Source organism: Oncorhynchus tshawytscha, linkage group LG06, assembly GCF_018296145.1.
Source record: "Oncorhynchus tshawytscha isolate Ot180627B linkage group LG06, Otsh_v2.0, whole genome shotgun sequence".
Taxonomy (NCBI): domain Eukaryota; kingdom Metazoa; phylum Chordata; class Actinopteri; order Salmoniformes; family Salmonidae; genus Oncorhynchus; species Oncorhynchus tshawytscha.
Window position 1 is genome coordinate 19,144,445 of NC_056434.1, and position 143,746 is coordinate 19,288,190.

The following is a 143,746-nucleotide window of genomic DNA, read 5'->3' on the forward strand; positions in this document are numbered from 1 at the left end:
ACAAACAGATCACCAACGATATCGAATCCCACTGTACCTTGTCCACTATGCAATCTGGTTTCCAAGCTGGTCATGGGTGCACCTCAGCCACACTCAAGGTCCTAAACGATATCATAACCGCCATCGATAAAAGACAGTACTGTGCAGCCGTTTTCATCGACCTGGCCAAGGCTTTAAACTCTGTCAATCACCGCATTCTTATCGGCAGACTCAATAGCCTTGGCTTCTCAAATGACTGCCTCGCCTGGTTCACCAACTACTTCTCAGAGTTCAGTGTGTCAAATCGGAGGGCCTGTTGTCCGGACCTCTGGCAGTCTCTATGGGGGTGCCACAGAGTTCAATTCTCTGGCCTACACTTTTCTTTGTATACATCAATGATGTCGTTTTTGCTGCTGGTGATTCTCTGATCCACTTCTAAACAGACGACACCATTCTGTATACATCTGGCCCTTCCTTGGAAACTGTGTTAACAAACCTCCAAACGAGATTCAATGACATACAACACTCCTTCCGTGGCCTCCAACTGCTCTTTAATGCTTGTAAAACTAAATACATGCTCTTCAACTGATTGCTGCCCGCCCACCTAGCATCACTAATCTGGACGGTTCTGACTTAGAATATGTGGACAACTACAAATACCTAGGTGTCTAGTTAGACTGTAAACTCTCCTTCCAGACTCACATTAAGCATCTCCAATCCAAAATTAAATTGAGAATCGGCTTCCTATTTTGCAACAAAGCCTCCTTCACTCATACTTGCAAACATACCCTCGTAAAACTCACCATCCTACCGATCCTTGACTTCAGCGATGTAATTTACAAAATAGCCCCCAACACTCTACTCAGCAAATTGGATGTAGTCTATCACAGTGCCATCTGTTTTGTCACCAAAGCCCGTATGCTACCCACCACTGCGACCCATATGCTCTCGTTGGTTGGCCCTCGCTACATATTCGTCGCCAAACCTACTGGCTCTAGGTCATCTTTAAGGTCTTTGCTAGGTAAAGCCCCGCCTTATCTCAGCTCACTGGTCACCATAGAAACACCCACCCATAGCATGCGCTCCAGCAGGTATATTTCCCTGGTCATCCCCAAAGCCAACACCTCCTTTGGCTGCCTTTCCTTCCAGTTCTCTGCTGCCAATGACTAGATTGAATTCCAAAATCACTTAAGCTGGAGACATATCTCCCTCACAAACTTTAAGCATCAGCTGTCAGAGCAGCTTACCGATCACTGTACCTGTACACAGCCCATCTGTAAATAGCACACCCAACTACCTCATCCCCATATTGTTATTTATTTTTTTGCTCTTTTGCACCCCAGTATCTCTACTTGCACATCATCATCTGCACATATATCACTCCAGTGTTAATGCTAAATTGTAATTATTTCACAACTATGGTCTATTTATTGCCTTACCTCCCTAACCGTACCACATTTGCTGGTGAAATAAAGCTGAAATAAAATAAATATAAATAAATCAATAGTGGGATCATGATGCTTGTCCTGGATCATGTTCATTAGGCACCAACCTGAAGAACCTTTACTTAAACCCAGAGTCACTACCTGGATTTGTCCAAAATATGCTCATTTTAGTGTCTTCAGATGGTGCTATACAGATGGAAATAAACTCAGCAGGAAAATAAATATCCTTTTTTCAGGATCCTGTCTTTCAAAGATAATTCGTAAAAATCTAAATAACTTCATAGATCTTCATTGTAAAGGGTTTAAACAAATGTTTCCCATGCTTGTTCAATTAACTATGAACAATTAATGAACATGCACCTGTGGAACGGTCATTAAGACACTAACAGCTTATGGACAGTAGGAAATTAAGGTCACAGTTAGGAAAAGTTAGGACACTAAAGAGGCCTTTCTACTGACTCTGAAAAACAGCTGAAGAAAGATGCCCAGGGTCCCTGCTCATCAGTGTGAACGTGCCTTAGGCATGCTGCAAAGAGGCATGAGGACTGCAGATTTGGCCAGGGCAATAAATTGCAATGTCCGTACTGCGAGACGACTAAGACAGCGCTACATGGAGACAGGATGGACAGATGATAGTCCTTGCAGTGGCAGACAAGGTGTAACAACTCCTGAACAGGATTGGTACATCTGAACATCACACCTGCAGGTCAGATACAGGATGGCAACAACAACTGCCCGAGTTACACCAGGAACGCACAATCCCTCCAGTGCTCAGACTGTCCGCAATAGACTGAGGGAGACTGGACTGAGGGCTTGTAGGCCTGTTGTAAGGCAGGTCCTCACCAGACATCACCAGCAACAATGTCGCCTATGGGCACAAACCCATCGTCGCTGGACCAGACAGGACTGGCAAAAAGTGCTCTTCACTGACGAGTCACGGTTTTGTCTCACCAGGGGTGATGGTCGGATTCGCGTTTATCTTAGAAGGAATGAGCGTAACACCGGGGCCTGTACTCTGGAGTGGGATCAATTTGGAGGTGGAGGATCTGTCATGGTCTGGGGTGGTGTGTCACAGCATCATCAGACTGCCTGCAATGACAACAAGCTCAATCAACACTGTGCGTAACGGGGAAGACATCCTCCTCCCTCATGTGGTACCCTTCCTGCAGGCTCATCCTGACATGACCCTCCAGCATGACAATGCCACCAGCCATACTGCTCGTTCTGTGTGTGATTTCATGCAAGACAGGAATGCCATGGCCAGCGAAGAGCCCGGATCTCAATCTCATTGAGCACGTCTGGGACCTGTTTGATCGGAGGGTGAGGGCTAGGGCCATTCTCCCAGAAATATCCGGGAACTTGCAGGTGCCTTGGTTGAAGAGTGGGGTACCATCTCACAGCAAGAACTGGAAAATATAGTGCAGTCCATGAGGATGAGATGCACTGCAGTGCAATAAATGTTAAATGAATAAATGTTTCCACATCATTTCAAACAAAATAAATAAATGTGATGTTGAGTCAACCTGCATTGGATTTGCAGAATGTCATCAACATAAGGGAATTGACTTTTTTTTCACCCAACTTTTAACCTAAATCCAATGTCATGGTGAAATTGTTGTTGATTTCTTGTTGACAACTCAATCAAATGTACATCAGAAATAAGCATTGAACTGACATCTCTGCACAGTGGGATGTTACTTTATTTGTCACATTTTAAAAAAACATTTTTTTAAACTAGGCAAGTCAGTTAAGAACAAATTCTTATTTACAATGATGGCCTGGCAAAAGGCCTCCTGCAGGGACGGGGGCCTGGGATTAAAATAAATAAATAAATACAATATAAATATAGGACAAAACACATCACAACGAGACAGCACAACACTACATAAAGAGAGACCTAAGACGACAACTTAGCAAGGCAACAACACATGACAACACAGCATGGTAGCAACACAACATGGTAGCAGCACAAAACATAGTACAAACATTATTGGCCACAGACAACAGCACAAAGGGCAAGAAGGTAGAGACAACAATATATCACACAAAGCAGTCACAACTATCAGTAAGAGTGTCCATGATTGAGTCTTTGAATGAAGAGATTGAGATAAACCTGTCCAGTTTGAGTATTTATTGCAGCTCGTTCCAGTCGCTAGCTGCAGCAAACTGAAAAGAGGAGCGACCAAGGGATGTGTGTGCTAAAATATCTGACCCAGATGTTTTTTGGGGGTAAAGTTTAAGGAGCTCATTTAGCAACTCGGACTCAGTGACTGCCTGCAGGGAGAAACTTTGTAGCTGGGCAGGGGAAAAAGAGGGAGACGCATCGGGGATAGTCGCATTAGAAGGGGTGCGAGATGAGGAAATGTTGGACAGGCCGAGTCAAATAGGAATCCTGAATTGATGAAGTGGTGATTAAAGAGCTCAGCCATGTGCTTCTTGTCAGTAACAACCACATAAACAACATTAAGGGACATGGGTGACTGTGAGGAGGAGGGATTATTCTCTTGGTCTTTAACCGTTTTCCAGAACTTCTTGGGGTTAGACCCACAGAGAGAGAAATGCTCCTTAAAGTAACAAACTTTGGCCTTCCCGGATAGCCTGTGTGCACTTGTTTCTCATTTGCCCGAACAATAGCCAGTCAGCCTGAGTATGCGTGAGCCGAGCCTTTCGCCAAATGCAGTAACTCTGCAAGATCACGGTTGAACCAGGGTCTGAACCTGTTATTAATTCTCATTTTCTTTATGGGGGCATGTTTGTTAACAATCCCATTGAAAATATCAAAAAAGAAGGTCCAAGCATCGTTGACAGGGGGCATCAAGCTGGTTCTATACCATTTTACAGAGGCCAGTTCATGAAGGAAGGCTTGCTCATTAAAGTTTTTCTCATGTGTCTATGACAAATCAGGACAGGTCGTTTCACTGAGCAGCCATTACGAACACAAGTAAAACAGTGATCCCTAAGGTCATCACAGAAAACACAAGACTGATCCCTATCAGGATTATTTGTGAGGATAACATTGAGGAGAGTAGCCTTTTCTGGGTGTTTGGAGTCATACCTTGTGGGATTGGTGATGATCTGAGAAAGATTTAGGGAGTGCCATTGCTTTAGGACCAGGTGGTTTAAGCATGTCCCAGTTTAGGTCACCTAGCAGGACAAATTCAGACTTAGTGTAAGGGACCAGGAGAGATTTGGGCAGGTAGGGTACAGGCCAGTGCTGATGGAGGACGATAGCACCCAGCAACAGTCAACAAAGCGCTATATAAAAGTTTAATGCTTAAAACTAGCAAATCAAATTGTTTGCGGACAGACTTGGTGGAGACAACCGAGTACTGAAGGTGTTCATTGGTAAAGATTGCCACTCCTCCACCTTTGGAAGATCTGTCTTGCCGAAAAAGGTTATAACCAGAAAGGTTAACATCAGTTTTCAAAACACTCTTCCTTCACCACGTCTCAGTAATGACCAACATCTGGATTGGTCTATCCTTGCAAGCCTGGGAGTCTTAACTCAGCATTCAGTCCCCATAAAATAAAATATAGAATCGTAATGTACTTTATTTTTCATTATTTCATTTTTCCTTTTCTATTTGGCTTACAAAATAGAATCAGACCAAACACTAGTCACTCAGTCTTTTTTGTGCATGTATTTACATTGTGTGCGCATGGTTCAGGTAATCGAAATCTGAACGCTCTTCCAGCATTTTGAAGTCTGTTTAAAAATAATTTCCTTTGGATATTTTGTAAGAAATGTCCAGCTGCATAAGGACCAACCACTGACAACCATTAGAGTAAATTCCAATGTCATTTTATTCAGTATCTTGGCAGGCACATAACTGTTTAAAACAATTGTATTGCTATATTTCAGATGGTAGTGTTAGCCCAAGTTATCACCGGATGATGGATCAGGCTACCTGGATGCCTGCTTCTCTACAGCTTATGATGTGATGAAATGGCCCCCAACATACACGGAGTGTACAAAACATTAGGAACACTTTCCTATTATTGAGTTTTACCCCCTTTTGCCCTCAGAACAGCCTCAATTCGTCAGGGCATGGACTCCACAAGGTGTCAAAAGCGTCCCACAGGAATGCTGGCCCATGTTGACTCCAATGCTTCCCACAGTGCTGTCAAGTTGGCCGGATGTCCTTTGGGTGATGAACCATTCTTAATACACACTGTTGAGCATGAAAAACGCAGCAGCATTGCAGTTCTTGATACACTCAAACCACTGCGCCTGGCACCTACTACCATAACCTGTTCGAAGGGACTTAAATATTTTGTCTTGCCCTTTCACCCTACGAATGGCACACACAAAATCCACATCTCAAGGCTTAAAAATCCTTATTTAGCCCATCTCCTCCCCTTTATCTACACTAATTGAAGTGGATTTAACAGGTGACATCAATAAGGGATCATAGCAGCAGGTAGCCTAGTGGTTAGAGCGTTGGACTAGTAACTGAAAGGTTGCAAGATCAAATCCCCGAGCTTACAAGGTAAAAGAAAAATCTGTCGTTCTGCCCCTGAACAAGGCAATTAACCCAATGTTCCTAGGCTGTCATTGAAAATAAGAATTTGTTCTTAACTGACTTGCCTAGGTAAATAGGCAGTGATTGTGACTATCTGTATGGGTCCCTGCTCTATAAAACAATAGGCCCATTGTTTGAATGTCTGCCACTGACAAACACTCCAACAGTCTGACCTTTTCCATTACCTGATGTACTTACTTGCACTGCTGCGTCTCATCATCATGGTCTGATTTAAACATTTAAAATTAAACCGGTAGCTTCAAAGACTCTCACTTGCCAATACATAGCATCAGCAATCCTGAGGTGCGTTCAGGTCACTTGAATGTTTGCTACGTTGCGGAACGGTTTGCACTGAATGACACGTTTCCCCTAAACACTCTTGTACATTCTTGAACAGACATTGAGGTATGTTGCCCCTGTTTGGTGGGTGTGGCTTGTATCAATGAGTTAAGTATTTAAAGGGCTGTAATGCTGACGGCATTACCCAACCTCCCTGTTTTTACTGGTCTTTCAGTACAGCACGTCTTCTGTTCAATTTAACGTAACATAACATACTGTAGACATCCCAGGGTTTACAGCTCGATCACACAGACAGCATAGGTGCGCAAAATGGTATGCAGCATCATCTGGATATTTGTGCAGCAAAAACCTTCACCTTCTATTACCATTTCTGTCAAGCTGTCAACACATACAATTTCTTGCATATGTTCTATAAATCCAATGTATGTACCACAGAACGTGCTGCAACTGCCTTTGCAATGCTGCAAGGAAAACACAGAGTTCCATTGGAAATGAATGTACTTCTGTACCAGAAGTGCAAAAGCACTGTCGGTGTGATGAAGGCATTATACATCATTGATAAGCCACAACTGAGGTGCGTTCAGTTTGCTTGAACACTTGCTACATTGTGGAACGATTTGTACTGAACAGCATGTTTCTCAAAACGTTCTTGAACAAACTTTGTGGTATGTTTGGTGGGTGTGGCTAGGTGTTGCTTGAATCAATGAGTGACGTATTTAAAGGGCAATTGTTGCGTTCAAGACAACTGGTGCTGCGTTCAAAACAACTGGGAACTTTGAAAAAAACAAGCTATGACTGGGAAAATCGATTTTAACTCCAGCCTCTTTCTAGAGCAATGATCTCAGAGTCATGTCAGAAAGTCGGACGTCAGACAGGTCAGAAAGTTGGAGCTCTAGAAAGATGGCAGAGTTTCCGACTTGGAATTCCGAGTTGGATGACCGTTCAAAACAATTTTTCCCAGTCGTAGCTTGTTTTTTTGCCACTTGTTTTGAACGCACTGAATTCGGAAGGTTGAGTTCCCACTTGTTTTGAACGCAGCAAGTGGCCAATCCATGCTGATGGCGTTTCCCAACCCACAAACATTTTACAATTTATTCCACAACCCAACCCCGAATTTCAACTGGTCGTTCAGTGCAGCACCATTTCAGTTAAATTGAACGATCCAGAACGTAAAAACGCACTGAACGCAGCCCTATATACTAGAGGGGTGTATTCACTATGAACCAAACTGAACAAAACGGGGAGGGACGTACCTGCATTTGGCCAACAGACACTATTGTAAACTTGCAAAACCCAACTGTTTGGACTTTGGACGAATGATTACACACCCCAGGGGTGTATTCATTAGTCGGATCCAGTTGTTGCCAAACATTTTGCAACTGAAACCGTTTACTCCAAACGGAAACATTTTGAAACGAAAACGAGAGTTTCTATTGGACAAATGCATGTAGCTTACGCAAGTACTTCTCTGTTTCGCTTGCTTCCGTTTGGTTCCTAGAGTAAACGGTTTCGGTTACAAAACGTTTTACAACGGAATCCGATTAATAAATACACCCCAGAATCCATGACGATGACTAACCACGGAAAGGCAGTATGACATCACCAACCCTGCCTTTACTTGCCAGGAATCATTTGCTAGTTGTTGTTACTCACACAAAGGGAAGCTGCTTCGAGTACTGTATAATTTCATCAAAGGAACAAAAACTACTATAGATCGCTCAGTTATTTGCAATCGCGGAGAAACACAAAACAATTGTGTCCGAGTTTCAGTCTGAAACGATGTCTTTCATCCCAGGACAACCAGTTACTGCTGTTGTGGTAAGTTTTGGAACAGGCTACTCTTCATCCAATAGGTACGGCATCCATTGTCCAGGTCTAAAATCAGTGCCTAGATGCGAACTATAAATCGGTAAAGTATTTATTCCAAAAATGTACACTAACATTACTGGTTACAAAAGTGAATTTAGCATTGTGGTCATGCGTGCTTGCTTACTCTTGGCTATGTAACTGTTCGAACTTACCCTCGTCAAAATGGTTACATTGTAGCAGCAAAGTTCCTATGAAACATTGCTGTTCGATAGGTTCTAATCAAACCTACAGTATCTACGGTTTACTCCTTTCTGTTGTAACGTTAGCTTCTTTATCCAGCTGGATAACAGTATAGGAGCACTTCATTTAATGGGTTATGAAGTTAGTTGTATTTCATTTTCACATGATGAGAAATCTTTTCCCCTAAAATACATGTATCTAGTTAGCTAATATTACACTGTGCGGCCTTGCCAATGTAACAGTATAACTTTAGACCGTCCCCTCGCCCATACCCGGGCGCGAACCAGAGACCCTCTACATTAAGGCTAGCAGCTAGCAAAATTATCAAACTTGTTTGCTATGCTGCATGCATGAAAGTGAAGTGTTTCAGAGAAGGGTGTCACCCACCTACCTGAGACTGCTTGCATAACGTTAGCTTACTCTATTGACACAGCCATTGAAGTGACATGGTCAATACTCTGTAATTCATGAAGGCCATGCCTCTCAACACACTGTTCATTCCTAACTTCCAGCTAGAAATATGAGTCATTAAGTAATAGCCTAGTGACAATGGGTTGATATTTCCATTAATACGGAGATCCTGGTGGTCAGCCGGCATTATACAATTCCATGAGTGTTTCAATATTCTCATCACCAAGAACTTCAGATCCACTGAATGATGGTTAACCATATTGACCACTGAGTGCAGGGGTTTTAAGAACTTCTGACCACTGACACTGAGGCTCCTCTTATTCACCATCACACAGACTTGCTTTGTGCTGTAAAGAGCAGTGAGCTGGGATGTGCCAGAATCCTCCATCTGTTTTATTGAGAGGGCAGCTGTCTGAGGACCATGAGGACAGCTAGATCTGTCTCCAGTCAGTTGGTGGCAGAGAGTTTCTCTTTAAGTCAGTCACTCAACATAACACACGACATGGAGATGATCTTTGTCCCTTCAGGGAACTAGTCTATTCATAATCCTAGTGTTTTGAACAATTCCACAGTAACATAATGATGCTGAGACTCAGATTATTCACTTTGAAATGATTGGTAAACAAAAAAACATTCTCAATGACTACTTTTAACAATTTCCACAAACATGTAGAAAAACACATTCACTTGAAGAACAGTGCAGATGCAACATGGTTTGTGCTGTCATTCTGTTACTGAACTTTGGTTACCAAACCATGGAGATGCCCTTCTGCATTCTTAAAGGAAGCTCAGTGCATGATGTGGGGGACTCGGCACTAAATTTTACATTCTATGTAAGTCATCACCTCATTCTAAATATTGTGGCTAGTTATGCTACTGGAACTATTGGTAGTAATTTACCACATTTTTTTATAACCTGTTGCAATGGTGGAATGAGAATGCGAACAGAGACTTGGTGGTTGTTGAAGTTATGAGTTCTTTCCTCTCCCAGCTCCACTTTCAACTTTCATGTGCTTTACAGCAACGAATTGAAATCTGCAAACTTCGCCAGGGTGAACATTTGATCCTGGGTTTCAGCATTGGAGGAGGAATAGACCAAGACCCTGGTCAGAACCCCTTCTCTGAAGACAAGTCCGACAAGGTACGAGTAAAACGCATGGAAATGCTCTCCCTATCAGTTCTTAGTGAGCTCTGCTCTGGCAAAACTCTAACATCAACAGTAAACTAAGGAATTAGAGAGGCAGGCCTGAACACATCAACTCTAGCCTCAGGTAGCTACTGGAGTAACACTGCAGACCCAGATAGCTGATCGTATACAAGGCATGGATGGATTACTTAAACAGTGACATTTTATAGTTTGGATTTATCATCAAACCAGTCTATAATGAATTGACATTAGGTCATACATTTTTTTGTAGATGCACAGATGTTGGACTTTCATATGTATTTTTCTTTTGCTGTATTGATGTTTTTCTGCATGATCACAGGGCATCTATGTGACACGGGTGACACCAGGGGGACCAGCAGAAGTTGCGGGCTTGATGATGGGAGACAAAGTAATGCAGGTATGCTATTTTTACATGAATTGCTTCAGAAATGCATGTTTCAAACTTTTGACCCGATAAACATTTAATTTGACCTTATTGATGCATTTCCACAAGGTGGCACCATTTACTCAATATCACTAGGGATGATATACACTACAAAGTTATGTGGACACTTGCTAGTCGAACATCTCATTCCAAAATCATGGGCATTAATATGGAGTTGGTCCTCCCTTTGCTGCTATAACAGCCTCCCCTCTTCTGGGAAGGCTTTCCACTAGATGTTGGAACATTGCTGCGGGGACTTACTTCTATTCAGCCACGAGCATTAGTTAAGTCAGGCATTGATGTTGGGTGATTATGCCTGGCTTGCAGTCTGCGTTCCAATTCATACCAATGAGTTCAGGGCTCTGTGCAGGCCAGTCAAGTTCTTCCACACTGATCTCGACAAACCATTTATGTATGTGCCTCGCTTTGTTCACGGGACCATTGTCACGCTGAAACAGGAAAGGGCCTTCCCCAAACTGTTGCCACAAAGTTAGAAGCACAGAATAGTCTAGAATGTCACTGTAGCATTAAGATTTCCCTTCTTCAAACCATGAAAAACAACCCCAGACCCTTATGCCTCGTCCACCAAACTTTACAGTTGGCACTATGCATTGGGGCAGGTAGCGTTCTTCTGGCATCCGCCAAATTCAGATTAGTCCATCGGCCTGCCAGATGTTGAAGCGTGATTATCACTCCAGAGAACAAGCTTCCACTGCTCCAGAGTCCAATGGCAGCGAGCTTTACACCCCTCCAGCCGACGCTTAGCATTGCACATGGTCTTAGGCTTGTGTGCGGCTGCTTGGCCACGGAAACCCATTTCATGAAGCTCCTAAACAGAAAGCTTAAAGATCATGTAGGTTTTCTGAGTGTGAGATGTTATTGGTCCCAGATTTCAGTCTGTTTCAAGAGGAGATTCAGTTTGATACTCTGTAGTGAGTGTTGCAACTGAGGACCGTCTATTTTAATGGGCTACAGCACTAGGGGGTCCCGTTCTGTGAGTTTGTGTGGCCTACCACTTTGCGGCTGAGCCATTGTTACTCCTAGACGTTTTCACTTCACAATAAGAGCACTTGCAGTTGACTGGGGCAGCTTTAGCAGGGCAGAAATTTGACAAGCTGATTTATTGGAAAGGTGGCATCCTATGACGGTGCCACGTTGAAAGTTACTGAGCTCTCCAGTAAGGCCATTCTACTGCCAATGTTTGTCAATGGAGATGTGCTAGATTTTATACACTTGTCAGCAACGGGTATGGCTGAAATTGCAGAATCCACTAATTTGAAGGGGTGTCCATGTACTTTTCTATATGTAGTGTATATGCCAATTAGCAGACGCACTTATCCAAAGCAACTTTAGTCATGCGTGCATACATTTCATGTATGGATTCGAACCCACAATCATGGCGTTGCAAGCGCCATGTTCTACCAAAGCGAGTCTGCATGATGGTGAATAAGAGGAGTGTCAGTGGTCAGAAGTTCTTAAAAACACTGCACTCAGTGGTCAGTATTGGTAACCATAATTCAGTGGATCAGAAGTTCTTGGTGATGAGAACATTGAAACACTCATGAAACTATTCACTGTATACCAATATTCCACTTACATCGCAACAATAATATATAATACTGTAATGACAAACTATTGTAGGAATACTTAACATTGTTGATATGTCTCCACCAGGTAAATGGATGGGATATGACCATGGTGACACACGACCAGGCACGCAAACGGCTGACGAAGAAGAATGAAGACATTGTGCGGCTACTGGTGACCAGGAAATCGCTGGAGCAGGCTGTCAGACATTCTATGATGTAATGACTCCAACGCTAGTCCTTTAGTGCAGACAGAGTTTGCTATCAGATGTGAGACAATGCCAGTGACCGAGAGCATAGTATTTCAAATCTTTTATCACATATTGTAAGTTTGGGGTTAATTCCACATCAATTCTGTCAATTCCGGAGATGTAATGAAATTGAAAAGTGCAATTTATTTCATGAAGGATTCCTGAGTTGAATTGAAAAGGAATTGATTATGGCTGTACTCACATATTCCCAAACAGGGTACACTCCATTTATACCATGTCTCTACAATTCTTCAGTATGATTCTAGTTATTGGGATCATTAACGCCTTTAACTAGCTGACTTGTGTATTACTTTTTCGGTTATTAGTACATTTCATGATCTCAGTCATGATTTGATTTACTCTACATTTTATGTCTATGTTTTCGAGTCCATGTCTGTACAAGCCAAAAGAAAACATTTCAAAAAAACTATAGACTAATAAATGTAACTATCATGTGGTGTAACTTCCACATATTTTGCATGAACAGTTTTGTAGTGGGGATAGAGGTTGTTATGCAAACATATGTGTACAAAGCACATATGGTAATTTCCAGCATTAATCTGCAACACTAATTTGTATGTCTTCCATAGAGGTGTCCTCTTTATATGACTTGTGTTTTTGAGTTTAATATATGGCTTTAATAACAATTTAACACTTCAGTGCTTAACAATGCCATGTCATCTGGAAAATGTATGACTATTCATCATCAGGCTTGGATGATATATTTTGGAATCTTTATTTTGGTATCATCCATATTGTGCATCTACCAAAGTAACAAGCACAGCTGAACTGCATACTTTATATTTCATTTTACAATATTGTACCAAATACTGTAATATTCATTTGAGGATTTTAGTTTTGTATGTCGTGCAGGAAAACAGTTACTTCTCAACCATCTGGATATAGTTAATCTGGTGTTGCATCCTTGACTTGAAATCAAGATTAGGGTATAGTCAACCTTTTTATAAGTGCCTTCTTTCTCACGTTCATATAGAGAAAGTGGCATGTTGGATTGTTCATTAGGTCACTTGCTGGTTGATCTTAGACAGCTAGTTGCACACTGGAATAGTTTGGACCAAGGTTGATGGATCTAATGAATTGAGTGAGATGTTTGATACACAACAGCCTTAAATGAAACTAGTGATTGTACCACTAAATCGTGATGGTGCGAAAGTGTTTTTTGTATTCAAGCCCTTTTCCATTCCTATTGTTCATTGATATGTAAGCTTTATCACTGCCTCAGCCGTACAATAAACAGCAATGCCTCACTGATTTAATCCAATCTTCTCAGTTCCTATTCAAATGGATCAAAGATAAAGTAATGTTGTAATGCATATTCCAATGGTACCTTATATACTGTACATACATCCTAGTATGTTCTACTAATTTAGTATTTGATATGGCTTTGTTTTTGTTAGAATTTTATTTATTTATTTGGAGATTATAATTATATATAAACTAGGTGGTTTGAGCCCTGAATGCTGATTGGCTGACTGCTGTGGTATATCAGACCATATTCCACAGGTATGACAAAACATGTATTTTCATACTCTAATTACGTTGGTAGCCAGTTTATAATAGCAATAAGGCACCTTGGGGGTTTGGGGTATATCGGCAATATACCACGGCTAAGGGCTGTGTCCAGGCACTCTGCATTGTGCATAAGAACAGCCCTTAGCCGTGGTTTATTGGCCATATACCACACCCCCTCGGGCCTTATTGCTTAAATATCAATGGCAGAGTGACACATCTAACTTTTAAAAGAATAAACACTTCAAAAGACTGACCAACCTTTTGGTAAATGTAGCCTTATATGAACATTTTCTATTAGGTCGATTTCTATCTACATGTCAACTGTTAAACTATCTATTTCATTTGTTCTCCATAAGTACTCTGGGTATATGAGGAAAATCTTTGAATTTACCATTTTGGCATATGATTGTATACTTTATACTTCAAATGTTCTTTAACATAAATCAAAATCAACTGAAAGAATGCATCCTTTTTTGGTATTATGTGTTTGTCAGGCACTTTGCAAAATTGACTTGTCACCGAGCAGTGACATTCTCTGACAAAACAGGGAATATGTGGTTCTGTGACATGAGCAGGGATAATATTTTCTCTGTGTGCAGTGTATGTTGGAAGAAGTGGCCTATGCCAAGACAAGCTAATTTTATGAAAAAATGAATGATGAAAAGCAGCTGTTCTTCACAGATCCACAGCTGCTAATTAAATGGTGTTTGTTAGCATTAGAAAGATGGGGGGGAAGGTGTGGATTTTAGATTTGAGAAGCTGTTGGAGCATCCTGGTGTGTGCATAGATTCATGGTGCATGTGGGCAGTTGCACAGCTTACCATCACCCTGTCATTAACCATTGTATGAAGCATATTAATCAATAGAAATACAGATGTGGGTATATATGCGATACAGTATTTCCATAGGTTGACTTTTATTATTGACATATTGATAGATTAGAAATTGCATCATACTGTATTTGGTCCAATTGTCTTGTTCTTTGGCCTTTATCACCACCATTGGCTTTAGATATCTTCATGTTACCAACTTGAAAGTAATCAGATGACATTTCAAAGCAGTGAATCTATTACCTGACCTTTCCCTGTGTACTCAGGCATTTTATATGAGCAGTTTCTCCGCTTTCATCCCTTAATATTGCCACTCGTCTAAAAACAAACACTCCTCTTTTAACTGCAGGTGTGGAGACAACACCCGATGCACCACCCAGTTAGCAACCAGGCCCATCCTCTCCCCAATCTCTTCCCTTTAAGAATAGCAGCACACTCCTGACTCAATTTATCACATCAGCTTTTATCCAATTCAGCATATTTTTATTCATGGCTGTCATTATCAAAGAAATACATGGCACAGTTTTTAACTTACTAATAATATTGCTAATGTCATACCCACATGGGTTATGCTGTTCCCAGAATCAGGGGAAGGGGGGCTGATCGATTCAGTGTGAGGCTTAGCTAAAATCCCCTTTGAGAAATAATTGATGAAGTGTGTATGTGTATCTGTGTGTGCTTTCTCAGTATGAGAGAGTGAGTCTGTTGACATGAAGACATCAGTAAGAGTATTGTTTGTCTCATAGGGACTTAGCTACATACATTATTTTGGTTCCATTCCACTTGCCTAAACACTACCCAGGGAGATATTACGTGGGGCTACAGTGAATGTGGTTGAGGACACATTTTCCACAAAGAAATCACACCAGTAATCCATTAGAACGGTCTGTGTTCTCACTAATACGATCCAATCGTGCCATATTGTCCACAATATTATCACATTGCTTGTTGCTAGGTAACTGAATTTATAATGAGAGAACCACCTCCATCTCAATAAATAACAATACTACAGTACTGTATACAGTACTACCCATCCTAATAATATGCAGAGTAGTTGTTGTTCATGTTGAGGTAATCAGTTCATTGAATTAGAAACTCAAACCAAAACGATGCCAAAACAATAACCTCCAAATATTACTATTACTATACATTTCAGTGATCCCCAAATCCTAGCAAAATGCATAGTGCATAATATTGAAAAGGTATTGTTGGATATTATTAATCCAAATCAGATAGGTTTTGAACATGGACAATACATTGGAGATAATATAAGACAAGTACTGTAAACAATAGAACACTATGAAAATATGGTATTCATAGCTGACTTTTGATAAAGTACAACTGGAATTTATATATGCATGTTTGGATTATTACAATTTTGGAGAATCTCTTATACAATGGGATAAAGTTATGCATATTAACCCCAGGTGTAAAATAATAAATAATGGCTACTCCTCAGAAAGTATTAAATTGTCAAGAGTTGTTTGATAGGGTTTAAGTCCGGTCTCTGGCTGGGCCACTCAAGGACATTGAGACTTGTCCTGAAGCCACTCCTGTGTTGTATTGGCTGCATGCTTAGGGTCATTGTCCTTTTGAATGGTGAACCTTCACCCCAGTCTGAGGTCCTGGGCTCTTTGGAGCAAGTTTTCATTAAGGATCTCTCTGTACTTTGCTCCGTTCATCTTTCCCTTGATCCTGACTAGTATCCCAGTTCCTGCCGCTGAAAAACACCCCAACATCCATCTTTGATGTAATGTCCTTAAAACAAGTCAAAATGAGGCTCAGTAGTGTGTGTGGCCTCCACGTGCCTGTATGACCTCCCTACAATGCCTGGGCATGCTCCTGATGAGGTGGCGGATGGTCTCCCGAGGGATCTCCTCCCAGACCTGGACTAAAGCATCCGCCAACTCCTGGACAGTCTGTGGTGCAACATGGCGTTGGTGGATGGAGCGAGACATGATGTCCCAGATGTGCTCAATTGGATTCATGTCTGGGGATCGGGCGGGCCAGTCCATAGCATCAATGCCTTCCTCTTGCAGGAACTGCTGACACATTCCAGCCACATGAGGTCTAGCATTGTCTTGCATTAGGAGGAACCCAGGGCCAACCGCACCAGCATATGGTCTCACAAGGGGTCTGAGGATCTCATCTCGGTACCTAATGGCAGTCATGCGACCTCTGGTGAGCACATGGAGGGCTGTGCGGCCCCCCAAAGAAATGCCACCCCACACCATGACTGACCCACCGCCAAACTGGTCATGCTGGAGGATGTTGCAGGCAGCAGAATGTTCTCCACGGCGTCTCCAAACTGTCACGTCTGTCACGTGCTCAGTGTGAACCTGCTTTCATCTGTGAAGAGCACAGGGCGCCAGTGGCGAATTTGCCAATCTTGGTGTTCTCTTACGCTAACAGACAGCAAACCTTCTTGCCACAGCTCGCATTGATGTTCCATCCTGGATGAGCTGCACTACCTGAGCCACTTGTGTGGGTTTGTAGACTCCGTCTCTTGCTACCACTAGAGTGAAAGCACCGCCAGCATTCAAAAGTGACCAAAACATCAGCCAGGAAGCATAGGAACTGAGAAGTGGTCTGTGGTCCCCACCTGCAGAACCACTCCTTTATTGGGGGTGTCTTGCAAATTGCCTATAATTTCCACCTGTTGTCTATTCCATTTGCACAACAGCATGTGAAATTTATTGTCAATCAGTGTTGCTTCCTAAGTGGACAGTTTGATTTCACAGAAGTGTGATTGACTTGGAGTTACATTGTGTTGTTTAAGTGTTCCCTTTATTTTTTTGAGCAGTGTATATGGGGGATTGGAAATGATGCAGACAATTACATTAATAGAAGCCTATCTATCCGCAATATTAAAGCTGATCTACCTCCTAAAAATAAATATTACTATTGTGAAAGTATTCATACAGATATTCTACTAATAATTCTACTATAATGCTAACTAATCAACTGGACTCTTGTCAATATCCATTTCCGTTGGCTTTGAGAAGGCAAAATATAGTATTGAAGACCTTAAAGGGAAATTTCACAATGTGAATTTAACCAATTAGTAGGCAATGGCTACTCATAATTGGTTGAAATCACACGAAGCACACCAGATGATGAGGTGGAAAAACATATCTTCCTCTATCTTTTTGACTACAAAACATAGAAACGTGCCGTTTTCACATATGTTTATGTTGGGGTAGTGCTGGAGATGATGAATATGAATTAGAACATATTTGACATTTCCCTTTAATTACTTTTTTGTTATCTGCCTTCATTTTAATCGGCTCAATCAACCATTTCACACTTGAGGAAAACACATTGATTTAATTAAGAAATCAGATTTCATGCAAGACAATGAAGCCATCATCTATTACACATACTATCCTGCAAATTATGTGTTACTTTCTTCAGGGAAGTGCATAATTATCTGGCTAAATGTGGATCATACACGGGCCACACCTCCCACGCTGAGGCAGGGTAATTGTGTTTCCATAGTGATGCAATCTGCCTCCATCACTTTGGAGACACCAGATTGGAATCATGTGATCATGGAACCATAGCTTCCAATCTCTGCTTCTTCTGAGGGAAAAGGATTTTCAAGCCATTCCTTATGATGATGGTTTACCACTTAGTTAAGACAGTGAAATAATGCAGCGCACAATGTATTCATAGCTGTTGGTCAATTCCAGTCTTCACCATTTGAGTGGGGAAAAAACCTAGATTAAAAGCATTGCTCATACTCACTCAGTACTAGGGATTAGGAAATACATTACATCGTGATTAAAGAGAAACACACAATTTGGAGGGTTTAAGTGGAAGATGTCCAAATATTGCCTTTAATAACTCTCTTGGCTTGAACTTTGTCTCTCATTAGGAAAAATATTGCATACTATTAGAGATCAGATGGTATTCACATGTCTAGGCCTGATTTATTTCTGAGGCCACCTGGGACAGTTTGGTTAACCTTTTGTTAAAAACAATGTAAAATTCACCTATTTTCTATTGTTTTCTACCTGGGGCGGCAAGTAGCCTAGTGGTTAGAGCGTTGGACTAGTAACCGCAAGATCGAATCCTCGAGCTGACAAGGTAAAAATCTGCAGTTATGCCCCTGAACAAGGCAGTTAACCCACTGTTCCTAGGCCGGCATTGAAAATAAAAATTTGTTCTCGCAGTTTTTTCCAATCGCTAACACACTAAAATGACCTGCACAGCACAATTATTTAAACGGACACACAGAGAGCAAAACCTCTTCTCAAGTCTCCAATAGTCTGAACACATTTTCTGCTTTACACACATTTTGCAATTCAAAATGGCACTTTTTAAATGCACTGCACATGGTTCTCTGCATAAGACACAACAATCTGACATAAAGTCACATGTTTGCCATTTCAAAATACTGCCATTCAAAATGACACTACATGAGCTAATTAGCCAATATTATGCCAACTGGCCAAACACCTCAATGGTTAAATGTTACCACTTCAATCAGGAAGTAAGCACTATGAAAAGACCACAGGTGAGCACTTTTTGTTTTACAACAAAAATGGAAGCCGTTGCAGAGAGAGGAAGAGGGAGGGGGAGAATGACAGGGGGAGGAAGAGTGAGAGGTAGGGGTAGAGCTGGTAGAGGAGTTCATGGCCAAAGAAGACAACAACCACCATTTCTCGTGCAATACCTCCCACCATTTCTGAAGCCCATAGAAGAGTTATTTTCGGCACGGCGGTGGAAGGTATACGACTGGCAGCCCTTTGTGCGCAGGCCTCTTGTGCAGGCTATGGAAGAGGCATGTGATGAGATTGATGTGGGTGCGATTCAGGGATGGATAAGGCACTCAAGGCACTTCTTCCCTCATTGTCCGGCAAGGGAAGATATTGCCTGTGTCCGTTGTGGCCAGACCCAGCTGTGATGGGAAGACCCATGATTGCCTGTGACCCACGTGGCCAGACCCAGCTGTGACGTGGACGAGGCGTTGTGGCCAGACCCAGCTGTGATGTGGAGGCGCCAGACCCAGCTGTGATGTGGCCAGACCCAGCCCAGCTGTGAGACCCAGCTGTGATGTGGAGGCGTTGTGACCCAGCTGTGAGACAGACCCAGCTGTGATGTGGACGTGGAGGCGTTGTGGCCAGACCCAGCTGTGATGTGGAGCTGTGAGGCGTTGTGGCCAGACCCAGCTGTGACGTGGACGAGGCGTTGTGGCCAGGCGTGTGTGGCCAGACCCAGCTGTGATGTGGACGAGGCGTTGTGGCCAGACCCAGCTGTGATGTGGACGAGGCGTTGTGGGACCCAGCTGTGAGACCCAGCTGTGATGTGGACGAGGCGTTGTGGCCAGACCCAGCTGTGATGTGGACGAGACCCAGCTGTTGTGGCCAGACCCAGCTGTGTGGACGAGGCGTGGCCAGACCCAGCTGTGATGTGGAGGCGTTGTGGCCAGACCCAGCTGTGATGTGGACGAGGCGTTGTGGCCAGACCCAGCTGTGACGTGGACCCAGCGAGGCGTTGTGGCCAGACCCAGCTGTGATGTGGACCCAGCTGTGAGGCGTTGTGGCCAGACCCAGCTGTGATGTGGACGAGGCGTTGTGGCCAGACCCAGCTGTGATGTGGACCCAGCTGTGATGTGGACGAGGCGTTGTGGCCAGACCCAGCTGTGACGTGGACGAGGCGTTGTGGCCAGACCCAGCTGTGACGTGGACGAGGCGTTGGCCAGACCCAGCTGTGACGTGGACGAGGCGTTGTGGCCAGACCCAGCTGTGATGTGGATGAGGCGTTGTGGCCAGACCCAGCTGTGATGTGGATGAGGCGTTGTGGCCAGACCCAGCTGTGCGTTGTGGCCAGGCAAGATGCTGCCTGGCCAGACCCAGCTGTTAGGCGTTTTTGATTGCGAGGCTGGCCAGACCCAGCTGTTTTGTCTGTGATATTTTTCCTGGCACCCAGCTGTGATTTTTCTGACCCAGCTGTGAAGTTTGAGGCGTTGTTTTCAGATTGATTGCCTCTTTTTTTCTATATATTTTTCCTGCACATTTTTTCTGAAAGTTTCTTTTTCAGTTGACTTTTTTTTGTGAGCATATTTTTGTTCAGTCCAATGTAAATATATCTGCTGTGCATATGTTGCACTGACTTGTTTGGTGAAAAATAAAAAATAAAATGTTTCAACAGCATGTGTGTGTATCTGCAAATATTTCTGTGCATCTGAAAATGTTTCTACAATATGAACTATTTTAGTATTATGTCAAAGCATACTAAAGATGAGAGTGCTTTTCATTATGCCCAACAGTGTAGTTGGTTAGACAAAAATCTGGTAATATGAATGAAGTGTGTGCCATTTCGTGCAAACGTTTGATTTTGATAATGCTATATGTAGTTTTGGTTGCAGTGCTTCATTTTGCAGTATATATGAGGTATTTTGCAGTTTGGGGGTGTGGTTTTGTGAATTGTGTTAAGTATTTTGATAAAACCAGTCTAGTTTGCAAAATTGTGTTTTAGCAATTTGGAAAAACAGTAACTGACTTGCCTAGTTAAATTAAGGTACAAAATTAAATAAACAGGACTGAGTATTGCATGACCTCACCCACATTACAGCTCCAATACTAAGCATTATTTTACTACTTTGGAGAATTTAATTGTGTTATATCAGTGAAAATACTTATGTCAATGGCATGATGATGAGGAGCCAATGCATTCTGAACATGGAGTTCTTTGTAGCCCCCTGTAAAATTCTAGAATATCCACATTGAAGTAATGATTGTATACACAGAGGGCCTAAAACAATATGTGTGGGCAGGAGTGTGGGTAGTCAGGAGTTAAAGGTTATACAAATACAACATGGTTCTCTTTAGCTGCTAAGGCCAGACCCTGAGCAGGTGCTGGAAGGCCGGTTGTCATGGAAATAAGAGCAGCATTTATGTATGTATCTTCACCTCTCTCTCAAAGTTCACAATATCCAAGGAGAAAACAAAACTATTAAAACATTTGAGAACAAATGTCTCAATACAAATCAAATTCTCAATCATGTCAACCTCACAATCATCCCTATAATGACAGCAAATTGATTAAGCTTTTAACTGGTAGAGCATTTAGGATATTTTTAGGCAGCAAATAATCTCTCATCAATATTGCCATAACCACTCTACTACCCACAAATATTGGGACTACGCGAGCTCCGCCGATTCGGATGAGCAGCAGGTGGCTTTCCTTTCACGCCAGAAGACTCGTTAAAACCTCTTCCCTCCCAGGCAGACTGTTTTTCTATCGCGTAGGAGGGCTGGAGAAAAGCTCAAACTCATGTAATTTAGGGAAATTAACTGTAGATGTGAATGTGTGCTACTTTGGGCTACTTCAGTTATGTGAGCGGAAGGCAAGCAAAGGAATTAACCATACCGTGCAAGGACCGTCTTGAGGGAAGGTATGAAAATGCAACTTTTTTGTATTGTATTAATTTTAAATTGACGGTTAATTATAACATGCAAAACATGTAATTCACTCTCACTTAACAGCTAGATACATTATTTCATGTCTATCAAAGATACCAACTTTGATAACTTGTACACAAGTTATAATATTGTCATTTTTAAGCATATTTTATGATTATGCCACCAGTTGAAGGCGTTCCACCCAGACCAGAGAAGCTCTCCATGACTGTATCGTATTCTGTGAAGAGAAAAAACATCGTAAACAGGGTATCTTTTTCTTTGCAGATTTTTTAGCAGTTATTAAAAAGGGTACACATTTAAAAGTGACAATGAACTTGACAGTAATAACTGAAATATTGCCCTGATTTGCTGTCAGTGTTTGGAGAAAAAAGGAACAACAGCTAATATCCTCCAGCATTGAAAAGGAAAAAGGGAGCTCCCAGAGCTGACACTGACAGCTCACTTGTTGATGCTCAGTTAGTATGTCTCTTAACCATTTATTGGGATTAGGGCTAGTTGTAATGATTCTGCTCTGCTAGGTTTATCACAGCCCCATGGTAGAATAGTGGCAGTGGTGGTGATGTAATGTCCACCAACAAAAAGAGCATTGGTTTTATATGAATGGTACAAATAAAGGACCAATTTTAAAAAATTGAAGTTGCATTGCCATGTATTGCTATTTCTAGCCCTGGAACTGCTGGGGAGACTATGTTGGCTAGGACAGTGGGGCATGGGTGGAATAGGTGGGGGGTTAGACTGTACCTGCTGTTGTCCCAGGGCTTTGTAGTTGTGTGTGTGCTGGTGGGTGGGTAGGGCAGAGCATGCATAAGAAGGTTAGGTCAGATGAGATGACAGACCTTTTCATGTCTTGCCCGCTTATGAAATCAGCGAACCGTCACCTCCAGTCAATTTGCCCCTGACAGTACGGGTAGACTGCGTCTGTTGTATCTCTATGCTTTGGACTGTTGGGAAAAGAAGCCCTGAACTAAACCATGAGTGGTGAGTATGCTATGCTTAAAGAGTATCCCACTGGGCACAGATGTCAGTTCAACATCTAGTTTTGATTTACATTTGGTTGAGTTGTCAGCTAACGTGAATTCAACATGAAATCATAAACAAAAATCACCATGTTATTGGATTTAGGTGAAAAGTTGGATAAAAAAATACTAAATTCCCTTACATTGACAACTTTTTGCAAATCCAGTCAGTTTTCCACGTATAATTTTTTTGTGGAAATGATGTGGAAACAATCTTGCCCAGTGGGATATTAAAGGTAAGGCAGATTGAGTCAGTTTGAAAAAAAAAGTGGGAGTTTAAAGGGACCAGTTGAAATTTTCAGCATATTTTCTTGATATTCATTGTGTTGTTTGATTTTTGCTTCTTTGTTTACAAAACTTGTTGCATTGAAAAGCTGTCATTTGCTTCTGGCTTTTACGTGTTAGAATCATACTGTAGTGTTGGTACCCCGCATATTTTGGCAGGGTAGTGGTGGTGACATCCAGGGACTCGTCCAGTAAGAAATGCATGCAGCTTTAATTTCAACCTGCAGCTTGCCAGCCTGCCAGGGTGTACACAGGGCATGTTCGTTATGGTGAAACATTAGGGTGAAACAGATATAAATATAATGTTGCCTATAGAGCTGCCAATGTCTATCAATCCCTACAAAAATGTCCATTAATTATAACCCACATAATAATTTACATTTCCTGTTTTTGCAGGATTATTTTCCCTGCTGTAGCTAACTGGCTCAAATTAAGATCCTACATCTGTAGTATGTACTGTAGTTGAATCTTCATTAGTTGGGAGTAAAATCAACATTAAATCAAATCAAATTGTATTTGTCACATGTGCCGAATATAACAATACAAGACCTTACCATGAAATGCTTACTTGAAAAAGCCCTTAACCAACAATGCATTTCAAGAAATAGAGTTAATAAAATATTTACTAAATATAATAAAGTTTTAAAAAATCTAAATGATCAAATAGTAACACAAATGTACATAACAATAGTCAATGTACAGGTTTGTCAAGGTCATTTGTAAAGTGACAATGCATCGATAATAAACAGCGAGTAGCTGCGGTGTAAAAAAAAGGGGGGGGGTGTAAATAGTCCAGGTGACCATTTGATTAGTTGTTCAGCAGTCTTATGGCTTGGGGGTAGAAACTGTTAAGGAGCCTTTAGGTCCTAGACTTGGCGCTCTGGTACCGCTTCCCGTACGGTAGCAGAGAGGACAGTCTATGACTTGGGTGACTGGAGTCTTAGACAATATTCAGGGCCTTCCTCTGACACCGCCTAGTATATAGGTCTTGGATGTCATGAAGCTTGGCCCCAGTGATGTACTGGGCCGTACGCACTACCCTCTGTAGCACCTTATGGTCAGATGCCGAACAGTTACCATACCAGGCAGTGATGCAACTTTTTGAGGATCTGGGGACCCATGCCAAATCTTTTCAGTCTCCTGAGGGGGAAAAGGTATTATCGTGCCCTTTTCACTACTGTCTTGGTGTGTTTGGACCATGATAGTTTGTTGGTGATGTGGACACCAAGGAACTTGAAACTCTCGACCCGGTCCACTTCAGTCCCATCAATGTTAATGGGGGCCTGTTCGGCACTCCTTTTCCAATAATCCACGATCATGTCCTTTGTCTTGCTCACATTGAGAGAGAGGTTGTTGTCCTGGCACCACACTGCCAGGTCTCTGACCTCTTCCCTATAGGCTGTTGTCGATGATCAGGCCTACCACTGTTGTGTCATCGGCAAACTTAATGATGATTTTGGAGTCGTGCTTGGATGAACAGGGAGTACAGGAGGGGACTAAGCACGCACCCCCGAGGGGCTCCATTGTTGAGAATCAGTGTGGCAGAAGTGTTGCTGCCTACCCTTGCCACCTGGGGCGGCCCGTCAGGATCCAGTTGCAGAGGGAGGTGTTTAGTCCCAGGGTCCTTAGCTTAGTGATGAGCTGTGTGGGCACTATTTTGTTTAACACTGAGCTGTAGTCAATGAACAGCATTCTCACATAGGTGTTCCTTTTGTCCAGGTGTGAAAGGGCAGTGTGGACTGCGATTGAGATTGCATCTGTGAATCTGTTGGGGCAGTATTCGAACTGGAGTGGGTCTCGGGTTTCTGGCATGATGGTGTTGATGTGAGCCATGACCAACCTTTCAAAGCACTTTATGGCTCTCGTCACTGTGCAGCTCGCGGCTTGGTTTCCCTTTCTAGTCCATAATATGTTTCAAGCCCTGCCACATCCAATGAGCCTCGGAGCCGGTTTAGTACTATTATATCTTAGTCCTGTATTGGTGCTCCTTGAAAGCGGAAGCTCTAGCCTTTAGCTCGGTGTGGATGTTGCCTGTATTCCATGGCTTCTGGATGGGAAATGTACGTATGGTCACTGTGGGGACAGCGTCGTCAATGTACTTATTGATGAACCCGGTGACTGAGGTGGTACACTCCTCAACGCCATTGGATGAATCCCGGAACATATTCCAGTCTGTGCTAGCAAAACAGTCTTGTGGCATAGTATCCGCGTCATCTGACCACTTCCATATTGAGCGAGTCACTGTACTTCCTGCTTTAGTTTTTGCTTGTAAGCAGGAATCAGGAGGATAGAATTATGGTCACATTTGCCAAATGGAGGGCAAGGGAGAGCTTTGTATGCATCTGTGTGTGGAGTAAAGGTGGTCTAGAGTTTGTTTTTGTCCTCTGGTTGCACGTGACATGCTGGTAGAAATGATGTAAAACGGATTTAAGTTTACCTGTATTAAAGCCCCTGGCCCCTAGGAATGCCGCATCTGGATGAGCATTTCTTCTTTTCTTGTTATAAGGACATATTAGGTGAATTTCCTGGGATTAGTTATATGATATGGCTTAGAACAGGCCCTTACCATACTGGAAGGAGCAGCGAGGGAATCAGATACACTGCTTGTCTTATAGGATTGCCTTGGACCAGGTAGGATGATAGGATCATCATTCAGAAAATAACTCATATTTAAATGCAGAGCTGTGATACTGCACTGTATGTGTTTGTTATGCATTTCATCAACGCTCATCCAGTACTGTTTGAGTATTAGCAACAATCATCAGGTTCTTGAGTGCTCTTTTGCAATCCATTTTAATAATTTTCTGACTTCAGTGTTGCTGAATTGATATTACTATGTCCAACCAACTCTTCTATCAACCAGTCATGTACACTTCATATACATGTTTCCTTCACTGCATTATAACAGAATGCTTATGGTCTCCATCTCCTCTCCTCCAGTTTCACAGGAAACCTGCCTCCTGGACCAGGTGCTGGAGCTGATTATGAATGAGAAGCCCGCCAACACCGCCAGCCTTTTCCTGAACGAGGACGCCGACAAGCCCTCCCTCCCTGAACGAGGCCTCTGGCGGTGGCTACATAGGGCCATGCAGAAGAGAGCGGCCAGTGCCAAGGACACGATGAGCTCCATAACTAAGGAGAGCGTCAAGGGCTTCCTGAGACGCAACCTCTTTGTCCTCCTCACCATCGCAGCAGTGGCTCTGGGCAAGTGGACAAAATACTTTGTTACTGTCTTATTGGGGTTAGGGTTAAGGTGATGTTAAGAGCTATGGTTATGGTTAGTTTGTTGATTGTTTGTTTATAGTTAATACAATATTAATTAAAAAAAACTAAAGTAATTGCAGTGTTATTACACAGGCCTATGAGCTGCAGCCCCCAAGTGTAGACTCCTGTGTCAAGAAGACTTGAAATACATACAGTATTCTTCATCAATGATATCATGTCTCCTGTGTGTGTATCCAGGTGTCATGCTGGGTTTTGCCCTGCGGCCCCACAACCTGACCCTCAGGAAGATCAAATACTTTGCCTTCCCTGGAGAGCTGCTGATGAGGATGCTGCAGATGCTGGTTCTGCCTCTCATCATCTCCAGCCTGGTCACAGGTAGCTGGTCACAGGAGTTCTGCTTTCTTAGCATCATTATAATTATTTGCAATTACAGTATCTATTGTTTTTGTCAAACTCAAAGTGATTTACATTTCATGTAGATTTCTCACCCCTTCTGCATGTTATTATTCTACATTTTCCATACTTCTTGCTATTTTGAGTTCAAAGTTAGTTGGTACAGTAATAGTCTTGTGGTAGTAGTAGCTAGAGTATTAATGAGAACATTATGAACTTTGTCTTGTCTTGCAGGTATTTCCTCTCTGGACAGCAAAGCGTCTGGGAAGATGGGAATGCGGGCTGTGGTTTATTACATGGTGACCACCCTCATCGCAGTCTTCATTGGCATCGTCATTGTGATTGTCATAAAACCAGGGAAAGGCCATAGGGACAGTCCAGTGGCCTCTAGCGGTACCATAGAGCCGGTACAAGCAGCTGACGCCTTCCTGGATCTCATCAGGTGAGGAACTATTGTAGGATCCCAGTGACAGTAAGTCAATAGAAGATATTAATAATTGGTTGTCCTTTATTCACTGTGATAATAGTTCTGCATTTTTCAGGAACATGTTCCCACCAAATTTGGTGGAAGCCTGTTTCAAGCAGGTAAGGGAATTCACTTGCCAATTGATCAAGCAGCTATTCTTCAATACACTGTGTTAAAATACTTACTCACCAAATAAATTGTTAAGGACTGATACTCTTTACTTATACAATACATACAGTGGGGAGAACAAGTATTTTATACACTGCTGATTTTGCAGGTATTCCTACTTACATTTTTTATCATAGGTACACTTCAACTGTGAGAGACGGAATCTAAAACAAAAATCCAGAAAATCACATTGTATGATTTTTAAGTAATTAATTTGCATTTTATTGCATGACATAAATATTTGATACATCAGAAAAGCAGAACTTAAAATTTGGTACGGAAACCTTTGTTTGCAATTACAGAGATCATACGTTTCCTTTAGTTCTTGACCAGGTTTGCACACACTGCAGCAGGGATTTTGGCCCACTCCTCCATACAGACCTTCTCCAGATCCTTCAGGTTTCGGGGCTGTCGCTGGGCAACACGGACTTTCAGCTCCCTCCAAAGATTTTCTATTGGGTTCAGGTCTGGAGACTGGCTAGGCCACTCCAGGACCTTGAGATGCTTTTTACGGAGCCACTCCCTTAGTTGCCCTGGCTGTGTGTTTTGGGTCGTTGTCATGCTGGAACCCAGCCACGACCCATCTTCAATGCTCTTACTGAGGGAAGGAGGTTGTTGGCCAAGATCACGTGATACATGGCCCCATCCATCCTCCCCTCAATACGGTGCAGTCGTCCTGTCCCCTTTGCAGAAAAGCATCCCCAAAGAATGATGTTTCCACCTCCATGCTTTACGGTTGGGATGGTGTTCTTAGGGTTGTACTCATCCTTCTTCTTCCTCCAAACACGGCGAGTGGAGTTTAGACCAAAAAGCTCTATTTTTGTCTCATCAGACCACATGACCTTCTCCCATTCCTCCTCTGGATCATTCAGATGGTCATTGGCAAACTTCAGACGGGCCTGGACATGCGCTGGCTTGAGCAGGGGGACCTTGCGTGCACTGCAGGATTTTAATCCATGACGGCGTAGTGTGTTACTAATGTTTTTTTTTGAGACTGTGGTCCCAGCTCTATCAGGTCATTGACCAGGTCCTGCCGTGTAGTTCTGGGCTGATCCCTCACCTTCCTCATGATCATTGATGCCCCACAAGGTGAGATCTTGCATGGAGCCCCAGACCGAGGGTGATTGACCGTCATCTTGAACTTCTTCCATTTTCTAATAATTGCGCCAACAGTTGTTGCCTTCTCACCAAGCTGCTTGCCTATTGTCCTGTAGCCCATCCCAGCCATACGCAGGTCTACAATTTTATCCCTGATGTCCTTACACAGCTCCCTGGTCTTGGCCAATGTGGAGAGGTTGGAGTCTGTTTGATTGAGTGTGTGGACAGGTGTTTTTTATACAGGTAACGAGTTCAAACAGGTGCAGTTAATACAGGTAATGAGTGGAGAACAGGAGGGCTTCTTAAAGAAAAACTAACAGGTCTGTGAGAGCTGTAATTCTTACTGGTTGGTAGGTGATAAAATATTTATGTCATGCAATAAAATGCTCATTAATTACTTAAAAATCATACAAAGTGATTTTCTGGATTTTTGTTTTAGATTCTGTCTCTCACAGTTGAAGTGTACCTATGATTTAAAAAATTACAGACCTCTACATGCTTTGTAAGTAGGAAAACCTGCAAAATCGGCAGTGTATCAAATACTTCTCCCCACTGTACATGTATTCAATGCCTGCACTGTTTCCACCAGTACAAAACAGTCTACAAGAAGACCATCTACACCAAGAACGTGACCATTACCCTCAACCTGACTGACTCCCTAAACGCTACAGAGGCTGCCTTGGCTGCTAACATGAGCAGAGTCCTGCAGACCATCCAGGTGGGTGACACATTGGTGGTGGAGTGACTTACCCCAATGTAAAGTCCTTTGGGGGAACAAGTGCTACAGTTACTTTGGATAAGTGTAAATGTGATGTGATGTGAAGGGGCTGTTCTGCTCCAGGAGACAGTGGTGGAGACGATCCCAGTGTCTGGTTCCTCTAACGGGGTGAACGCCCTGGGTCTGGTGGTGTTCTCCATGTGCTTCGGCCTGGTCATCGGCAGCATGAAGCAGCAGGGACAGGCTCTCAGGGACTTCTTCGACTGCCTCAACGAAGCCATCATGCGCCTAGTGGCCATCATCATCTGGTTAGTAGTCAGATTAGTGGTTGCAAAGTAACATGTTAATGTACTCGTAAATGCCTTTACCATTACTTCTCACATACAGTATATATCTCAAAACAGTTGCTTTCAGGGGAATTGTTGTGTTAGGTAGAGTGTGGGCTATCCTACAAATATCTCTCTCTTTTATCTCCATTCCTTCCTCTCTCCCCATCAGGTACGCTCCAGTGGGCATCCTGTTCCTGATAGCAGGTAAGATCGTGGAGATGAAGAATCTGGCCGAGGTGGGAGGTCAGCTGGGGATGTACACGGTGTCTGTCATCGTGGGTCTGCTCATCCACGGCCTCTTCGTCCTGCCCCTGTTCTACTTCCTGGTCACCAGGAAGAACCCCTACACCTTCATCGCTGGCCTGCTGCAGGCCCTCATTACTGCCCTGGGGACGTCCTCTAGGTGGGTGTAGGAACAGATTCAGGGTCAGATGTAGCTAATTCATTGCCCTGGGGATATCCTCTAGTTCAGTGGTTATCGGGTCCTCCAGTAACCCAAACAGCGCACACTTTTGTTGTAGCCCCAGACAAACTCACCTGATCAACTCATTGAGGGCTTGACGATTGGTTGACAAGTGGAATCAGGTGTGCTTGTCCGACGCTACAACAAAAATGTGTGCTGTTGGGGGTACTTGAGGATTGGAGTTGGGAAACACATCTAGTTGTTGTTTGGAGCATTATGATTTCACAACGTCCTCTATTCTCTGCCACCCTGCCATAGCTCTGCCACCCTGCCCATCACCTTTCGCTGTCTGGAGGAGAACAACCATGTGGACAAGAGAGTGACACGCTTCATCCTGCCCGTGGGTGCCACCATCAACATGGATGGCACTGCCCTCTACGAGGCTGTGGCCGCCATCTTTATTGCTCAGGTCAATGACATGGAACTCAACTTTGGCCAAATCCTCACCATCAGGTGAGTGTTAAGACACCATTCATCTGATAAGCCACAATGCTATCAATGAGCTAGACCTTCAACTATGAAGTTATTTTTAAGTATTAAGTTATTTATAACAATACATATTTTTTTAAATCTCAACTTGGAAAGGATATACAAAAGCAAATTAGCTAATTTTGTAACTACATTAAGAGGAGACTCATAACTCATAACAATGAGTTTTCATGGTTTTGATGAGATGAATTTTGTGGTCTTTGCCGAACTTCTCCATGCTGTTGGCTTTCTTCAATTGACTTCACAACCCAAGATGGATTACCTCTACCACGGAGTGTTGATTTAGCTCAGGGATGGGCAACTCCAGTCCTCGGGGGCCGGAGTGGTGCTTCGTATTAAACAGGCATAGACTAACAGGGAAATGCTTACTTATAGGTCCTGTTCTAACAATGCAGTTAAAGATATACAAAAAGTATTTTTATAGTTACAAAAGGAATAAATACACAGTGAATAACAATAACGAGTAAAAATAACATGCTATATACACAGAGTACCAGTACCGAATCGATGTGCAGGGGTACAAATTAATTGAGGTAGCTATGTACATATACTGTAGTAGTGGTAAAGGGACTAGGCAACAGGATAGATAGTAGACAGTAGCAGCAGCATATGTGCAAGAATATGCTAATTTAAGAGATGGCTAGTCATTATTAGCAGATACATTATGGGACACGGGTCAAGTTATTATCGGCGTGCAGCGGTTAGTCTATAACCATGTCTTCCTGGATCAGTATTTTTCACACGTCACTCACCACCGATTCCCTAATGCAATGTGTGTTTCTCTTTCTTATTAAATGGTGCCATCCCTCCACAGTATCACAGCAACAGCTGCCAGCATTGGAGCAGCAGGCATCCCGCAGGCTGGTCTGGTTACCATGGTGATTGTATTGACATCGGTGGGACTGCCCACAGAGGACATAACGCTGATCATTGCTGTGGACTGGTTCCTGTAAGTCTGCCTAAATGTCACTGTAAGGCCGCCACACCACTATAACAGAGAACAGATCCCCTGAAAGGTTGACACCCTAAGTGGGTGGGTGGGTGGGTGGGTGGGTGGGTGGGTGGGTGGGCGGGCGTGCGTGCGTGCGCGCGTGCGTGCGTGCGTGTGTACACACACACACACTATAATGTCTATTCTTTATAATGTATGTACTTGTGCAGGGACCGACTGAGGACCACTACCAACGTGCTGGGGGACTCTCTGGGGGCGGGCATCGTGGAGCACCTGTCACGCCAGGAGTTGCAGAGCCAGGATGTTGAGGTGGGCAACTCGGTGATTGAAGAGAACGAAAAGCCCTACCAGCTCATCTGCCAGGAGAACGACTCAGTGAAGCACCACAACAGTGAGACCCCCATGTAGGGGTCAGGACAGGGGAATTTATAGGCCCAGTCTGAAAACAACCACTAGCCTCTACTGTACTTCTTCTTTTAGTCAACATTGCTTGATCTAATATTTATATATTTCTTAATTCCATTATTTTACTTTTAGATTGGTGTGTATTGTTGTCAGATACTACTGCACTGTTGGAGCTAGGAACACAAGCACTTCGCCACACCCATAATAACAACTGCTAAATATGTGTATGTGACCAAAACAATTTGATTTGATTTTCAGTGTTTGTAGATATGGAAGAACTGGATACAGTAGATGTAAACAATATGGGGAAAGTTATTGGATGCCTAGGTTGAGCTATCACCAAATTGCTAACACCTATCTGGTTAACTTCAGATCTGCAAACACTCTAGGGATAGTGATTTGGCATTGTTTTGACACTCTTAACCATATCACCAACTCTTTTGGTAATTTCAGTCCAAATCTGAGTCCATGGATGCATTGTCCACTCTAGAGGACACTGATGAAAGAACTGGACAGGTGAAATCACATTTTCCATAGATATCTAGCTCCCATATTGATTTCACTTATCCCATGTTTTCATATCAGTAGAGAACACTTTAGACTGCTGTTGTGTACTCAGTATCGGATTCATTTACATGAACAAGAAAATAATTGCCATTCAATAACCTTTTTAAATATGTGAATAAATGGAAAATCCATTCCTATACTCACCATCACGTAGCTGGTTTTGTTGCATGGCTTGAATTTATTTTTATTATATTTTGACACTTTTAGCATCATTGACATAATCAATTTGAGTTTATAGCAGCCTCTGTTGCACTTCTGTAGTTGGTGGTTGTTGTTTTTATTGCAAATCTACCTCTAATATAATTCAAGTGTACATTATGCTTTCTCTTAAGCCATTTGATTTTCTGCCCCAAACATTACCTAGAGGAAATGTTGTAGGCCTATCACATTATCCATGCTACCAACCTTGATAACCAGTTTTTCAACAGTTTTGAAAACAAACACTGAAGTATTGTCATCAGTTTTGATATAATGTACTTTGCTTAATCTCTGTCAATAGCATCAATGTGAATATATAGTATATATTTGTATGGATATCTGTAATAATATTTGACACTTGGGTGATTTCTATGTTACTGTTTGAGGTAAATTGGGGTTGTTAGACTTTTTTATTTTTTGAAAACATTATTGGTAACAAAGAATTATTTTCAGTGTTAACTCTAGTGTTTCTTAACTAAACATATGTTGGTACTAGTGCCCTGTTATTTTAACACAAGTCACTCAAGCCTGAAGTATGTGAAATGTTGATATCATTGGGGGTGTTGTGTGTTGCTGTACATTGTAAAGATGGAGAAATATTGACAGAAGGATGTCGTATAGGCTACTGTATTACTTGATATGTTTTCCTCCAATGTTCCTGGTTGTTTGAGTATTTTCAGACCATGAGAGAATTGAATGTACATTTGGTCCATTTGTAGAATATGAGCAGGGAGATCAGTAGATTTCTAGACTAAAATAACTCAAATGCTCACTAGATATTCCCTTTCCTTGATGCTGTAATCTTAATTACTGTTAATTTATGATTATGGCTTTTTTCTTTTATTTGACTGTGGGACAAAAGTGGAAAAATGTTATGCCTAAAGCAGTTACATGTACATACATAATTTAAAGGCAATTAAGTTCAATGTTAAAGAGGCATTCCAGAAGATTTGAAAACAATCTAGTTATTATAAACCCTCTGCAGTCCTAACACTTTTACGTGGCATCATTTAGTGCACGAGATACGCGCTCATTTATGTCATGTAGCCTAATTTGTGCCTCTTGTTTTAGGTATTAAATAGTTTATTTATGTTTTCATGAGATTGTTTAAATTTGGATGGCTTTAGTATTTTGATGGAAGAATATGAAAGTTGCAACAAATAAATGTCTCAGGAATTGACAACAATTGTGTGAGTCTGTAGGCTGTGATAAGTGTGGTCGAGAGAGACAGAAGCCTTGTTTGTACCTGGTGCTTTTGTGCTCACATTTGTAGACAGGTGTATACACTCAAAACACACATTCTGATCTGATTGTTTTCAGATCTTCCTGACCACCAACGGATGTAGTCAGGCACGCACTGTGTCTGGATATCTCACAGGTGTCGACAGATCTGGACAGTAAAACCATTTAAAGCATCATTATCCTTCCTTCTAAAATCATTGACAGCTGGCACCATTGACTTATGACATCAATATGTGTCTTAAAATAAATAAATATTATTTTGGAAGAATATCTGTCAAATAATTTGCATACAGGGAGGGACCAGGAAATCAGGTCACAATCCAAACACAGAGGAGGGATAAGAGACACACTTTACTACCATGTGTAGAGGCATATCTGAAAACGTGGGCACAATCAGAATGTGGACAAGATCAGGACCAAGGATGCATGTTAGCGTCAGGTATTAACGAGTCTATTCAGACTGCGAGAGATTCTCCAGGAGATTCCTGTTCTTTTGGTTGATCTGAGGAGATTGTGTAAAAGCATGACTGCATTCTTAACGCACAGAAAATGGCTACCCCTGGTGGAGAATCTCCTGTTTTTGTCCCTGATTCACCATGGATTCTTACTCCGACCAGTCTAAACTGCAGTACCGAACACCTGCGGTGCATTCCAGCTGGCTTCACACTTACAGTACTGCCTCTCATTGAGTAAAGCCTCCACATTTTTGCCAGTTATGTGGTCTAAACCTCTAGGTAGTGATATGGTGTCAAACTGTCTTTGTTGAAATTAATAAACTGTCAAATAGAGTGCCAGAGCAGCTTTGGACATCTCAAACAGTGTTAAGTCAGAAGCTCAATGCTATGGGAAGCATTAATCACCTTTTATCTGGGGGTGAAGATGCTTGGCACCTCAACATCAAACTGAGTGCATCCACCCAGACATAGTAAACAGAAGCAGCGTGTGGTTTCAGCCAGAGGGGAACCAATACGGCCTCTCTGGGCAACTCAGTTTGGTTCCAAACTATTAATACAGCAGTTATTCTGCTTGTTTTATACCAGTAGCTTTGAGAACTGTACCTATAAGAGAAATCATAGGGTAACCTACTTTAACCAATGTATACAAAACAATATCAATATTTAGGTGTTCCTAATGTTTAGTATAGTCAGTGTATATAAGCACACGAATACTCTCAGAGTAACCCACTGTGGCCTGTGTAGTCCAGCAGTTAAAGCCTCTGACCTCGGCACACATGTATGTCAGCATAGGTTCAAATCCGGCCCACTGCCCTTTGACCCCCCCCCCCAGTCTTTGCTATCTCTTCAATAAAGCAAAACAATTACAAAAATGTACCTTAAAAAAAGTAAAGAACCCACTGACCTATAATATAGATTTTTGAAGAAAGAGCCTATGCGGCAATAAGACACAACGAGGAGGAAAATCTAACTCTTTCAGGTTAATTTATTTATAAAAGATCCACTGAAGATGTGTTTAAACATACAGTGCATTTTCTAAATAACATTGTGTTTCAGGCGAGAACAAGCCGTCTATGAAGTTGAACAGCCATACATAGATGGTGAAGACCGGTTTCTCGGAATAAAGAGTAATCAGAAATACTTGGCAAATACTTTGGCATAGTTAGCGACAGTGTGTAAAAGACATTTAGCTATATATCAAAACCTCTCAGGGACTCCGCAATGTATGGCGATGACAGCTCAGCCACTACACACTCCCAGCCAGATAGATAGTGACACGAGACGACTGGAGAGTCAGCAAGCTTGGCCGAGTTAGGATGAGAAGCCGCTGGAAGTTTACTTGGCCTGCAATGACAAGAGAGATAGTTCAGTTCAATACATCTTTATTGTCCCCAAAGGGCAATTTAAGTGCAGCATAAATGTCAGACACTAAGTTTATGCGGAGAAAATACAGTACAATATTGCTGGAGTAAAATGATAAACAGCTGTCACCTATGACAATACTTTTCCTTCTGTGGTAGCAACCTCACACTCATTCCACATGGAGGGCATCCCACCCATCCTTCTTATCCTGAGAGAGAAAAGTGTGGAAAATCATTGTCTATGGTGACATAATCAGGGAGAACAACTACAGCACAATTTTCAAGAATGCTAACATTACCCCTCTCTCTAATAAAGCCATTTGGATGTACAGGCTGGATTTAATCTCTCCCACCATAGGAATGTTTATGTAGTATTTTAAAGTAGTACACGTAACTACAATGTGCGTTAGATTAAATTGAGCCCTATGTGTATAAACAAGGTGCATATTTCCCACCTCTGACATGACTGGCAGGTTGCCATGAGGGTGGAGCCACATGGTCCTATGTGCTTTGATCCTCTGTCTCTGGAGCAGCTTCCTCAGTAACCTCTTGACCCTTCTATCTCTGGGGTCAGCACACTTCACCGCCTTCTTGGTGTACAGTCTGCAGCCACAACAGATAAAGAACCAAGACAACTTTTCAAACGAAACATACAGAACACACTATAGATATGGAGCATGGTTTCAAGAAAGCCTTCTCTGAACCAAAGCTTCAACAAAGTTGGCTAGCGAGGCATCTTTTCTTTATATGTCTTGTTATTCTCACATATTTCCTTCCTCACATCCCTGGCAATTATAGTAGAATCTGAGCCATAACAACATGACCTGGATAGATGACAATGCCTCACATCTCTGAGAGAAATATTTTCTATGTCTGCAGGTTGCTTGGAGATAGTTGGAATACTTGCATGATGGCTTGTATGCTGCAGTCTGGCCCCTCCGTCTGCACTTCAAACCTCAGCACGTCTTTGGTGCGCACATTCCCCTGGGAGTACTGCATACAGCACTGAACGTCTCTCTGCATCTGTACCCCATCACCTGAGAGAGGGAGGAAGTGAGGGGGAGAGAGACATACCCTTATGTCAGACTCGTCAAAGCACACTGACAGTATATGAAAGCTGATTGCTATTGGCTCATAAGGAGGGTTGTTATGATAGATATGAGCTCAAATAGCAAATATTTTTGTAGGAATGCAAGACATTTCATTGCACTGTTCTATACAGTATAGTTGGACTATGCAAGGTTAATATGTAATGGTTGCTCTTGTTGACAGGATATGTAATATTGTCAGGAGTATTGCACACCCCCTATACACACAAGAATGCCAGAGGAATTATCTAGATCATCCCATGTTCCCCAAAAATGTACTGTTATGGCAGTGGCACTGTGACTACATGACAAGCCTTTTCATCCAATCAGAGTGAGTAAACACAGTAACATTAGCCGAGATAACAGTTACCATATGCATGTCATATAAAAGCTGCTCTGAACCTTGTCATATATTATCATTGACATCATCAATCACTTTTTCCCATGAAAGTCTGAGGTATTCAGTTAGCTTGTTATTAGCATTCAAGGTTTTGATGTGAAATCATTGTCTTCCTGCATTCTAGCCCTCTGTTTACATCCATGGCTCTCCCTGCTGCTGCTCCAGTATTGGCTCTATTCCCCTCTCCTCCCTCTCTCCTCTAGCTTCATCTCCTTCGCCATCACTTCCCTGCTAAACTGGCTCCCAGCAGGGTGCATACTGATGACGGTCTAGTGTAGGTGTTATTGTGTCTTACCTTCCACTGCGTCCAGGAGAACGACAGTCAGAGAAATAACAGTCACAGTCTGCAGCAGAAACATGGTGAGCCTGACAGGGAAGTTCTCCTCTGTATTACCTTCCCCTCTATTGCCGTGTCTCTTATATTCCTCCCTCCCTCCTTTTCCCTCTCCCTCCTTTTCCCTCTCCCTCCTGCTCACACTCTCCCCCGCCCTCTCTCTCCCCTCCCTCATCCTCCAGTGCCCCACTCACTGTGTTCATTTCTGTCTTTCCCACTCTTCAAAAGGTGCTTTCCAAAGCTCTTAAAATAATTCAGATTTATGGCATTCTCTAATGCAGTCATGAAAAGTGATCTACCTTGTTGTAGGTGTGACCCACTGCTAGAGCACAATACATCAGTGGGGGCTGCTGAGGCGAGGATGGCTCATAATAATGTCTGGAACGGAGCTAATGGAATGGTATCAAACACCTGGAAACCATGTGTTTGATGTGTTGATACCATTCCCCTATTCCGTTCCAGTCATTACCACGAGCCCCTCCTCCCCAATTAAGGTGCCACCAAACTCCTGTGCAATACAGGGAACACCACACAGCCTGTGATACACTACTTATAAGACAAATGTTACAGTGTACTGCACAGGAGGTTGGTGGCTCCTTAATTGGGGAGGAGGGCTCGTGGTAGTGGCTGGAACAGAACAGAATCATATCAAACACAAACACATGGTTTCCATGTGTTATCTGCCATTCCATTTGTGCCGTTCCAGCCATTATTATGAGCCGTCCTCCCCTCATCAGCCTCCACTGGTGTCCTGTAATACATTCATGTGGTTTTTATCCATGCAAATGACTAAGGCATCAGTAATACAGACATGGTTCAAAATACAAGAAAGTTACATGCAGCCTGCTTCCAAAACCAACCACCACCGTACGCTTGAAGGCTTTAGCTCATCTGTGGTTCAAGCATCAACAATTCACATTATTAAAGAGTGAGTTGAACCAACAGCAGCAGGGTGTGATTACCAGGAGAAAACACAAGTATTAGGTGTGTCTGCTCCTGTTATGATTTTCATTTAAACTAAATATGTTAAAAACAGATGTCAATAGTCAGACGATGACATAAAATGGCAACCAGCTCTCTACCATTAGACATATCACAAGATTATGAGAAATATTGAAAACAGGAGCTGATCTGCCAGACGAATGTACATTATAGCTTCGATATTTCATAGTCTCAACTGTGATGGACTTTGTATAGAAGCGATTCTAACATTCTCAATACAACACCTAACAACCTTGTCAAGAGGTTTGGACCTCTCTTGGTTTAATGGCAAAGGTCTTGGACTGACAAATGCAAGTCCCAGAAGGCTAACCCATGAATTTACAACATTTGGTGTCAGAAATGGGCATCCAAAGTGTAATAGCAAAAGTTGGCAAGTGCATTACTTAATTGCCTTTAGGACCAGAGTGGGACAAGCCCACAAATTCACAACTATAACTAAATAATAAAATGTCAAATATAAAATGGCTTATGTTAGAGGAAATGGATACAAAGTTAACGCTATTTGGCGTTTGAGGATTGAATGACCTGGAGACCAAGAGTGGTGGCTTTGGGAAGAGAACGTTTGCTTTGGCAGGTTGGGTGTCATTAGAACCCAGCTGATGCTCCCTACGATGTCAGAAACCTCCCTTCTAACAAAGCAATGAAACTATTGCAGAATTACAGCACGTTCTCTAATGCCTTTGGTATTCAATTAAATAAACGAGGTTGAAAAAGGAAGTGGAAGGAATGCTATAAAAATATTTTATACATTAAATATACACAAAATTAAAACTGAACAAATGAAATAAAACCCTTGTCTGAAAAACAAACAAAAAACTGGAGAAAAACAACTTTTGGACAAGAAAACCAAAATAACCTTATGGACTGGAAAACCCAAATAACATTAGTCTTTTCATTTTGAGACTGAATACCTACTGTTTAATGTACCTTAGAATAAATGCTTCCAGTGAATACAAGGAAGTGTTAAGCTATTAACTACTGTAACGTTAAGACACTTCATATCTTGTTTTGTATTTTACAGCAGTAGCTACTGGAAATGTATTGTTCTATATAATTATGTAGTTGTACAAAGGAATAATACACACCTGGAGAGAATTCCAAATTCAATGAAGGGTCAACGTGGTAAAACACACCACCAATGAATACAGGACAAATGATGCTTTAAATCCCTGCTGAATGATGGGATTTAGGTAGTGGCATTTATTAAGATGACAAGGCCACAGTGTAATCCCTACTGTGTGCATACCTGAGCCCTGGAAGTGAAACTATGCAGTCTGTTGAGGGGTGTGGAGGGGGCAAGAATTCAACCCTTAAGAAATCAGGTTTGGAATCTTTCAGCTGCAAAAACATACCTTCCCCATTACTCCAGTCTGCTCCTGAGCCAAACACATTTTATGCATATCTTTGGGGCGATTAATAGATCATTGTAAAAGTATTCAGAAGACCACAAGTGACTGTAAATCCACCTATGAAGTCATGGACTAAACCAGTGTTCCTCTGAGGAGGTAGAGAGCCGGAGGAGGGATAAGTATGTCCTGGGGATGTTGTAGGGCAAGGATAACTATACCTGTGGTCCAGGCCAGGGCTGTTTAACCCAAAAGAGTGTTATTAACTAGGCAAGTCAGTTAAGAACAAATTCTTATTTACAATGGCGGCCTAGGAACATTGGGTTAACTGCCTTGTTCAGGGGCAGAACGACAGATTTTGACCTTGTCAGCTCGGGGACTCGATCTAGTGTTAAGTTAGGTTTCAGGGGGCATATCTTTGTCCAATTTTGAGATGCATAATTTATCAAGCACATAACATTTGGTATGGAATGTCTGGAACTGTGTGAATAAATAGGTGACTATAGTCCATTTTAGGAAATGGTCTTCTCTACAACTTCCTGAAGATTGATCAGCTTTATGCCCTAATTTAATTTAAAAGTTGTTTCACAGTTCTTTATGTTCTGATCTTGTGAAATATCCCCCAAAAGTTGGGGATGTTTTAACTTAGGGAATAGTAAACTTTAGAATAGATAAATCAAGTCACATTCTATATATGCTCATGTGTCATTTAAAATGGGTGTAAAACACTTTTTCATGGTTACATAATGAATGATTGAATGTTCTTATCTTGACATAAGTCTAGGTGGAACCATCTTACTTTATATGAGAATTTCCTTATTTATTGTGGCAAATAAAATGACGTCCATCCATGCAACATGTGATGATATTTTATTATAGCCAGGGCACTAGATGTTCTATTTCTATGCTGCCTGGCATTCTTCCGGTGGGAGTAGACTGGAACCCTTTGAGGCAGTCCTCAAACTAACATCTATGGTTCACACAGGATTGTCTTTATATACTGTAACACTAAACCTGAACGTGTTTGGTTAAACATAGAAATCAATTATTTAAAATCATTGCAACACTCAATGGTCTTGACAGTGCTCATGTGGGGAAACAGAACACTTTTCCAAAACGGATGTGTCCATCAAAAACTGCAAAAATAAAAACATATCAAGAAGGTAGGGGACCTTGTAATAAATAATCCTCCCAATTTTACTGGTGCTAGGAAATAAATTACAATGACATTAAATGACTGAAAGTTCTCAGAAATACTGAAAAGTAACCAAGGGATGAGTTACACCCATCAGATTTGATATGTTTAATGAAGTGTGTAATTGTTCATTAGAAATCATTTGGGAATGAAATATATTGTTCTGCAGCAATATAATTCATGGCAGGTGGGCTAAACTGCACTCAACCCACTATTCTGTTGATACACTAAAGCAGAACCTATTCAGGAATGCACAAGGAGCACCTAAGATGTTGTGTATTTTTTTGTCCAGCCTTGATTTCCTCCAGATACATTTAATTTGCCATAGCTCCAGACCACCAGCACAGCAACTTTCCCCGGCATGTGCGTCTGTCCTGGCGTGAGCCATCGTAATCTTCAGAAAAGCTCATATTATGCTTTTTTGATTATGGACCTGTCCTGCAGCTCAAGTCCCTCTCTCTGGCCCGATAGTTTATAGAAACAGCAAAACAAACAGGATATAATGGTATGATACGTAAATATAGTCTCTAAGCTTGGAACCTGCAGACAGAGTAATAGATATTAGGAAAGGAAATGCCCAACGTCTTACCCCTTAGTCCGCAAAATATAGACCTGGTCATTTGCTAGACCCCCTGTAAAGCATTGTGTCTGCTAGAGGTTTTAAATGATTTTGGCTGGATAGAATTTGATATATCGTACTTTCCATTTTATTAAAATGTTAAGTCTATATTTTCCTCACATTGGAAACTGGCACAGTGTAGTTGTTGCCTAAACAGCTGGACACTACGGAACACTAAATGAAGATGGATGCATTTCTTTTGAAAATAAATTACATTTCCCAATAAAGCTTTCTTGATTAAAACGACAATTTTCAGATTCACAAACATTTGTATGATTTATTTCAACACACCTCACATTACTTACAACAACAAAAAAAAGTCAGATTCCTTGCATACAAGACTAATTGAAGGAGGATCATCAATGATGTCAGCATATACTGTACATGTTCAGGAAGGGAACTCCTTGCAACCAGTACCAAAACCTTCTCAAATATGTAATTACCAACTCAGTGATGTCACTTCAAAAGCAAGACAGGTCAGTCTGGTTTCCAAATGCCTCTGATCTTTGAACTGCCTTCTTTCTTCTGAGAGTGTCTAGGCATCTAGAGTACCTTTAAAGAGAACATAGAAAAACAAAATATTGTCAACCATACTATACAAATCTATTATTAATATATACTACCGTTCAAAAGTTTAGGGTCACTTAGAAATGTCCTCGTTTTTGAAAGAAAAGCTTTTTTTTTTTACCATTAAAATAACATCAAATTGATCAGAAATACAGTGTAGACATTGTTCATGTTGTAAATGACTATTGTAGCTGGAAACGGCTGATTTTTTAAATAGAATATCTACATAGGCGTACAGAGTCCCATTATCAGCAACCATCACTCCTGTGTTCCAATGGCAAGTTGTGTTAGCTAATCCAAGTTTATAATTTTAAAATGCTAATTGATCATCAGAAAACCCTTTTGCAATTATGTTAGCACAGCTGAAAACTGTTGTCCTGATTAAAGATGCAATAAAACTGGCCTTCTTCAGACTAGTTGACTATCTGGAGCATCAGCATTTGTGGGTTCGATTACAGGCTCAAAACAGCCAGAAACAAAGAACTTCCTTCTGAAACTCGTCAGTCTATTCTTGTTCTGAGAAATGAAGGCTATTCCATGCGAGAAATTACCAAGAAACTGAAGATCTCGTACAATGCTCTGTACTACTCTCTTCACAGAACAGCACAAACTGGCTGTAACCAGAATTTAAAAAAAAAGAAGTGGGAGGCCCCGGTGAACAACTGAGCAAGAGGACAAGTACATTAGTGTGTCTAGTTTGAGAAACAGATGCCTCACAAGTCCTCAACTGGCAGCTTCATTAAATAGTACCCACACAACACCAGTCTCAACGTCAACAATGAAGATGCGACTCCGGGATGTTGGCCTTCTAGGCAGAGTTGCAAAGAAAAAGCCATATCTCAGACTGGCCAATAAACAGAAAAGATTAAGATGGGCAAAAGAACAGACATTTGTGAGATGCAGAAAAAAATGAAAAGATGCTGGAGGAGTGCTTGACACCATCTGTCAAGCATGGTGGAGGCAATGTGACGGTCTGGGGGTGCTTTGGTGGTGGTAAAGTGGGAGATTTGTACAGGGTAATTGGGATGCTGAAGAAGGAAGGCTTTAACTACATTTTGCAACGCCATGCCACACCCTGTGGACGGCGCTTAAATTGGAGCCAATTTCCTCCTACTTCATTATTATTATTTTGTTCTTTCACCTTTATTTAACCCGGTGGGCCAGTTGAGAACAAGTTCTCATTTACAACTGCGACCTGGCCAAGATAAAGCAAAGCGACAACACAGAGTTAAATAAACGCACAGTCAATAACACAATATAGAAATCTATGTACAGTGTGAACAAATAGAAGATTACGGAGGTAAGGCAATAAATAGGCCATTGAGGCGATATAACTACAATTTAGCATTAACACCAGTGTTAGATGTGCAGATGATGAGAATATGGGGTATATGAGGTAGTTGGGTGTGCCATTTACAGATTTACTGTAAGCTGCTCTGACAGCTGATGCTTAAAGTTAGTGAGGGAGATATGTCTCCAGCTTCAGTGATTTTTGCAATTCGTTCCAGTCATTGGCAGCAGAGAACTGAAAGGAAAGGTGGCCAAAGGGGGTGTTGGCTTTGGGGATGACCAGTGAAATATACAGCAATCGGTTGAAGAGCATGCATTTAGTTTTAGTAGCATTTAAAAGCAGTTGGAGGCCACGGAAGGAGTGTTGTATGGCATTGAAGCTCGTTTGGAGGTTTGTTAACAGTGTCCAAAGTGCCAGATGTATACAGAATGGTGTCGTCTGCGTAGAGGTGGATCAGAGAATCACCAGCAGCAAGAGCAACATCATTGATATATACAGAGAAAAGAGTCGGCCCGAGAATTGAACCCTGTAGCACCCCCATAGAGACTGTCAGAGGTCCGGACAACAGGCCCTCCGATTTGACACACTGAACTCTGAGAAGTAGTTGGTGAACCAGGCGAGGCAGTCATTTGAGAAACCAGGGCTATTGAGTCTGCCGATTAGAATGCAGTGATTGACAGAGTCAAAAGCCTTGGCCAGGTCGATGAAAGCGTCTGCACAGTACTGCCTTTTATCGATGGCGGTTATGATATTGTTTAGGACCTTGACCAGCTCGGAAACCAGATTGCATAGTGGAGAAGGTACGGTGGGATTCGAAAAGGTTGGTGATCTGTTTGTTAACTTGGCTTTCGAAGATTTTTAGAAAGGCAGGGCAGGATGGATATAGGTCTATAACAGTGTGGGTCTAGAGTGTCTCCCCCTTTAAAGAGGGGGATGACCGCGGCAGCTTTCCAATTTTGGGGGATCTCGGATGATACGAAATAGGTTGAACAGGGGTTGCAACCATTTCGGGCAGATCATTTTAGAAAGAGAGGGTCTAGATTGTCTAGCCCAGCGATTTGTAGGGATCCAGATTTTGCAGCAGGACAATGGAGCGGTGCTTTGGGTCAAACTATGCAAGAACTATTTAATTTCATTGTTCTTTTCTCAACCATCTACACACAATACCCCATAATGTAACACAATATCAGGAAGGCATTCCTAATGTTTTGTACACTGTGTGATAGATACTGTCTGTGTGTGTGTGTCTATCACACCGTGTACAAAACATTGGGAACACATGCTCTTTCCATGACAAAGACTGACCAGGTGAAATCTATGATCCCTTATTGTAGATGAAGATGATGATTTAGCCTTGAGACATGGATTGTGTATGTGTGCCATTTGGAGGGTGAATGGACAAGACAAAAGATTTAGGTGCCTTTGAACAGGGTACGGTATTAGATGCCAGGCACACTGGTTTGAGTGCTTCAAGAACTGCAACGCTGCTGGGTTTTTCACACTCAACAGCTTCCTGTGTGTATCAAGAATGGTTCACCACCCAGCCAATTTGACAACTGTGGGAAGCATTGGCGTCAACATGGGCCAGCATCCCTGTGGAATGCTTTCGACACCTTGTAGAGTCCATGCCCTGGCGAATTGAGTTTGTTCTGAGGGCAAAAGGGGGTGCAACTCAATATTAAAGTATTCCAAATGTTTTATACACTCAGTGTAATGTAATATATACACTCAGTGTAATGTAATTGTTATATATATATATATATATATTCACTTTGGATTGTTATTTCTTGATTTTATTATTTGTATTGTATTTGCAAGATATTCTACTGCACCTTTGGAACTAGTAGCATTTTGTATTTTGCTGCACCTGCTACATCACCTGCAAATATGTGTACGTGACCCATAAACTTTTATTTGATTCATTACGGATTCAGTACAGCCAATGAATCAGGCAAATGCATCACAGCAGGATCATCCGATTACAAAAAATCTATTATCAATTTTATGAGGAAAAAACATGGTAGAGGTTTAGTAAAGAAGCATCCTTGGAAGAGAATGGAAGAGAACTTACCTTCCAGAAAAGCAAACTCATCTATGGCCTCGATTGCATTGTCTGTTAGTGGAAAAAAACAAAAAAATAGTTAGGAACAACTAGTCAAAGGCTAGCCCAGGGGTAGGCAACCCTGTTCCTGGAGTGCCGCTGGTACAGTGCCTTGCGAAAGTATTCGGCCCCCTTGAACTTTGCGACCTTTTGCCACATTTCAGGCTTCAAACATAAAGATATAAAACTGTATTTTTTTGTGAAGAATCAACAACAAGTGGGACACAATCATGAAGTGGAACGACATTTATTGGATATTTCAAACTTTTTTAACAAATCAAAAACTGAAAAATTGGGCGTGCAAAATTATTCAGCCCCTTTACTTTCAGTGCAGCAAACTCTCTCCAGAAGTTCAGTGAGGATCTCTGAATGATCCAATGTTGACCTAAATGACTAATGATGATAAATACAATCCACCTGTGTGTAATCAAGTCTCCGTATAAATGCACCTGTACTGTGATAGTCTCAGAGGTCCGTTAAAAGCGCAGAGAGCATCATGAAGAACAAGGAACACACCAGGCAGGTCCGAGATACTGTTGTGAAGAAGTTTAAAGCCGGATTTGGATACAAAAAGATTTCCCAAGCTTTAAACATCCCAAGGAGCACTGTGCAAGCGATAATATTGAAATGGAAGGAGTATCAGACCACTGCAAATCTACCAAGACCTGGCCGTCCGTCTAAACTTTCAGCTCATACAAGGAGAAGACTGATCAGAGATGCAGCCAAGAGGCCCATGATCACTCTGGATGAACTGCAGAGATCTACAGCTGAGGTGGGAGACTCTGTCCATAGGACAACAATCAGTCGTATATTGCACAAATCTGGCCTTTATGGAAGAGTGGCAAGAAGAAAGCCATTTCTTAAAGATATCCATAAAAAGTGTTGTTTAAAGTTTGCCACAAGCCACCTGGGAGACACACCAAACATGTGGAAGAAGGTGCTCTGGTCAGATGAAACCAAAATGGAACTTTTTGGCAACAATGCAAAACGTTATGTTTGGCGTAAAAGCAACACAGCTCATCACCCTGAACACACCATCCCCACTGTCAAACATGGTGGTGGCAGCTCTCATGGTTTGGGCCTGCTTTTCTTCAGCAGGGACAGGGAAGATGGTTAAAATTGATGGGAAGATGGATGGAGCCAAATACAGGACCATTCTGGAAGAAAACCTGATGGAGTCTGCAAAAGACCTGAGACTGGGACGGAGATTTGTCTTCCAACAAGACAATAATCCAAAACATAAAGCAAAATCTACAATGGAATGGTTCAAAAATAAACATATCCAGGTGTTAGAATGGCCATGTCAAAGTCCAGACCTGAATCCAATCGAGAATCTGTGGAAAGAACTGAAAACTGCTGTTCACAAATGCTCTCCATCCAACCTCACTGAGCTCGAGCTGTTTTGCAAGGAGGAATGGGAAAAAATGTCAGTCTCTCGATGTGCAAAACTGATAGAGACATACCCCAAGCGACTTATAGCTGTAATCACAGCAAAAGGTGGCGCTACAAACTATTAACTTAAGGGGGCTGTATAATTTTGCACGCCCAATTTCAGTTTTTGATTTGTTAAAAAAGTTTGAAATATCCAATAAATGTCGTTCCACTTCATGATTGTGTCCCACTTGTTGATTCTTCACAAAAAAATACAGTTTTATATCTTTATGTTTGAAGCCTGAAATTAGGCAAAAGGTCGCAAAGTTCAAGGGGGCCGAATACCTTCGCAAGGCACTGTACTTTGATCAGTTTGGCGACTGCCTAAATTCAACACACCTGGTCTTCTAGGTCGGTTAAATCAAAAACTAGGGTTGCCTACCCCTGGTCTAGCCTAAGTGGCCACCATTCCTGGTCCTGTGGAGTTAGGCCTATACCTGATTCAACTTACCAAGGTCTTAGTGGTGAGGAAGAACAAAAGCCTGCACACCAACTCAAATACAGTTTTTCTGTACACACTTTTGCTGTAGCCCCAGATAAACACCTGATTCCTCTTGCCAATGAATCATCAAGCCCTCAATGAGATGAGGTGTGTGTCCTACAATAAAAGTGTTTATTGTTGGTGGAAGTTGGTGTGCAGGCTTTTGTTCTACCTCAACACTAAGACCTCGATCAGTTGAAGCAGGTATAGGCCTAATACGTGTTTAGTACTGGGATGGAACTAAAGTCTGCAAACCCTGTGGCTCTCCAGAACCAGGGGTTGGTGACCATTACACTAAGCATATGGTATATAGGATCAATGTTTGGTCTACAACATGTCCACTTGACATTACTAACCTAAATCTTTCCTCTGCAAAGTTTTCCTCTTTCCTTGCTGGGCATACACCAGGGCATCTTTGGCAATCATCTCAACAAAGAGTTCCTGGAAGACATGAACTGAAGTTTAGTATACAGTGAGTAACATCCAGGGATGTAGTGCTGCCGGGAGCGCAAAGGAGTGGCGCTCCCCCACTTTTCAATTTTAGAATACATGGAGGTGGTAAAACTACTTCTGGAAAATTCATTCTAATGATTTCTAAATCAAATCATATTTAATTACCACTAAAATTCCATGAAAAACGATAGGATGACAAACCAAATAAATATGTATAGCAGCCTAGATGTAAATGGTGGTTTCTTCCCTGTCTTATCTCTGGCAGTGTCTAGAATGATTAACTATAGGCTGTGTGTGTGCACTGCGGAGACCTGTAGGAGGCTTGACCACTTTGGCCAATTAGAACTCTGAAAAAAAGTCAAGTCACTGTGCGTCTGCCTTGATGTTCATAAAACTCCACGAACTGACCCTCTCTGGAAGTTGCTGAATAATTGCTTGGCTATTGGTTGAGACGTAGGGCCTGTTCTAGCTTGGTATGTCAAGATGGGCAATTGGAAATGTGAATTGGGCCAAGTTGGAGGAAATAATGCAGTTACAGAAATACAGGGGGTGGAGATCGGGGTGCCTTGTGAGAATTGGGGGGTGTGAACAACGTCTAGTATTAAGGAAGTTTCAAGGTATTGCTCGCCTGAGGTAGAGTATCTCATGATAAGCTGTAGACCAGACTTTTACCGAGAGTTTTCATCTATATTATTCATAGCTGTCTATTTACCACCTCAAACTGATGCTGGCACTAAGACTGCACTCAACAAGCTGTATAAGGCCATAAGCAAACAAGAAAATGCTCATCCAGAAGCGGCGCTCCTATTGGCTGGGGACATTAATGCAGGGAAACTTAAATCCGTTTTACGTCATTTCCATCAGCATGTCACATGTGCAACCAGAGGGGAGAAGGGAAAAAAGATTCTAGACCACATTTACTCCACACACACACACAGATGCATACAAAGCTCTCCCTCGCCCTCCATTTGGCAAATCTGACCATAATTCTATCCTCCCGATTCCTGCTTAGGAGCAAAAACCTAAAGCAGGAAGTACCAGTGTCTCGCTCAATACGGAAGTGGTCAGATGACACGGATGCTACACTACAGGACTGTTTTGCTAGCATTGACTGGAATATGGAATATGTACACTTATTTTCCACCATAATTTGCAAATAAATTCATAAAAAAATCCTACAATGTGATTTTCTGGATTTCTTCAGAATACTTTTGGGTATAAGAGATTTGACATCAAAATAGTTACAAGGTTTGTTGAGAGGTGGTGTTCCATCCTCCCAGGATCTTAGCATGATGCAGGAGCAGATGGGGTCAAAGTAGTGGAATTGGATAGTGTATATTTAATGAGTAAAGGTGGTGTTGTCTAGGGCTATATTTCACATTCTTAGAGAAACAGGACAAATGAAGAGAATTTAATGTAGGTAGGTCGTGACTGGCCTCACACTCCAGTTCAATAGGTGGCGGTGTATGCACCTAAAAGTTGAATGCGATCCACCATCCAAATCCCAAAGAAGGACTGACTTCAGCACCCAAAGACTAGCCCGCAATTACTGTCGGCTATAGAGCCCCACAGTGGAGAGGTTGGGTTAATGCAGAAGACACATTTCAGTTGAAAGCATTCAGTTGTACAACTGACTAGCTGTCCCCTTTTCATAATACCAATAAAACCATGCAGTCCACCATTTTTCCCATAGGAGATTTTAGAAACACTTCAAATAAGGGCTGTGTTTCATGACCAGCTGGCTAGAGCGTTTACAGACAGAGGTCGACCGATTGTGATTTTTCAACTCCGATACCGATTATTGGATGACCAAAAAATGTCGATGCCGATTAATCGGGCGATTTAATTTGGACAAATTTGTAATAATGACAATTACAACAATACTGAATTAACACTTATTTTAACTTAATTTAATACATTAATAAAATCAATTTATCCTCAAATAAATAATGAAACATGTTCAATTTGGTTTAAATAATGCAAAAACAAAATGTTGGAGAAGAAAGTAAAAGTGCAATATGTGCCATGTAAGAAAGCTAACATTTAAGTAAGTTCCTTGCTCAGATCATGAGAACATATGAAAGCTGGTGGTTCCTTTAAACATGAGTCTTCAATATTCCCAGGTAAAGAAGTTTTAGGTTGTAGTTATTATAGGAATTATAGGACTATTTCTCTCTATACCATTTGTATTTCATTAACATTTGACTATTGGATGTTCTTATAGGCACTTTAGTATTGCCAGTGTAACAGTATAGCTTCCGTCCCTCTCCTCGCTCCTACCTGGGCTCTAACCAGGAACACAACGACAACAGCCACCCTCGAAGCAGCGTTACCATGCAGAGCAAGGGGAACAACCACTCCAAGTCTCAGAGCGAGTGACGTTTCAAACGCCATTAGCGCGCACCCCGCTAACTAGCTAGCCATTTCACATCAAGTTACACCAGCCTAATCTCGGGAGTTGATAGGCTTGAAGTCATAAACAGCTGCTGGCAAACGCATGAAAGTGCTGTTTGAATGAATGCTTACGAGCCTGCTGCTGCCTACCACCGCTCAGTCAGACTGCTCTATCAAATCATAGACTTAGTTATAACATGATAACACACAGAAATACGAGCCTTAGGTCATTAATATGGTCGAATCCGGAAACGATCATCTCGAAAACAAGACGTTTATTCTTTCAGTGAAATATGGAACCGTTCCATATTTTATCTAACGGGTGGCATCCATAAGTCTAAATATTCCTGTTACATTGCACAACCTTCAATGTTATGTCATAATTACGTAAAATTCTGGCAAATTAGGCGGCCCAAACTGTTGCATATACACTGCCTCTGAGTGCAATGAACGCAAGAGAAGTGACAATTTCACCTGGTTAATATTGCCTGCTAACCTGGATTTCTTTTAGCTAAATATGCAGGTTTAAAATATTTACTTCTGTGTATTGATTTTAAGAAAAGGCATTGATGTTTATGGTTAGGTACACATTGGAACAACGATATGCACCGCATCGATTATATGCAACGCAGGACACGCTAGATAAACTAGTAATATCATCAACCACTTGTACTTAACTAGTGATTATGATTGATTGATTGTTTTTTATAAGACAAGTTTAATGCTAGCTAGCAACTTACCTTGGCTTACTGCATTCGCGTAACAGGCAGTCTCCTCATGGAGTGCAATGAGAGGCAGGTGGTTAGAGCGTTGGACTAGTTAACTGTAAGGTTGCAAGATTGGATCCCCCGAGCTGACAAGGTAAAAATCTGTCGTTCTGCCCCTGAACGAGGCAGTTAACCCACCTTAACCCACACTTAACTGACTTGCCTAGTTAAATAAAGAATAAATAAAAGGTGTTAAAAATACATTAATTTTTATTTTATTTTTTAATAATAGGCCAAATCGGTGTCCAAAAATACGGCCATTACGATTAATCGGTCGACCTCTAACAGACATATTCAATCTCTCCCTATCCCAGTCTGCTGTCCCCACTTGCTTCAAGATGTCCACTATTGTTCCTGTACCCGAGAAAGCAAATGTAAATATAAGGGTGTTCTTGAGCGGCTAAATGTTCTTTACCATTGGGCCATCAGATTTGCCACCTTATAGGACACATCACTGCACTCTATACTCCTCTGTAAACGGGTCATCTCTGTATACCCGTCACAAGGCCCACTGGTTGATGCTTGTTTATAAAACCCTCTTAGGCCTCACTCCCCCCGATCTGAGATATCTACTGCAGCCCTCATCCTCCACATACTTGACCCGTTCTGCCAGTCACATTCTGTTAAAGGTCCCCAAAGCACACACATCCCTGGGTCGCTCCCCTTTTCAGTTCGCTGCAGCTAGTGACTGGAACAACCTGCAACAAATACTCAAACTGGACAGTATTCTCAATCTGTTCATTCAAAGACACTCTTACTGACAGTTGTGGCGGCTTTGCGTGATGTATTGTCTCTCCCTTCTTGCCCTTTGTGCTGTTGTCTGTGCCCAATAATGTTTGTACCATGTTTTGTGCTGCTACCATGTTGTGTTGCTACCATGCTGTGTTGTCATGTGTTGCTGCCTTGCTATGATGTCGTCTTAGGTCTCTCTTTATGTAGTGTTGTCATGTGTGTTTTGTCCTATATTTATCTTTTATTTTTAATCCCAGCCCCCGTAGGAGGCCTTTTGGTAGACCGTCATTGTAAATAAGAATTTGTTCTTAACTGACTTGCCTAGTTAAATAAAAAAATGAACTAAATTACTATCGCCACATAGCACCCACTTCTGTAATCATGAAGTGCTTTGAGAGGCTAGTTAAGTATAATATCACCTCCACCCACTTGAATTTACATACTGTCCCAATAGATCCAGACTACGCAATAGAGATCACACTGAACACTGCCCTAAGAGGAATGTCTATGTAAGAATAATGTCATTGACTACAGCTCAGCCTTCAACACCATAGTACCTTCAAAGCTCATCATTAAGCTCGGAACCCTGGGTCTGAACACCGCCCTGTGCAACTGGGTCCTGGACTTCCTGACGAGCCGCCCCCAGGTGGTGAAGGTAGGAAACAACACCTCTACTACGCTGATTCTCAACACAGGTGCCCCACAAGGGTGCATGCTCAGCCCCCTCCTGTACTCCCTGTTCACCCATGACTATGTGGCCATGCACGCCTCCAATTCAATCATTAAGTTTGCAGATGACAACAGTAGTAGGCCTGATTACCAACAATGACGAGACAGCCTACAGGGAGAGGTGAAGGCCCTGGTGGAGTGGTGCCAGAAAAATTACCTCTCCCTCAATAAAACAAAGGAGCTGATGGTGGATTCAGGAGACCGCAGAGGGAGCACGCTCCCATCCACGAGACCACAGTAAAGAAGGTGAAATGCTTCAAGTTCCTCTGCGTATACGTCAATGACAATCTGAAATGGTCCACCCACACAGACAGTGTAGTGAAGAAATTTGGCTTGGTCCCTAAGACCCTCACAAACTTTCACAGATGCACCATTGAGCACAGCCTGCAAACGCTGGGCTCTCCAGATGGTGGTGCGGTCTGCCCAACATACCACCAGGGGCACACTGCCTACCGTCCAGGACACCTGCAGCACCTGATGTCACAGTAAGGCCAAAAAGATCAAGGACATCAACCACCTGCCTGTTCACCCTGCTATCATCCAGAAATAGAGGTTAGTAAAGGTGCATCAAAGCTGCGACTGAGAGACTGAAAAACTGTAATTTTCATCATAGGTACACTTCAACTATGACAGACAAAATGAGAAAAAAAATACTGAAAATCACATTGTATGAATTTATTTGCAAATGGTGGAAAATAAGTATTTGGTCAATAACAAAAGTTTCTCAATACTTTGTTATATACCCTTTGTTGGCAATGACAGAGGTCAAACGTTTTCTGTAAGTCTTCACAAGGTTCACACACTGTTGCTGGTATTTTGGCCCATTCCTCCATGCATATCTCCTCTACAGCAGTGATGTTTTGGGGCTGTTGCTGGGCAACACGGACTTTCAACTCCTTCCAAAGATTTTCTATGGGGTTGAGATCTGCAGACTGGCTAGGCCACTCCAGGACCTTGAAATGCTTCTTACGAAGCCACTCCTTCGTTGCCCGGGCGGTGTGTTTGGGATCATTGTCATGCTGAAAGACCCAGTCACGTTTCATCTTCAATGCCTTTGCTGATGGTAGGCTTTGTTACTTTGGTCCCAACTCTCTGCAGGTCATTCACTAGGTCCCCCCGTGTGGTTCTGGGATTTTTGCTCACCGTTCTTGTGATCATTTTGACCCCACGGGGTGAGAGCTTGCATGGAGCCCCAGATCGAGGGAGATTATCAGTGGTCTTGTATGTCTTTCCTTTCCTAATAATTGCTCCCACAGTTGATTTCTTCAAACCAAGCTGCTTACCTATTGCAGATTCAGTCTTCCCAGCCTGTTGCAGGTCTACAATTTTGTTTCTGGTGTCCTTTGACAGCTCTTTGGTCTTGGCCATAGTGGAGTTTGGAGTGTGACTGTTTGAGGTTGTGGACAGGTGTCTTTTATACTGATAACAAGTTCAAACAGGTGCCATTAATACAGGTAACGAGTGGACAGAGGAGCATCTTAAAGAAGAAGTTACAGGTCTGTGAGAGCCAGAAATCTTGCTTGTTTGTAGGTGACCAAATACTTATTTTCCACCATAATTTGCAAATAAATTCATTAAAAATCCTACATTCTCATTTTGTCTGTCATAGTTGAAGTGTACCTATGATGAAAATTACAGGCCTCTCATCTTTTTAAGTAGGAGAACTTGCACAATTGGTGGCTGACTAAATAATTTTTTCCCCACTGTATATGTATGTATGTGACCAATAAAATTTGATTTGATGTAGGCTTACCCTGGCGTGACATTTTGATAACTATGTAAATCTCTCTCGGACAAGGTGACGTATCAATATATTCGGCTCTATTTACGATCAGATTCAAAACTGCTAATCAGCATCAAAATAGACATCATGCAAAACTACAAATCCATGCAAGCTCCACCACGTCATCGCTAACTGATCCCTTTGCTAACAGGTATTGTGTCAATTAAAAAAAAAAGACAGAAGACAGTTCACAGAATTGTCCATTTAAAGAAATGTTGCATATCTATTCCTACATCTAGCTAAGATTATAGTTAATCCAGAGAATCTTAGTTTTACCTCAATTTGGCAGTCTTGTCCAAATTAACATTGCAGTTGTAGTTCTTTATGATAGCCACATTAGCAGCCAATTAGCATTTCATTTTTGGGAGGGTAAATACATGCACATATATTTGTTAGGAGAGATTTACACAGCTATGAAAACGTCGCGCCAGGGTAAGCCTACACGAAACACAGCCCATATTTTAAGCGTTTCCAAAATCCCCTATGAGAAAAATGAAAGGTGTAAAAACGATAGGAACCATTTCCCCGTTTGACCTCTAGGTTTTATGGGTATTATGACATCCTGTGGTACTCAATTAACTAACTACAACAACAAGGTCCATAAATCAGCTGGCTAGCCAGTAGACGTTACATGGCATTAGTTAATGTTGACTGTAGGCTACCAAATATGAAAACAAACTATCATACTGGTAGCTACTCCACGTAATAGTTTTAACTTACTGTGGCTTTAGCTATGATAAACACAGACTCTTGACTGGCGAGGGACACGTCTGGGTCGGCTTTCATCAATGCCTTGATGCGGGATAGCGGTAACTTCGCGAGACGGTTCTGGGGAGCTCCTGCAACAGGCCCAGTTTGTTGGTTGTTCTCTCCAGCCTCGTTCCCACGTACCTCTTCCTCGCCTTCACATCGCTCTGGGTCCGACTCTGTGGGTCCCAAGGGGGCGACAGAGACTGCAACACTTTCCGCCATTCTCTTGTAGCCACATACAGTTCGTAGCTAGCATGTGCTACTTTCCTAACGGAGAAAACGTGTTCGAATTCGAGAATCACACATTCGAATGTCCCTCCCCTTTCACTCCCGCCAACTATTCCTTGTGTGTGATTGGAGAAATGGCCGACTTCATGAGGCGACGATTGCCTCGAACCGAAGCCAAACAAAGTGTTCACAACTCCTCAGCGCTCCTAATCGTTGTGAAACATTGACTACAGAACGCCCACGATGCTGAATAGAAAACATGACAGATCATGACACTAATTAAGAACTCTATCATATCTGTTACATTCAATTGCCATCTCCATTTCTCTATTGCTGTAGAAATGTGAGCAAGTATTAATTGTTTGTAGCTAGACCTGTCATAAATATTGAATTTGATTGGCCTACCTTTCAATACAGTGTTCCATGTTTATCATTACATTAGATTCACGTGATATAGAAAAGTGCTCCAGCTGCGTGTCCAGAGATTTAGTGCTGCCTTGTCTATATCAGTCTCTAATGGATATTAATACACCGTGATAATAGGATTGGCAGGGTGATGCCCTGAGGTTTAGTGATGGTGAGCCACTCCATTCACACACACTGTATCATTTCTACTGCTGGACTTGAAGGATGAGGGATCCGCAACTACCAGGTAACACTTAAAACTATTATTTTGTGAGTAGTTAGTTATATGCGAAAGAGCATATAAAGTGCATATAAATAACTTTGTGGCTATTTTGTTTATTTTAGATGCAGATGTGTTCATTACGAAAATATGGGTTAACATCTAGTCTAATTGCATGTAGTCTACTTAATTAGGCCTTTAATTTGGTCCCAACAAATTTAGATAAAATACATAACATTTTCTATCAGATCAATAAGACAAAAACAGTCATTTATTATGCCCCAAAACAATATGTGTTGCCATTTCTATAGGCATTATGAAATGGTGTATGTTACTGCAATAGTAGAATAGAATCAAACAAATTAATCCAAATGGTGGTTTTAAATTGGAATTCTGTGCAAACCTCATTGCTTTTTAGCTGGGAACTCCTGTTATTACATTGATTTCTGAATCAATGTACTGTATAAGGCAACTGCAAGCACAAAACAGACAGCTAGGCAAAAATAATGGCATGCATTTGATATTAGTGTATGTTTAAAAACATTACAGGTTACAGAGAAACTATAAGGAATTGCATTGCATCAGAATATATTATCACATAAAGTTCAGGGGCACCGGTCCAGTTGTAACTGATCATTGTGTTGTGTAACAGCTCAACCAGATAGCTTCAGGTAGCACAGCGAGAGAGTACTGTACCAGTGAGCAAAATTGGTTGAAAGACGTCTTTTCAACGTCTTTTAAACCAAAAATAAATATTTTCAACGTCTTGTGCTCTCCCTATACTGAGTGTTATCTATTGCGTTTTCAGTTGTATTTTCAGAACAGAACTAACATCCTAAACTGAGCTCTGTCTAATCCTGACCTGCATTGGGAGTGTTTCCAAAGGGGAGAGCAACATCTTTGATGTGTCAGCATCCATTAAATATAAACCAGATTGAGATGACAAATATATAGAGATGAGCTAAAGCTAAATGTATAAGTATATACCCTTATCACTTTTAAAATGGTTCTGTGCTCATAAAGGGATAGTTCACCCAAATTACAAAATGACACATTGGTTTCCTTACCCTTTAAGCAGTCTATAGACAAGGTATGACAGCAATCCATGTTTTGGTTTTGTTTCCTTTTCATGTTGGCCTACCAATATCAGCATTTTTCGCGCATCATGTCCAAATAATCCGAAAGTATATGCAATTGATTGTGAAGGGGATTTGTGACAGGGAAATTAAATCAAAGCATGGATTGGTGTCATACCTTGTCCATAGACTGATTACAGGGTAAGGAAACCAATATGTAATTTGGGTGAACATTTCCTTTAAGCCTGACTTGCCTAGTTAAATAAAGATGAGAAAAATAAAAAAAAAGCCTGATGCACCTGTTGTCTTGGGGCGTCATGACTTTAATAGTATTTTCCAGTCTATCATTTGAAGGCTACATTGGTTCATACTGTAGGCTACATTACAGAACCATGGGATTCAGTCCCATCCTATTTTTACATTTAATTCACGTATTCATACTCTTTACAAGAGCAATTTCTAGGGATATCATGGATTTAACATTGTAAAAAAAAAGTGCTTCAATGCCCAATTATTACTTTTGATTCAGTTTATTTCTCAAAGCAGTGTAGGAATGCACAATACAGTTATACTGTACATAAGATTTTGTATAACGCTATAATGGCCGGCCCAAAATGATATTCTCTGCTCTGACCTCATTAGACCAAGGCCTCATTGGCCAATCCTACCAACTATTATAGATGTTGGTTCTGACCTCACTGTCATATATCTCCATGACCCAACCTGACCTTATTTGTGCCCACAAAATAAATAATGTAGTGATGCTGTGTGTAAGGTCAATCCCCAACACTTTTTATGCTTGGAGCTGATGATCTTCAGTTCAAGTACAAGGCCACATATAATTTAGGGGATAGTACTTGATGTGCCATATATTGTAATCAGCAGTATGCACACATGCCAATCACTGCCTTTTCTCCTCTTACTAGACAGTTTAGTTTATTAATACAACCATTTAAGAAAATAAGCACACATAAAACTTGAAAAGCCATACATGCACATGAGTAAAATCCTTGAGGATAACACAATAAAGTCTGGGACTTATTTCCATTGTTAAATGCATTGCTCTTTATGTAGTTTTCCTTTTGATTTGTAAATGGTTCATTATTGATTGATTTACTGTATCTGAGGGACTGAATGATTTGTTTCGCTGGGATAACAAAAGAGTCAATACTGCTGTGCTATTTCCAAGTGTCGCTGTCTCCAATATGCACTAGTAAGAATAGTCAATGTCACTTAAAGCTGTTAAGATGATTATTTAGCTGGCCGGACATTCCGTTCAAGTCAACAGTAGTCTCCTGCATGGAGATTAGTGTGAGCCAATCTCATTATGACTGTCCTGCAGACTGCACATTTACCCAGAGGTAATGGTGGAGCTCCACGTCTGCAATTAAATCACCTTTTGTAACGATGACCTAAAATAAATATTGACGGCTATTATGAATCCTTAAGGCCAGTCAGAGCATCAGCAGAGCTGTGCCCCAAGCCTCTAACAAAGAATGCCAGATAGAGAGAGTTATAATATGTGACAGTTTGAATTGATGCTCCTTTGTATCAATGCTCAATTATCCATTTTATCCTATAGGAGCTAACAGGAATAAGAAAGACAGGTAAGTAATTTGTATCAATGCATGATAGAAGGGAGCGGTAGGATATTTAAGAAGTTGTGTGATGTTATTTTATGTGAATAGAGCTAACTGGCGAGGCCATAGAACATCTACCCACAATAGTCCCAAATCGGAATCCCTGCCATTGAACACAGGGAACCTCACCCAAATTAAAATCTCACCTGTAATTCATTTTTTTCCTTTGTGCCTTTTAGGACTCAAATCCAGACTAGCATGGCCGAAACGCAAGGACAAGGAGGATAAGAAAGCCAAGCCAAGTGAGACGAGTGTAACGCCATTGGACAAAACACCAAAAGTCCTTTCAACCCGTCCTATTATACCAGAACTGACCCCAGAACAGAGGATGAGGCAGACACCATTTGAGAGGGTGCTTTATGACATGAACCATGACCAGAGGGTAGTCAACGACCTCATACTGGGCCGGAGGATCTCCTTCTACGAGCTCAGGGGGGAAATAGGGTGTGGGAACTTCTCCCACGTTAGATTGGGTATCCATGCCCTGACTAAAGGTAAGGAGGGATTTATTTGTTTGTCATCTTTTCAGTAGTTGGTTAAATGATTAATTGGTTAATTCATTAATCTAGTAAAGCCTGACTGGTACAGTAACCAGAGTGAGAGTTGAGCAATACACTGTACCTCGTCTCCAATGATATAATCATGTGTTCCATTCAGTACACCAACTGATGCCACTTTGGAAAATGTAACAAAATGGACATTACAGTTCCTACTCAATGGTTGGGACCTGGCAGTATGAAGATATAGCTCTCTAACACATTCCTACTGACTGGTTCCATCTGAGCTGACCCTGTCTCTATCCTCCCCTGCCTGCCACACAGACTCTGTCTCCAGGGGGTATTATAACAGGGTGAATACTGATGCCAGAGGACAAGGGGTGGTCACCTGAACTAAGCACCTCCTGATCTCCTCAGATCCCCCCCTCACCCCCTGTGGTGAATTCATGCTTTATACAGCTCTGTTTCATTTCTGTAGCGGGCAGTTAGAGATCCCTGCAGGGAAATAACACAGGAGAGATGGTGAGATGGGGGGTGGGGAAAAGGAGAGGTCTTCATTTATCCTCACATTCTCCTCTCAGGCACATGTTTCACTGGACGTTATATAATTTGGTGAAGCTTCAAATTAAATTACACCAGTTGCCCTGTCTCATCACTCTTCCTTCTCTCCTATCATTTCTGTATTGGTTTCTGCCTCTCCCCCCCTTCTCTCTCTGGGTCTTTCTCACTCCCTCCCTCAGAGAGGGTCGCAATCAAGATTTTGGATAAGCTTCGGCTGGACAAGAAGTCTCAGTCCCTGTTTGCCACAGAGATCAGCTGTATGGAGAAGCTGTCCCACCCTAACATTGTTCGTCTCTATGAGGTGATTGAGACCACCAAGCGCCTGTACCTGGTGATGGAGTATGGTAGTGGAGGAGACCTCTACTCACGTATCACCAACCGGGGGCGTCTGTCTGACCTGGAGACCAAGCTCATCTTTGCCCAGATCATCTCTGCCATCAAACACATGGTGAGCTATAGCCAATCAAAGCATTGAACAGTAGACGGGCACAGATGTCAATTCCACTCTGTGATTAAGGCAGCTTCCTAACTTGAGGATTGGATGCATAACTTTTGCATAAATCATGCATTGTCTATGGCTAGGATTTGCCAGAATGTATCCAATTATTGTAGGCTATTCTTGCTTGATTGATTCAGGGAGCACATCGTAATTTTGTAGCAACATCCAACTAACGTACCCCCACCCTACCCCTCTTTGTTATAATTTCAGCATGACAACAACATCGTCCACCGAGACCTGAAAGCAGAGAACATCTTTTACACCACCAGCTACTGCATCAAGGTGGGAGACCTTGGCTTCAGTATCGTGAGTGCTCCATCTGAAGTCCTCACCACGTTTTGTGGCTCCCCACCCTACGCCGCTCCAGAGCTCTTCAAAGACAAAGGCTACGTGGGTCGTTACGTGGACATCTGGGCCTTGGGAATCCTGCTCTACTTCATGGTCACCGCCACCATGCCTTTCCACGCCGACAACCTTGGCCGTTTGAAGCGCTGTATCATGCAGGGAGCCTACGCCTTCCCTGACTATGTACCCAACCCCTGCCAACTGGTCATAAAAGGCATGCTGAGGCCCGTGCCCGCTGACCGTGACCCCATCTCCCTGATAATGACCAGCACGTGGCTGAAGAGCATTGAGTACCCTCGGGCGTACGCCCCCCTGCCCCAGACACCCTTTCACCTGGCTGAAACCTCCCAGGTCCTGTGTGTGGAGGAGCAGGAGGTGAAGTCGGCCCTGTCTGATCTGGGCATCAAGGGAGTCCACCTGCAGAACAACACCTATACAGACAATCGCAGCCCCCTGACGGGGACGTACCGTGTCCTCCTCCACCGTGTCCAGAAGAGGAGGTCTGTGGAGGCAGTGGGATATGCAGCCCTTTACCCTGAGGACTTTGGCAGTAAGAACGGCAGGACGACCACTGCTGTTATGGACAAGCACAACCCTACCAGTGTCTGTGTTATCCTATAGACCAGGGATTTTGCAACAGTTTTTGAACCAGGGACTGGAAAATTATGGATCTTCTCTTTGGATTAAAACAAACAATTTTGGTGGGCCACTTATAATGAAATTGAACACTTCAGAAGTGAAGTTCTCCCATAACTATGAACTATCTGAGGGACCTGTCAGCAACATCTCAGGAACCAGTGCTGCTCCATGGACCTCCATGGAGGTTGAGAAATAATGCTACAGAGTCTGGCCTCCTGTATAGCCAGGCTCCACCAAAAGAGAATCACAAGAAAACACACACCACACACGCACACACACATGTTGCGTATTCATCGCAGTACAGATGATAGATAGATAAATAGCACCATCTTGTGCTCACATTAATCATTACATTTCAGTACTCCTAAGAAATCTGTGACAGAAAGATACAATGGTGAAAAGGTTAAGATTTCAGGGTTGTACTGTAAAGTACATGAATTATATTGCAGCTTTATGTACTAACAAGGCTACAGTAATTGACTTCAGCTTGTTGCGACGTTACATCACTCAATAGGTCTATGTTTTGTACAATTGGCTTACAGTGAGAGACGAAGGATTAATAATACTATCAGCATCTTCCAAGCCTACTTAGTCCTGTGCTTCGTCAAAATATAACTGGGGTCATGCTCGTGGAAGGACATGGCTAATTTGTCTTAGCTGTGATACAGGAAAAGTGCTTTGTTCAGATAGCAATTGTAAGGGAGTCAGGCACGAAGCACTGGCCAATGCTCTGATATTTGGATTACAATACTTAGGTTTATCCTCAAAGACTTGTATGCCTTCAACATTAATGTAAATATAACAAATATAATCTTTAGGTAAATTCACAAGCTCTATTCACAAGTACATTGAAAAATTTGTAAAACATGGATGTTTTGTGCACAGTTCTTTATTTTGGCTATTCAGTGGCTTGGAAGTGCAATGTTTTGTCTGAAGATGAATATCTTTATTATGATATAATGTAATTAAAATGCAGTAACACATTGCTTATGTAGATATTTTTGTACAGTCATTTTATAAATGCTTTACTGATATATTTTATGTGGATTAAGTATATCAGTAAAGTATTTATAAAATGTTAATAAATATTATTTGCCATTGGATGTACCCATTAATGCTCAAGAGAAATGTCATTTGAATATATGCCTGAGATGAGTAAAAAATAATAATATTGCATTGTGTATTGCTATACCATTTAAATAATTAAAAATAAATAAAACATACACATCAAGACAAATTCATTAAACAAATTATAATAATCAATCACCTCTTGTGAGTTCAGGGGGCATCCCTGGTGCTAGTAACAGTGGAAAGGTCTTTAGGGAAGACTGACAAGTTTATATTGTGAGTATCCCCTAAGTGGAAATCTGAGCAGCATTTGAATATCATCTGTGTACTTGAAGCACATATTTGTTAATTTTTTACATCATGGACATCACAGAACCTCAACATCTTACAGAAAATAGATACTAGAGAGTATGTTGTTCTATTATCAGTCAAAGCCAATAAAAGTATAAAATTTCCAAAGCCTTTTTAGAGGTTTTGCAGGTTCTTATGAGGTCACTCATAACGCAACCTACGCTCTCATAAAAATCAGGACGGTTGGATTGTATAAACATTAGCAGTTTCTCTGCCCTCCCATCTTACTCAACATACATTTCCCCTGAAGCTATTACCACCTCTATGATCCAAGCAGTGATAAAACCTGTCAGCACTTTACCTTTTCTCTCATTATTGTGTGCCAGGTTCTTACAGTTTGTACATGTACCTGTTCTGTTCCTCTCCATTGATTGGCAGTCTGGCAGGGCAATATATTTTGCAATAATGAGATGAACCCCAGTCATGCCTTTGTCAATAAGGATCCGCACCTTTAAAAAAAAAAACTGTTGATATTTTTGCCTAAAATCACATACCCAAATCGAACTGCCTGTAGCTCAGGACCTGAAGCAAGGATATACATATGCTTGATACCATTTGAAAGGAAATACTTTGAAGTTTGTGGAAATGTTAAATTAATGTAGGAGAATATAACACATTAGATCTGGTAAAAGATCATTCAAAGAAAAAAACGTGTTTTTTTTTTTGTAAAAAAATTTAACCATCATCTTTGTAATGGAAGATAAAGGCCATAATGTATTATTCCAGCCCAGGCAGAATTGAGATTTTGGCCACTAGATGACAGCAGTGTATTTGCAAAGTTTTAGACTGATGCAATGAACCATTGCATTTATTTAAAAAATGTTGTATCAAGACTGCCCAAATGTACCTAATTGGTTTATTAATACATTTTCAAGTTCATAACTGTGCACTCTCCTCAAACAATAGCATGCTATTATTTCTCTGTAATAGCTACTGTAAATTGGACAGTGCAGTTAGATTAACAAGAATTTAAGCTTTCTGCCAATATCAAATATGTCTATGTCCTTGGAAGTGTTCTTGTTACTTACAACCTCATGCTAATCACATTAGCCAATGTTAGCTCAACCGTCACGCGGGGGACACACCGATCCTGTAGAGGTTTTAAGACAATCATGTGAGTACAAATTGATGGAGAGACAAACTATCAAATTATCTCCAAGCTAGTGCCTAAGTGGAGTCCTGACTTAATCACTTTGAATGAAAAGTTGTTTTAGGCTATTGCTAAATATGTCTGAAACATTGCTTTGACTCTTTTCCTTTTGCTAATTCTTTAAAATGATAGGACAATAATAAATCATGTTTCTGACTGGAGCATTTTGGTGATAAGGGGTAACTAATCACATCCATTATCCAGTGTGATGTTTGGAATGGTCTGTTTGTTGTGGTTCTGGGTAGCTTTATGTCTTAGCTGAGTCAATAACCTGAAGTGATGCCAAAGGTTGTTGTGTGTGTGGTTGTTACTTTAATGTATTGTCTTTCAATGAATGACACATGATTATTTCTACAGTTGAACAGTTCACTCCACTGAATATCATAATGAAGTGTTGAAAGCCTGTGCTGAAGGTTTGTGGAACTTTGTGTCTACTGTGCACACTTAATTTCACAATTCCCAATTCATTTCCGCTTTACCTCAAAAGTTCTGATTGGAATGAGAGTTCGGTGTCTGCAAAAACATGTTGAGTGGATAATAATTTGAGCAAGAATGTAATAAGAAGCTAATTCTCTCTGCTTACACATAGATCATTTTCTTAGTATTTCATTCCCCTGTGCACCTTTGAAAAAAAAACGAACTTCTATGTACTGAGTCACTAGTGAATATCTGCTCAAATTCAAATGTTGACCTGTTTCCTTTTGGAATTGCAACAGCATACTTTCAGATGAATCACTTGTTATTCTCTTCCTCTCAAGTGAGACTGTTGAGAAATATGAGGTATGGGCCAAAAACAAGTTTATAGAAAGTTTATAGTTTCACAGTGCTCCTGGCAAATACAAAGGAGTCAGTGTTCTGGAACATGTCCATGTTCATATTGCATTGTATTGACAGTTGTATGCCTTGTTCACTGGAAGTTGGGTATGTGGTTTATAGTTCAGAAGTAGCCATTCAGATGTCTGAGATTGATTGAATACATTACTCTTGAACCCTGATAGAACATCTTTGAGTGTAATTTCGTTGTAGTAGTTCAATGGCTGTATAGCAATAGTGTTAAATCAACATTAATAAGAGGAATAGGCCACTAGTAGCGATGAAAGAGATACTGTGTGTGTCCTTGGAAAGAAAGAGGCAAACCAATTAGACAAGGTTGGATGTAGGTCTCATTGTGTAGTCTCAGAGATCTTCTCATGGGAACCTTGTCCTCTGCAGCATATTGGAGCCTCCCTGTCACACTCCACTGAGGGCAGGGACAGATAGGGCAGGGACAGATGATACATAGAGATTTCTCCTGGGGCATCACACTTGCCTTAAAATGGTGACTGTAGCAAGAATGAACATGTATAAACTGCGATTGATTCTCTGCCCATCATACTGTATCACATTTCAGGTAGATATGTGGCATTACAAGTGATAAGCTTCAGAGAGCTGAAGTTCTGTGTCGGTAAATGCTGAAGGCAATGAGAGGAGTGTAAAGCTTTTTTTCAAATGAAATGTGTGCAGTATAAAGAGTTAATGTATAGATAGAGTGTAATGAGCTGGCCTTGGAATCATACAATTAAAAAGGATGAATATGTTGACAACTGGGAAAGATGGTTATTATGGACATCATGAAAATATGTATTTCTATTAATATATATTCTTAATTAGCTTGATGTATTCCCTATTGACATATCCATTGATATTTCTGAGATGTATCAACATTTTGTACTTTATTAAATTTTTATTACAAATGGGAACTTATACAAATAATGTTTTGACATAGTAGTGATTGAAATCAAAATAGAAATTGTAGCTTTATATAAATGTTTAGTGGTCGGGGGCCCTACAGTCAGCATGTAGTCTGCGTATAGGCAGAGGCAGCACAGCACACACACAATAATGCTAAGCTGCCAAGTGGCTCATTACTAGCAGGCACCATTCATGGTTAGTCATCTAATGCTAACAGTGAATACAGTAATACAGTATAGTTGTCTTGCTATGCTACTGGATTGCCACCTTAACAATGGAACCTCAGGTATTCTCCCAAAAGCATGTGATATAAACTCATTAAGCCAAACTATAATATAATGAGTAATATAATGATGAAGCTCACATTCTACTTACAGGATGATATGTCATATATTTGCCCACACATTTCACTTGACATATGGAAATTGGCATACACTGGTTAAAACACTCTCCAACGAAGCAGCAGCTCAACTACATCCCCTCATTCTCTTTTCTCAGGAAGCTATCGATACAAAAAGGCCATAATTAGATACTGTAAACTTGTCAAACGCAGAAGCATTTCTTAAAGGACTAGTTAAGAGTGAGAGTTGTACCTAGTTGCTTTGCTGCTTATCGACAACAGTCATCAGATTCTGTACCCACTTCTGGCTGGGATTGGCACAAACAGTCTTCCGTTTCTTCAGCATGAACCTACAGATATGAGACACGTGTTGGGATAAAAAGTGTTTGTTTTCCGTTAGACACTCAGACTCAGTATTGTTTTTTAGATTCACATTCTACGAGTAGAACAAAAGGAAATCAAAATATGTAGAACAATACCAAATTTCTCTGTCAAAAAGCCTTCTTGGCATCCATTGCAGGCAACTGGAGGATTTGTTCTACCTTACCAGTGTCCCAATGATAGACTGACTGTGTAGCTTTGTTGTTGTTTGGGGAGTGAGGACTTAGGGACAGAAGGTGAGGAGGTGTTCTAACACACTCACACAACAGCCTTGATGTTGCAGTCACCATCTGTTTCCTGTATCCTGTAGCTCATCACATTCCTCTTGGTGTTCTTTTTCAGGCCAGCAACGTGCTTCAGACAGCAGTTCCCATAAGAGCCTGACAACAATCAGGGGGAAAGGAAATGGTTGCTATTATACTCCTTTTGTGCTTACATTTCAATGTAATAAATTATAATGTACTAACATCACAGGAGGTTGGTGGCACTTTAATTGGGGAGGACAGGCTCGTGGTAGTGGCTGGTGCGGAATGAGTGGAATGGTATCAAATACATCAAACACATGGTTTGATGCCATTACATTTACTCCATTCCAGCTATTACAATGAGTTGTCCTCTCCTTAGGCGCCTCCACTGACTGACATTTCAGTTACACAGAGTTTGAAACGTGCAGTTGAAGTTGCAAAATATTACAGTGTGATAATTTTCTAAGAATATTTTTTTGAGTAAATGTATTGCAGATGTGTGCAAGAGAAGACATCACCAGGACTATTCATATTCACAATTTCTAATAATGCAAACATGAGAACTGCCTGTAAGTGCAGCATAAGCCATGTATATAACTACTGAAACGGTTGTGAAATCTAGTGCCAGGTGTTTCGAAACAATGTTTTGAAAGGAGCGGATCACAGAGACAAACATCAGTATGTGTAAAATTTTCTGGTAAAAAAGATATTTGGTGCCGACAGATCTTTCTCTTCTTGACATAGTATGGACCAGTTGAAGCTTGTAAAAAAACAACAACATTATATTGAAATAACTGACTTTGTGCAGAATAATGGAAACCTCCATTACGAGAGGTTAATACTCAATCTGCAACAAGTTATTAGTGTACAGAATGTGGAGTGGCTATAAGTACAGTTGATTTTTCAACAATACCTTCATTACAAGAACAAATCAGGACAAACAATAGGCTTTAGACTATTACATCAATTACAGGGGACATAAGCTTCATAATAATTAGTCTATAGAATGTACAATACAGTAGATTTAATGGTGCCTACCTTGAGCCATGCTGAGGTACATGCATGCCAGGAGCAGGAGAAAGAACAGAGCCTGGAACTTCATGGTGTCACTGCTTCTATGGTCCACTGTAAGAACAGGACAGGATGTAAAGCCTGAGAAACGTTCTCTTTTTAATACCACCACACTGTCAGCGGGATGTTTTCCTGACAGGGCCACCCCATTTACAATACTGGTATGTTTGTTTTCCAGATCCCAATCCTGACCTCTTGATTTCAAACACTTGGATGCGTGGAGCTGTTTTGTGCAGCTATGTTGGGTTTGGCAGAAGCTCTGACTATGTTCTAATAAAAGTTAGCATGCATTCATCGGATGAACCATAACCTCTGTCTCTTAAAACAGCTGCATCAACTTGTTTATTTTACCACTTAGAAATGCAAAAGTACAGAATGCTTACAGCATAGGCTAAAAGTTAGTAAAATATGAATTAAGAATCAGACTAGCATATAAACAAGCAATAGGTCAGCATATAAACACACAAGCCTACCAACAAAGCAGAACATGTCACAAATAACCTTCTCAAAACACAAAATCTCCTTGCAGAAATGACCTGTCTTCTCTGTCTTGTTGAGTTCCCTACTGCTTTATACAGTAGCTGCCATTTGATACCTTCTTCACCCCTCCACCAACCCTGTTATCTTAATCAGCCACACCTCCTCTCGCATGACAACTAGTAAGTACAGTATGTTTTACAATTGCTGGGAAGAGGTAGAATTTGAACAATTTGAGCATCACAATCAAATGCCACTGCAATGCTTTCCTTGGCATAAGTCCAGTGAAAAGATGAGTGACAAACTATTGAAGACCCTCACAAACTTCTAAAGGTGCACCATTAAGAGCATGCTGTCGGGCTGTATCACCGCCTGGTACGGTATTTGAACCGTCCACAACTGTAGGGCTCTCCAGAGGGTGGTGCGGTCAGCGCAATGATTCACCAGGGGCACACTGCCTGCCCTCCAGGACATCTACAGCACCCAGTTTCACAGGAAGGCCAAGAAGATCATCAAGGACTTCAGCCACACGAGCCACAGCCTGTTCACCCCACTACCATCTAGATGGTGATGACAGTACAGATGCATCAAAGTTGGGACCAAAAGACTGATACACAGCTTCTATCTCCAGGCCAACAGAATGTTTAATAGTCACCACTAGCCGGCCTCTGTCTATTATCCTGCCCTGAACCTTAGTCAGTATTACTAGCCAGCATCCTTGTGGAATGCTTTCGACACCTTGTAGAGTCCATGCCCCGACAAATTGAGGCTGTTTTGAGGGCAAAAGACCAGTAAATATTAGGAAGGTGTTCCTAATGTTTGTACACTCAGTGTATATATTTACATTCCGGATTCTGACATTGCTCGTTCTGATATTTCTTGATGTCTGTCTTTTTATTTTTGGGATTTGTGTGTATTGTTTTGTATTGTTAGGTATTACTGCACTGTTGGAGCTAGAAACATAAGCATATAGCTGCATCTGTGATAACATCTACAAAATATCTGTACTCAACCATCATTTTTATTTTTTATGTTATTATGTTTTTCAGGAGGGCTTCCATTTCCCTGAGGCCCCTCATTGCTATTGGAGAAGGATCTAAGGTCCAAGGAGCCAGGCCAGCAATCAGTGCACAGGAACATAGTTTATTTTAGTCATTTATTAACTGTAAAATCAACTACATCCTTAGAATTAAGAAAATGTGGACCACACGCAGAGTCCTTAATATCTTTTGTATAACAACAATGAAAACACCGTCTGGAAACCCACTGTCTGCAAACCCACTGTCTGGAAACCCACTGTCTGGAATCCTACTGTCTGCAAACCCACTGTCTGGAAACCCACTGTCTGCAATTGATTGAATATCAGCCTGTGAGTTTATGTAAGATTCAATACCTGGTTTTGACACAAGCAATTATGTTAAAAGTAGCATCCATTATTGTTGAAGCTATAAGAGGACGGGCTAATTTTAATTGCTGGAAGAGAATAAATGGAATGGAATCAAACATGTGGTTTCCATATGTTTTATGTGTTTGATACCATTCCATTTATTCTATTCCAGCCATTACAATGAGCCCACCAGCCTCCTCTGATTTAACAATACATAAGGACTGTGACAAGAAAATAATATTTAGTATGTCTTGGGTGGCAGTTGTTTTGTTGTGTTGGTCATTGCTTAGGAAGATTAATGTGCTAGGTACTTGCAAAGACTTGCATAATGTTCTGAAATGTAAATGCCCCATCAGTCTGAATTTAAATGATTGCACCCTTTTAGTTTTGAGACCATTTTCCTTGTAAAAAGAAAACTCTTGCTATACTAGCCACTATGTGACATATCAGATTTGTATAGCATCCCCAAAGTCAATTGGGCAGTTGGGAAAATACTTGTACCTCCCATTTGGCAAAGTGTTATTGAGACCAGATGGTATCAGTCAACATAAAAAGTGTAAATATCTTCAAATCAACTTGAAAATGTGACTTACTTTGATACTTGTAAGATCTAATTCTCCCAGGCTTTATATCTACTTATCCTCAACTATTTGATTCTATGATCCATTTGCATCCATTGAAAAGTTAACACTTTACATATTTTGAAAGTAGTGACAGATATCAAACAAACAATCAATCACACCGGGAAGGAAATATGTTGTCATCCAATAAGGTTGTTTGCATCCTTTGGCCAAAACATTATGCCTAATGGCCCTTGAAACTTTAAAAGTTATGCAATATACAATTATGTAAAATGAGAGAAAAGAGATGCCCATAAATAATTAACTTCCATTTGACATATTACTCAACAGTGTCTTATGAAGAACGTTTCCAAAAGCATGGAACATGGTGTATTATTCTTTTACCCCATCTCAAACTGGCAGTAACTGGAGGCGTATGAGTTTCTGTTTATGTTAAAAAACTGCCAAAGAAATGATGTTGAAAATGTTGAGATAAAACGTAACGTGATCTTGTTACGCTTTTACAATAAAATATTAAATCGTCTTGACAAAACTAAAGGGGTCACAATCAAGAAAAAAAAGCCTTACAGTCACGATTGATAGAATTCCCTGTAAGATGTACTGTACTTTAGAAGCATAAATTATGTTTCTTCTTTCACTGCAGGATAAGATATATTTAGAAATTAAGCCAGTATAGGCTACTTTTCACTTACGTGGTTGTGACCATAGAAATAAGAATGACCTTGTGTTTATTCTAAACATTTTAAACATGACAGCTGTACACAAAAATACATGTATTTGTTATATGTCCATTTCTTGGATAAAAAGCACATAATCATCCTGTGAAGGCTGATGAGGACTAGCCTGACAGACACGACCCGTAGCAGGATGACTTCGTGTTAGGTCGAGGAGGACAGGCCTAGGTTAGAATAATATCCTTATAGCATAGCCTAGTATTAGCCCAACCAGCCGAAAGATGGCGCTATTGCTCCTTTTACGTCGTTTCTCGTTTTACGTCAGACTTTATTAACGTATTCAACTGGTAATTTACTAGTGTCCCTAGTGAACCGTCTCGTAAATAAAACATCATCCATTCAAGCTGCAAAGGCGTCTGTTTCCTCTCTAACTCGATCTAATGGCTCGTCGGTGGGAAAAAACGGGGGAAATATGTTTACTACTGTCTTAATGAAACAAAGAAAATGCACTATTATCAAGCACACTTGGCTCTTGTAATGATGTTTAGGCTACTGATGTTTTCGTCATTTGACCATGCATTTTGCTGACCGTGCGGCTTGGTTGAGTATTTATTTAAATGTTGTCGTTATAAAAAATTATATTATACCGGGTTTCATGACCAATGCTTTCTGTTTTATAGTTATAACAAATGCACTCCACGAATACAATTTATTCAACACTTACATGTTTTATTTTACACATATAACCAAATAAGAGGTCCCGTGACCAAAACGTGCCCCACCCTATGGAAATCAAATGCCCGTGCATACGGGTTCATTCTGGGCGCCTGCTCTGAAGCAAATCAGCAATCTGTTCGCAGCTAACCTGACCTGTGTTGATTTACAGTTTGCTGGTCCAATCAGAGGCCCTGGTCTGCATTTGAACGCGGCACGTGTATAACTACAATCAGTTAGCAAGTCGGACGTTTCCTAGTTTCGACTAATTCATCAACTGTGCCACAAAATGAGTGACAAAACCTGGCCGGATATTTTCAAGTCATAAGTCAAAGTAGAGTCAACTGGCTCCAAGTCAATGTGCTAGTTGGAACTAGGAATCTCTTAAATGTCCGATTTACTAACTGGTTGTAGTTATAGGCTACAAACGCCGAGTTCAACAATTCAGAAAGTTGCACATTTTCCAATGTCCTAGTTCCAACTATAATGTGAACTCGGCACAAGTCAAAAAGTCTCTATATCACAACCGGCCGTGATTGGGAATCCCATAGGGCGGAGCACAATTGGCTCAGCGTCGTCCAGATTTGGCCGGTGTAGGCCATCATTGTAAAGAAGAATGTGTTCTTATTAATTGACTTGCCTAGTTAAATAAAGGTTCAATTAAAAAATAAATAAAAAAACATCCCACAACATTGAAAGTCTTGAACGCGCCCAAGACAGCGCGTCATACAAGTCAGATGAGCCAAGTCATATGACCTATGCCAGCTAACGGAAGCAGAGGAAAACAAAGCACCACTCAGCTGCGGTAGCGTATAACGTTAATTTCATGATTAGTTAGTTGAACTAACTATTGTTAAGACGCAGCAATGTAGCAAGCTGATTTACCGTAAATTAATATGGCACATTGCTGTTGTAAGTCTGACTTTATATGGCAGCATATGTTACCTAGCTAATGCAGATCATTTGGTCAGCAGTGCTCCTCATATCTGATCCTCTTTTGCACGTTTAGAGTTCAGCAAGGCCCGTGCCCTGAAGATGGCAGATAATACATTTATTTCAGTCTTGGTCATAACACTCTGTACAGTCAGTACATGTGGTGAGTTTGCCCTTGTTCAACCAACAAGCTCTGATTTTAATAGGTGATAATCTTGCCGCGTTCAAAATAACTGGGAAATCGGGAAAAATCGGTCATCCAACTCGGGAACTCATGCTGCGTTCGCATGTTGATCAGAACTAGGAAACTCGGAAATGTAGTTGAACGCTGCAGGTGTATAACTACAACCAGTTAGCAAGTTGGACATTTCCGAGTTTCCTAGTTCCGACAAGACGTAAGCGCTGTAAAACAACTTAACTCAAGGTCAAATCATGACGTCAGTAATCTTCAAGTCGGAAAGTCGATTTGTAATTCTGATTTGCATGACCGTTCAAATAGATTTTTCCCAGTCGGAGCTAGTTTTTTTTCCGAGTTTCTAGTTGTTTTGGACACTGCATGAGGTTTCTTTCTACAGCTCCAACCTGGAGATCAATGACGTAATGATTTGATCTTGTATTTTTCAAAGTTCCCAGTTTTCTTGAAGGCACCATCTGAACCAGTATCTTGGCTTGAGAAGAAGAAAAATAGGACAAAATCTCCTCTGGTGCCCAGGATCTTGCAATTCAAAATTACATTAACCAGCTCTGCAAACGTTATAGTCAAATTGTAATTCTCATTATTGCCGAATAGCTTACAACAGTTGTTAACTTTACCGTGAAATTCTTACTTGCGAGCGTTTCAACAACAATGCAGGGTTAAAAGTAAGAAAAGATGAGCAAATAACAAAAGGGAAACTGTAATAAAATAACCATAACAAGGCTATAAAAAGAGTACCGGTACTGAGTCAATATGCAGGGGTACGAGGTAATATGTACATGTATGTAGGTGTAAAAGTCACTAGGCAATCAGGAAAAGGTCTAAATAAAATCAATGATCTTTCGGGATACTGTGCTGCTGGATCAGCCAGCCTGTGAGTGGCAGTAATGAGTGAATTTATTAGAGGTGCTGAAGGTGTATTTAGCGCATGCGCACTTGGTCAAAAACAATTTTTATTTATACCTTTTTTGGATGTGCATACTGTGTGTACCGTGTGTAACGGCAGTAATGGCTATAGTTGTTCTGCGAAACTCAATATTTTGGTGAGTACCATTATGATGTTTGCAAAACTTGTTAATGGGACTTTTGCCGCATTCAAAACAACTGGGAACTTGGAATTCTACAACCTCAAGACAACTTGGAAGTGGGAAAAATCGTTTTGAACAGTCATTCAACTCGGAATTCCAAGTCGGGAACTCGGGCCTCTTTCTAGAGCGCCAACCTGAAGATCACTGATGTCATGATTTGACTGTTTTTTTAAACGAATTCCCAGTTGTCTTGAAAGCACCATCACTATTGAAGGACCCTGGTCGTCAGAGGAGATCTAGTCATATTCATCGTCTCCTCAAGCCCAAGTACTGTTTTAGGGCTGTTTAGCAAAATTGATTATTCCTATCTGAAAACTGCAATATCATATTCCTTCAACAGATGGGAGTGTATCCCTGTCTGCTCCAGCCACTGTAAATCTGGAGGTCAAAGGTTCAGCCAATATCACCATAACACCTAGGTAACCTTTCTTATATCTGGGCATCTATTGCCAGTTTGTATCAGTATTCTATGTATGTCTATTTGTTGTGATGTGTTATGTTATAATGCAGTGTTTTTATTTATTTTTGCAGCTCTCCTCTTAATGTGTCCGCACTTATTTCTTTTAACTTCACTGACTCCTCTGCAAATGTTACCTCGATACTTCAACTGCCTCAGCAGGTATGCTTTTTATACCACTCAAACTCACTGAAAAGTATGACCAAAACATTATTAATGCAATCTGAGATCTGAATCTATCATATTTCAATGAACTACAGTAGCCACAGTGTGTAAAACATCAATACTCTGTTGTAGGCATAACTGTTTTATATATTATTTATATGTGCTGTATTTCTGATTTCCAGGTACAATTGCCTGCAAACGCCATATTAGGCACATTTGAGGTTCGTGCAGAGCATGTGGGTCAGGTGACCGCCTATTTATACAGTAACAACAATGACATTGCAAGGTGAGTTGTTCTCAGTTTCTGTCTTTTAGTGAATTTCAACTCTATGAGAATTTCCCACGTCACATTTCAGACCGATTTTAAGCCAACACAATGTACTAAGAGTCTCTTTATGTTTTCCAGCTTTAAGACCAGAATCCGTTTCTTGGTCATTAGAAGCAACATCATCGATATCATTAACCAATTAATTGGTTGGATTTACTTCCTTGCATGGTCTATCTCATTCTACCCTCAAGTATATGAGAACTGGAGAAGAAAAAGGTAGTGCCTCAAACTGTCATATATTTTTTTAATCAATTTAATCTCAGCCTTAAATGATTTAGAGTTAAAGGGCATCTGGATTTGATTTCTGACTGTCTATTTGACAGTGTGGTGGGGTTGAACTTTGATTTCCTGGCACTCAACTTGACAGGCTTCATTGCGTACAGTGTCTTCAATGTAGGCCTCTTCTGGGTTCCGTACATGAAGGTAAGAGCTCTGCATGCCCTCACTAACAGTGTAACAAATTAGGACGAATCCGAATTTGAGATCTACACGCACAACTCGGATTTCTGTGTCATTCATGCATTGACACCAATAGGGATTTGTTCAAAAATGTTGGTCTTCTATGGACCTATTGACTTGGTTTTTACTCCATATAGTTGTAATATTTTAAATATTTTTTTTAGGAAGAGTTTGTGAAGAAAAATCCAAACGGTGTGAACCCAGTGGATGCCAATGATGTGTTTTTTAGTCTCCATGCAGTTGTGCTGACAGTTGTGTATATCTGTCAGTGTGCCATCTACGAGGTGAGTAACAGAAGACTAGTAAAATAAATTCCTAGATGTCCCTCTTTGGTTATAGGCCAGAGACAGATCTTGGCTGGACAAATGATGATCAGCTTATGTTTTGATTGTTGTTAGAAAGATACTGTATGTCTGATCCTTTGAAAGGAAAGCATTGTTGTCAAGGCCTCAAATGAACATTGACAGGTAAACACTTGTTGAAAGTAATGACTGTTCCTGTGTGTCTGTGGTAAAGAGAGGAGGGCAGAAGTTGTCCAAGATCGCTATTGGCCTTCTGGTGATTGGATGGACATTTGCCCTTGTCACCCTCTTTGTTGCTGTGGCCAATAAGATCACCTGGCTGGAATATCTCTATTATTTCTCCTACATTAAGTTAGGTGTCACCCTCGTCAAATACATCCCACAGGTATGGATTTCACAATATTTGACTGTATATTGAATGGTTTTACCTTATACACAATTATCATTTGTTACAGTAGATATTGTTGCTTTTCATGATCACCACTACATTGTCTATCATATTAATACACTGTCTGTGTGTGTCCTCAGGCCTACATGAACTACCAAAGACAAAGCACGGAAGGGTGGAGCATTGGCAATGTGTTGCTGGACTTCACAGGAGGCAGCTTCAGTCTCATTCAGATGATTCTTCAGTCATATAACAACAGTAAGGCTGCTCACACCTACCATAGATCACCAATGTGCAGACACTTCAGTAAAACATAATTAGTCAAAGTGAAAACCACAGTCAAAGGACAGTCCCAACAATTGAAAATTTGTCTTCAATTGCAGTCATTCATTGTTTATATAGCTTCCATGGGTTTTTCTTAACTTAATTTATTTTTATTATTTTTTACAATTATTCCTTTACATTAACATAAGAGACAGTGGCACAATTATGTAGAAGAATTTCCTGTTCATGCCCACCCACGCACAAGCCCGCCCACCAATTCACCATCTCTTTCCCTGTGGCTGGGAGAAGAGCAGACAAATCATAAGAAAAAAAAGTCATCAACATAAAGAATAACAAAACCATAAAAAAAGGGAAAAATAAAATGGTTTAAATAATGGTATTAAACATGTTATAATAGTACATTGAAATAGTGATACATTTTGACGTTGTTTTTCAGATTAGTTCCATCAGTCACACATTCTGCCTTACTACATCACATGCTGAATTATTTAATGGTTTATGTCAGGGTTTCATAGAATGTTTCTATTGTTTCCTAGATGAATGGAAGCTCATCTTTGGCGACCCCACAAAGGCTGGACTTGGTTTGTTATCCATATTCTTCGATGTGGTGTTCATCATTCAGCACTACTGTCTATACCGGCATAAAACACATTACGAGCCTATGGGTGACCAGAAATAGGCTAATAACCTCTCACTCTCTACCTCTGCCAGTGAAACTGGGGCCAAATGACTTCCTATAGGGATTTATTCTATGCAGTGTTCACAGCCATTGAATGAAAAGCTATTTCAATACAGGGCTTTTGCTTAAAAAGTTTTTTTTTTTTTCTCCAAATGATTGTTTAGGATAATAGGGATTTCTTTTTGTTCCATAATTTGTGAAGAAATTATTAGTTATGTTTGATACCACTAAGGGAGGGACTCTGTAATCTTTTTAAACTGACTGTATAGGCCTATCACTTTTACATCTGTCAAAGCAATAGTTAATTTTATACAATACAATTGTTCATTTTGAAATGTGTTCTTTAATTGAAAGGTAATTTCTATTTTGAAATGTAACTAGAATATCATGCTTTATTGTCAAATTAGTAAAATGTTTTCCACGAATTAAGATTAGTGTGATGTTTCATTATGCTTAAACTTATTTTATGATGGGCTACAGAGCACAGCACAAAATTGGCGGTGGGGACTATTTCTGTTTTGTTGCACAAACGTGTAAACATGACTCCCCCTAGAGGTAGTAACATTTATTTGTCCAGCCATAACGCGCATGTCTACCGCTGAGTATTGTGGGTGTCAGTAAGGAAGTAAAATGGCGGACCTGGCAAACGAAGGTAAGGAATCGCTCAGGGAGAAAGATAAACAAATCTAATGAATGAACCACAATAGCGAGTGAATGTTGCCCAGACAGCTTCGGGACTGTCAGCAGATGTGCAGGGAATGCTCCGTTGTGTTTGCAGCTCGATGTGGAGGCAGCAGTTTGACTAAACATTAGCTTACGTTAGATCCCCGGCCTTTGCTGGCTATATTTTACAGGGATGTGGAGTGGGGGGCGGCGGTCCGAACCGTATGGCACAACCGGGGGAGGGGAGGGGCAGTTAACTTTTTGAAAATATCACATTTTTACAGAACTAGCTAACATAAGCTACCTACCAATATATCAGCATGTTTTTGTAGTTAGTTAACTAGACAACAAAAGCAAACTAATTAAATACTCACGAACAATAGAAATCACATCTGGGTCACATGTGGGAAACACCGGGTGGAATTTGTCTCCTCGAATAGCCTTAAAACCTCCCACCATCTCCATGTTGCTTGATCTACTATGTTCAAAAACTAGCTAATGGCAAACGCAGGCAACAATGGCTTTGTCCGACCGTAGCTAGTGTTTTGCATGGCAGTGCTGCTTACAGATAGAAGTTCAGAACTAGGTCCTTCTTGTTCTTGCTCATTGCCGGAGGTTACAAGGTGTCTGACCCATTGTAACGTTAGGCCCTACAGACTACATGTTCCAAATTCAAAGCGTAAGAAATGTACTGTACTAGCCTAGTGACATAACAGGATTAGCAACGTGCTACACTAGCTATATGGATTTGAATGACTTTGATATATAGGATCAAGTCAATCCATTTTTATGTAGCTAACAATGCAGCCCTGTCTCAGAGCATTTCGTATTATTCTGTACTTATCTCAGAGCGTTTAGTATATGTTACGTTTTGCTTGGTATGTATTCATTTATGGATGTGTATCACCCATGCGTATGATCTGAATTACAAATTGTGTTATGTTATGAATTACAAATCTTATGTTAAGAATTTGCAAAATGTATATGTTATGAATTACATTTACATTTTTACATTTGAATCGTTTAGCAGACACTTATCCAGAGCGACTTACAGTAGTGAGTGCAATAATTTTCATATTTGTTCGTATTAGGTGGCTAACGTTAGCTGGATTCGGTTATCTAAAAGTGTTATGGTTAGGGGAAGGGTTAGCTAAATGCTAAGTAGATGCTAAAAGTAGTTCAAGTTGCTAAAATGCTAATGTTGTCTGTGGTGAGATTCGAACTTTTTATTTTTTATTTTTTTATTTTACCTGTATTTAACCAGGTAGGCAAGTTGAGAACAAGTTCTCATTTACAATTGCGACCTGGCCAAGATAAAGCAAAGCAGTTTGACAGATACAACGACACAGAGTTACACATGGAGTAAAACAAGTCTATATACAATGTGAGCAAATGAGGTGAGAAGGGAGGTAAAGGCAAAAAAGGCCATGGTGGCAAAGTAAATACAATATAGCAAGTAAAACACTGGAATGGTAGTTTTGCAATGGAAGAATGTGCAAAGTAGAAATAAAAATAATGGGGTGCAAAGGAGCAAAATAAATAAATAAATTAAAATTAAATACAGTTGGGAAAGAGGTAGTTGTTTGGGCTAAATTATAGGTGGGCTATGTACAGGTGCAGTAATCTGTGAGCTGCTCTGACAGTTGGTGCTTAAAGCTAGTGAGGGAGATAAGTGTTTCCAGTTTCAGAGATTTTTGTAGTTCGTTCCAGTCATTGGCAGCAGAGAACTGGAAGGAGAGGCGGCCAAAGAAAGAATTGGTTTTGGGGGTGACTAGAGAGATATACCTGCTGGAGCGTGTGCTACAGGTGGGAGATGCTATGGTGACCAGCGAGCTGAGATAAGGGGGACTTTACCTAGCAGGGTCTTGTAGATGACATGGAGCCAGTGGGTTTGGCGACGAGTATGAAGCGAGGGCCAGCCAACGAGAGCGTACAGGTCGCAATGGTGGGATAGTATATGGGGCTTTGGTGACAAAATGGATTGCACTGTGATAGACTGCATCCAATTTGTTGAGTAGGGTATTGGAGGCTATTTTGTAAATGACATCGCCAAAGTCGAGGATTGGTAGGATGGTCAGTTTTACAAGGGTATGTTTGGCAGCATGAGTGAAGGATGCTTTGTTGCGAAATAGGAAGCCAATTCTAGATTTAACTTTGGATAGGAGATGTTTGATATGGGTCTGGAAGGAGAGTTTACAGTCTAACCAGACACCTAAGTATTTGTAGTTGTCCACGTATTCTAAGTCAGAGCCGTCCAGAGTAGTGATGTTGGACAGGCGGTTAGGTGCAGGTAGCGATCGGTTGAAGAGCATGCATTTAGTTTTACTTGTATTTAAGAGCAATTGGAGGCCACGGAAGGAGAGTTGTATGGCATTGAAGCTTGCCTGGAGGGTTGTTAACACAGTGTCCAAAGAAGGGCCGGAAGTATACAGAATGGTGTCGTCTGCGTAGAGGTGGATCAGAGACTCACCAGCAGCAAGAGCGACCTCATTGATGTATACAGAGAAGAGAGTCGGTCCAAGAATTGAACCCTGTGGCACCCCCATAGAGACTGCCAGAGGTCCGGACAGCAGACCCTCCGATTTGACACACTGAACTCTATCAGAGAAGTAGTTGGTGAACCAGGCGAGGCAATCATTTGAGAAACCAAGGCTGTCGAGTCTGCCGATGAGGATGTGGTGATTGACAGAGTCGAAAGCCTTGGCCAGATCAATGAATACGGCTGCACAGTAATGTTTCTTATCGATGGCGGTTAAGATATCGTTTAGGACCTTGAGCGTGGCTGAGGTGCACCCATGACCAGCTCTGAAACCAGATTGCATAGCAGAGAAGGTATGGTGAGATTCGAAATGGTCGGTAATCTGTTTGTTGACTTGGCTTTCGAAGACCTTAGAAAGGCACGGTAGGATATATATAGGTCTGTAGCAGTTTGGGTCAAGAGTGTCCCCCCCTTTGAAGTGGGGGATGACCGCAGCTGCTTTCCAATCTTTGGGAATCTCAGACGACACGAAAGAGAGGTTGAACAGGCTAGTAATAGGGGTTGCAACAGTTTCGGCAGATAATTTTAGAAAGAAAGGGTCCAGATTGTCTAGCCTGGCTGATTTGTAGGGGTCCAGATTTTGCAGCTCTTTCAGAACATCAGCTGAATGGATTTGGGAGAAGGAGAAATGGGGAAGGCTTGGGCGAGTTGCTGTTGGGGGTGCAGTGCTGTTGACCGGGGTAGGAGTAGCCAGGTGGAAAGCATGGCCAGCCGTAGAAAAATGCTTATTGAAATTCTCAATTATGGTGGATTTATCAGTGGTGACAGTGTTTCCTATCTTCAGTGCAGTGGGCAGCTGGGAGGAGGTGTTCTTATTCTCCATGGACTTTACAGTGTCCCAGAACTTTTTGAGTTAGTGTTGCAGGAAGCAAATTTCTGCTTGAAAAAGCTAGCCTTGGCTTTTCTAACTACCTGTGTATAATGGTTTCTAGCTTCCCTGAACAGCTGCATATCACGGGGGCTGTTCGATGCTAATGCAGAACGCCATAGGATGTTTTTGTGTTGGTTAAGGGCAGTCAGGTCTGGGGAGAACCAAGGGCTATATCTGTTCCTGGTTCTAAATTTCTTGAATGGGGCATGTTTATTTAAGATGGTTAGGAAGGCATTTTTAAGAAATATCCAGGCATCCTCTACTGACGGGATGAGATCAATATCCTTCCAGGATACCCCAGCCAGGTCGATTAGAAAGGAACTCGCAACTTAGACATTCACGTCATACGCCCGCTCCGCATCCAACTTTCGTTCTTGCCTTAAGTAAGTAACCGTCTGTCTTATGTAACTGTACCAAACGTAACATATCATACTAATTTTAGCGTCTTTGATTTACATTTACTATGTTACATCTAGTCTGAGACCAGGCTGAGCGATGATGCCAAATTTGAACAATTATCCCAATGTGAATAGATATCTTGTTGAGCAGGGCCAGTATTGAACAGTATCGCTTGAATGTGCAATCTACTCAGCTGCACATAATGCCTCGATCAGACAAACAGTGTCATTGCGTTTTGGTACACCAGCAGTACATTCATTTCCAATGGAACGCTGCGTTTGCCTTGCAGCATTGTGTTGCAAAAGCAGTGCATTTTGTGTGTCGTTTGCATAAAACTGTAAGTGTAGACTTGACAGAAATGGTAGCAAAAGGTGATTGTTGAATTTTGTTGCACACAAATCCAGGAATAATTTTGGACTACATGGATGAGCTAGACACTGCAAAATGTATTACTCGGCATTGATGCCATGACACTGTCGGTCTTTATTATACATTTTATCTTAATTGTTTTGCACTGACAGCCTTGCACTGGCTCTATGCACACTCACACATACTACACTGACACTCCAACACACTCCTTACACTCACACACACAAAACACACGTGTGTGTTGACCCCACACACACTCAAACAGGGTGTTTCTCAAAATGCATACTACCATGCTCCGAGCATGAGAGGGTGGGAGTATGAGTCCAAATCAAAGTATGCGAAATGGAGCACGGAGGGCACTTCTCAAATGCGTACTCCGTTTGTACATATTTTGAAGATTGAATCGATGCAACCTTCAATGGAAATTATGCAAAGAAATATGACAAAACCATGTAAAAATGACCAACATTTTCTTGAAATCAATGGCAGCCATTATTTCAGCTGAAGCGAGAGAAAATACACACTGACTTTGGAATGGAATTCTGCCTATTCACATCTTAAATGTTGCCTGACTACAATATTGTATCTTAATATGTTAATAAATACATGCTGTGTTAATTTTGGCATGGTTACCTGCCTACAATACCCACTGTAGTGTGTGTAGGTCGTAAACCAACATTAAGTCAATAGAGCTAACTGGTCTAGCTACTAGTGTTAGCTAGCCAGATAGCCACGTATAATTGTTAGCTAGCTAACCAAAAATGGACATCTACCTTTGATAACATTGGTTTTTAGGTCATTATTGACTAGCTAGCTAGATTACGACTTCCATACAGTAACAGTCAAAAGTTTGGACACACCAACTCATTCCAGGGTTTTTCTTTATTTGTATTATTTTCTAAATTGTAGAATAAAAGTGAATACATCAACTATGAAATAACACATGGAATCATATAGTAACAAAAAAAGTGTTAAACAAATCAAAATATATGCTATAGATTCGTCAAAGTAGCCACCCTTTGCCTTGATGACAGCTTTGTACACTCTTGGCATTCTCTCAACCAGCTTCACCTGGAATGCCTTTCCAACAGTCTTGAAGGAGTTCCCACATATGCTGAGCACTTGTTGGCTGCTTTTCCTTTACTCTGCAATCGAACTCATCCCAAACCATCTCATTTGGGTTGAAGTCAGGTGATTGTGGAGGCCAGGTCATCTGATGCAGCACTCCATCACTCTCCTTGATCAAATAGCCCTTACACAGCCTGGGGGTGTGTATTGGGAACCACATATGCGGAGATCATCCGTTCACCTACACAAAGACACAATGATTGGAACCAAAAATATAAAGTTTCAACTCATCAGACCAAAGGACAGATTTCCACTGGTCTAATGCCCATTGCTCGTGTTTCTTGGCCCAAGCAAGTCTCTTCTTTATTATTGGTGTCCTTTAGTAGTGGTGCAGCAATTTGACCGTGAAGGCCTGATTCACGCTTTCCCCTCTGAACAGTTGATGTTGAGATATGTCTGTTATTTGAACTCTGAAGCATTTATTTGGGCTGCAAGCTGAGGCTGGTATCTCTAATGAACTTATCCTCTGCAGCAGTGGTAACTCTGGGTCTTCCTTTCCTGTGGTGGTCCTCATGAGAGCCAGTTTCATCATTGTACTTGATGGTTTTTGCGACTGCACTTGAAGAAACTTTCAAAGTTCCTGAAATTGTCCGCATTGACTGACCTTCATGTGTTTCTCTTTGCTTATTTGAGCTGTTCTTGCCATAATATGGACTTAGCGCTATTTGGTAAAATACCATCTTCTGTATACTACCCCTAACTTGTCACAACACAACTGATTGTCGCAACGGCTCAAATGCATTAAGAAGGAAAGAAATTCCACAAATTAACATTCCAGGTGACTACCTCATGAAGCTGGTTGAGAGTAGAGGTCGACCGATTAATCGGAATAGCCGACTAATTAGGGCCGATTTCAAGTTTTCATAACAATCGGAAATCGGTATGTTTGGGCACCGATTTGACCTTTTATTTAACTAGGCAAGTCAGTTTAAGAACACGTTCTTATTTTCAATGACGGCCTAGGAACAGTGGGTTAACTGCCTTGTTCAGGGGCAGAACGACAGATTTTCACCTTGTCTGCTCGGGGGATCCAATCTTGCAACCTTACAGCTAACTAGTCCAACGCTCTAACCACCTGCCTCTCATTGCACTCCACGAGGAGCCTGCCTGTTACGCGAATGCCGTAGAAGCCAATGTAAGTTGCTAGCTAGCATTAAACTTATCTTTATAAAAAGCAATCAATCAATCATAATCACTGGTTATAACTACACATGGTTGATGATATTACTAGTTTATCTAGCGTGTCCTGCATTGCATTTAATCAATGCAACGCTGGGGGATGATTTAACAAAAGCGTATTTGCGAAAAAAGCACAGTCGTTGGACGACTGTACCTAACCATAAACACCAATGCCTTTCTTAAAATCAATACACAGAAGTATCTATTTTTAAACCTGCATATTTAGCTAAAATAAATATTAACCAGGTGAAATTGTGTAATTTCTCTTGCGTTCATTGCACGCAGAGTCAGTGTATATGCAACAGTTTGGGCAGCCTGGCTCATTGCTAAACTAATTTGCCTGAATTTTACATAATTATGACACAGCATTGAAGGTTGTGCAATGTAACAAGAATATTTAGACTTCGGGATGCCACCCGTTAGATAAAATACCGAACGGTTCCGTATTTCACTGAAATAATAAACGTTTTGTTTTCGAAATTATATTTTCCGGATTTGACCATATTAATGACCAAAGGCTCGTATTTCTGTGTGTTATTATGTTATAATTAAGTATGATTTGATAGAGCAGTCTGACTGAGCGATGGTAGGCAGCAGCAGGCTCGTAAGCATTCATTCAAACAGCACTTTCGTGCGTTTTGCCAGCAGCTCTTCGCAAGCACAGCGCTGTTTATGACTTCAAGTCTATCAGCCTAATGGCTGGTGTAACTGATGTGAAATGGCTAGCTAGTTAGCTGGGTGTGCGCTAATAGCGTTTCAAACGTCACTCTCTCTGAGACTTGGAGTAGTTATTCCCCTTGCTCTGCAAGGGCTGCGGCTTTTGTGCAGCGATGGGTAACGCTGCTTCTTGTGTGGCTGTTGTCGATGTGTTCCTGGTTCGAGCCCAGGTAGGGGCGAGGAGAGGGACGGATGCTATACTGTTACACTGGCAATACTATAGTGCCTATAAGAACATCCAATAGTCAAAGGTATATGAAATACAAATGGTATAGAGAGAAATAGTCCAATAAATACTATATTAACTACAACCTAAAACATCTTACCTTGGAATATTGAAGTCTCATGTTAAAAGGAACCACCAACTTTCATATGTTCTCATGTTCCGACAAGGAACTCAAACGTAAACTTTTTTTACATGGCACATATTGCACGTATACTTCTCCAACGTTTTGTTTTTACATTATTTAAACCAAATTGAACATGTTTCATTGTTTATTTGAGGCTAAATTGATTTTATTGATGTATTATATTAAGTTAAAATAAGTGTTCATTCAGTATTGTTGTTATTGTCATTATTACAAATATATATATTTTTTAAATCGGACGATTAATCGGTATAGGCCTTTTTTGGCCCTCCAATAATCGGTATCGGCATCGGCGTTGAAAAATCATAATCGGTCGACCTCTAGTTGAGAGAATGCCAAGAGTGTGCAAAGCTGTCATCAAGGCAAAGGTTGGCTACTTTGAAGAATCTCACATTTTAAATATATTTAGATTTAACACTTTTTTTGTGTTATTTCATAGTTTTGATGTCTTCACTATTATTCTACAATATAGTAAAAATAAAGAAAAACCCTTGAATGAGTACGTGTGCTGGTACTGTATATCTAGCTGATAATTATGAGGTAAAACATTTGCTTTGTGTATATTTTGTTTTGTCTCTATTGTGGCATTGTCCTGGCTGGAAGAAGGTTCAGTGAATGTGGAGATACAGCGTGAGGTAATACATTTGAGAAGCACTCCCACTACTGTAATGTTTTATGCGTTCTTCACACTCTCGTCCTCACAAAAACGTACCCGAGAATGTCCTCGGAGTATGCACTTGGAGCATGAGTGTGGATTACGGTAGTATCATATTGAGAAACACCCATAGACACACGTTCACACTTCACATATGCTGCTGCTACTCTGTTTATTATATGTCCTGATTGCCTAGTGACTTGTACCCCTACCCACATGTACATACTGTACTACCTCTACTACCTCGTACCCCTGCACATTGACTTGGTTCTCCTTTTCTCTTGCCTCGTTATTGTTTTTGTGTCACAATTACATTTTTTCTTTCGGAATATTTGTCTTATTTTTTTAACCTTGCATTGTTGAGAAAAGGCTCGTAAGTAAGCATTGCACTGTAAAGTCTACACCTGTTGTATTCGGCACATGTGACCAATACAAATCTATTTTTATTTGATCTAGGCATAAGAGCACAGCCACCGGAAGTCCAAACTTTCAACTGGCTCTCTACTCTGTATTTCGTTCTGATTTCACCATCAAAAAAATACTACGACTTGTTTTAACACTTCTCCTCAGTGCATGCTCGTTCATTCAAATGTGTGAGATTTAAGATGTGAAATTGAAGGTCGTATGGCTAGCTTCAAAATAAGAGGCTTAGACAGTAGGCCCTATGTGAATAGCTAGAAGACTAATGAGATTAATACCTATAGCCACTCTTTGCTCCAGAATGTCACTGTGTTTCTCTGGAGTTAGTCTATTTGACAGCTGCTCCATTGACAGACACTGGAACTCCCATTCCATTTTGTGAAACCCTCTCACTTCTCTTCTGTGGCCTGGATTCCTTTCTCATTTCGTCAGATGCACGAGGTCATAGGAGACGTGTTTGCTATTTGAATCTGCGACAGTCATTGGACGAAGCCTATCACACACATCATTCATTTCTATCCGTTTCTAATTTCAATCAAATGAGAAGAATAATCAGGTGTTTTGGTCTCGACAACTTGTTCCCCTTGCTGAAACTCATCTTATTTTCCTTCTGTTCTTAGCAGGAAGAATGTGAGATGTTCAGTTTGTGATGGTTAGAGCCAGAGGTAGGGATCAAAATTGACAGCATGGACAAGGACAAGGGTGAGTGGAGATGGGTGAGGCCTTTATGCTCAGTGGGTAGGGGACCCAGAAGCAAAACCAGGTTGCTCTCGATCTTACTTTAATGAGATTTAATGAGAATGTTTTGGTCCGAGGTGGATCTTTGTACGTTTTTTCCAAATAATTTTGCCTTGTTAAAGATAGTTTAGGTGCAATATTGTGCAGGCCTTTTTATCTTGTCCAACACCCGAGTTCCGGTAATGTGAGCAAGTGTGACCTCACTGATTTCTAGATAAGTTATTCTCTCATGGTAAAGAGCTGAGGCTATATGCTGCATGAAGTAGATTAGGTTATACTGAACAAAAATATAAAGGCAACAATTTAATTTATTTTACTGTGTTAGAGTTCATATGAGGAATTCAGTCAATTGAAATAAATTCATTAGGCCACAATGTATGGATTTCACATGACTGAGAATACAGATATGCATCTGTTCGTCACAGATACCTTAAAAAAAATGGGCCTCAGGATCTCATCACAGTATTTTTGTGGTTTGAAATTTCCATCAATAAAATGCAATTGTGTTCATTGTCCTTAGCTTATACCTGCTCATACCATAACCCCACTGCCACCATGGGGCAGGTTGGCATCAGCAAACCCACACAACGCATACATGTGGTCTGCGGTTGTGATGCCGTTTGGGCATACTGCCAAATTCTCTAAAACTATGTTGGAGGCGGCTTATGGTATTGAAATTAACATTCAATTCTCTGACAACAGATCTGGTGGACATTCCTGCTTGAGACATCTGTGGCATTGTGTTGTGTGACAAAGCTGCACATTTTAGAGTGGCCTTTTATTGTCCCCAGCACACGGTGCACCTGTGTAGTGATCATGCAGTTTAATAAGCTTCTTTATATGCCACACCTGTCAGATGGATTGATTATCTTGGAAAAGGAGAAATGCTCACTAACAGGGATGTGCACAACATTTGAGAGAAATAAGCTTTTTGTGCGTATGGAACATTTCTGGGATCTTTTTTTTTCTGAAACATGGGACCAACACTTTACACGTTGTGTTTATATTTTTGTTCAGCGTACAGTATGTATGAAGACACTGAAATAACTAGCCTAGTCAGAAAGGCTATAGAGTACATTTCAACAGGCTAAATATAGACTAGAGTGTGAAGGATATATCAAGTTTAACCCAGCATTGTGACACATTTTTATTAAATCAAAGATGTGAAGTTTGTTTTATCCACTTCATTAATATGATCAAGTAAAAATGCCATCAAGTTTATTTTGTGACGAAGCAAATCCATTGTGTCCTTTTGGTTTTCATAAAAAGGGGAATGTTTCATTGCTAGAAAAAGGGGAATGTTTCATTGCCATATCACAGATAATAGCACTAGTGTGGTTGGAGCCCTCAATGTAATTATGCAAAAGTTCTCGTCAAAGGCCTTGCAGTGTGCATCCACCATGCATGTTTCACACCTGGAGGGCAAATGAGCAATGCCAAGCCATCACAAAGCCTTTTGCCTCAGCCGGGGACGAATAACCACACAAACCGTCAAGCTAAAACACACACACACACACACACACACACACACACACACACACACAAACATGCATATTGATGCCACACACAGACACACTTTCACATTCTTCATACACACAGTTGCTATTCTGTTTTATCTATCCTAATTGCCTAGTCACTTTTACCCCTAACTACATGTACATATGACCTCAACTACCTCATACCCCTGCACATTGACTCGGTCGCGGTACTCCTCATTTTTTAAATTTAATTGTTGCTAATTTTCTTAATTTTGAACTCTGCATTGTTGCTCATAAGTAAGCATTTCACAGTCAAGTTTACACCTGTTGTATTTGGCCCATATGACAAATATAATTCGATTTGATTTACTGGGCCTACATATTGAAAAGCTATCTTTTTTTTGGTTGGAACCAAAAATCTCAAATTTGGACTCATCAGACCAAAGGACAGATTTCCACTGGTCGAATGTCCATTGCTCGTGTTTCATGGCCTAAGCAAGTCTCATCTTCTTATTGGTTTCCTTTAGTAGTGGTTTCTTTGCAGAAATTTGACCATGAAGGCCTGATTCACACAGTCTCCTCTGAACAGTTGATGCTGAGATGTGTCTGTTACTTGAACTCTGTGAAGCATTTATTTGGGCTGCAATTTCTGAGGCTGGTAACTCTAATGAACTTATCCTCTACAACAGAGGTTACTCTGGGTCTTCCTTTCCTGTGGCGGTCCTCATGAGAGCCAGTTTCATCAAAGCACTTGATGGGTTTTGCGACTGCACTTGAAACTTTCAAAGTTCTTGAAATTTGCTGGATTGACTGTCCTTCATGTCTTAAAGTAATGATGGAATGTTGTTTCTTTTTGCTTATTTGAGCTGTTCTTTCCATAATATGGACTTGTTTGGTAAAATATGACCATCTTCTGACTGGTACTGTATCTGCTTAATATCAGCTTTTACTGTTCAGTGTCAGTAGCTCGGCACATCTGCCTTCTCGGCCTTCTAAATCAGGCTTTGCTGCCCTTTCTGTTCTGCATTTTCACGTACCGTGACCATCTCACTTTCACCATAGTTCAACAGCTTTCTTTCTGTCATTTTATTGTCTTTAAAATGGGTGCTTTCCTCCTTTATACACATTACTGATTTATCATTTCAACAAAATGACATTGAACCGCTATGGAATAGACATTGAATTGTCATCTGCCCGGTGGGTAGAGCCTCCTCAATTAAGTTATGACTTGAGTTCTAATTATAGCTTGGGGAAAAGATTTACTAGGTCCTGGCTGAGGTTCTATCAAAAGCTTTGTGGGCACTGACCTTGACAGGGGAGTCCACTTACACTGACTTGGATGCTTGAGCCCTGAGGTGTATTGTGTTATGGGGAAGGTGAAGTAAGTGCACAGTTGAACAAAACTTGTCATGGTTTCACTTTGGCCTAACCTGTGTGTCTCTGTCAGCTCTGTAGAATTCTACTGGTAATATTTGTAGTCTAGAAATGCAGACAAGGCTCATAGTAGGAGAGGTGTTTTTATAGACATAGTGAAGAGACATCCATCATAAAGCTTTTGCCCAAAGATGTGCAAAATGAGATCTCCAACAGTGACACATCTGATTTCTCTTACAGAGAAGCATGCCATAGCCCCACCAGTGTTTGTGTTCCAGAAAGATAAAGCTCAGAAGGTGAGAAACACTCTTTTCATACCTCTTCTGAAAATGTAAACAGTGTGACGGCATGCTATGGAGCGGACTTGCCTTCACACTGGCTGGATAATTTCCTCGGTTTCCTGTCTGAATGTCTGTTATGTTCTTCCTATCTTTCTTCCTCTATCTCCATCTTTCTCTGTCAAACCCTTAACAGAGATCAGTAGAAGGGTCCAGTGCGGAGGATGGAGAAGGTAAGGATGAGGAGGGTAACCAAGCAGGTTCTGGTACTTTGGAAAATTGAAAATGTCTGTCTTATATTTTGCACTGAACAAAAATATAAACGCATCAATTTCAAACATTTTACTGCGTTACAGTTCATATAATGAAATCAGTCAATAGAAATTAATTAATTATGATCTAATCTATGGATTTCACATGACTGGGAATCTAGATATGCATCTGTTGGTCACAGATACCTTTAAAAAAGGTAGGGGTGTGGATCAGAAAACCAGTCAGTATCTGGTATGACCACCATCTGCCTTATGCAGCGTTACACATCTCCTTCGCATAGAGTTGATAAGACTGTTGATTGTGGCCTGTGGAATATTGTCCCACTCCTCTTCAATGGCTGTGCGAAGTTGCTGGACATTGGCGGGAATTGGAACACGCTGTCATACACATTGATCCAGAGCATCTCTAACATGCTCAATGGGTGACTGTCTGGTGAGTATGTAGGCAATGGAAGAAATGGGAAATATTCATCTTCCAGGAATTCCTTGCGACATGGGGCCGAGCATTATCATGCGGTGATGGCGGCGGAAGAATGGCGCCGAAATGGGCCTCAGGATCTCATCACGGTGCATTTAAATTGCCATCGATTAAATGCAATTGTGTTCGTTGTCTGTTGCTCTTGCCTGCCCATACCATAACCCCACCGCCACCACGGGGCTCTCTGTTCGCAACGTTGACATCAGCAAACAGCTCGCCTACACGACGCCATACACGCTGCCTGCCATCTGCCCGGTATAGTTTATACCGTGATTCATCTGTGTGAGGAGCGTACTTCTCCAGCGTGCCAGTAACCCACAGAAGTCGGTTACATTGCCGAAAGGCAGTCAGGTCTAGACCTTGGCGAGGATGACGAGCACGCAGATGAGTTTCCCTGAGATGGTTTCTGACAGTTTGTGCAGAAATTCTTCAGTTGTGCAAAACAATAGTTTCATCAGCTGTTAGGGTAGCTGGTCTCAGATGATCCCTCAGTTGAAGAAGTTGGATGTGGAGGTCCTGGGCTGGTGGGGTTACACGTGGTCTGGGGTTCTGAGCCCGGTTGGACGTACTGCCAAATTCTCTAAAACAACATTGTGGTAGAGAATTGAACATTATATTTTCTGGCAACCGCTCTGGTGGACATTCATGCAGTCAGCATGCCAATTGCACGCTCCCTCAACTTCAGACATCTGTGGCAGTGTGGTGTGATGACTGCACATTTTGAGTGGCCTTTTTCCCCCAGTACAAGGTGCATCTGTGTAATGATCATGCTGTTTTATCAGCTTCTTGTTATACCGCACCTGTTAGGTGGATGGAATATATTGGCAAAGTAGAAATGCTCACTAATAGGAATGTAAACAGTCGGTGACTAAAATGTGCATATATATATTTGTGCACAAAATTTGAGATCAATATTTGCGTGCGTATGGAACATTTCTGGGATCTTTTATTTCAGCTCATAAAACAAGGTACCAACACTTTACAGTTTAAGTCAGAAGTTTACATACACTTAGGTGTATGGGCAGCAGCAGAGTAGCCTAGTGGTTAGAGCGTTGGTCTAGTAACCGGAAGGTTGCAAGTTCAAACCCCGAGCTGACAAGGTACAAATCTGTTTTTCTGCCCCTGAACAGGCAGTTAACCCACTGTTCCTAGGCCGTCATTGAAAATAAGAATTTGTTCTTAACTGACTTGCCTACTTAAATAAAGGTTAAAAAAAAAAGAAAAGAAAAAAAAGGTTGGAGCCATTAAAACTCGTTTTTCAACCACTCCACAAATTTCTTGTTAATTAACAAACTGGCAAGTCGGTTAGGACCTCTACTTTGTGCATGAAACAAGTAATTTGTCCAACAATTGTTTACAGACAGATTATTTCACTTATAATTCACTGTATCACAATTCCAGTTGGTCAGAAGTTTACATACACTTAAGTTGACTGTGCCACGAAACAGCATGGAAAATTCCATAAAATAATGTCTTGGCTTTAGAAGCTTCTGATAGGCTAATTGACATAATTTTAGTCAATTGGAGGTGTACCTGTGGATTAAAGGTCGACCGATTATGATTTTTCAACACTGATACCGATACAGATCATTGGAGGACCAAAAAAGCCTGTTTTTATTTTTTATTTGTATTAATGACAATTACAACAATACTGAATGAACACTTATTTTAACTTAATATAATACATCAATAAATTCAATTTATTCTCAAATAAATAATGAAACATGTTCAATTTGGTTTTAATAATGCATCAACAAAGTGTTAGAGAAGAAAGTAAAAGTGCAATATGTGCCATGTAAGAAAGCTAACGTTTAAATTCCTTGCTCAGAAAATGAGAACATATGAAAGCTGGTGGTTCCTTTGAACATGAGTCTTCAATATTCCCAGGTAAAAAGTTTTAGGTTGTAGTTATTATAGGAATTATAGGACTATTTCCCTCTATACCATTTGTATTTCATTAACCTTTCACTATTGGATGTTCTTATAGGCACTTTAGTATTGCCAGTGTAGCAGTATAGCTTCCGTCCCTCTCCTCGCCCCTACCTGGGCTCGAACCAGTAACACAACGACAACAGCCACGGAAGTGTTGTTTGAATGAATGCTTAGGAACCTGCTGCTGCCTACCACCGCCCACTCAGATTCTTGTATGCTTGTATGCTCAGTCAGATTATATGCAACGCAGGACACGCTAGATAAACTAGTAATATCATCAACCATGTGTAGTTAACTAGTGATTATGATCGATTGATTTATTGTTTTTTATAAGATAAGTTTAATGCTAGCTAGCAACTTACCTTGGCTTACTGCATTCGCGTAACAGGCAGTCTCCTTGTGGAGTGCAAGGAGAGGCAGGTGGTTATAGCGTTGGACTACTTAACTGTAAGGTTGCAAGATTGTATCCCCCGAGCTTACAAGGTGAACATCTGTCGTTCTGCCCCTGAACGAGGCAGTTAACCCACTTCCTAGGCCGTCATTGAAAATAAGAATGTGTTCTTAACTGACTTGCCTAGTTAAATAAAGATTAAATAAAAAAATTGGCCAAATCCGTGTCCAAAAATACCAATTTCCGATTGTTATGAAAACTTGAAATCGGCCCTAATTAATCGGCCATTCCGATTATTCGGTCGACCTCTACTGTGGATGTATTTCAAGGCCTACCTTCAAACTCAGTGCCTCTTTGCTTGACATCATGGGAAAATCAAAAGACATCAGCCAAGACCTCAGAAACAAAAATTGTAGACCTCCACAAGTCAGGTTCATCCTTGGGAGCAATTTCCAAATGCCTGACGGTACCACGTTCATCTGTACAAACAATAGTACGCAAGTATAAACACCATGGGAACCCACAGCTGTCATACCGCTCAGGAAGGAGACGCGTTCTGTCTCCTAGAGATGAACGTACTTTGGTGTGAAAAGTGCAAATCAATACCAGAACAACAGCAAAGGATCTTATGAAGATGCTGGAGGAAACCGGTATCTATATCCACAGTAAAACAAGTCCTATATCGACATAACCAGAAAGGCCGTTCAGCAAAGAAGAAACCACTGCTCCAAAACCGCCATAAAAAAGCCAGACTATGGTTTGCAACTGCATATGGGGACAAAGATCATACTTTTTGGAGAAATGTCCTCTGGTCTGTTGAAACAAAAATAGAACTGTTTGGCCATAATGACCATTGTTATGTTTGGAGGAAAAAGGGGGAGGCTTGCAAGCCAAAGACCACCATCCCATCCGTGAAGCACAGGGGTGGCAGCATTATGTTGTGGGGGTGCTTTGCTGCAGGAGGAACTGGTGCACTTCACAAAATAGATGGTTCATGAGGAGGGAAATTATGTGGATATATTGAAGCAACATCTCAAGACATCAGTCAAGTTAAAGCTTGGTCGTAAATGGGTCTTCGAAATGGACAACGACCCCAAGCATACTTCCAAAGTTGTGGGAAAATGGTTTAAAAGGACAACAAAGTCAAGGTATTGGAGTGGCCATCACAAAGCCCTGACCTCAATCCCATAGAAAATTTGTGGGCAGAACTGAAAAAGCATGTGCGAGCAAGAAGGCTACCAGTAACGTTTGACCCAAGTTAAACAATTTAAAGGAAATGCTACCAAATTCTAATTGAGTGTATGTAAACTTCTGACCCACTGGGACTGTAATGAAAGAAATAAAAGCTGAAAGAAATAATTCTCTCTGCTATTATTCTGACATTTCACATTCTTAAAATAAAGTAGTGATCCTAACTGACCAAAGACAGGGAATTTTTACTAGGATTAAATGTCAGGAATTGTGAAAAACTGAGTATAAATGTATTTGGCTGTGGTGTATGTAAACTTCCTACGTCGACTGTACATGTTGAGTATATTTTTGTTCAGTATAGTTACTTTGCTAATCTTGCTCGTTCTGTCTCCTCCAGACTCTGATAAAGATGAGAGTAGTTACTGTCCCCCGGCCAAGAGGGAAAGGACATCGTCACTAACACAGTTCCCACCCGCACATTCAGGTAATGGTACATTTTGTTTAATTAAACAACTTTCCATAGTTTGTGGAGAAAGGGTGTGTACTCATGTTATTTATCTTTGTCTTATGCAGTTTCTAAGAACAATGTGTTCATGCCATCCAGTTTCTGTCAGTCCCCGACAGGAAATAATAATTCAGATTCAGAACCTGGTGAGTTATCTTAAGATCTCCTTTTCAACCTAGTTGATATTTGCATGATAAGGAAAACTACCCTTGAAGAATCCAATTTTTTTATAAACAAATTTCTGGCTTAGCTTCCAGCTATCTCACGTTCCCTCTCTCTTTCTCCTTCTTTCTCTGTTCTCATGTCAACAGAGGAGAAAACGGTTGGGTTTCGCCTGAAGCCTCCCACCCTGATCCATGGACAGGCTCCTAGTGCAGGTGGGTGCCCTCTCTCGAGTCAATGTCATGTTCGTTCCCAAGGCTGGGTTTTGGGGGTCTAGTATACAGGCTCCGTAACAGGCATAAACACAATGTACAAAACATCACAATAAGAGTGCAAAAAGATGGCCCTTCTTTGTCTGGCTTTGGTCTGTCCAGAGCCTTATATTTAGTCCAAGTATAATGTTTTGCAGGTGTCCCAAGCCAGAAACCCAAGGAGCAGCAGCGCAGTGTACTACGACCAGCAGTACTGCAGGCCCCTCTGGCCACCAAATCACTAACCCAGACCGGTAAGCACACTTTCAGGACGGATTAACCTTAGTCTTCAGATCCTCTCAAACAAACAGCTGTACTACTTTGTTCTGTTCTGCGATGGCCATTCTCCTTCAGCTTCCTTTCATCTCAATGTGCTTCGACAAAACATTTGTTGAAGGTGAAAGAAATCCAACCAGTCTCTTCTTGTGGTCCTGATAGGGTTGAACAGTGGTACAAATGGAGTGGACAGGTCATCAGAGGGTTTACCAGTTACCCAGAACAACACAGAGAAGTGTGATGACACGACCACGTCACAGGTAGGCTGAGAGGTGAAAGGGCGTCAAAAGTTTGGACACACCTACTCATTCAAGGGTTTTTCTTTATTTTTACTATTTTCTACATTGTAGAATAATAGTGAAGACATGAAAACTATGAAATAACACATATGGAATCATGTAGTAACCAAAAAAGTGTTAAACAAATTTTAGATTCTTCAAAGTAGCCAGCCTTTGCCTCGATGACAGCTTTGCACACTCTTGGCATCTCTCTCACCTGGAATTCTTTTCCAACAGTCTTGAAGGGGTTCCCACATATGCTGAGCACTTGTTGGCTACTTTTCCTTCACTCTGCGGTCCAAATCATCCCAAACCATCTCATTTAGGTTGAGGTCGGATGATTGTGGAGGCCAGGTAATCTGATGCAGCACTCCATCACTCACCTTCTTGGTGAAATAGCCCTTACACAGCCATGAAAAATAAATCATAGTCCCACCAAGCACAAACCAGATGGCATGGCATATTGCTGCAGTATGCTGTGGTAGCCATGCTGGTTAAGTGTGTCTTGAAAGCTAAATAAATCACTGATAGTGTCACCATTGCTTGTGTTTCTTGGCCCAAGCAAGTCTCTTCTTATTATTGGTGTCCTTTAGTAGCAGCAAATCGACCACGAAGGCCTGATTCAAGCAGTCTCATCTGAACAGTTGATGTTGAGATGTGTCTGTTACTTGCGACTGCACTTGAATAAACTTTCAAAGTTCTTGAAATTTGCTGGATTGACTAACCTTCATGTCATAAAGTAATGATGGACTGTAATTTCTCTTTGCTTATTTGAGCTGTTCTTGCCATAACATGGAATTGGTCTTTTATCAAATAGGGCTATCTTCTGTATACCACCCCTACCTTGTCACAACACAACTGATTAGGTCAAATGCATTAAGAAGTAAATTAATCCCACAAATTCACAAGACACACCTGTTAATTGTAATGCATTCCAGGTGACTGCTTATGAAGCTGGTTGAGAGAATGCCAAGAGTGTGCAAAGCTTTCATCAAGGCAAAGAGTGGCTACTTTGAAGAATCTATAGCATATATTTTGATTTGTTTAATACTTTTTTTGGTTACTACATAATTCCATATGTGTTATTTCATAGTTTTGATGTCTTCACTATTATTCTACAATGTAGAAAATAGTACAAATAAAGATACATTTTTGAGTAGGTCTGTCCAAACTTTTGACAAGTACTGTATATAGTTATCAAGTGAGTTCATAACAACAAAAAACACAACAGGACAAGACACAAAGGCAGGTTTTATGCTTGAACATTCATTTTGGAATTTTCATGACTGTCTCTCGCTGCTTTAATCTTCTTTCAAGGAGAAGAAAAGCGAGAGGGATGAGAGCAGGACAGGAGGAGGGAAAACTGATCCTCCTGTGGAATACACAGTTGTATTTGGCCAGAATGTCAGAGCCAAGCTGACCTTGAATAGTTAACTAAAGTGCATGTGATATGGAATACTTTTCAAAGATGTTGTGAAGTGCTCTGGGCTTTGCCTCATACCTGACAACAGCCCACTGGGTGTGTGGGTAAATCACAATATAGCAGCCTCTTGTGGCCTTGCAAGCTTTGTTACATTCTTTTGATCTGTTCCTTTTTTGTTATGTGTCTGATCCTTACCCTTTTCTCCATTGGTCTAGATTGAGCAAAGCAGTGAACAGAAAGGCTCTACATCAGCAGAATCAGGGGAAACCAATTATTTCCTACAATACAGAAGCACTCCCAGGTTAGCCGTTTATGGATTCTGTCTACAATGGATATGATCAGTCATCTGTTTTATTAGGCTACTCTTTCATCTCCCCTATCTAAAATCCCTTCTCCTGTATGTTTCCCACCCAGCTTACAGAAGGCTGAGAACAAGGCTGATGACGGGGATAAGTTTGTGTTTGGACAGAACATGTCGGATCGTGTCCTGGTAAGACTTGCTCTTTGTGAGGCTAATCTAGTCATCTTTTATCACAGTTTTTTTTCTACCATTTGTCCCTCTTCCAACTAATGATGGCATCCACAAAGTTGTGTTAAAGCATGTTGTATAACATTCTTGTTTTGCAGAGTCCGTTGAAATGTGAACAAGCAGCCGAGGGCAGCAGAGATCCCCCTACCGCCCCGCCCTGTGAGCTCCCGTCAAAAGACAGCAGCCCTGATAAAGGTGAGTAAATAAAGACCATACTGGATATGAAATGAATGTTAAGAGGCTTATGTAATGGCAATGCAATGAAGGAAACACCTGGCTTTTTTCAGGCCCCTACTATGTGACAGTGTTTGAATGCTGTTTTGGTTCTCTTGTTTACAGATAACAATGTGACAGAGTCTTTGGAGGAGTCGGCGGCAGCCTACACCAAAGCCACAGCCAAGAGGTGTTTGTTAGAGAAAGTAGAGGTCAGAACTGGAGAGGAGTCGGAGAGTAACGTTCTTCAGGTATGCAAGAGGTATCCTACGTGTTAGGTGTTTAATTGCTTGATTTCAATGTCAGAGAATGTTTGTAGTTCACCAAGAAATTGAGCAATTGTTGATTGATAGTTTTGTGTTTACATGTCTCCCCAGACAGTTGGAAATAGGCTGAAATGGTCCGTGGTCATTCTCTGACAGTGGCATGTTTTTTTGTCACCTTAGGTCCAGTGCAAGTTATTTGTGTTTGACAAAGCTTCCCAGTCTTGGGTTGAGAGAGGCAGAGGACTGCTAAGGCTCAATGATATGGCTTCCACAGAGGAGGGATCGTTACAGTCCAGGCTGGGTACAGTCATTAATCATGAATTAATCATTAGTCATGAATCAAATCATATCAACAATTTAGTTAATTTAAAAATCTCAATACACTTTACTGTCATGCCACACTGCCCTGGATTGTATCGTATGATTCTATGGAGTTGTTTTTGTACATCTGTCAAAATGCAACTCCCATTTGAAGGTATTACATTGGTTATTCTATACATTGTTTTCTGTGCTGTAGTGATGAGGACCCAGGGCAGTTTGCGTCTGATCCTCAACACCAAACTGTGGCCACAAATGCAGACGGACAAGGCCAGCGAGAAGAGTGTCCGCATTACAGCCATGGACACTGAGGACCAGGGGGTCAAGGTCTTCCTCATATCGGTATGAGAAAGACCACATTAGTTATTACTAGAGATATATATTTAAGAGTGTTTGACCAACTTTTAGAATGTTTAATATTGTTATAATGCCTTCAGTTACAAAGAATAGTTTAAATATTCCCCATGTAATGTTAATGGGGAACTAACATGGCTGCCATAGAATGTTGAAGTGTCATGTAAATGCATCAAAACGCAGAAACCGCATTGGCCCAACTCTCTAAATACATGGCTCTGGTTATTACATAGTAATGACACTGACAGTGGTAATAGATGTTGAGTATATCTAACATTTCCAGAACATCCAGTTTAGTGCTGATGTGTCATTTATGTTCCAGGCAAGCTCTAAGGACACAGGGCAGCTGTACGCAGCGTTGCACCATCGTATTCTGGCCCTGCGGAGCCGCTCAGACCAAGAGCCAGAGCCCAGGGTCCCCATCCCAGATGGCCACATCCCTCATCCCCAGTCTAACGGGGAGGATAGTGATGAGGACGAACCGCTCACACCCACTGCCAACACTACAGGTAAACTATATAACCCCTTAGCCTAGCTGTTAACCCAACTTTTCCAATCACCACAAACTGATCTTAAGACCTCTTACTGTGATTGTTCAAAAAAGTGATCTAATGATATCCTGGACACAAACTAATGGTCCAAAACTGTTATCTGGAAGTGATCTGAGAAAAGTTGTCTGGTGGTCCAAGAATGTTATCTGGACATTCCCCCTAACGGTCCAACAAACATTTGAAGGTCCAAGTAAGTGACCTTCGACACCCTCGCTGATGGTTCAAGGAAGTGATCTGGGGGGTTCAAGGAAGTAATCTTGGTGTCTTTGAATAGGACCCTTGCACTGTTTCCTTGGATGTTGTGAAGTGTCTTGGATTTCCCTTATTTCATGCAAGCAAAACATATCTGTCCCATTCAAAAAGCCCAATAATGTAATTTAAAACACTATTTGATTGGACTGCCCTAGTCTATCACTCACCAGGCCTGTCTCTCCTCTCCCCAGAGGGTCCAGAGGCCCAGTCCTGCGGGACTGGCAGTGGGAGTGGGTCTTCATAGCACCTGCCCCCCTTCATCGGCTCACGCACTGCAGTCAGGACCACCTTACAGACCCCTCCATGGACACCTCAGGCCAGCATCTCCCCAGTGGTCTGAGGTCACAGTCGAGCGCCAGGAAGGATCCTATGCAGGTGTTACTAAGTTAACTCTGCAGTTCATACTCTGGATTCACAGTTTATCTGGGATGGATGGTCTTTTTTGTTTAGTATTTGTCTTCTCTTTTTTTTTACCTCTAGAACTGGATTTTGGGGGGAGTGGGGGGGGGGTTGTTAATTGGATGCTCATCATATTGATGAGTCTGAGGGAACGAGAAAGCAGTTTTCTTCTCTAGCTGATATAAGTACATTCTAAATAGTTTGCTGTTAAAAGTGGGACTTTAACCACCTTGCAAAAGAACAGACCTCAGGCACTTCAGTGGGGCTTGTATTTTGTTCAGCGAGGTAAAGATTGAGTTGCCTAGCAAATATTTGTTTATAAAGTCTTTTTTTTATTTCACAGAGTTTTGTCATTGAAGAGTGTCTGAACTCTTACTTCAAGTTGTATTTTTCTAAGGCAAAATGCTTGCACACACTCTAGCTAGGATTAGTCCATCAATACCACCTCTGGCCACTGTTAGTTTTTAGTCTGTCGTCCACATTGTCATTTATTTTTTTTACCACAAATCGGTTGAATTTAAAATCCCTTGTGCAAACACCTGCTTCGATGTTCGTAGCCATAAAATATTTAATTAAATAGTGGGATTTACCTGTGTTCATGATTATTATTATTACTGGTACATTACGGTTTTATTGATAGTTAATATTATCGACTTTGCTTTTGAAATTCATGCGAAAATGAACTAATTCTGTAAATAAGAAAGCTTGTTGGATTTGATAATTTTACAACAGGTTTGCACCATGACCCCAAAGTTTACCCTGAATATAGCCGTTAGATTTGTTTGTTTCAAATATATAATCATTTTTTAGATAGATCAGATAAATATATATGTTCTCAAATATATATACATATATGGAAGAAACCCTTTCTATGTTTGAGTGGTTTACAATTATGTAATTAGTTTTAAATAAGTTCCAATCACAAGGCTTTGTGTATAACATCCACGATCTCAGAATCATATAAGACCATTGCAACAACAACAAAATCCCTATTTTTTTCATGCGATCAGAAAGGCCCATATAATCACTTTTAGGTTAGGGTGTTGGCATTTGGTGTATCTAGCATGTCATTATTTGCATCTGTCCTAAACTTGTTTGACATCAAAACCCTACAAAATGCACATGTACTCTCAGAACAGCGAATGCTGCCATTTTATTCAAAGAGCTATAGACATTGGAACAGGTGGTACTACGCACACAGGGTACAGTATTTTTCACCAATAGTCTGGTGCTGAGCCCTCTATTTATTCCTTTGTTAAATAGATGGCTCTGGTCTGGTGTATTTAAAACAAACAGCCCTTAAAGAGACGTAGATGAATAATGTAATATTTTCTTCAGTGAAGTGTAGTTCCTCTTGTTTTAAGCCTTTTTCTTCCTCATCGTTGGAATGAGTAATATTTCTAAGTTGTATTATAGCGTTCTACTTTTTCATTTACTACAAGCCTTTGATGTGAAAACAATGTATTTTAACTAACAAAAAGTATACTAAGAAAAGTTTGAAACAAAAAAAAACAGGCAAGTAGACATATTATTGGTTAAAATGTATAAATCCTGTAATGTATATTATTGAATAAGCAGCCTTTAAAGGAATAATCCACTCAAACTTTATTTAGGTAATTGTCATTTCACTGTTGATAATGAAACAAATTCCAAAATATAGTTTGTGAGTAGGTTACTCCTTTTAAGTGTAAAAAAAGGACAACTCCTTATTTAGTACTCTTCTTCCCTGCAGTCTATAGAAACCTCACCGTGTAATGTGCTCCGTAAAATTGTGTTCTCTCCATTTTTCACATTCTGCTTGTGTAGCTACAAACAGGACTATTCCTAATGGCCCAGTTTTTAAAAAGTTATCTGGGTTTTGCCTATCAGATAAGAATAGAATGAATAGAATGGAAGTCCCCATTCAAGTCAATGTTTTGTCCATTCTATTCATTCTATTTCTATGCATTTAATCTTATCCGATAGGTAAAATCTAGATAACTTAAAAAGAAACTGGGCCCTGGACATGAATGTATGGCAACTTGTCTCTATATAAAGGGCCAGGGGCCGACGTTCTTCAGCACTTTTCCTTCTCTGTGATATTTCTCCCATCAATATGAATTGTTTTAATGTTCGTAAATGCACATGAACTGGGGCTGTCCATTGATTAATTGGCAAAGGTGGTTGATAATGAAGTGTTGAATGTTGTTTACATTGGGGTCGTTGATGGTTATTTGTTGGGGAGTGACTGTAAGACTGATATACACTTTTGTTCATGTTCTATTTTTTTTGCTGAAATTTCTGTCATGTCTGCTATAGTTCCCTTAAAACATCTACCTGTTTTGTTGTTGTTTTTTTGTTATGCCTAGATGTTGTTGTTCCATAACCTGGTGCTATTTTGTTGCATTTCCTATCACTATACAAGTCAATATTGATATTCTGTTAGATCGAGATCAAAACAGTCCATCTTTGAATGGAAGTCGAGTGAAGAGCATGTTATGAAACCTAGTTGACATGGATGCGCCCTTGCTGCTATTGTACAAGAGCATCTGTCTCATACTGTAACTGTGACTGGAATATGTTTTCATAGGAACATGTCATCTGCATTGGCCTCTTAACATGCCATTAACTTCAATATATTAGGTGATAGTTTACAGTAGTGGCATTGCTGCTTGTTGTGATTGATCCAATACAACGCAGGTGTGTTCATAGAGTAGGTATGCCAGAGATACTCAAGGGATCGGGAGTGTTGCATTAATAGTCGTTGGAATTGTCTGAAAAAAAGCAGATTCATTTCAAACAGGCCCACTTACGAGGGAAAGGCTTGCTTACCACCTATCCTCTCTTTCCAATGGAGACATCTAGAGAGGAACCACACCTATCAGGATAAAGATGCTTGTCATTGAGGAGCACTAGAATAGCTACATGTCTCCTTTCAACAATGCCCTCCTTAACCAGTCATTTTGATATCAATCGCCCACTATGTGTGAAATAAGGACAAAGAGGCTACAAAGTCATAGCAAATGTCCATTCAGGCAACACACAGGAGAAGATACTGTACCATTCACCCCTGTTGATGTGTGTATCACAGAAAGACTACTTGTATGGCTGTCAGAGCATCTACTAGCTGTGGTATATTATTTACCAATCTCTAATGCGTTCACTCAATGGAACGCCTCCTCTTTCTAATAACCCTAGTAGAGTGCCGGCAAATGTCGTTGACAGATTTGAGTCTTTTTGTTCTAGGTTTTTCTTAGTTTTTTTCCCTTAAAAGGTTTTGAGGATATTAAAGAAGGCAGTAAATGTCCCCCTCCCCTCCACCACCCTATAGATGTATAAGAGATGAGGGACCATGATATGACTATGCTTAGATTGCTGATGGATTGAGCTGTAAACATTGGGCTGGAGAACCACAGCATTGCAGTGAGTCATTCTAGCGGTCTGGGCCTACTCAAGGGAGGCAAGCCAGCGTGTGGCATGGATTTCTGTTTATAATGCTGCTGTATGTCAGCAAACCATAGAGGTCTCTCCATCCGTCCAAACAAACCACAGGGATACTTGGAGATCTGGGTCAGGACTCTCTTCCCCCAGTCCTTGTGATGGGCATCTTGGGACCTGGGGACCTGGAGCGCTGCAGGGAGTGCAGGCTTTAGTGCCATTTAGTTAATTCACGCATAATGATTTACAATAAAATAGAAGAAAGATTTGAATAAGCCCTGAAGGCTGGTGAAACAAAGGCCTGCACAGCTCTCCATGAACAGAGTTGCCCACCCCTGTCTCAGTCCCTTCATCTGAAAATCATTGTTGAGTCTACTGTTTTGACAGGTGAAACAATCATGTTATTTTTTGCTTTGAGCTTTAGTATAAAATGACTAGGAAAAAAGGCAAAAAATAAACAAAAAAACTAATATAAAAAAAATTACTTGTGTTATAAAAAATGTTTATGTAAAATTGTCATATCAAATGTATTTCAAAATTACATTAAAACTTTTAACAGAAAGCAAAGCTTGTTTTGTTGTTTTCAGGGTTTAACCAAATAGCTTTGATCGTATGGTTTCACTTGCATTTTAGGTGAACTAGAGTAAGTCGTTTCGAAGTACAATAATTATCTAATCTAATTATCTCTAATCCTGCAAGCTCAAACTGTCTCAGCGTAGTGAGTGTTGCTCTCTCGCCACAGGAGGGTGCTCTTGGCCTGAAGATGGTTCACTATCAACAGGAGGGTGCTCTTGGCCTGAAGATGGGTCATTATCAACAGGAGGGTGCTCTTGGTCTGAAGATGGGTCACTATCAACAGGAGGGTGCTCTTGGCCTGAAGATGGTTCACTATCAACAGGAGGGTGCTCTTGGTCTGAAGATGGGTCATTATCAACAGGAGGGTGCTCTTGGTCTGAAGATGGGTCACTATCAACAGGAGGGTGCTCTTGGCCTGAAGATGGGTCACTATCAACAGGAGGGTGCTCTTGGCCTGAAGATGGGTCACTATCAACAGGAGGGTGCTCTTGGTCTGAAGATAATGAACTGTCTCTGTTGATAATGAACTATTTATCTTGTTAGCCGTACCAAATCCTCAAATTGGAGTAAAAAATGTGAAATGGACGCTAATCATATTTTTCCGACATTACTATAATTTTAAGATGATACCTCTGAAACCACCAGCGGTGCCCTTTTAATGGTTGTAAACTGCTTATTACAGTGGGCATCCAAAAGTATTGGCACCCCTGACTGGCAATGTACAAACAATACTTAATTAATTATACTGTTTATATTTTTTTATCTCAAAATACCAACATGTGAGAAATACTGTACTTTATTAATGTTTCAATGGAACCCACCAAAATCTTTTATTGATTTAATTAAAAATCAATGTCCTCTAAATCAAGGTTTCACAATTATTGGCACCCTTAAATGTTATTGTAAATAACATCTACCAAAATTAAACCAGGAATTAAATTGCACTTATTTAAATTTATCTAAGTCTTAAGGATCTATATTGAGCCTTTAGATCACTTCCTTTTTCACTGGGGTATAAAAAAGAGGTAACATGCATGCAATATCCCTTTGTCATCCAACACCATGAAGAAAACAAAAGAACTGGCAGTTCAAAAGAGACATATGGTCGTAGACCTTCATAAATCTGGTAATGGCTACAAGAAGATCCACAAACGATTGAATATACCACTGAGCACTGTCAGGGCAATTGTTAAAAAAAAAAAAAAAAGAGGATGGTGAGAGAAGCAACAAAATCCCAAGAATCCCCGTGAAATAATTGCAGGCCTTGGGGACGTCTTGGGGTCACCAGGTTTCAAAAAGCAACACGAGACCCCACCTCCACAACCACAGGCTCTTTGGAAGGGCTGCCAGAAGAAAGTCCTTTCTGACCCCAAGACACAGACGCAAACACATTGAGTTTGCAAATGTCATTTAAATTATGACTGGAAGAAGGTGCTCTGGTCAGATGAGACCAAAATTGAACGTTTTTGTCAGATACAGCATCGGCATGTTTGGTGGCGAAACAGAGATGTATACAAGGAGAGGCACTTCATACCCACGGTGAAATATGGAGGGGGGTCAGTGATGTTTTGGGGCTGTTTTAATTCCAGAGGTCCAGGGGCACTGGTTAAGATTGATGGCATAATGAACTCCACCAACTATCAGGCAATTTTGGCTGACAATCTGGTTGCCTCTGCCAGAAGGCTGGGGCTTAGCCGTAGGTGGACTTTCCAACAAGAAAATGACCCATAACATACCTCAAGATCCATACAGAAATGGTTCTGTGACAACAAAATCAATGTTCTGCCATGGCCATCTCAGTCGCCGGACCTCAATCCAATCCAAAACCTGTGGGCTGAGTGGAAGAGGGCAGTTGATAAGCGCAAACCCAAGAATGTGAAGGATCTTGAAAGGATCTGCATAGAGGAATGGTCCAAAATCCCTCCAAATGTGTTCCTTAACCTTGTCAAACACCACAGGAAAAGACTCCATGCTGTTATCCTTGCCAGAGTTGGCTGCTCTAAGTACTAAATGAGGAGTGCCAATACTTTTGCAACCTTGATTTTGGCTAAATGTATTTTGTATTAAATAATTGTATGATTTTGGTTGGTTCCATTGAAACATTAATAAGGCACAATATTTCTCACATGTTGTTATTTTGAGTTTCTCTATAATTGTGTTGTTTATATTTTTTTAAAGTACTGTTTGTGCATTGTCAGTCAGGGGTGCCAGTAATATTGGAGCCCACTGTATATGTATTTATCTAATTAGACTATTTCTGCAGTTCCTGCTGAATAAATAGCTTGCAGTATACACTCAGTAGACAGTTTATTAGGTGCAACTGTGTAGTACTGGGTCGGACATCCCTTTGCCTCCATTTTTTTGGGAATGGAAACGTAGCTAAATTGGTATCAATGTGCGCCAGGAAAACATTCCCCACACCAGTACACCACAACCACCAGCCTGTACTGTTGACACCAGGCAGGATGGGGCCATGGACTCGTGCTGCTTACGCCAAATACTGACTCTGCCATCAGCATGAAGCAACAGGAACCGGGATTCGTCGGACGAGGCAACATTTTTCCACTCTTCAATTGTCCAGTATTGGTGATCGTGTGCCAACTGGAGCGGCTGCTTCTTGTTTTTAGCTGATTGGAGTGGAACCTGGTGTGGTCGTCTGCTGCAATAGCCCATCTGTGACAAGGACCGACAAGTTGTGTGTTCTGAGATGCCATTCTGCACACCACTGTTGTACTGCGCCATTGTTTGCCTGTTTGTGGCCTTCCTTTTCGCTTGCACGATTCTTGCCAGTCTTCTTTGACCGCTCATCAAGGAGCTATTTTCACCTACAGGACTTACGCTGACTGGATGTTTTTTGTTTGTCACGCCATTCTCTGTAAACCCTAGACACGTGAAAAGCCAAGGAGGCTGGCTGGGTTTTTCTGAGATACTTTAACCTGCGCGCCTGGTACCAACGATCATACCTAGGGCTGTTGTGGTGACCGTATTACCGCGATACCAGTGGTCACGAGTCATAAAGGCAGTCAAATTCAGGAAACAGCAAATTCACCTCCTCCCTGTAGGCCGTCTCATCGTTGTTGGTAATCAAGCCTACCACTGTAGTCTCGTCTGCAAACTTGATGATTGAGTTGGAGGCGTGCATGGCCACACAGTCGTGGGAGAACAGGGAGTACAGGAGAGGGCTCAGAACGCACCCTTGTGGGGCCCCAGTGTTGAGGCTCAGCGGGGTGGAGATGTTGTTACCTACCCTCACCACCTGGGGGCGGCCCGTCAGGAAGTCCAGTACCCAGTTGCACAGGGTGGGGTCGAGACCCAGGGTCTCGAGCTTAATGACGAGTTTGGAGGGTACTATGGTGTTGAATGCTGAGCTGTAGTCGATGAACAGCATTCTCACATAGGTATTCCTCTTGTCCAGAGGGGTTAGGGCAGTGTGCAGTGTGGTTGCGATTGCGTCGTCTGTGGACCTATTGGGGCGGTAAGCAAATTGGAGTGGGTCTAGGGTGGAGGTGATATGGTCCTTGACTAGTCTCTCAAAGCACTTCATGATGATGGAAGTGAGTGCTACGGGGTGGTAGTCGTTTAGCTCAGTTACCTTAGCTTTCTTGGGAACAGGAACAATGGTGGCCCTCTTGGAGCATGTGGGAACAGCAGACTGGGATAAGGCTTGATTGAATATGTCCGTAAACACCCCAGCCAGCTGGTCTGCGCATGCTCTGAGGACGCGGCTGGGGATGCCATCTGGGCCTGCAGCCTTGCGAGGGTTAACATGTTTAAATGTTTTACTCACGTCGGCTGCAGTGAAGGAGAGTCCGCAGGTTTTGGTAGCGGGCCGTGTCAGTGGCACTGTATTGTCCTCAAAGCGAGCAAAGAAGTTGTTTAGTCTGTCTGGGAGCAAGACATCCTGGTCCGCGACAGGGCTGGTTTTCTTTTTGTAATCCGTGATTGACTGTAGACCCTGCCACATACCTCTTGTGTCTGAGCCGTTGAATTGCGACTCTACTTTGTCTCTATACTGACACTTAGCTTGTTTGATTGCCTTGCAGAGGGAATAGCTACACTGTTTGTATTCGGTCATGTTTCCGGTCACCTTGCCCTGGTTAAAAGCAGTGGTTCGCGCTTTCAGTTTTGCGCGAATGCTGCCATCAATCCACAGTTTCTGGTTGGGGAATGTTTTAATAGTTGCTGTGGGTACGACGTCGCCAATGCACTTGCTAATGAACTCGCTCACCAAATCAGAGGATTCGTCAATGTTGTTGTTTGACGCAATGCGGAACATATCCCAATCCACTTGATCGAAGCAATCTTGAAGTGTGGAATCAGATTGGTCGGACCAGCGTTGAACAGACCTGAGAGCGGGAGCTTCCTGTTTTAGTTTCTGTCTATATTGCTGCAAGCAACAAAATGGAGTCGTGGTCAGCTTTTCCGAAAGGAGGGTGGGGAAGGGCCTTGTATGCGTCGCAGAAGTTAGAATAACAATGATCCAGGGTTTTACCAACTCTGGTAGCACAACCGATATGCTGATAGAATTTAGGGAGTCTTGTTTTCAGATTAGCCTTGTTAAAATCCCCAGCTACAATAAATGCAGCCTCAGGTTTCCAGTTTACATTGAGTCAAATAAAGTTCATTCAGGGCCATCGATGTGTCTGTTTGGGGGGGAATATATGCGGCTGTGATTATAATTGAAGAGAATTCTCTTGGTAGATAATGCGATCGACATTTGATTGTGAGGAATTCTAAGTCAGGTGAACAGAGGACCACCAGTATGTTGTTATGATCACACCACGTCTCGTTAATCATAAGGCACACCCCCCCCGCCCCTCTTCTTACCAGAAAGATGTTTGCCCCCCATCATTTCAAATAATATTTAGAGTCACATCATGCAGCCGTATTAACAATCGAAATATGGATTTATAAACCTTTTCAAATGTAGATATTCCAAAGGTCTGCATCAGTGGATTGAACCAGCTTTTTTGTTGCTTTAAGATAATTTATTGAATTGTGTCTTCTATGCAGAATGATGATAATATAGGCTTAAACTCTCTCTCTCATAATAACAGTACCACTGAGTGCTGATATTTGGCCAGTGATCCGGGTGTATCTGTAATAAAGGCTTGTAATTGGTTACACCTGCAGAGTGTTGGATGGCAGTGAGGCTTCAGGGTTCATCAGAGACATCTTAATCCCTGTAATAAGTCAGAGGGATTCAGATACTTCTCTCTACCACAGCCATGGTTCACCTAACACTCCTCTGTAGCGCTGCCCAATTTATATACAGTATCCAGCTGCAGCACGGAATAGGCATGCTCAAGTCTCACAAATACAGACTACGTCTCAGACACCTGTCCTGTTTGGGTAGAGTTAGTGTTGATGTAGGAGTTAAGGCTAGTTATTAGGGATGGGGTTAGGGTTAAGGACTGGACCATGTTATTTTGGCATCCCAGTGCCTGGGAGTGAGAGTGACTGGGTTAACTGAATCCTGTACCTTTGTCAACTAGCTGTTCCTGTTGGGGTTTTGTCAGAAGTTTAATATTTAGATGGATTGTTTCCTGAGCATGAAATTATCACACATGAGTTACAGGCCTATCTTTCGTGTCAGAAAACACAGCGAAAGAAGTCACTGAAACCCTTAATAAGGAGTTTAGTTTTGGAATGGGTGGCTAGTAATAAACTTGTCCTGGACATCTCTAAAACTAAGAGCATTGTATTTTCTACAAATCATTCCCTAAGCTCTAGACCTCAGCTGAATCTGGTAATGAATGATGTAGCTGTTGAACAAGTTGAGGAGACTAAATTACTTGGTGTTACCTTAGATTGTAAACTGTCATGGTCAAAACATACAGATTCAATGGTTGTAAGGATGGGGAGAGGTCTGTCTGTAATAAAGAGATGCTCTGCTTTTTTGACACCACACTCCAAAAAGCAAGTCATGCAAGCTCTAGTTTTTTCTTATCTTGATTATTGTCCAGTCGTGGTCAAGTGCTCCAAATAAAGACCTAGTTAAGCTGCAGCTGGCCCAAAACAGAGTGGCACATGTTGCTTTTCATTGTAATCAGAGGGCTAATATAAATACAATGCATGCCAGTCTGTCTTAGCTAAAAGTTGAAGAGAGACTGACTGCCTCATTTCTTATTTTTAAAAGAAAGATTGTGTGGGTAATTCGCATTTGTTTGCATTGTCAACTTACACAAATCTCTGACACACACACACACTTACCCCACCAAACCTGCCACCAGGGGTCTTTTCACAGTCCCCAAATCCAGAACAAATTCAAGAAAGTGTAGAGTATTACATAGAGTTGTACTGCGCAGTTGTTTGCATGTTTGTGGCCCGCCTTTTAGCTTGAACGATTCTTGCCATTCTCCTTCGACCTCTCATCAAGGAGCTGTTTTCGCCCATAGGACTGTCGCTGACTGGATGTTTTTTGTTGTTGTCGCACTGCCCTTGTTGCACCATCCTCGGTAAACCCTAGACACTTTTGATTGTGAACTCTCTTCCATCTCATATTGCTCAAATGAACAGCAAACCTGTTTTAAAAAAACAGATAAAGCAACATAATGCATAATGCCTCTCCCGTTTTTGACCTAAACATTGATATGTAGGCTATGTGTGCTGTTTTTAAATGTATGTAGTTCTGTCCTTGAGCTGTTCTTGTCTATCAATTTTTCATATATTAAAATATATATATATATTTAATCTTTATTTAACCAGCTAGGCCAGTTGAGAACAAGTTCTCATTTACAACTGCGACCTGGCCAAGATTAAGCAAAGCAGTGCGACAAAAACAACAACACAGAGTTACACATGGGATTAACAAACGTATAGTCAATAACACAATAGAAAATCTGTATGCAGTGTGTGCAAATGAAGTAAGGAGGTAAGACAAAAAAATAGGCCATAGTGGCGAAGTAATTACAATTTAGCAATTAACACTGGAGTGATAGATGTGCAGATGAGGATGTGCAAGTAGAAATACTGATGTGCAAAAGAGCAGAAAAAAAAACATGGGGATGATGTAGGTAGTTGGTTGGATGGGCTATTTACAGATGGGCTGTGTACAGCAGCAGCAGCCGATGCCTGAAGTTAGTGAGGGAGATATAAGTCTCCAACTTCAGTGATTTTTGCAATTCGTTCCAGTCATTGGCAGCAGAGAACTGGAAGATAAGGCGGCCAAAGTAGATGTTGGTTTTGGGGATGACCAGTGAGACGTGCTACGGGTGGGTGTTGCTATGGTGACCAGTGAGCTGAGATAAGGCGGAGCTTTAGCTAGCAAAGACTTGTAGATGACCTGGAGCCAGTGGGTTTGGTGATGAATATGTAGCGAGGACCAGCCAACAAGAGCGTACAGGACGCAATGGTGGGTAGTATAGTATATGGGGCTTTGGTAATGGTAATGTTCTATATTTTGTCATGTTTCATGTTTTGTGTGGACCCCAGGAAGAGTAGCTGTTGCTTTCGCAACAACTAATGAGGATCGTAATAAAATACCAAATAACAAACCATGTGATACATCAATTATGTTCACATCATATTGGTACTGTGCATTATGTCTGTCGACTATATTCAATGACCCAAAAATACCCCCTGAGAAGTATAATAAAGCATTTCTTTATGCACAATAAAATTGTATGTTAAGATAATCACTAACTTTCTAAAACATTTTCCGCTGTAACGTTGTGTAACAGCTGTCATAAGGATGTTGAAATATGAACACAGTCTCCCTAATGTTTGTTTAGTAAACCACAACCACACTGATCAGAATCTGACATGCCTCTAACCACTTTAATTTCACTTGTGACTAAATCTAAACAAATATTGTGTGTGAATGGAGAGCATTTGTTCCTTGTTTGCCATATTAAATCAATCTCATGGTGATATGGTTATTGTTAAAATGTTTACAATTTTTTAAAATACATTTTACATAATGAAAATTGGCAAAGAATAGCAAAAAAAGAAAGATGGTTTTCACAGTTTAATATATATATTTTTTAAACACAAAAACATGTCCAATTAGTCTATGTGAAAAGCTTTAAGAAATGCCAGTCACATCTTATGCCAATAGGGAAATGAAATTCTAACTCCAACTGTGTCAATCCTACTCACAATTATTAAGACCATATTTCTTTGGGGAAAATATGTTAAGTGTTACAAGATATTAATCATAAAACTTCTGAAAGTTGTCTTGATATACATTTTCTCAGCTTAGCTTATTGTGTCTCTGCATCATAAACGCAAGTATTAGCTTCCATATTTTTCTGCAAGATTTCTTTTTATTTCTTGGGCAAATTCTTAAATGCTTCACTTATTATCAGAAGCATTAGACTATTTATACCCTACTGTCTTACCCTGTCAGCCAGGTAGTCATTTCATCAGTGCTCCCCTGGGAGAGGTTTGTCAGTCAATTTATTGTAATTCTTTGTACTGTGTATTTAATCCTGACATTAAGGTCAGACAAATCATTCATTAAAACAAGGATCATGATGTTTTAAGGTCCAATGCAGCCATTTTTATCTCCATATCAAATGATATCTGGGTAACAATTAAGTACCTTACTGTGAATGTTTTCAATTAATGTGATCAAAAAGAAACAAAAATAGCTTATTTGCAAAGATCAATTTCTCAAGCAAGAATATTGCTAGGAATGTCTGGGAGTGGCCTGAGTGGGGAGGGGAAAACTGTTATTGGGAGAGAGGTTTGGAACTCTCTTATTGGTCTATTAACTCATTCACGGCCTGGTGATGTCACCAGAAAGGCCAAAACTCCATCCCACCAAAACAGGCTGAAATTTGAGGCGGTCTTGTCAAACAACTCTTACACTAAAAGGGCACTTTCATAATTTTCACAATTTCACAGTATTATTCCAATCTCATAGTGTGAAAGTATATACAAAACACAGGAAAATCACGTTTTTGACTGTACTGGGTCTTTACAGAAAAGAGAGCAATGAAAGTTGGCTCCAACATAGAAAATGTTAATGTTTCTCTACCATTTGTTTTTCTACCGTTGCTCAGTTTCCACCTGCTTTCATTTGTTCTTTCTGTCTACTCTTTTTTACTGACTCTTTTTTTTCAGCGTAAACATTTTACATGGTACAACCTTGTTTGTTTAAACAAGAAATCCAAGTAATGAGCCTTTCAGTTGCCAGGCTTAGAGACAATTAACTCAGGCAGGCCATGTGCTCAGTCTGGCATTTTGACTGGTATTAATGCTTACTGGAGTGTGTGTTTGTGGCAGGGCCAGATGTGTTATTTTCAGGAAGAGATCAGGGAGGAGTTTGAAGGTTTAACCTCCCTTGATCTTGAAGGCTGCATGATCTCTGTAAAGTCCTAGATTCCCAGCTTGATGAGGAGGTGGTGTACCTCCAGGAACTCCACAGAGCTTCTCTCCCAGACTCTGTTTACACCAAGGGGGTGTCTAGTACCAGATTTTACATGAGATGGGACGCCTCAATACCAAAACATTCTCCACCACACCATGTATTCCGTTTCCCTACCTACGGGGTGTGTAGGCTTTTCTAAATGGAGTGTCATTTGGGACATGTCATTTGCATACTTGGTTGTTTGTGGCACTCTATTTGTTGTTTTGTATTGGTGACATTGACACAGTAAGAGTTTCCCCCACATTCTGGTAAGACCATTTAAATCTGTGTTATTAAACATTTCTCAGTTGCTCCCATATTCATGACCAAAATTGTCAAATTTATTGGGGCATTTGTTTTTAGAAAATCAACATATGGGTTTGTGTGAAAGTTGTCCAAAATTAGCTGTTTGAGAGTAATTCTGATAAATGTAATTGAACTGCATAATATAGTACACATTATTGTTGTCATGGCATGGGTCCTCAAATCCTCCAAAGGTTCTACAACTGCACCACCGAGAGCATCCTGACTGGATGCATTACTGCCTGGTATGTCAACTGCTCGGCCTCCGACCGCTTGGCACTGCAGAGGGTAGTGGGTACGGCACAGTACATCACTGGGGCCAAGCTTCCTGCCATCCAGGACCTCTATACCAGGCGGTGTCAGAGGAAGTCCCTAAAAATTGTCAAAGTCTCCAGCTACCCTAGTCATAGATTGTTCTCTCTGTTATCACACAGCAAGCAGTACTGGAGTGCCATTTCTAGGTCCAAAAGGCTTCTAAAGACTCCTGAACATTTAATCAAATGGCTACCCAGACTATTTGCATTGCCCCCCTTTTACGCCGCTGCTACTCTCTGTTATTATCTATGCATAGTCACTTTAATAACTCTACCTACATGTACACATTACCTCAATTACCTCGACTAACTGGTGCCCCCACACATTGACTCTGTACTGGTACCCCCTGTATATAGCCTCGCTATTGTTATTTTACTGCTGCTCTTTAATTACTTGTTCCTTTTATTTCTAATACTTGTATTTTTTAAACTGCATTGTTGGTTAGGGGCTTGTAAGTAATAATTTCACTGTAAGGTCTACTGTTGTATTCTGTGCATATCAAACATTTTTTCTCCCATTGTGACCTGCCGTGCCCTACGATCAATGGAGACCAGGTGTAGAAGAGCCTGGCTTGGGTTAGAACAGGATAGAGGGATCATCATATACACCCACTATAATCCCTATTACTTCAATCATACCTAACCCAATGGGTCTGTGAGAGGAACAACCATGGGGGCTGCAGAGCATTCCTAATCCAGTCTTGAAAGATAGTATGCACCTTCAGTTAAAAAAAGATGTAGGTTGATTCACTAGAACTATATACAGACCTTAATTTTTACTACGAGTCATAATTGTGGGGGGAATGTTCCAGGACATCAAAGCAGCGCTTTCATAAACGGAAAGTCCATCGTGTTGAAACCCAACTTGTCCAATCAATTTATGTCATTTCTCAGAACAGTGCTAATAACATGTCTAAAAATGAATTCTTTGGCCAAGAGAGGTACAAAATCCCAAATCCTGTAAAGATCTTTTCCATGCTTCTCCATTCCTCCAGCTCTCTGATTGGCCTAAGTCGTAAACACAGGGGTGTTATAGGAGCGTGCATGGAAAGCTCTGAACTCTTATGGGCACCTTCGCCCGAAAAGGCAGGAATCTAGAAAGTTCCACTTAGTTGTTGATCATCATCCCACATAAGTCCACACTCATGGGCGAGTGAATAGCAAGAAGCAAAGCCGAAATCTCTTTTTAGTAAAGGAATTATTTTTCTTTGTCTAGGCCTCAAAAGTCTGCCATTATAGCTGTAGTTCAAGCAGTTTCAAGTGGCCATGGCTGTGTTTAGAAAACACATCTTTTCCCAGAGAAACTGACACAGTGCAGAGTTGATCTCAGTGTAAATACTCTCCATCTTTTTTCCGTTGCAGATGTAAATATAGAGCATATTTTGGGAACGGTGTTCAGTGCGTAGGTCACATTTTTCCCCTTTAGTAAACCCAGCATTGTGTAGCGTTACGAGTGTGAAATCCTATTACAGGGAGTCTCACCCTAGGGCTCTCTAATTGAACCCATGTCTGAATACCAGTGGCTGAACACTCCACCAGGATAGTGGCAGTACTAGGTCCTCAATCAGTGGAACTGATTCTGACAGGAAGGTACCAAACCCACACTTAAAGCAGCCTCAATGTCAGCTAATGAGGTTGAGCACATTAAATTAGTCTGGATTATTCTAATCAAATGTTATTTGTCTTATGTTTCATAAACAAAATGTGTAGACTAACAGTGAAATTCTTACGGGCCCTTCCCAACAATGCAACAAAAAAAACAACACAAGAACAAAATAGTATGAGTAACGATAACTTGGCTATACATGGGTACCAATACGGGGTACCAGTACAAGGTATTTGAGGTAGATATGTGACTAAATGTGACTATATGTGACTATAAAGTGACTAAATCAAATAAAATGTTATTTGGCTGAGCAGTTGCCATACCAGGCAGTAATGTAACCAGTCAGGATGCTCTCGATGGTGCAGCTGTAGAAGCTTTTGAGGATTTGAGGACCCATGCCATGACAACAATAATTTGTACTATATTATGCAGTTCAATTACATTTATCAGAAATACTTTCAAACAGCTAATTGGACAACTTTCACACAAACCCATATGTTGATTTTCTAAAAACAAATGTCCCAATAAATGTTACAATTTTGGACATGAATATGGGAGCAACTGAGAAATGTTTAATAACACAGATTTAAATGGTCTTACCAGAATGTGGGGGAATCTCTTACTGTGTCAATGTCACCAATACAAAACAACAAATAGAGTGCCACAAACAACCAAGTATTCAATTGACACGAAAATATTTACTAAATAAACTAAAGTAAAAAAAATGTAGTAAAAAGTAGCACAATAATATAACAACATTGAGGCTATATACAAGGGGTACCGGTACCGAGTCAATGTGGGGGGGTACAGGTTAGTCAAGGTCATTTGTACATGTAGGTAGCGGTAAAGTGACTGAATAGATAATAGACAGCGAGTAGCAGCAGTGTAAAAACAAAGGGGGGGTGGGTGTCAATGCAAATAGTCCCGGTGGCCATTTGATTAACTGTTCAGCATTCTTTTGGCTTGGGGGTAGAAGCTGTTAAGAAGCCTTTTGGACCTAGACCTGGTGGAGAGAACTGTCTATGACTTGGGTGACCGGAGTCTTTTTACAATTTTTTTAAGCCTTCCCCTGACACCGCCTAGTATATATGTCCTGGGTGGCAGGAAGCTTGGCCCCAGTGATGTACTGGGCTGTACGCACTACCCTCTGTAGCTCTTTACGGTCGGATGCCAAGCAGTTGCCATACCAGGGTGGTGATGCAACCGGTCAGGATGCACTCAATGGTGCAGCTGTAGAACTTTTTGAGGATCTGGGGACACGTGACAAATCTTTTCAATCTCCTGAGGGGGAAAAGCATTGTCGTGCCCTCTTCACAAATTTCTTGGTGTGTTTGGACCATGGTTGTATTTTGGTGATGTGGACACCAAGGAACTTGAAACTCTCGACCGCTCCACTACAGCCTCGTCGATGTGAATGGGGGCATGTTCGGCCCTCCTTTTCCTGTAGTCCACGTTCATCTCCTTTATCTTGCTCACGTTGAAGGAGAAGTTGTTGTCCTGGCACCTGTCGGTGATCAGGCCTACCACCATTGTGTCGTCAGCAAACTTAATGATGGTGTTGGAGTCGTGCTTGGCCACACAGTCGTGGGTGAACAGAGAGTACAGGAGGGGACTAAGCACGGACCCCTGAGGGGCCCCTGTTTTGAAGATCAGTGTGGCAGATGTGTTGTTGCCTACCCTTACCACTTGGGGGCGACCTGTCAGGAAGTCCAGAATTCAGTTGCAGAGGGAGGTGTTTAGTCCCAGGGTCCTTAGCTTAGTGATGAGCTTTGTGGGAACTATGGTGTTGAACGCTGAGCTGTAAACAATGAACAGCATTCTCACATAGGTGTTCCTTTTGTCCAGGTGGGAAAGGGCAGTGTGGAGTGCGATTGAGATTGCATCATCTTTGGATCTGTTCGGGCGGTATGCAAATTGATATCGGTATAGGGTTTCCGGGATGATAATTTTGATGTGAGCCATGACCAGCCTTTCAAAGTCCTTCCTGACTACCGACGTGAGTGCTACGGGGCAGTAGTCATTTAGGCAAGTTACCTTCGCTTTCTTGGGCACAGGCACTACGATGGTCTGCTTGAAACATGTAGGTATTAGGGACTCGGTCAGGGAGAGGTTGAACATGTCAGCGAAGACACTTGCCAGTTGGTCCACTCATGCTCTGAGTACACATCCTGGTACTCCATCTGGCCCCGCAGCCTTGTGAATGTTGACCTGTTTAAAGGTCTGGCTCACATCGGATATAGAGAGTGTAGCAACAGCATAGATAATAAACAGTATCAGCAGCGTATGTGATGTTGTGACTTTAACATTAATCTGAAGACTGTTAGACTTATCTAATACCTAATTATGTTTAATTGTTACCCGATTAAATTAATCATGTAACAATTAACTCATTAGGATCTGGGGCACCACGAGAGCGGTTCTTTAAAGAGTTACCATCTCTCCTATCACATCCTTAAACAGTCAACTTATTAATCATAACCTTGTATCATATAATCATTCTGAACAGTCAAAACCTTACATCTGCAAAAACCTGAGCCTTTCTTATGATTCAGTACTACACACATTGGTTTAATTATTTATTTACTAGCTAATTAAATGGGAACACAAGATAAACATACACACTTTGCATTGGTTATTGACTGGAGACTTAATACGCTTAAACAGGTCCCTAGCGGAATGACAACAACATGGCTGCTTGTTAAAGAAAAGATGGAGTGGGAGAGAGAGAGGTACAGAGCCACTTAACATTGGTAAATTCAGAAACTATTCTCACTTACAGTAACCATATACTTTGCACATGACCCCCGCCCTCTTTGAATAAGAAATAATTAATGTATTTACGTGAAATGCCTGGGTTAGCCAGGGTCTCTCGTGAACAGGTCAACCTTGGAAAGGGATTTGGGCTTTTTCGCAGCACGCTTGTAAGGCCTTGATTGTCCAAAATGGTTCCGACAAGTCTTCTATTGTTGTCCTTCTCTGTAGTTGTCTGGTATCACTTGACTTGTCGTTGTCCTGAACAGAACTACAGAACTGACTTTCCTTCAATTCACTCTTGAAGTGTTTTCTCTAAAGATAGGTTAGCCAGCTGTGTTGATGGTTTCCCAGTGGGGTGATGGGAGTAGCATAATACGATGGTTTGAGCAGAGTAAAAGAATGGTCCTAATTAAATTTGCTTTCGAAGATACTTTACTTAGGACAGCTAATCAGTCGTGCCAGTGGTTGTCCGGGAGGTGAGTTTATCGTTTCTACCTCGTGTTGAGATTCAAAGTTCAAACCACAGCTGTAGCGTCACGTATTTCTGGTCTGGTATGTTATTTTCTTAACCCATCATTTATACTGTTTGCAGAAAAGGGGCTTTTCCAGCAGGCTGACATGTTCTCTGACCTCACTCAGGGGCGGTGAGTACTTACTGTGAAGTTATAAAAAAAAACTATAATCTCTCATAGCTTCTCAAATGACATCCCTCTCTTAACAAATTATACATATTACATGAACAATGCATAGCAGGGAAAGTGGGTATACTTTTCAAGTTACAGTATTTCCATTATAAATGTTGTAATGACATCACAAAATAACAAACAAAATGACATTAGTGTTCCATACATTGCCTCGAACCATACCCCACGTGCTATGTTAGAAACATTGTTCCAGTATTCACTTTTGAACGTGTTAGAGTTTCAGCGGGAAAGGTTTGTTGAAACAAAGAACATTCCTTTGGTGAATGTTGGAGAGGGGGACCTGAATCCCCCGCCCGATTGAAGTTATTCTTTGTAAACCTGATCTGACCTATTTGGATTCTCGTGGACAGTCATGACAGTGATGAGTCAAAATAGTTTGTGCAAAAAGGGTCAATGCAGATTTTCCGGGTAGCTATTGGTTAACTATTTCACTAACTATTTATCGGTCTTATGGATTGGGGTAGAAGCTGTTCAGAGTCCTGTTGGTTTCAGACTTGGTGCATCAGTACTGCTTGCTGTGCGGTAGTAGACAGAACAGTCAGTTTTTAAGGCCTTCCTCTGATACTGCCTGGTCCTGGATGGCAGGAAGCTCACTCCCAGTGATGTACTTCGCTGTACACACTACCCTCTGTAGCGCTTTGCCGTCAGATGACCAAGCAGTTGCAATACCAGGCGGTGAGGCAGCCAGTCAAAATGCTCTCAATGGTGCAGCTGTAGAACTTTTTGAGGATCTGAGCACCAATGACTAATCTTTTCAGCCTCCTGACGTGGAAGATGTAGACAATGAGGAACTTGAAGCTCTAGACCCGCTCTACTACAGCCTCGTCGATGTGGATGGGAGCGTGCTCTACCCTCTGTTTTTTGTAGTCCACAATCAGCTGCTTTGTCTTGCTGACGTTGAGGTTGTTATCACACTGCCAGGTCTCTGACCCCCCTCTCATCGTCACATTGGTGTGGCCCCAATTAGTCATGTGGTATGGCCCCACTCAATGAGCATCTGAAAATCTTTATTCAAATCACATAGCTTTTGCCAGACAGATACAACATTGTTAGCTGTTGCCCATCTGACTGGGAAGCAGTGAGGGAGATGGTGGCAGCCAGGGTTTGGTGGACATACAGTGGAGCAGCGTTCCAACCAGACATGATTTTGAAATGGCTGGTTGTCAAAATAGGAGGAGTGTGTTGTAACTCTCCAAGCCATTGGACAGTAGCCTACGGGCCTTGATAGCCAGTCATTGTGGTTTTCATTTAAATTGACGGGCACTGTTGGTTTCAGGGATTGATGTGGTTGTTTCCATTTGCTGTCTGGACTGATTTGGTAGGCTGGATTTTTTTCAAATCATTTAAATGTTTTGCTAAGGCCTTTACTAAGGAATTTCAATGACTTCTCACCAAATGGTTTATACAAAAAAGCAAGTATGGCAAAAAAGGAATGCATTGTCTGGCTGTGGTTACCAAAATGAAAACAAATCAGAGAAGTGTCAGTATTGGAGTAGAAGAGATGGGTCATTCCACCAATTCAGTGCCTTTTGAGAAAAGTAAACTTTTGATGTCACCTAATTGTAACATTCTGCCATTAAGAGCACATGTTCAACTTTTGCACATGTTCAACACGTTTTCCCATCTCAATAAGTTAAATAGACTATAGTAAGCGCCTATGAAGTACCAAATAAAGTAACCGGGTTGACCCTAACATTATCAACCCTGAATTGTTTTTGTGTTATTACAGCTGGGAGGAACTTTTGGATATCGGATCCTTTGTTCCTACCCTCCAAGGCAATTATTTACTTTTCTCCCTTTTTCTCCCCAATTTCGTGTTATCCAATTGGTAGTTACAGTCATTTCTCATTTCTGCAACTCTTGTACTGACTCGGGAGAGGCGAACGTCAAGAACCATGCATCCCCCGAAACATGACCCAACCATGCCACACTGCTTCTTGACACAATGCCCGCTGAACCCGGAAGCTAGCCACACCCAATGTGTCGCAGGAAACACCGTACACCTGGCGACCGTGTCAGCGTGCATGCGCCTGGCCTGCCACAGAAGTTTCTAGAGCGAAATGGGACAAGGACTTCCCTGCCGGCCAAACACTCCCCTTACCTGGACGACGCTGGGCCACGCCGACCCATGAGTCTCCCGGTCGCGTCCGGCTGCAACAGAGCCTGGACTCAAACCAGGATCTCTAGTGGCACAGCTAGCAACTGCGATGCAGTGCCTTAGACCACTGCGCCACCCGAGAGCCCCCCCCCCTCCCAGGGCAATTGAACAATCCAGAGGCTGACCCAAAACACCACCGGCGGAGGAGAGGTACTCAGAGGTACTCACGGAAACCTGGCTCTCTCGGGATATACTGTCTGAGTCCATACAGTTGGGTTCTCAGTTCATCGTGCAGACAAGAATTCATATCGCTCCAGGAAGAAGAAGGACAGGGGTGTATGTTTCATGATTAACTATTCATGGTGTGATTGTGATAACATACAGGAACTCAAGTCCTTTTGTTCACCCGACCTAGAATACCTCACAATCAAATGCCGACTGTATTACCTCCCAAGAGAATTCTCTTCGGTTATAGTCACAGCCGTTTATATTCCCCCTCAAGCCGATACCACAACGGCCCTCAAAGAACTTCACTGGACTTTATGCAAACAGTTATTGTAGCTGGGGATTTTAACAAAGCAAATTTGAGAAAAACGCTACCAAAGTTCTATCAACACATTGACTGTAGTACTCGCGCTGCTAAAACACTCGACCACTGCTACTCCAACTTCTGGGATGCCTACAAGGCCCTCCCCCACCCTCCCTTCGGCAAATCTGATCACAACTTCCATTTTGCTCCTCTCTTCCTATTGGCAGAAACTCAAAAAGGAAGTACCTGTGCTAAGGACTATTCAAGGCTGGTCTGACCAATCGGAATCCACGCTTCAAGATTGTTTTGATCACACGGACTGGGATAAGTTTCCGGGTAGCCTCCGAGAATAACATTGATGAATACACTGACACAGTGACTGAGTTCATCAGGAAGTGTATAGGAGATGTTGTACCCACTGTGACTATTAAAACCTACCCTAACCAGAAACCATGGATAGATGGCAGCATTCGTGCAAAACTGAAAATGCAAACCATTGCATTTAACCATGTCGGGGTGACTGGGAATATGGACGAATAAAATGTAGTTATTCCCTCTGTAAGGCAATCAAGCAGGCAAAACGTCAGTACAGAGACAAAGTAGCATAGAGTCTCAATTTAATGTCTCAGACATGACACGTATGTGGCAGGGTCTACAGACAATCATTAACTACAAAGGGAAAACCAGCCACGTTGCGGACACCGATGTCTTGCTTCCAAACAAGCTAAACACTTTCTTTGCCCGCTTTGAGGATAACACAGTGCCACCAACGTGGCCCGCTACCAAGGACTGTAGACTCTCCTTCTCCATGGCTGACGTGAGTAAGACAATTAAGCGTGTTGACACTCGCAAGGCTGCCGGCCCAGACAGCATCCCTAGCCGCGTCCTCAGAGCACGCGCAGACAAAAGGAACACCTATGTAAGAAAGCTGTTCATTGACTATAGCTCAGCATTCAACACCATAGTACCCTCCAAGCTCATCATTAAGCTCGAGTCCCTGGGTCTGAACCCCGCCCTGTGCAATTGGGTCCTAGACTTCCTGACGAGCCGCACCCAGGTGGTGAAGGTAGGAAACAACACCTCCACTTCGCTGATCCTCAACACTGCACCCACAAGGATGTGTGCACAGCCCCCTCCTGTACTCCCTGTTCACCTATGACTGCGTGGCCACGCACGCCTCCAACTCAAACTATATCAAGTTTGCAGACGACACAACAGTAGTAGACCTGATTACCAACAATGACGAGTCAGCCTACAAGGAGGAGGTGAGGGCCCTGGGAGTGTGGTGCCAGGAAAATAACCTCTCACCCAATGTCAACAAAACAAAGGAGCTGATCGTGGACTTCAGGAAACAGCAGAGGGAGCACCCCCCTATCCACATCGACGGGACCGCAGTGGAGAAGATGGAAAGCTTCAAGTCCCTCGGTGTACACATCACTGACAAACTGAAATGGTACACCCACACAGACACTGTGGTGAAGAGGGCGCAACAGCGTCTCTTCATCCTCAGGAGGCTGAAGAAATATGGCTTAGCACCTAAAACCCTCACTAACTTTTACAGGTGCACAATTGAGAGCATCCTGTCCGTCTGTATCACCGCCTGGTACGGCAACTGCACAGCCAGCAACCGCATGGCTCTCCAGAGGGTGGTGCGGTCTACCTGCCCTCCAGGACACCATCAGCACTCGATGTCACAGGAAGGCCAAAAAGATCATCAAGGACAACAACCACCCAAGACACTGCCTGTTCACCCCGCTGTCATCCAGAAGGTGAGGTCTGTACAGGTGCATCAAAGCTGGGACCGAGAGACTGAAAAACAGCTTCTATCTCAAGCCATCAGACTGTTAAATCACTAGCATATTAGAGACTGCTGCCCTATATACATAGACTTGAAATAACTTGCCACTTTAATGGAACACTAGTCACTTTAATGTTTACATATTTTGCATTAATCATCTCATATGTATATACTGTATTCTATCCTAATCTACTGTATCTTTATCTATGCAGCTCTGAAATTGCTCGCCCGAATATTTATATATTCTTAATTCCATTCCTTTACTTTAGATGTGTGTGTATTGTGGGTATTGTTGTTAAATTGTTAGATCTTACTCGTTAGATATTACTGCACTGTTGGAGCTAGAAACACAAGCATTTCCCTACACCTGCAATAACATCTGCTAAACATGTGTCTGTGACAAATGAAATTTGATTTGAACAGGGTTGACAACTTCATCTTAAATCAGCCATAAATCAGGGAGTGGCAATTGAATGCAAGCTTCACCCAAAATATTTTTTTGCTAAAACATTTCTAACCTGTCTATCTATATTATCTATGCTCGACCTGTTCAGATTTCACAAAACAACAGAAAATGGCCAAAAAGTATAGAACCATCTCACTTGTTTTAACATTATGATTTGACTATAAGATGTTCAATGTTTCTTTGAATATATATATTTTTTTAAGGAATAGTTTCACCATATTAAAATGAGAGTTCGGTTCACTTAACAGGATTGACCTTAAAATGAGGGACAGATGTAAATGAATCACTAATCACATGAAATAAATATGAATCTTCAGAAATCACTTTGTCAAAGCAACAAAATAACTACAGTAAAGACTTACAATGATGGTGAAACTTGGAAAGATGTTGGATGAAGTGGGTTGAAATCTTCCTAGTAGTGACACAAGATTGACGGAGGGACATGTCAAAATAAAGAATTCTGGCACTTTAGCAAGCCTTTATTCATTTTATAATGTAAGATTTGTTGAATTATCCATGTGCTCTATATTAAAGGGAGCTTTGTTTAATATAACAGGCTTTTAAAATTCAATATTGGTGCATAATTTCTACTTAAAATATCAAAGGGACGCAAAAGGCACTCTTTTCGTGGAACAACCCAGAGTCACAGCAACATCCACAGACCCCATGATAAGGCTTTTATTTATTTATGTATCCCACCCTCTCTAATTATGCCTTTAGGACTTACAAATGAACCTCTCTCTCTGTCTCTCTACCTCCCTCCTCTTCTCTCTCTTTCTCCATCCCTTAACGTTTCACTATATTATAAAATAACATATGGCATAGTAGGAGGTTGTTTAAAAAGACATTCTTCAAGTCTTATTACCAATGCAGTCAATTACCAATGCAGTCAATTACCAATGCAGTCAATTACCAATGCACTAATGAAGTTTGAATGCATTATTTCATATTGGACTCATGAAGTGGTGCAGCTGTGTGCCTGTCTGTAAATGTCTTAACAGCACACATGATCAAATCAAAATCAAAGCAAATTTTATTGGTCACATACACATGGTTAGGAGATGTTAATGCGAGTGTTGCGAAATGCTTGTGCTTCTAGTTCCAACAATGCAGTAATATCTAACAAGTAATCTAACAATTCTTTAAGATGAAATTAATAGACCTATTATAAGGGTGTGTGCAAATGCAGATGTTGGGTCCATGTAGCCATAATGCAAGGTGATGACACCTATCTTCTAGAACTTAATGAGAACAGCTCACTTTCACATGACACAAAGTGGGAATCTACAGATTCAAACTAGTACATACTTACAGTTCCTTGCTCTCCTATTATGAGAAACCGATGAGGCATTCATTGTGTAAATTAGTGACAGTACTTTCCTTGGTAAACAAACAAAAAACAGACTTGCTAGTTTAGCTAACCAAACCATCAGTCCAAGCTTCCTATTATGAAAATTGAATTCAACAATGCCAATAAGGTTTTCAATTCGACTTTTGTTTTCAAAAGCAGTTAGTAGAAGAAATAGAAGACGTAAGAATAAACTATAGCCAATGAATTCTACTGTGTAAATATACCGTGCGTTATGGGGAAATAATGCCCTTCAAGCCAATCAGAAATGAGTATCCAACAATGTCATGGTATAAACTGTACTAAATAATGTTGCAAGAATATTGTTCTGATATTACATCCAAACCCTTTCAATCATCAATTGTCCATCAACAGTTATACAGTGCTTTAAGACAACAACATTGGCCTTCTGGAAACAAAGGTGCAAACTTTGGAAGAGGAACTGGATCAGCTAGAAAATAGATAGAGAAAAAATGATATGAGAATATTGTCCCTAATGGAAGACAAGGAAAAATGGGGCCTTTCCAGCTATGTGATCAAGCTAATATCGGAGGAGCTTGGAGTATCATCGGAGGAACTGGAGTGATGCCATCAGATCAGCGTGAAGCAGAACAATGCTAAATACCCTCGCATCATCATATTTAAACTGGAACTCTCAGACCAAAGTCAACATTATGAGGGCCGGGGGGAAAGGAGATCAGGGTCAGTCCATTCGATTCGTCCAGGACTTGTCTGCTAGGCTAAGGAAAAAACGCAAGCAATTCATTCCGATCAGACAGTCACTGGAGGTTTCTATTCCGATTCCCGGCAGTACTGTGGGTATGGAAGGGATCACTGAGAATGGAGTTCAGATACACCGTTGAAGCCCTGAACGGGCTGCAGGAAACCTTTCCAGTTGATAGAGAGCCCAGTGCCCTGAGGAGAGGAAGAAGCAGAAAAAAACAGATATGCACAGTAGGCTACATACAGTGATGCCCAAGAACAGATTATTGTAAGTTGAGACAATATTTCTTCGCCCTCCCTCCAATACAAACTAGACTCTATTGTCCCCAAGTAACTGTTCTTCTTTAGTAAGTAACAATATAATTATCTCATGCCAATGAGATACATAGACACTGAAAAGACAATATAAAGAGGAAATGTAGGATGTTTGTCAATAATTGTTATATGGATGGATGTATGTGTGTGGGCGAGAGGGTGTGAGTGGGTGTATGGGAGGGCATATGTGGCTGTGCATATGAATGGCAGTGGGAGAGTGAAGCAGGGTGAATATGAATATGTGTAGGAGGGCAGGAGAGAATGGGTGTGTGGAGGCATAGGGTATATGTTGTGTGTGAAGAAGAATGGATGAGTAGTTAGATGTATAGAGGGATGTAAATGTATTTGACAAGAAGGGAGGGGGGAAAGACCGAGGGTGGGATAAACTTGGCCTGGGTGGGTAAGGGAGGTGGTGTTAAGATTGGCTTGGAAGGGCAAGGGTGGGTACGGATGGGAGGGTGGCACAAGCTTGGCTTGGGGTGGCAGGTGGTAAAGATGGGAGGTGGGGATAAGCTTGGCTTGGGTGGGGTAAAGGTGGAGAACATGGAGGGGTGGTGGAGAGGGATGGATTTGGTTTGGGAGAGAGAGAAGGAAGGGAGGACTTAATTATACTACAATGTAATTGTATTTTTTTATGACTTGTGAACTTGTTGAATAAGAGTTCTGGACAGATTAGGACAGAATGTTGAATTATTATTATTATTCCTAGTTTTTCATTACAAGTAACATTTAATGGTGCTTATTGGTGAGAATGGAGAGGGGCTATACAGTGGGGCAAAAAAGTATTTAGTCAGCCACCAATTGTGCAAGTTCTCCCACTTAAAAAGATGAGAGAGGCCTGCCTGTAATTTTCATCATAGGTACACTTCAACTATGACAGACAAAATGAGAAAAAAAATCCAGAAAATCACATTGTAGGATTTTTAATGAATTTATTTGCAAATTATGGTGGAAAATAAGTATTTGGTCAATAACAAAAGTTTATCTCAATACTTTGTTATATACCCTTTGTTGGCAATGACAGAGATCAAATGTTTTCTGTAAGTCTTCACAAGGTTTTCACACACGGTTGCTGGTATTTTGGCCCATTCCTCCATGCAGATCTCCTCTAGAGCAGTGATATTTTGGGGCTGTTGCTGGGCAACACGGACTTTCAACTCCCTCCAAAGATGTTCTATGGGGTTGAGATCTGGAGACTGGCTAGGCCACTCCAGGACCTTGAAATGCTTCTTACGAAGCCACTCCTTCGTTGCCCGGGCAGTGTGTTTGAGATCATTGTCATGCTGAAAGACCCAGCCACGTTTCATCTTCAATGCCCTTGCTGATGGAAGGAGGTTTTCACTCAAAATCTCACGATACATGGCCCCATTCATTCTTTCCTTTACAAGGATCAGTCGTCCTGGTCCCTTTGCAGAAAAACAGCCCCAAATCATGATGTTTCCACCCCCATGCTCCACAGTAGGTATGGTGTTCTTTGGATGCAACTCAGCATCTTTTGTCCTCCAAACACGACGAGTTGAGTTTTTACCAAAAAGTTATATTTTGGTTTCATCTGACCATATGACATTCTCCCAATCTTCTTCTGGATCATCCAAATGCTCTCTAGCAAACTTCAGATGGGCCTGGACATGTACTGGCTTAAGCAGGGGGACACGTCTGGCACTGCAGGATTTGAGTCCCTGGTGGCGTAGTGTGTTACTGATGGTAGGCTTTGTTACTTTGGTCCCAGCTCTCTGCAGGTCATTCACTAGGTCCCCCGTGTGGTTCTGGGATTTTTGCTCACTGTTCTTGTGATCATTTTGACCCCACAGGGTGAGATCTTGCGTGGAGCCCCAGATCGAAGGAGATTATCAGTGGTCTTGTATGTCTTCCATTTCCTAATAATTGCTCCCACAGTTGATTTCTTCAAACCAAGCTTCTTACCTATTGCAGATTCAGTCTTCCCAGCCTGATGCAGGTCTACAATTTTGTTTCTGGTGTCCTTTGACAGCTCTTTGGTCTTGGCCATAGTGGAGTTTGGAGTGTGACTGTTTGAGGTTGTGGACAGGTGTCTTTTATACTGATAACAGGTTCAAACAGGTGCCATTAATACAGGTAACGAGTGGAGGACAGAGGAGCCTCTTAAAGAAGAAGTTACAGGTCTGTAAGAGACAGAAATCTTACTTGTTTGTAGGTGACCAAATACTTATTTTCCACCATAATTTGCAAATAAATTAGTTCAAAATCCTACAATGTGATTTTCTGGATTTTTTTTCTAATTTTGTCATAGTTGAAGTGTACCTATGATGAAAATTACAGACCTCTCTCATCTTTTTAAGTGGGAGAACTTGCACAATTGGTGGCTGACTAAATACTTTTTTGCCCCACTGTATCTGAGGGATTGGGATGGAGTGACTGTGAGGGTATCAAACACTTCTCTCAGGTGTGTGTGGGCCCTCCACTCATCCCATTTCAGTCTGTCGGAGGACCCACTCACCCCAAGTAGACCCCCACCAGACACCATACTAATTTAATTTATAAGATACTACAAACATTGATTTATTTTATGTTTGTGCTTTTCTAAAATAACCAATTTGAATGAGTTCATGCAAGTGACTGTTTGATCGTGCCTGGAAGGAATCCTCACGATCAGTATAAGCAATTTGTCAGTACACCGCCCAGAACATTGTTTTAAGAACGGAAATGGATATCTCAGTTTCTAATCTCAGCTTGGAGAGAAGAGGCCTTGTGAGGTATTGGTCGGTCACATGCATGAACCAAAAGTGAATGATGAATTGATGAATTGATGATGAACAATGAATAAGGTAAATCATGCAATTAGAACTTGTCTGTGTAAGCAGTATATAAGAAAACTATTGCGGTAATTCTAACCAAAAGGATAGAGGCTGTTCTTCAAAACAACTTTATTATAATATTTGCAAAAATTAAGCACTCAATAACAACCACTCAACAGTGCATCGTTAGGAAAGCTGTCACGCCCTGACCTTAGAGAGCCATTTTATTTCTCTATTTGGTTAGGTCAGGGTGTGATGTGGGGTGGGCATTCTATGTTTTGTTTTCTATGTTTCTTTATTCTTATGTTTTGGCCAGGTATGGTTCCCAATCAGGTACAGCTGTCTATCGTTGTCTCTTTTTGGTAGCCCTTTTTCCCTCCTTTCAGTGTGGATAGTTGACTTTGTTAGAGGCATTATAGCCGAAGTTAAGGTTCACGGTCGTTTTGTATTGTTTGTTGTTTTGTTGGCTACATTTTCTATAAATAAAAGGAATATGTACGCTCACTACGCTGCACTTTGGTCCACTTCTTACGACGCCCGTGACAGAACTACCCACCACCAAAGGACCAAGAAGCGTGGTCAGGAGGAGAGGACACGATGGAAATCTGAGAAGCAGCCCCAGATGACATGGGCGTCGGTGCTGAGGAGTGAGTCCGAGACCGAGGAGGTATTCTCGGACCGTTTGAGCGAGGGGTGGTTGGCAGTGGAGACGGATGAAAGAGTTTGGAGGGGTTAGAGTCTGGAGCAAGACAGTCGCTTTGAGAAGCATGTGACCCTTCAGGCACCATACTTTGCGGTTACACGTACTGTGTCGCCGGTACGCATCCACAGCCCAGTGCGTACTGTGCCAGCGCCCCGCAGTTGCCGGGCTAGGGTGAGCATCCAGCCAGGATGGGTTGTGCCAGCTCTGCGCTCCAGACCTCTGGTGCGTCTCCACGGCCCAGTATATCCTGTGCCGGCTCCACGCACCCGGTCTCCTGTACGTCTTCCCAGCCTGGTAAGCCCTGTGCCAGCTCTACGCACTAGGCCTCTAGTGCGTCTCCCCAGCCGGGTAAGCCCTGTGCCAGCTCTACGCACCCAGCCTCCAGTGATGATCCATGGCACGAAGCCTCCAGTGATGATCCATGGCACGAAGCCTCTAGTGATGATCCATGGCACGAAGCCTCTAGTGATGATCCATGGCACGAAGCCTCTAGTGATGATCCATGGCACGAAGCCTCTAGTGATGATCCATGGCACGAAGCCTCCAGTGATGATCCATGGCACGAAGCCTCCATTGATGGTCCATGGCACGAAGCCTCCATTGAGGAGTCATGGCAGGAAGCCTCCAACGGCGGTCTCCAGTCCGGAGCCTCCAGCAAGGGTTCCCAGTCCGGGGCCCGCAACGAGGGTGCCCAGTCCGGAGCCCGCAGCGAGGGTGCCCAGTCCGCTCAACACGCTGCACTTTGGTCCACTTCTTACGACGTCCGTGACAAAAGCCCCAACGAACAGAGTTGTCTCTCTCCTCTTTGAGAAAAAGTACAACCTATTTTGTCTATGTGGCAGTATAGCAGATGGGTGGAAACAGGGATGGAACATAGTGTGTAAAAGCTGATTTAGCTTGTCTGTGCAGATTAAGATAACTGATATTTCCACCATTGTCTGTTCCTTCCTGCATCTTTCCACATATCTAAATTCCTGTAGAATTTAAAAACAGGATGTCACATACTGCAGTCCACCCACACAAGACAAGCCTGTATCAGCAAAATACTAACATATAATAATGGACAATTCCATAGTATGTCTAATTAAACAACATAGAACAGAACTAACGGGACTTCCCCGAGAGCGATCACTTCAGACCAATACTTTATGAATCTAAGTTTGACTGTGATCTCTTGTCAAATATATTTAAAATAAAAACAGTATTCAGACCATTGTTATGAGACTCAAAATTGAGCTCTTATCTGTCGGAAAGATATCTGTTTGTCTCTGTGGATAGATTGTCCTCTGATGAATCAACTGTAAGTGTTGGTGTTCCTCAAGATTCCGTTTTAGAACCACTATTGTTTTCACTATATATTTAACCTCTTGGTGTTGTCATTCGGAAACATAATGTTAACTTTCACTGCTACGCGGACGATACACAGCTGTACATTTCAATGAAACATGGTGAATACCCAATTTTTTAAACTTTTAAACTCGGACAAAACAGAGATGCTAGTTCTAGGTCCCAAGAAACAAAGAGATCTTCTGTTGGATCTGACAATTAATCTTGATGGTTGTACAGTCGTCGCAAATAAAACTGTGAAGGACCTCGGCGTAACTCTGGACACTGATCTCTCTTTTGACAAACATATCAAGACAGTTTCAAGAACAGCTTTTTCCATTTTCATAACATTGCAAAAATCAGAAACTTTCTGTCCAAAAATGATGCAGAAAAGTTAATCCATGCTTTTGTCACTTCTAGATTAGAATACTGCAATGCTCTACTTTCCGGCTACCTGGATAAAGCACTAAATAAACTTCAGTTTGTGCTAAACACGGCTGCTAGAATCTTGTGTATACACACACACACACACACACACACACACACACAAACATAAGCTATGGGTCGTTCACATACAAACAAACATACCCTCACTTTACCCATTTCATTACATCTTTATATTTTGCAAATAACATGTAAAAACAATCACAAATAATATTTTATATTAATTTCAAACAACGGCATTAGCATGAGAGCAACTTACCAGTCCAAAACAATGTCCTCTCCGTTCAAAAAACATGCCTCAGTTTCAGAATTATAGCTATGGGAGCTAATGGAGTCCTCAAAAAGCAGATCTGTCTCACTTTCACATTCAATTTCCTCTAAAATTGTTTCTACATTCGTATATCTAGTATTAGAATTCGCTTTCCTTGACTTATTCGCCATGATGTTGGATAAATAAACAGCTGAAGATGCAAGTCACCGAAATACTGCTGTGCGTAATAAGCGTCGCTCCTTCACGGTAGAATTGGCAATGGTGAAAGAAAGCTCCTTACGCTAGCGTTCAATATATAGGTTTGTCTTACAACAAAGAACCATGGGATATTGCCATTTACCTCTGCTCATTGGCTATCTACCCAGCCAGATTTCAAGACGATCAGTGGTCATTGGGTTAAAATACAATCAATCAACGAGACAGTGGTCCTATAATTGGTGCACAATGGGCTCATCACTTGTTCAATAAGTCCCGCAAAATGACCCATCAAGTTTGATTGTGTTACAAACAAACAATTGATTGCAAGGAAACCAAACATGACGGGATAACGTCAGGCAAAGTCTGTGTATTTACGTTGGATGTTACGTCAAATTGAATGACACGAAATTCAACGAGATAAGCTTTCACAAAATGTTTCGTGTTAGGAATATACAAAATGGTTTAACCGAACAAAAGACCATTCATTGTGTAACAATGAGCCTTGGGATTGCAACCAGAGCAAGATCTTCAAAGGTAAACGATTAATTTCAATGCAAGCTGTGATTTTGTTACGCAAGTGCTGGTTAAATAAGTAGTTTGATATCGGGGTCTGTGCTCAGATAATCGCAGCATATTCTTTCGCAAGAAATCATTTTTAAATATGACAATGCAGTTAGATTAGCAAGATTCCAGGCTTTTGAAGCATGTGAGACACTTGTATTTTCAGGAATTTTTAATATGACTATTTGTGGCGAACACCGTATGTTGTCGATTTCAAACCCATATCCGGAATGGGTAGACGTTGCTACATAAGACCGAATCAAGGCAGTCAGTCACATATTTAGTATAGTTTTATCTAAAAAGGATAACTTTTCAAATATTTCACTATTTCCATTTTTCTGAAATTCACTGAGAAAGATGGTCCACCCCTTCCTCCTCTGAGGAGGCTCCACTGCTATACATCCACATAGGGAATGCAAGCAGACATGTTTACCTGTTAACGTAGATATGCTTTTACAAATATCTCAAGAAAATTAAAAAAAAAATGAAAGTGTAATAGGTTTCACATTCTCCACGCATTCAACCTGTCCAGCTTTGCATCAACATTGATCTCTATTTGAGTTGTTTTGTCTTTTCTGTCTTGCCCCTTATCAATGTGTGTGTTGTTTTCACTGGAAGAGGCTGATAGAGAGATGGTATCTACAACCAATGCCAGAGCCTTTACTTGGCAGTCAATTCTCTGGAAACCGCAGTAGTAGTGTGGATAAAATCACTTGGGAAGCCAAGCCAGAAAAACAAGCCATATTACAACCTATATGTTGTGATAATTGAGTTGTTTGCTCTATAACTTGTTAGTTCATATGCCTTGCAACCGTGATATATAGGCCTAAGGACAAGACAAAAAAAGGCACAGTGGCAGAATAATTTCAACCGCACCTTTGTTTTATCACAAAACCAGAGAGCAACCTCAAACAGTTACAGTTGAAGTCGGAAGTTTACATACAGTAAGGTTGGAGTCATTAAAACTAGTTTTTCAACCACTCCAAAATGTTCTTGTTAACAAACTATAGTTTTGGCAAGTCTGTTAGGACATCTACTTTGTGCATAGCACAAGTCAATTTTCCAACAGTTGTTTACAGACAGATTATTTCACTTATAATTCACTGTATCACAATTCCAGTGGGTCAGAAGTTTACATACACTATGTTGACTGCGTTGAAACAGCTTGGAAAATTCCAGAAAATTATGTCATGAAAATGAGTCATGGCTTTAGAAGCTTCTGATAATCTAATTGACATCATTTGAGACAATTGGAGGTGTACCTGTGGATGTATTTCAAGGCCATACCTTCAAACTCTGTGCCTCTTTGATTGACATCATGGAAAAATCCAAATAAATCAGTTCATCCTTGGGAGCAATTTACAAATGCCTGAAGGTACCACGTTCATCTGTACAATCAATAGTACGCAAGTATAAACACCATGGGACAACGCAGCCGTCATACCGCTCAGGAAGGAGACACGTTCTGTCTCCTAGAGATGAACGTACTTTGGTGCAAAATGTGCAAATCAATCCCAGAACAACAGCAAAGGACCTTGTGAAGATGCTGGGGGAAACATGTACAAAAATATCTATATCCACAGTGAAACGAGTCCTATATCAACGTAACCTGAAAGGCTGGTCAGCAAGGAAGAAGCCACTGCTCCAAAACCGCCATAAAAAAGCCAGACTACGGTTTGCAACTGCACATGGGGAAAAAGATTGTGCTTTTTGGAGGAATGTCCTCTGGTCTGATTAAACACAAATAGAACGTTTTGGCCATAATGACAATCGTTATTTTTGGAGGGAAAAGGGGGAGGCTTGCAAGTCGAAGAACACCATCCCAACTGTGAAGCACAGGGTGGCAGCATCATGTTGTGGGGGTGCTTTGCTGCAGGAGGGACTGGTGCACTTCACAAAATAGATGGCATCACGAGGCAGGAAAATTATGTGGATATATTGAAGCAACATCTCAAGACATCAGTCAGGAAGTTAAAGCTTGGTTGCAAATGGGACTTCGAAATGGACAATGACCACAAGCATACTTACAAAGTTGTGGCAAAATGGCTTAAGCAGAACAAAGTCAAGGTATTGGAGTGGCCATCACAAAGCCCTGACCTCAATCCTATGGAACATTTGTGGGCAGAACTGAAAAAAATGTGTACGAGCACGGAGGCCTACAAACTGACTCAGTTACACCAGCTCTGTCAGGAGGAATGGGACAAAATTCACGCAACTTATTGTGGGAAGCTTGTGGAAGGCTACCCGAAAAGTTTAATCCAAGTTAAACAATTTAAAGGCAATGCTATCAAATACTAATTGAGTGTATGTAAACTTCTGACCCACTGGGAATGTGTTGAAAGAAATAAAAGCTGAAATAAATCACTCTTTACTATTATTCTGACATTTCACATTCTTCAAATAAAGTGGTGATCCTAAATGACCTAAGACAGGGATTTTTTTACTAGGATTAAATGTCAAGAATTGTGAAAAACTAAGTTTAAATGTATTTGGCTAAGGTGTATGTAAGCTTCCGACTTCGACTGTACATGACTTACAGCATGTTCAAGCAAGTGTGTGTGTTTGTGTGTGTGCGCTCGTGCAAGTAGCAGAAACATGTTGACTCACCCTACTTGTAGAGAAACGCCAATGCCATCATCCTGTCTTTCATGTTGATGAAACAGTTTATGATTCTGTTATAAAGTACACAACTTATATAATTTTGTTCCTAGCTAAAATGCTTGCTCATGGGCAATGAGATGGAACCCCACAACGATAAGCAACAATTCAAGTTGTTTCTGTCAATGCCGTATTGCTCTCTATGTGATGTGAATGGAGTGAAGCCAAATCCAAACTGTCTTCCCTTGCCACTTTTTTGGGGGTGAGCCAGGACCATTCACAGTTGAGCTCACTAAGATTAGCACAATGCTGATTGGCTAATATTTTATTATAAAAATGATAGAGGGAGGCAAAATGCTCACTGGCTATCCCTTGCATTCAATGCTACGGTGGCAACAATAGCATACTCTTTTTTTTACCAGACAGATGGGCTATTTTTATTTATTTAATTAGGCAAGTCAGTTAAGAAGAAGAAACGTGTGGTTTCGCTCTCTCGGATGCTTTTTCCATTGAGAAACATTCAGCCTCTTGCGAATTGAAGGAAAATTAGGAAGCACAGAGATACAAAAGATACATTATTTTGTATGTTTTTCTTTTCTTATTTCTTGGTCAATTTCTTGGGGAAGCCTGGGTTTTCTTGGCATCCATGAATACATGCCACTGAACTGCATATGAATCTCTGATAATACTTTCAGGGAAGGATGTTATTATTACTCATGTACCATTAAAACCTTTAAGAAATACAGTGCACTCGAAACTATTCAGATATTCTATTCAGATATTAAAATAATTGATTAAATAGTTTTTCCCCCTCAACAATCTACACACAATACCCCATAATAACAAAGCAAAAACTGTATTTTAGAAATGTTTGCAAAATATCACATTTGCACAAGTATTCAGACCCTTTACTCAGTACTTTGTTGAAGCACCTTTGGCAGGGATTACAGCCTTGAGTCGTCTTGGGTATGATGCTACAAGCTTGACACACCTGTATTTGCAAAAAAATCTCTAAACCTTTTTTCACTTTGTCGTTATGGGTATTGCGTGTAGATTAATGAGGATTTGTATTTATTTAATCCATTTTGAAATAAGGCTGTAACGTAACAAAATGTGGAAAAAGTGAAGGGTCTGAATACGTTTCAAATGCACTGCAGCTCTGCATCTCATATTTGGATAAGATATCTGAACGTGATGACAGACTATCATTGACAAGCTGTCATCTGCTAACATGCTGTTATTTCAAGTGTGTTCTTCAGTAACCGAATTGGTCTACCTGTTTCACAAAGTATTGTGAGGAGTGATGTGTTTTTTGTTGCCCAAAGACATTTGTGAAAGGTTGAAGGTGAATGACATAGGCTTTGTTGTACCCTTATTAGATGCACTTGTTCTAGGCCAACTGATAAGGCTTGAACTTTCAACCTTCAGGTGTTGCATTAAACATTTTGAGTAGTGCGTACATGTGAATTTTATGTTTCTGTATTTATGTATTTATGTTCCTACATATACAGTACCAGTTACCCACTCTGGGGCGGCAGGGTAGCCTAGTGGTTAGAGCGTTTGGACTAGTAACTGGAAGGTTGCAAGTTCAAACCCCTGAGCTGACAAGGTACCAATCTGTCGTCCTGCCCCTGAACAGGCAGTTAACCCACTGTTCCTAGGCCGTCATTGAAAATAAGAATTTGTTCTTTAACTGACTTGCCTAGTTTTCTTCTTTTTTTTCTTTCTTTTTTTCACCTTTATTTAACCAGGTAGGCTAGTTGAGAACAAGTTCTCATTTACAACTGTGACCTGGCCAAGATAAAGCATAGCAGTGTGAACAGACAACACAGAGTTACACATGGAGTAAACAATTAACAAGTCAATAACACAGTAGGAAAAAAAGAGAGTCTATATACATTGTGTGCAATGTGTATAAATCAATGGTTTTTCTTTACTTTTACTATTTTCTACATTGTAGAATAATAATAAAGACATCAAAACTATGATATAACACATGGAATCATGTAGTAACCAAAAAAGTGTTAAACAAATCAAAATATATGTTATATTTTATATTATACACCAGGCTCACCCAGAGCCCTCTGTTGCACACATGTTTGTGTATATTAATTTTCCTGAGTTTCCCAGGATTCCCAGCATAAGGCGCTCGTAGATTCAGGCGCAGCTGGGAACTTTATTGTCAGATCATTTGCCCATAGTTTAGGGATCCCTATTGTTCCAGTGGATTTGCCCTTCCCAGTTCACGCCCTAGATAGTCGACCATTGGGGACGGGTCTAATTAGGGAGGCCACCGCTCCACTGGGCATGGTGACACGGGAGGATCACAAGAAAATCAGTTTTCCCCTTATTGATTCTCCTGCGTTTCCCGTGGTGCTGGGTATACCGTGGTTGGCCTGTAATGACCCCACTATTTCATGGCAACAGAGGGCTCTCAAAGGGTGGTCGCGAGAGTGCTCGGGGAGGTGTTTAGGGGTTTCCGTCGGTGCGACTATGGTGGAAAGTCCAGACCAGGTCTCCATCCTCCTTGTGCTCATCAATTACCACCCCATCGACTGGGGGATTGTGCGATAAATCTCCTGGTAGACGCAGCACTTCCCAGGAGTCACGTGTATTCCCTGTCACAAGAGGAGACGGCGGCTATGGAAACATATGTCTCCAAATCCCTGGAGCAGGGGTACATTTGGCCCTCCCCTTCACCTGCCTCCTCAAGTTTCTTTTTTGTGAAGAAGAAGGATGGAGGTCTGCGCACGTGTATTGACTATTGAGGCATCCAGATCACGGTGAGGTACAGTTACCCCCTACCTCTCATAGCCAGGCCGATTGAGTCAGTGCACAGGGCGTGCTTCTTCACAAAATTGGATCTCAGGAGCGCTTACAACCTGCTGCATATCCGGGAGGGGGACGAGTGGAAGATGGCATTTAGTACCACCTCAGGGCACTATGAGTACCTCATCATGCCGTACGGGTTGATGAATGCTCCATCAGTCTTCCAGGCTTTTGTAGACGAGATCTTCCAGGACCTGCACGGGCAGGGTGTATATTGACGACATTCTGATGTACTCCGCTACACGCGCCGAGCATGTGTCCCTGGTGCGCAGGGTGCTTGGTCAACTGTTGGATCATGACCTGTACGTCAAGGCTGAGAAATGCCTGTTCTTTCAGCAGTCCGTCTCCTTCCTAGGGTACCACATTTCCACTTCAGAGGTGGAGAGGGAGAGTGACCACATTACAGCCGTGCGTAATTGGCCGACTCCCACCACGGTAAAGGAAGTGCAGCGGTTTCTAGGGTTTGCCAACTACTACCGGATGTTTATCTGGGGCTTTGGTCAGGTAGCGGCTCACTTTACCTCACTGCTGAAAGGGGGACCGGTGCATTTGCAGTGGTCAGCTGAGGCGGACAGGGCTTTTGGTCAGCTGAGGGCTATGTTTACCTCGGCTCCCGTGCTGGCTCAACCGGATCCCTCTTTGGTGTTCATAGTGGAGGTAGACGCCTCCGAGGCTGGGATAGGAGCCATCGGGCATATTTTGTTTTCACCCTATCCTATAGACCAGGTTCCCAGATCGCGAAGGCAGATGCACTGTGCCAGATGTGTGACACAGAGGAGCGGCCCATGGATCCCCCTCCCATCCCCCCGTCTCTTTCCTGGTGGCACCGGTAGTGTGGGAGCTGGACTCGGACATTGAGCGGGCGTTACGTACAGAGCCCACTCCCCTCCAATGTTCAGCTGGGCGTCTGTACGTTCCGTCTGCTGTCCACAACCGTTTGATCTATTGGGCCCATACGTCACTTTCCTCTGGTCATCCAGCATTGGTCGGACAGTGCGCTGTCTTAGTACACCGTCTTAGTGGGAAGTACTGGTGGTCCACTTCAGGACGTGAGGGAAGTTACGACCCTTACCCGTTCAACAATTGCCGCACTGGTCAATGGTCGCACCTGTTGGTAACACCACGATCCTGGTCGTTGTGGATCGGTTTTCTAAGTCCTGTCGTCTCCTTTGCCCGGTCTCCCTACGGCGCTACAGACTGCGGAGGCCCTGTTTACACACGTCTTAAGGCACTACGGGGTGCCTGAGGACATAGTATCTGATCGAGGTCCCCAGTTCATATCAAGTGTCTGGAGGGCGTGCATGGAATGTCTGGGGGTCTCAGTTATCCTTATCCTTCTCGGGTTTTCACCCCGAGAAAAACGGGCAGGTGGAGAGAGTGAACCAGAATGTGGGGAGGTTTCTGCGGCCCTATTGCCAGGACAGGCCGGGGGAGTGGGCAGCATACATGCCCTGGACAGAGATGACCCAGAACTCGCTCTGCGACTCTTCCACTATCCTCTCCCCCTTCCAGTTTGTACTGGGGTACCAGCCGGTCCTGGCACCTTGGCATCAGAGCCAGATCGAGGCTCCTGCAGTGGATGACTGGTTTAGTCACTGAGGAAACATGGAACGCCGTTCATGTGCACCTTCAGCGGGACGAGGCGCCAGAAAACCTGCGCAGATCGCCACCGCAGTGAGGCCCCGTTGTTTGCACCGGGTGACCGAGTTTGGCTCTCGACCTGAAACCTGCCCCTCTGCCTGCCCTCCCGGAAGCTGTGCCCGCGGTTTGTGGGGCCATTCAAAGTCCTGAGGAGACTGAACGAGGTATGTTACAGGTTACAGCTTCCCCCCGATTATCGAATTAACCCCTCGTTCCATGTGTCTCTCCTGAGGCCGGTGGTGGCTGGTCCACTCCAGGAGTCTGAGGTGCGAGAGGTTCCTCCGCCCCCTCTGGACATCGAGGGAGCCCCGGCGTATGCAGTTCGATCCAAACTGGATTCGAGGTGTTGGGCAGGGGCCTTCAGTACCTCGTGGAGTGGAATTGCGTGGTACGGTCCAGAGGATAGATACTGGGTGCCGGTGGAGGGCGTGTTAGACCCATCGATACTGCGGGAGTTCCACCGTCTCCATCCGGATCGCTCTGCGCCTCGCCCTCCGGGTCGCCCCCGAGGCCGGTGTCGGCACGCTGCTGGAGCCGCGCGCCAAGGGGAGGTACAGTCACGACTTCCGCTGAGGTCGGTCTCCTTGTACGGGCGGCGTTCGGTGGTCGAAGTCACCAGTCTTCTAGCCATCGCTGATCCATCTTTCATTTTCCATTGGTTTTGTCTTTATTTTCTATACACCTGGTTTTTATTATCCAATTACATGTTCATGTATTCAACCCTCTGTTTCCCCCATGTTTGTTGTGCGCGATTATTTCATTGTTCAGTTCGGTTCATTATGGCTGGTTTTTCGACGGGTGGTGTGTTCACCCGTGCATAATATTTACCATTGGTTTTTTGGTCAAGTGTATTTGTTTACCTTGAGCCTTTATTTTTTGAGTAAAGTACGTTGCTCACTCATTTTGCTCTCCTGCGCCTGACTTCATGCACCAGCTACACTCACCTTCTGACAATATTTGAGATTCTTCAAAGTAGCCACCTTTTGCCTTGATGACAGGTTTGCACCCTCTTGACATTCTCTCAACCAGCTTCATGAGGTAGTCACCTGGAATGCATTTCAATTAACAGGTGTGCCTTGTTAAAAGTTTTGTGGAATTTCTTTCCTTCTTAACACATTTGAGCCAATCAGCTGCGTTGTGACCGCTGAACACAGCTGTGTTTTGCTCCCGGTGTTTTGCGGGTACTATTTAATGAAGCTGCCAGTTGAGGACTTGTGAGGCATCTGTTTCTCAAACACTCTAACTCTAATGTACTTGTCCTCTTGCTCAGTTGTGCACCGGGGCCTTCCCCTCCTCTTTCTATTCTGTTTAGAGCAGGTTTGCGCTATTCTGTGAAGGGAGTAGTACACAGTGTTGTACCAGATCTTCAGTTTCTTGGCAATTTCTCGCATGGAATAGCCTTCATTTCTCAGAACAAGAATAGACTGCCGAGTTTCAGAAGAAAGTTATTTGTTTCTGGCCATTGTGAGCCTGTAATCGATCCCACAAATGCTGATGCTCCAGATACTCAACTAGTCTAAAGAAGGACAGTTTAATTGCTTCTTTAATCAGGACAACAGTTTTCAGCTGTGCTAACATAATTGCAAAATGGTTTTCTAATGATCAATCAGCCTTTTAAAATTATAAACTTGGATTAGCTAACACAACGTGCCATTGGAACACAGGAGTGATGGTTGCTGATAATGGGCCTCTGTACGCCAATGTAGATATTCCGTAAAAAATCTGATTTTTCCAGCTACAATAGTCATTTACAAAATTAACCATGTCTACACTGTAATTCTGATCAATTTGATGTTATTTTAATGGACAAAAAATGTGCTTTTCTTTCAAAAACAAGAACATTTCTAAGTGACCCCAAACTTTTGAATGGTAGTGGATATATATTTGTTTAACACTTTTTGTTACTACATGATTCCATAGGTGTTTTTTCATAGTTTTGATGTCTTCACTATTATTCTACAATGTAGAAAATAATTGTAAAAAATCTAAAAACTCTTGAATGAGTAGGTGTGTCCAAACCTTTGACTGGTACTGTAAATAGCTAGCTAGCTAACTTTTTGACTATGCTGGCTAGTATAAATAGCTAGCTAACTTTTTGTTTGTGAGACACTAATAGGCCTAGTCTCTTTTGTTCACTACAATAACAATATGAACAAAAGCATTTCATCAGGCAAAAATAAAAACCCAGTTCAGGTAAGCAAACATAACTCAACAACATTAGCTTGCAAGCTCTGGCAGATGATAGCAATAGCAACCAACTTACCAAGTTAAATACTTTGCTGGTGGAATCTCTATCTTCTGCATATTTGACTAGGAAAGGGTATCTCCATACAACCACTAGATTGTAGGCCTACACCAGAAAAGTAATGTTAAGTAATGCTATGGACACATAGCTTTCCTGTAGGCTATTAGGCTACCACAGGCCATTGCCTTTGCCTCTGTCATTGGAGCAGCACATAATCACAGAGGGGCAACGCTCTGTTTCCCCTGTTTTCCCCTAATCACCTTGCTCACACTTGGCCAAGTGTGAACAGAATACAGCACCCAGAGACCCAACTGCCCATTTCACCCCAATTTGAGGAAAAAACAACATGCAGTTCACCTCCCACTCCATTCAAGAGCATTGTGTGAAGTGTGTCCCTCACTTCATTGTGAGAGTAGGCATATTTTTCCCCATTCATACTGCTTGGTGTTGAAAAGGATGTATTGATGAATACGACCTATGTACTGTACTACTTAAATTCAGATAACTGTTTGTTCATGTGTGCATCATGGATTACAATGTAATTTACAAGTTAAATAGACACATTCGGTAAAACCTTTCAGGATATCATACAGCCTTAATAATAGACCATGCATAGGGTCCTGTATTTTGGACAATCATGTCACACATAGCCATGGGAACTAGGGGTGCTGCAGAACCCCCTGAAAACTCAGAATTAACAATATATATATGTGTATACTTTTTTCACAAAAGTAGTGCACTGGGCCTTTACTAGTCCTGTATTAGCGGACCGATATAGACATGTGAAGCGTGGGCAAAACATTTTTTTCAGCATCTCCGTTTTGGCAAAAAAGGTAGTTGTATATTTAAGAACAGTATCTTGCAGGTGAAAAAATCACAGCAACTCCACCCCCACTTCCCGAGCTATGATATAACATGACCTGGATTTTAACCGTTACCTTAAGCTTTTTCATCAAACGGTCTAATTTTCTTTTCATGTCAGATGGTTCAGCACCATCCTCAGATAATTGCTTGAATCTTTTGCGTAATTCTCATTTCTGGAAAATACTTAAAAATATAGCTGCGAGCAGCAATAAATGGGGTTCACAGGATGACATACCTCCATTTGAGAAATTAGGAGGAAATCCAACATCGCAGACTTCAGTTTGTACTGAGATCTGACGCCTTGCCCTTACACCGAACCTCCTGGTAAACAGGCCCTTTGTCCTCATGACAGTCAGACAACTCTCTATGGAGTATGGATCCAAGGGGATTGATGGCAAATCACTTTGATGTGCATCTGTATTATGTTTTCTTTAGTCAGAAGCATCATCAATCATGGTACCCCAGCCATGTTTGTTTTTCCTGTGTACTCAATATGTGGATGAGGTATGAATATCATTGGGCTCAGAGAGGTGTGTGTGTGTGTGTGTGTGTGTGTGTGTGTGTGTGTGTGTGTGTGTGTGTGTGTGTGTGTGTGTGTGTGTGTGTGTGTGTGTGTGTGTGTGTGTGTGTGTGTGTGTGTGTGTGTGTCACAGCATCCGAATCAATCATAGACACACACACAGACAAAATACTCCTGGGGAAATCATTCTAGAGAAGATGCCTGTCTGCATAGATATCAGATATTACTCTGTTGAAAGGCTGGACTTGAGTAATGTACAAAATATGTCACTATCTTAACCCTGATCAAACTACAGTAAAGAGTTCCACGGAAAGTATATGACTGGAATATAAAAAACGAGCAAATGTTGAACATGGCACTTGCCTCTCCTCTCCTCTCCTCTCCTCTCTTCTCCCCAGTGTAAAACATGCTGTCTCTATTCCTGAGAATAATAATAATAGTTATCTAGCAGGTGCAGAGCAGGAAGA

The 143,746-nt window shown here is 41.6% G+C and overlaps 8 protein-coding genes across 12 annotated transcripts; 5 read left to right on the top strand and 3 right to left on the bottom strand.

Moving 5' to 3' along the window:
- Positions 1 to 7,811: 7,811 nt before the first annotated feature.
- LOC112252205 (tax1-binding protein 3) lies at positions 7,812 to 13,408 on the top strand. Its single transcript, XM_024423238.2, has 4 exons — positions 7,812 to 8,065; positions 9,729 to 9,848; positions 10,195 to 10,272; positions 11,974 to 13,408. Exons 1-4 carry the CDS (start codon positions 8,027 to 8,029, stop codon positions 12,106 to 12,108), a joined length of 372 nt encoding a protein of 123 aa, XP_024279006.1. The 5' UTR covers positions 7,812 to 8,026; the 3' UTR covers positions 12,109 to 13,408.
- Positions 13,409 to 21,655: 8,247 nt separating this feature from the next.
- Positions 21,656 to 33,881, top strand: LOC112252206 (excitatory amino acid transporter 1-like). 2 transcript variants are annotated; one of them, XM_024423241.1, is made up of 12 exons: positions 21,656 to 21,901; positions 22,096 to 22,175; positions 26,171 to 26,434; positions 26,693 to 26,830; positions 27,083 to 27,290; positions 27,391 to 27,433; positions 29,170 to 29,298; positions 29,422 to 29,606; positions 29,797 to 30,030; positions 30,349 to 30,543; positions 31,394 to 31,528; positions 31,741 to 33,881. In XM_024423241.1, exons 3-12 carry the CDS (start codon positions 26,215 to 26,217, stop codon positions 31,937 to 31,939), a joined length of 1,686 nt encoding a protein of 561 aa, XP_024279009.1. In that variant the 5' UTR covers positions 21,656 to 21,901; positions 22,096 to 22,175; positions 26,171 to 26,214; the 3' UTR covers positions 31,940 to 33,881. The 2 variants fall into 2 exon arrangements, with proteins under 2 accessions (XP_024279009.1, XP_024279007.1); XM_024423239.1 differs by lacking the exons at positions 21,656 to 21,901; positions 22,096 to 22,175 and adding an exon at positions 22,784 to 22,907.
- Positions 33,882 to 35,363: 1,482 nt separating this feature from the next.
- Positions 35,364 to 37,679, bottom strand: LOC112253327 (C-C motif chemokine 21). Its single transcript, XM_024425326.2, has 5 exons — positions 37,543 to 37,679; positions 36,667 to 36,796; positions 36,215 to 36,362; positions 35,890 to 35,968; positions 35,364 to 35,742 (listed from the first exon to the last, which is right to left on the bottom strand). Exons 1-4 carry the CDS (start codon positions 37,604 to 37,606, stop codon positions 35,930 to 35,932), a joined length of 381 nt encoding a protein of 126 aa, XP_024281094.1. The 5' UTR covers positions 37,607 to 37,679; the 3' UTR covers positions 35,364 to 35,742; positions 35,890 to 35,929.
- A 4,327-nt stretch (positions 37,680 to 42,006) lies between these two features.
- On the bottom strand, positions 42,007 to 55,585 carry pole4 (polymerase (DNA-directed), epsilon 4, accessory subunit). Its single transcript, XM_024423243.2, has 4 exons — positions 55,193 to 55,585; positions 47,971 to 48,055; positions 45,673 to 45,714; positions 42,007 to 42,295 (listed from the first exon to the last, which is right to left on the bottom strand). Exons 1-4 carry the CDS (start codon positions 55,442 to 55,444, stop codon positions 42,279 to 42,281), a joined length of 396 nt encoding a protein of 131 aa, XP_024279011.1. The 5' UTR covers positions 55,445 to 55,585; the 3' UTR covers positions 42,007 to 42,278.
- A 148-nt stretch (positions 55,586 to 55,733) lies between these two features.
- LOC112252207 (serine/threonine-protein kinase NIM1) lies at positions 55,734 to 63,315 on the top strand. 2 transcript variants are annotated; one of them, XM_042323053.1, is made up of 5 exons: positions 55,734 to 56,102; positions 58,734 to 58,758; positions 58,971 to 59,285; positions 60,029 to 60,297; positions 60,559 to 63,315. In XM_042323053.1, exons 3-5 carry the CDS (start codon positions 59,120 to 59,122, stop codon positions 61,312 to 61,314), a joined length of 1,191 nt encoding a protein of 396 aa, XP_042178987.1. In that variant the 5' UTR covers positions 55,734 to 56,102; positions 58,734 to 58,758; positions 58,971 to 59,119; the 3' UTR covers positions 61,315 to 63,315. The 2 variants fall into 2 exon arrangements, with proteins under 2 accessions (XP_042178987.1, XP_024279010.1); XM_024423242.2 differs by lacking the exon at positions 58,734 to 58,758.
- Positions 63,316 to 65,594: 2,279 nt separating this feature from the next.
- Positions 65,595 to 68,286, bottom strand: LOC112252209 (C-C motif chemokine 25). 2 transcript variants are annotated; one of them, XM_024423245.2, is made up of 5 exons: positions 68,171 to 68,286; positions 67,637 to 67,723; positions 66,616 to 66,733; positions 66,226 to 66,322; positions 65,595 to 66,134 (listed from the first exon to the last, which is right to left on the bottom strand). In XM_024423245.2, the coding sequence occupies exons 2-4, from the start codon at positions 67,698 to 67,700 to the stop codon at positions 66,226 to 66,228; spliced, it is 279 nt and encodes a 92-aa protein (XP_024279013.1). In that variant the 5' UTR covers positions 67,701 to 67,723; positions 68,171 to 68,286; the 3' UTR covers positions 65,595 to 66,134. The 2 variants fall into 2 exon arrangements, with proteins under 2 accessions (XP_024279013.1, XP_024279012.1); XM_024423244.2 differs by having other exon boundaries at positions 68,143 to 68,285.
- Positions 68,287 to 72,159: 3,873 nt separating this feature from the next.
- LOC112252211 (cystinosin) lies at positions 72,160 to 77,211 on the top strand. 2 transcript variants are annotated; one of them, XM_024423247.2, is made up of 11 exons: positions 72,160 to 72,307; positions 72,512 to 72,598; positions 74,060 to 74,138; positions 74,251 to 74,338; positions 74,524 to 74,627; positions 74,748 to 74,885; positions 74,993 to 75,092; positions 75,293 to 75,412; positions 75,645 to 75,815; positions 75,959 to 76,076; positions 76,640 to 77,211. In XM_024423247.2, exons 2-11 carry the CDS (start codon positions 72,538 to 72,540, stop codon positions 76,780 to 76,782), a joined length of 1,122 nt encoding a protein of 373 aa, XP_024279015.1. In that variant the 5' UTR covers positions 72,160 to 72,307; positions 72,512 to 72,537; the 3' UTR covers positions 76,783 to 77,211. The 2 variants fall into 2 exon arrangements, with proteins under 2 accessions (XP_024279015.1, XP_024279017.1); XM_024423249.2 differs by having other exon boundaries at positions 72,271 to 72,414.
- A 171-nt stretch (positions 77,212 to 77,382) lies between these two features.
- On the top strand, positions 77,383 to 102,321 carry LOC112252210 (ran-binding protein 3). Its single transcript, XM_024423246.1, has 16 exons — positions 77,383 to 77,434; positions 89,921 to 89,976; positions 90,155 to 90,191; positions 94,620 to 94,706; positions 94,796 to 94,873; positions 95,039 to 95,104; positions 95,299 to 95,394; positions 95,579 to 95,676; positions 97,333 to 97,418; positions 97,532 to 97,607; positions 97,745 to 97,841; positions 97,986 to 98,110; positions 98,306 to 98,426; positions 98,643 to 98,785; positions 99,120 to 99,306; positions 99,792 to 102,321. The coding sequence occupies exons 1-16, from the start codon at positions 77,413 to 77,415 to the stop codon at positions 99,842 to 99,844; spliced, it is 1,428 nt and encodes a 475-aa protein (XP_024279014.1). The 5' UTR covers positions 77,383 to 77,412; the 3' UTR covers positions 99,845 to 102,321.
- The last annotated feature ends 41,425 nt before the right edge of the window (positions 102,322 to 143,746 follow it).

Excerpts from the sequence above, each read along its gene's own strand:
- LOC112252211 (XM_024423247.2), top strand. The coding sequence starts at position 72,538 with ATGGCAGATAATACATTTATTTCAGTCTTGGTCATAACACTCTGTACA. Across the intron at positions 74,886-74,992 it reads GAGAACTGGAGAAGAAAAAG|TGTGGTGGGGTTGAACTTTG; the intron begins GTAGTGCCTCAA and ends TCTATTTGACAG. Across the intron at positions 75,816-75,958 it reads TCGTCAAATACATCCCACAG|GCCTACATGAACTACCAAAG; the intron begins GTATGGATTTCA and ends GTGTGTCCTCAG.
- LOC112252205 (XM_024423238.2), top strand. The coding sequence starts at position 8,027 with ATGTCTTTCATCCCAGGACAACCAGTTACTGCTGTTGTG. Across the intron at positions 8,066-9,728 it reads AACCAGTTACTGCTGTTGTG|CAACGAATTGAAATCTGCAA; the intron begins GTAAGTTTTGGA and ends TGTGCTTTACAG. Across the intron at positions 9,849-10,194 it reads CTGAAGACAAGTCCGACAAG|GGCATCTATGTGACACGGGT; the intron begins GTACGAGTAAAA and ends GCATGATCACAG.
- LOC112252206 (XM_024423239.1), top strand. Across the intron at positions 29,607-29,796 it reads CTAGTGGCCATCATCATCTG|GTACGCTCCAGTGGGCATCC; the intron begins GTTAGTAGTCAG and ends TCTCCCCATCAG. Across the intron at positions 30,544-31,393 it reads GGCCAAATCCTCACCATCAG|TATCACAGCAACAGCTGCCA; the intron begins GTGAGTGTTAAG and ends ATCCCTCCACAG.
- LOC112252209 (XM_024423244.2), bottom strand. Across the intron at positions 66,734-67,636 it reads GTACCTCAGCATGGCTCAAG|GCTCTTATGGGAACTGCTGT; the intron begins GTAGGCACCATT and ends GATTGTTGTCAG. Across the intron at positions 66,323-66,615 it reads TGCAACATCAAGGCTGTTGT|GTTCATGCTGAAGAAACGGA; the intron begins GTGAGTGTGTTA and ends TCATATCTGTAG.
- LOC112252210 (XM_024423246.1), top strand. The coding sequence starts at position 77,413 with ATGGCGGACCTGGCAAACGAAG. Across the intron at positions 77,435-89,920 it reads GGCGGACCTGGCAAACGAAG|AGAAGCATGCCATAGCCCCA; the intron begins GTAAGGAATCGC and ends TTTCTCTTACAG. Across the intron at positions 94,707-94,795 it reads GTTCCCACCCGCACATTCAG|TTTCTAAGAACAATGTGTTC; the intron begins GTAATGGTACAT and ends TGTCTTATGCAG.
- LOC112253327 (XM_024425326.2), bottom strand. The coding sequence starts at position 37,606 with ATGTTTCTGCTGCAGACTGTGACTGTTATTTCTCTGACTGTCGTTCTC. Across the intron at positions 36,797-37,542 it reads TCTCCTGGACGCAGTGGAAG|GTGATGGGGTACAGATGCAG; the intron begins GTAAGACACAAT and ends TCCCTCTCTCAG. Across the intron at positions 35,969-36,214 it reads ACCTGCCAGTCATGTCAGAG|GATAAGAAGGATGGGTGGGA; the intron begins GTGGGAAATATG and ends TTTCTCTCTCAG.
- pole4 (XM_024423243.2), bottom strand. The coding sequence starts at position 55,444 with ATGGCGGAAAGTGTTGCAGTCTCTGTCGCCCCCTTGGGACCCACAGAG. Across the intron at positions 48,056-55,192 it reads TTATCATAGCTAAAGCCACA|GAACTCTTTGTTGAGATGAT; the intron begins GTAAGTTAAAAC and ends CATGTCTTCCAG. Across the intron at positions 45,715-47,970 it reads TTTGCAGAGGAAAGATTTAG|ACAATGCAATCGAGGCCATA; the intron begins GTTAGTAATGTC and ends TTCCACTAACAG.
- LOC112252207 (XM_024423242.2), top strand. The coding sequence starts at position 56,081 with ATGAGGGATCCGCAACTACCAG. Across the intron at positions 59,286-60,028 it reads TATCCATGCCCTGACTAAAG|AGAGGGTCGCAATCAAGATT; the intron begins GTAAGGAGGGAT and ends TCCCTCCCTCAG. Across the intron at positions 60,298-60,558 it reads TCTCTGCCATCAAACACATG|CATGACAACAACATCGTCCA; the intron begins GTGAGCTATAGC and ends TTATAATTTCAG.